Source organism: Archocentrus centrarchus, chromosome 8 (assembly GCF_007364275.1).
Source record: "Archocentrus centrarchus isolate MPI-CPG fArcCen1 chromosome 8, fArcCen1, whole genome shotgun sequence".
Taxonomy (NCBI): domain Eukaryota; kingdom Metazoa; phylum Chordata; class Actinopteri; order Cichliformes; family Cichlidae; genus Archocentrus; species Archocentrus centrarchus.
In genome coordinates, this window is record NC_044353.1 from 5547734 (window position 1) to 5690503 (window position 142770).

A 142770-nucleotide genomic window follows, 5' to 3' on the forward strand; every position below is an offset into this window, starting at 1 on the left:
ATTTGCAACTAACAGCTAGCGCTGCTAGTTTGAGTATGTAAGTGTGTCCAGACTGTCATGTAGGTTTTCTAGTAGCCACATGTTGTAATCATAATTCATAAAGTTGTGTCTGGATTACTGCATGCTTCTTCTTCTCAGTGGTGACCACTGATAGCAAAAAGGGAGGAACCATCCAAGAACTGTTAGCCAGTAAATGTACATGACAGTGCAAAAGACGTAGCTGCCATGACACCACCCGCTGGTTAGTGAAGTCCCGTTAAGAGGCTGCGTGTTTGTTTTGTTGCCGTTTTAATGTTTTAAACCACATTTGATGGTAAAGGGTTGTGGAATTAGCAGAATTTTGGCATTTTCTGTAAAGTAAATAAGCTTTTCTGCAACAAAACAGAAGGACACAAGTGGTTTTTTTAATTGGTTTCTGTATTGGCAAAAACTACAACAGTGTGTGGGCTGTTTCTGTCCAGAAGCAGATGTACATAATTGTTTTAGCCATTTAGCTCCATTCACTGCTATTCATTGGGGACCTGTGAGCGTCTGGCTGAACTGCTTTGATTTTCTGTGCAATGGGATGAACAGAAAGTGGAAAAACTCTCCTAGATACGCTCTGGCTTGGTTCTGATGGAGGTCTTTCCTTGTTATAAAGGGAGCACTAGGCCATTTAAGCCAGCCATAAATAACCAGCTATGGGAGCAGGTTACATTAATGATTTATGAGGAGGCTTTATGGTTGATTTTTTGTGTATTATGCTGGTATAATCAATGCTGGCTGTTTATTTCTAAGTTTGTTGATGTATCACACTGTCATATTCTGGTGGAGTGGTGGCCTAGGGGAGAAGAAGAGGTTTCATCACTGAGAGGACCCTGGTTCAAATCCTCGGGCTGGCATCACTGTGGGTCCCTGAGCAAGCCCACCCCCCCCCAGGTTGCTCCCCGGGCGCCCTTTGGCTGCCCCCTGCTCCATGCTGTGCTGTGTGTATTACATACTCCATGTGTGTGATGGGTTAAATGCAGAGAATGAATTTCACTGCATGTATATGTATGTGACAAATAAAGCTCTTTCTTCTTCTTCTTCTTCTGCTGGTGTTACTCAAAGCAGTTAGGAATTATTTTCAGCTGCTCAGTATGTTGGTAATGCTGAGAGCGTATTAACTCTGATCTGAATCACTATTTCATTACGGGTATAGTAGGAGCTATTAATAAGGTGGGGCATGTAAAATTATGACATAATTTGCCGTAGCCCATAAAAACTAGAGAGCTCAGACCTTGTTCTTACAAATTCCAACATTATTCCACTATTTCATTACATTTGATGGATAAGATTTAATTCCCTACCATGGCCTGAGTAAGAACCAGCTCTGTTTCTGTCCTTCAGTAATGACCTTGCAAACAAATGTATCCTATATCCCTATGCAGATCAAAAAAAGCCTCATGGCCAGTCAAATTAAAGACATGTCTGTTTGCATGAGACAAACCTGGCACAGTTTGCCCTGCAGAAAGAACACTTTGGGTCATGCATTCAGACAGAAAACCATATCTAGCCCTCAAGAACACCTTGAAAGTTTCACATAGGAGACAAAAAGTACAAAAAACACTAAGCTGGGCCGAAGTACAGATGATGGCCGCTGGCTTTATTCAAAAACTGATAAGTAATAAGAGGAGCTTTGTGCTGTAGGCAGTGAGTCACAATGCAGTTTTATGAAGTGAAAGGCCACTCACATTATTTCAAAAATAAGAGAGTACAGCAGCTTGAAAACTAATCTGTGGTCTAGTCTGGTGGTGTAATGGGGAAATGAGTCAGATTTCTAGAAATGTTAATACAGTGAATACAGCCAGTATGGATTTTGAAATGCTGATGTTGGTAATAGGACAGTATGTTCTCCTAAAATTCACAACAGACTGAATGAAAACATAGCTTTATGTTCACTGTAAGTCAAAGCATGAGTGCTTTTAAGCTTTTAACATGTTTATAACATGTTTATAACCTAATAACCCCCCCCCCCCCCCCCCCCCCCCCAAAAAAAAAAAAAAAAGTTTCTGCATGAATAATAAACTTATTTGCTTAAATGTTCTCTGTTGCTCTTTGTGTGAATTGCCATGGTTGTTTCTTCTGCCTGCAGGATTGCAAATGTCCAGGGTCAGGTGAGGGAGTGAGTGAGTGGGAAGCCCACTCCTGCTACTTGGCCTTGGTTTGGCCTCATGGATGACATGTTGTTATGGAGATTCCTGTCCTAATTGCCTCCAGCCCCGAGGACACTGTAAGTGGAGGTGGATGAGAGTCAGCCAGCACCAAAGAAAATACAATAAAGAGGAACAAAGATGATGAGGACGTGAGGCTGCAGAGGAGAGGAGGGCTGGGACTGGCTGGATGAAGAAAACTGTAATTATTAGATGAATGAACTGATTTTAAAAATGATAATTCTCACTTATTTAATTTTCAGTCACTTCTTTACAACTAGTTATAGCATAAAACTCAAAAACATTTTTAGATTCTCAACTCATTGTGCACACAATGAAATGATTGTTACAGATCACTCATCCAGAGACGAGCATCTGCGGTCATGCAGCCAGAGACCTGCGCTACCTTTAGGCAATGTGGTTTAAGTGTCTTGCCCAAGGACACAATGCAGGGACAGGGGCTCGAACCAGCAGCCCTCCGGCTGCAAGGCGAGCACCAACCCACTGCGCCACTGCACATATATTTTGAACAGCTGACTAATCGATACAATTGATAAAGAAGAAAACGCAGTGGAGCCACTGCACAATTAACCCTGCCCTGGAGCAATCTCTCTTATAGGGAGTGATGAGAGGGAGTGGATGGTTGATGCATGGGGGCCCTCCGTCTGAAAGGATGAAGTTCCCTAGAGGAAGATGGAGTGACTGCATGCACAGTGGTCCTGAGGGGTCTTCAGGAAGTGGATGACCGGGTGGTAAATGAATGTGAGTGCCTTCCTGCTCAAACTAGAGACTACAGTGGAAGTCACAGCAACTTTACAGGAGAGCCAAAACAAAAGTGATCATAGTGTACAGATTAGAATTTTTTAAAGCATTTTTCTTTTTACAAATTGATAACACAATGCTTGGTCAGAGTTCATATTTGAACTGAATGCTCCTGGGATTTTCCTTTGTGTAGCAGCCATTTGATTTTCTGCCAGTGAACAATTGTCTGTGTTCTTTGTTTTGTTTTGCATTTTGTGTTGTAAGACTTGAAATCAAAGAAGCTCAGTCACATTATATGCTCTTCCATGCCATCCACACTAGCACCCCTGTGGACTGCAGATACGCACATTTCTTCTAGCAGTCTCAATAGCTGCGTGGACACGTTCACATTCCATTTGGCGGTGTCCAGACTCCATGGAAATTAAGTTTTACTGCATGGAAACATGCGGCACTGAACCTGGCATTCCTGTTTGGTCCTCCACGTGTCGGAGTATAGTACTAGGTTATAGTAGTATTACAGGTTTAGGCAATAAAAACTTGGTTTGGTGGTTCTGGATTAGAAGAATGTACCTTATTGGTTTGAATCAATGCTAAAAAAAAAAAAAAAAAAACCAAACTTTTCCAAGTTTCTTGTTCACAGGTTTATGGTGTCTTTTAAAGCAGTTCAGTTATTTACAGTTATACTTCCTTAAGGCAGTCAGTTGAGGTCATGGTGCTCCTCAGCCATTAGCTGAACTTCACAGTCTGATACATCTCTCATCCAACTTCATTCGTAGAATCAAAGCAATGGATTAAAAGCTGCCTTCAGCCCTTTTCTTCACCATCTTATTTATTTATATCCGCTGGGAGGTAAGCACTGCATTTTCACTTTGAAGTTACTTCTAAGGAACATTTTCAGTCACCTTTTCAAGAGCTTGGCTGTCCCAAAGTAGAGGGTCATTTAGGAGAAACAGGTCCATGTTTGAATGTCATGTATTTTTCTGCAGCACCAACCCTGATTTATAACTTCAGAAAGTGAAAGGGACCCCTCTTTAGCGACTTCTGAAACCACCAACAGTGAGCTTTCTTACAGTTGGCAACAGTGGTAAGAAACTAGTTTACCTCCAGGTGTAGCATAAAAAGCAGCGAGGATCTTGCAAGAGAAAAGCCTGTGCCTCAAGAAAGCAGGAAAAAGTTTGAAACTTTTCCAGTTTATGGCCCCAAACTTGGGAACAAACTATCAAAATGTTTGGGAAGCAGATTCTATGGATAATTTCAACAAACTCTTTAAAATTCACCTTTTTAAAATGTAGTAGTTATCTAATATTTCCATTAATTGTTTCCAACAAACAAAAACACCCTTTTGCACCTGCAAATTTATCCCTTAACCAAGTCTAACCCTGCAATCTTAAGGCCAGGACATGTAAAATTCATGCAAATCTTTTGTGCGGTAAAAATGTTTTTCAGACTCGCCTGTTCTTAATGGAGCCGTTCACACCGACTGCATCATTTCACAGGATGAATTTGTGGCATTTATTCTTTTCTGATCAAGTTTGATTTTTCAGATTTTCACCAGTGATTAAAGAGATCTGACCAATCTGAGTGCTGCATTTGGCAACATTGAGCTCATAGCTCAAAACGTGCACAGATATACTGAATATACAGTGATGTGGGAACAGTAAAATTATAGCATTTTCCTCAGACACACAGCTAGACGCTGCTCACTGAATTTATTTCTCTGCCTCCTCAGATGTGATCCCAACTCTGCCAGCAAGAGCTCACACTGCCCCTGAAGTATGTACGAAAGCAGTGATACAGCTTCAACTCCTGGATTAACCTGTGAAATTGTTCCTGCTGCTCCCTACTTATTCTCTTGTTTAGAAACATTAGGACCTTGTTACATCATCATCAATGTAGACATTGGCATTTTTTCACAGTGCATTTTATGAGGACGAATTATCGCAAAAGCCCATTAACTAAAGAGCAATTTTTTAAATGAAAAACTGTGTTACCTAATCACTCAACAATAACACTGCAACCTTTGTGTTTCCACCAGAGAAAAAAAGAGAAAATATGGGTAGGGCAGTATAAAGAGTACAACCAGATGGCTTTTTTTTTTTTTTTGGTGGCGAACAGGTATCGCCTCCTGGTGGTCATTGGAAAGACTGCAGGTTTAAGGTTTTGCATCTTCTACAGTCTGTTGGGTTGGACGAGACTACAGAAGTCAGAGGGAATAAGTTACAGGAAACATTACAGGGTAGATTTGATGGGAATAAACTTTGTAACAAGAAAAATGAAACAAAAAAAAAATTCCCAGAACCCCTCAGTTCATAATGAGTTCAGATGTAAACTCAAAGATGATCATAAAACTTTTATTTAAAAGGTCACAAAAAAAAAAAAAAAAAAAAAAAAAAAAAAAAAGTGTGTAGTAAAATGTGTTAAAACATGAGCAGAGATTCGTCCATCGTCATTCCGCTCCTTTGTAGATAAAAAGCTTCACTGACTCACTCCTCTGGTCGAAGGCTGATGTGCAGCAGAGAACCTAAAGGCCTGCTGGTCATTAAGGTTAAGAAACTCATACTGGAACGCAGGTGCACCTGCAGGCTGAGTCTTAATGTGTGCAGGCGGCGTTTCCTCACAGCGGTTTTGTGGAGCTTGCAGGAAACATCCCAATAAAGCCTTTCAGCTTCCCTTTCCACCAAAAGACATCAGACATATCCAGCACCTCAATGACGTCACCTACGTTCAAATTGAGCTCATCTTTATGTATAGCGCTGAAGTCGCACACTGCCTTCACTCGCAAAATAGTCATGGCCTGTGGACGGAAAACAAACCTATCAATACCTGACAGGCGACTTATGAATGAACGCATTTCAAAATGCATCTTTAGTAATCAAAAGGTTCCAATGTGACTGATTTTAGTAATGAAGAGGACAAAAAGGAGGCATTAAATATCTAAAAACTGTCTAGAATGTATGCCCAAACACTAACCCAAATTAACAATTATGCTGGATTCTGCTTATCCACAAAAAAATGGATGGATACTCGATCTTGAATTTTATACTGTCTGATCATTGGGGCTCTATCTAAAATTAAAAGTCTTAATGATTTGAACTGAGATTACCTGGAGTATTATTTAACAATGCTCCAAACGTATCATCTAGAAACTGCTCTTTAGTCTGAAAATTGGAATAAAATAAACTCTCTCACCAGCCGAGCTTTGGAGGGGCCCCCTCTGTCTGGGAATCCATCAACATTGAGGTAGATTATCCTACTTTTAGAGATGGAGTTGGTTCTGTAAAAGTCCACCAATTTGTTCAAGGAGGTGAACTTTTCCCGCCAAAGGAAGTAGTGGCCTTTCTTGTCCCTCAACAGTCTGTAGTGTATCATGCCATGCTCATATCTGAGGACAGACAAAAGCAGGATACTCCAAAGTTTATCATACTTAACCAAAATTAAATCGCAGTGTGAAATAACATTAAGCAACAGAAATAAAAATGAAAAAAATGAAAAACTAGAGTTTGCATTCGAGTCATTTTTGGGATACTTTCAGTTACAATTGATTCTGTTCAGATCAGGGTTCAGGCCGTATACCAACTTATCTGACTCTATAATTACTCATTTAGTATGACCTGTTTCCCCCATTGACCTCTGTACAACCAGAGGAGTCTTACCTTGCTGGCTATTAAAAAGAATGCACGTTTAAGGGAGCATTAGCTTCACCGTCCTGACACGAAGGTTACGTTTATCGTCTGCGGTGAATAATCTCCAACCAATCATGGTCCGACTACAAATGCTCTCAAACAGACTGGAAAAAGTTTGGAAATAATTGCTATCGAATTTATAAATGCAATCAATCTGAGTCAGTCTGTTAGTCCTATATAAAAGCAAGGATGCTCAGCGCCTACATCATTTTGCAGTTAAATCGCCATCCTGCAGCAACTACTGTTACTGAATTTCTGTTCAAATCTAAGTTTTGGCTGAACTCTGAATATAAGTTAACGTTAAGTTCTGTAAAGTGTGAACTTCTGTGTATGCTGATGGCACCAGATTTGCAACAGAGACAGATTGCAATTTTTGCAGCTTTATCACAGTTAATCACCATATATCACAAACAGATTGAATTTAATTGCCAGCTTTAATGCATTCAGCTGCTAACTGAGAGCAGACCCTCTTATTGCCTTTTTATTGCCATCTTGAACTATCAAAATCACTTTGAAGACAGAAACTGACTGGTCGCAGACCACGTCCCCGTCTTCAAATCAACCATTTCAAAGACAACAAGACTGTAAGCTCATCGCACAGAGTCGCAATAATTTTGTTCATGCTGCGGTCTTAAATCACTGTTTTCCCTAGTGTGACTTTAGCATAAAAAGGTCTGTCTAAGTGGTCAGATACAATGGTGTAGTGTGTAATAATTAGTTGGGAGTCACACTTGATGGAAATGCAGAAGTTTCCAGGGCTGGTCCGGCACTTTCGGATCACAAACTCTCCCACATGTTTGGTCCTCAGCAGCTCCTCTGCGTCACTACTTGTGGCGTCCTCCTGAAACCATCTGGACACAGAGGCCACGATGCTTATGACGATCTGATGCACCGACAGATGAAGTACACACACCTACCAGCCAGTGTCACAAAAGTAAAAGCATCCTGTCCTTCTCCCTTTCCTGCATGATGTTAAAAAACTACTGCTTTTTAAAAAGCAGTTTTTACAAATTAAGACAAAAAATAACAAAATGCTGTATTATATTCAGAAATTTATAATCTTGCCTACATTACTGGGAATTCAGCTACAGCACAGCATATCTGATGCTTTTAACCCTCAGCCTAAAAAGGCTGATGGGGTATTGTTGTCACCCTGCAGGGCAGACGGGCAGACAATTTTGTGACTGCAATGACTAGGAAATGATGCAATCTAGGACATTCAAATTGATAATATAGGTCTATCTACTAAAAGATGGATGAGTTTGAATCTCAGCAACCTTGACCGCAAGGTCAGAAGTCAAGTTTTTTGAGAATCTAATGAACGCAATAAATAGAGAACAATGTCACCTAGGATGTTCAAATTACTGCCATAGATACATTTACCCAAATTTTTCAAGTATTTCAAAGTATTCTCAGTGGTTTATATTTATTATGATTTTAGCTTTTTTTTTTTTCCATTCCTGGTTCTTGCTTAGCCATTTGCTTTTGAATTGATATTGTGAATGAAGTCCTTGAGGCTCATATGCACCCATTAAGATCTACTGAGACCTGTAATTATTTGCTTCCAGGGGATTTGTGCCACTGAAAGGTTCTGCTGCCAGGAGGCTGGGGGGGGGTAGCACTTTCTCTCCATGCACAACATTGATTGAATTTGTTTTGATGGTTGGTCAGAAAACATATTTAAGTAATTTGAAGTTGACTGTTGGGCATCTTTTGCATTCTTGTTTCATAGTTATTTTAAATGGTTTGCACACAGAATCAAGAGGATTTCTGTTTTTCTCTGAGGATTATTGTTCATCTGTGTCTTACCTTGGAAAACGGATGTCGAGGAAATTACGTGGCACAAGTCCCTCCTCTCCGTTTATCTCTGCTGTACACCAAATGTCATCATAATGTATAATCTGCCCAGACATGAGAAGATAAAAGATCATACAGGAGGATCAGTTGTTGTGCTTTATATTGAAGAGCAGTATTTTCACCCCTTCATGCCACACACTGAAACAATGTCTCAGACAGTTTTTAAAATTCAACACAGTAGGAAGCGCAGTTGCTGTGATGAAAGCAGAAAAAGCTGTTATCATCATCAGTCCCAATAAAAGGGGAAAATGTGAGTCACCACTAAGTCATGAGCTAAGCAGAATAGAGCTTGATAAAAAAAATAAATAAAAAATAACAAAGAAAAAGAAACAAAGACTGCTTCCAGAAGTGAAATAAGCTGCATTCTTTCTAATGACCAGTAGGTGGTGATGCCATGGTTTCAAACATACTGTACAACATACTGTACATAGACTGTGTATAAAAGATGGACATAGTCCACTGGTTTTAGACCACAACTGGATGATAGGGAGGAGTGCTGAGTTGTACGCTAATGCTAGCCTGGTTAGTTAGCCCCCATTCATACATACTGACTGGTTGGCAAGTGGTTGCGGGAGGTTGCCTGTTATTGCTAGGTGAAACTGTCACAAAGAGGTATATAATGCTTCAGTGAAAACCTTGCAATTGCTTTGGTTGCTAGCAGGTTGCCATAGTTTGTATGGAAGATACTGACTTATCTGCAAACACCAAGTGCTCATGAATACGTCCATCTTTAATATAACTTCTGTGAAGCTGTAACAGGGTATAGTTATACACTGACCTTGAGTATGTCGCCCTGTCTGAAGTTCAGCTCATCATCTGCTATTGCAGTAAAATCAAACTTTCCTCTGGCTTCCATTGGGAAAGGCTCAAGCATCAGAAAGGTTCAGCAGACTGTAAGGAAGGAGAAGTGGCTCGATCAGAGGAAGGTCCCCCGATAAACAGAAATGCTTACACATGAATTGTCAGTCCTTCCGAAACACCATTAGTCTAGCTGTCAAATGAAAATCTGAGCTTTGCAAGGAGGGAAACCTCTGTTTCTATGGGGTCAAAGGTACCACCGCTGCTCTTTGACTAATGTACTTTCAAAGTCACTTTGGGACAACAATCAAACAATAAAAACAACCCCCTGTGATCAAGTACTTGGTGACAGTGGGAAGGAAAAACTCTCTTTTAACAGGAAGAAACCTCCAGTAGAATCAGGCTCAGGGAGGGGCAGTCATCTGCTGTGACCAGTAAGGCGATTCCCAAAGAGCTCTTAGTTTAAAACTTGGCATATCTCAGCATGGTGCACTTAAAAAAAATATGAGGAAAATGCAGGACAAAAGAAATCAAACAGTAAAAAACGGGGAAATCCAACAAAGAGCTGACGCAGGATCTGAGTGATGCATCTGGAGTTGCATTTCAGCCAGTGAGGTTGGAATTCTTGTCAAAATTGATGGAATTATGAACACAAAAAAGTCCCATCAGGTTTTGATCCACCATGCAATACGTGCCAGTGCAGCAAAAGCATACTTGGATAGGAAACGCTTACACTCTGGAAGACCATCAGTCGTGGATTGGCCTCCCCAGAGCCTGGACCTCAACATAGCAGTGTGGAATCATCCTGACAGAACGGAACAAAAGCCAACATCCAAAGAAGAGCTTTGAATGTCCTCCAAGAAGCCTGGGAAACTATTCCTGAAGACTTAAAGACATTACAAGAAAACGGCCAAAGAGTTCAGGCTGTGCTGAAGAATAAAGGTGGTCAGAGCAAATACTGACTTTTAAGGTTCTTAGAATTGCACAAATTTCCAAGTATCCTTGCACATGTTTCAATTAAGTGCTGCACTGCTTAAAGTCAGGGAAACCTGCTGTAAAAGTTTCAGAGAGAGTGGGGTGGGGTGGGGGGGGGGGGGGGGGACTTTTCAGTTACCAGATGCAAATGAGCTCAATTACTCAATTAGTTAAAATCTGAATAAAATCATTTGAAATCTGCTTTTTTCACAGCAGCGTTAATTTCACAGAATTCACAGACTGGATAAAGACACAGTGGTCAGGAATATGTAGAGAAGTGCATTACTCCAAATCCTCAATGAAAAACTCTGTGAGCTGTTAAATTTGGTTATTTGCATTTCAGTCCCTGCACACCTTAAATAAACTTTAACCCTGTAATGCTTCTGCTTCATGTTTTTGACTCAGGTTCAGAGGTTAAATGGTGGCTGAATCTTTTTAAATGAAACCATTAACCCAAACCAGGGGCACATTTACTGACTGTCATGGCTGCAGCCACACACGGCCATCAGTTACTTACCTGCACAGGTTCATTTAATTTGCAGCCACCCACAGTCAAACAGTTAAAAGTCATGCAGTTTGATTTACAGTCATTTGCTTTTAACCTGTTTACATGAGGCACACACATTCACCCTACAAAATTACACGAATAAAATATTATAGTCTCTGTTTCAGTGAATTACCAGCAGTCTGTGAGGTCATGTTGGGGGTGAGGACCTTTCCAGGTGGCATAAAGGGTGTGGCTGCTTCTTCTTCTTCTTCTTCTCCTTTTTGGCCATTGAGGTCCAGCAGTTAGGTGTATTACCACCACCTGCCTGGCTGAAGTGGGAGTACAAGGAAAGAGGGGTGCCCAGCCAAAGTACGTGTAGAAGGAAGGCTGCAACAGTTTCACTCAGAAAGGCTCCAACTGAGAGAAGTGACCCAGAAGTAGCTGGTTGAATTCTCTAAATACCGAAGAAAGGGCAGAGGAGACAATGGAGTATCCCATGAAATGAAAGGAAAGGACAAACTTCCATCTCATAATTCATGGTGATGCACCGTCATGAAAAACAGTCAACTTACAACTGACACAGGTCATGACTCTGATTAGTTTTTTACGTTATTAGGATATTTCTTTCTTCTTCTTTTCTGTGTTAGCCCTACGACCTGTACAGGGTGTATCCTGCCTCTTGCCCTACGTCAGCTGGGATAGGATCCAGACCCCCCACCCCATCCCACTCCACAAGTGGAAGAGAAGGGATGGATGGATGGATATTTCTTTTGTCATACATCTCTGAGAAAAAGATAATCAGTTAAGCTCATGAGCCATATTAAGGACCTTTTAATTTCACCACAGCAGAAAAAATATCAGTAATTAGTAAGTGCAGCTCAGCGAGCACCACGGTTTCTAATCTCAATCATAAATTCTCCTTCATGTCTTTCCTTGACCTCATGATTTCCATCAAGGAAAAGGAAATTAATTTCATATTAATTTCTCTCACATATTCACAGAAACCTAATACTAAATGTTTCACCTTCTAGTTTACATGTAAATCTCCAAAACTAAACGTACTCATTAAATAAGCTTTCATGTTTTTAGGCTGCTCATTCAGTGCAGTCCTTCTCAAAAAGAAAAAACTTTGCATTTAATCAGGTCCTCTTTGCCCCGTCTCTCCCTGAGCCTGGTTCTGCTGGAGGTTTCCTCCTGTTAAAAGGGAGTTTCTCCTTCCCCCCGGCAGCAAGTGCTTGCTCATAGGGCGCCTTTACCTTACAATATAAAGCACCTTGAGGCAACAGTTGTGATTTGGCACTACCATCTGCATCAAGATGATCTACAGTAAACTCTGGTGAGCTGTGTACCTAGCTGGACATTAGGAGTGTTTTGTGACCTTTACCCAACTGCCTGAAGAAAAAATTCACATCCTTTTATTGGGTGGGCTCATCCCATCCCCGGCCATAGCTAGAGCTGGCCTAGTTTGCGAGTCTTGAGCACCACAGCTTTTAAGACCGTAAGCCCAAGATGTCAAATTGTCACTGAACTGCCATTTAAGTCAAATGGAAGTCTATATACCATTTTTACATCACTAAACAAATGAAGTGACTGGGGAAACTACCACACTGGTTCAGTTACATGGACAAAAAGTTCTTAAAACCTGAGCTGGCCCCAGTTTCCTTATTGCAGTCATGAAATCTAGCAAAAAGTCAACCGGCAAATTCACAGAAACCACAAAATGACTAAATGGTGTAAAATTTTATTAGTCAAAACATGGACAGTCCAGTCATCAGTAACATGGCCAAGAAAATGATCCCAACAAGCTTTGGAGACAAGTCTTCTAGCATGGTCCTTTCTGGAGGTGTCAAAGTAGTTTTATAGCTGCTGATGTTTCACACAATGTGTCCTTTGGCAGCAGTGTGACGAACCGAGGAGGAATCTGGTGTTCCTTAAAACCAACCAAGGAGGGGTCTGGAGAGCCAAATCCTTGGGACTTGGTTAAGTGCCTTAAATCCTAATCAAAGAGGAATGAGAGCCTAATCCTAATCAAAGAGGACTTGGTAAGTGCTATACTGAAACAAGGAAGAGTCTTAGATTATCTAAACCCAACCTAGAGTAATATACAGTGCTTTAGTCCTAAATGAGGACAATGAAGAGCCTAATCCTAATCAAAGAGGACTTGGTAAGTGCTTAAACCCAACTGAATAGTTGGAAGTAAGTGCTAAATGTTATGCTCCAAACCTCGTCTCCTGGCTGAGGAGATTAGCCACTTCCACCTGGTTTGTCACCTTCCTGATACCAGAAGACACCTTGTGCGCAACACGAAAGCTAAAAACTCCATTGCCACCTGGCATAAGAACATGGCAGCTCCTGTGTGGGAGGTTCAGGAAGTTCCAGTCTCTGCTCCTTTGTAGATTAAAGCTGCACCAAGTCAGTCTGAGTGAAGTCTGACATGCAGTGCAGGCAAGTCTGCTCGCAGTGGACATTTCAGGGCCAGTGCACCCATAGATTAAGTTGTGTGAAGATGTAGTAAAAGCATCACCCGATGAGTCATCTTGCCATTCAGCACCTTGATGTGCCAGTCCCAACACCTGCACCATGGACGCCATCTGTGGAGGAAACCACACATTAGGAGGGCTCAGTGACAAGGTTTGACCAGGACAGAACAGGAAGTGCACTGTAAGCCACATTTCTCAACTCTTTAGCATTTAGCTTAACAGGCCAAACTTGAAGTTGAGGCCTTTCAAGCTTTTTTTTTTTTTTTTTTTTTTTAAAAAGACTCACTTGACAAATGCAGGAGTTTCCAGTGGCAGTCTAGCATCCTCACACCAAACTCCCACACATTTGGTCTTCAGGAGCTCCTCTGCAGCACTGACCATGTTCTGTGGACCACCTAAACAGAGGCCACAAGGCTCATGATTATCTTATGTAAACCAGACATTTGAATTTCTGCTCAGTGGAACATTTGCACTCGTACCCTGGAGCCTGCATTTAAATGTGACAGAAGTCTCTCGTCTGTTCATCAGTTTTACACCAAACATCTTCAGGGCTTGAAATCTGTCCAGAAAAAGTCAAAAGTAGTAATGAAAAGCAGTCATTTCCTGGTTGACTTCTGCACTGACATTAAGTATATTACCCTTTTTAAAGCCGAGCTCATCATTTACTGTTACAGTGTAAAACCGTGTCCCCATCTGGTTTTCACTGCGAGCGAACCAACATCAGAAAGGTTAGAAGATGCTGACGAGAAGAGGTGCCATCAGGGAGAGGGTCATTCATGAAGTGCTTTTTTCTGCAGGAAAAAGATTTTATTCATGAATAAACCAGAAATCACAGCCACACATGCTAAGAGCCCAATCCAGCCGCTCATCTTACCCACACAGGTTCATTTCATTCACAGTCAGCCACACTTAAACCTGACTTCAAGTAAACCCACCTGATTTTAACCTTGCATTGTTACAAAACAGACAGACTCACAATAACATGCGTTTAACAATTACCACTGGGTTTCCAGGAGTTACTGGAAGTGCAGACTCTCCTCAATGGCACAAAGGGAACACCTGTGAGCCACCTGAGGCTGCTTAAATCCTGAAGCCAGCTTATTGGGCCAAACCATGTGCTGCATGTCATGGGGGGCATTTGGGTTTTTTTGTCAGCTTTGGTTTCTATTTAGTTGCCATCCATCTTGTTGTGTTTACCCCTTCTGTGTTATTTGGTCTAGTCAAATAATTATAAAGTGGGTGTGCTGGTTGTTAACAGGACTTTGTAAACTTATAAATGTAAATATAATGTGGTACTGAATTAGCGTTAGGGGTCCTAAACACGTGGGTAGGAAAAAAAAAAAAAAAAAAAGCATCATCCTATATAGCAATGAATGTTTGGCCCAAATTGGACCCAGCATAAATGGATCAAATGTCGTGTGTGCTTTGGCATCTGGGCGCCATCTGGCCCACAAAACATTCACCAGTGCCGTATCTGAACCGTAAGAGCCATAAATTTAGGCCCCTGGGATCTAAACTGGGACGTCTACTGTAGCTTAGGAGGTTTTAATGAGCTGTCATTTCAAACATGAGTCTGATGCTGCTGAGAAACATTTTGATAGAGAATGAGATGCATCACTTCTATTTCTGATTAGGTATTTTAATCTCTTGCACATATTAAATTCTGGTGGTCAGTCAGGAGGTGACAATAATCAGGTCTTTTCAGAAAAAGCTGTTCTCAGCGACCCATCTGAAGCCTTTCTTATCCTTTCTGGTGCCAAACTACAAGATTTAGGGTCATTTAAGCTGGACCTTTGCACACAGCAGCCTCTCTGCACCATATCAGACTGCCATCATGTAGATTTGCCAAGGCCAGCTTTGATATTTTCCTCCAGTGAAGTTCAGGAGAAACAGAAACTTAGATCTTTATTAATTTATCTACTTGATTAGCGGACTGATCACCGCTCTGCGGGAGCTGCTGCACTTCAAGCCTCAGTAAACAAACAGCTAATCCATCTCTGTAAGTGAAATTTAGTTATACTGAATTTGCGTGGCACGTAAAATACTGCCATTAGTCTCACTGTCAGGAATAATTTAGCCTTTTATTGTGGTCCTGCTGCTCTGCAGCTGCTGCCACTAATTCATGCAGGAGTATAATGGACTCGTGAAATCCACTGGATGCTTCCTGAGCAAATAAATAACAGGAACAGATTTACATCAATTTACATTACTGGCAAAAAGGGCCAAAGATGTTCTGACAGGTGGTTTTAATTTACCTGCAGATTATTCTGGAGAACAGCTAAAATATGCTAAAATCCTCCAAAAATAAATAGACAAAGGGAGATACCTCAGGTCAATCCACGATCAATATTCCAGTTAAAACAATATCAGTTTCATTCTTGATGATTCTGATGAAACTGAGAGACCAGGAGGAACAGGATTAGAAATGAGTACATCACAGGGACAGCTCAGGTTTGGTGACAGATAGAGAGGCAAGGCTGAGATGGTTTGCACAGGTGCAGAGGAGGGAGGGTGGATGCTGAAGATGGAGCTGCCAGGCAGGAGAAAAAGAGGAAGACCACAGAGAAGGTTCATGGATGCAGTGAAGAAGGACATGCGGAAGGGTTGGTGTGACAGAGGAGGATGCTGGGATAAGGTGAGATGGAGACAACTCTTAAAGGGAGCAGCATTAGTATCATTAACATCATGGATGCATGTATTCAATAGAAACCTCCAAGGCTGAAAAATACAGACAAAACCTGCAGTTCCTCTAATGACCACTTGAGACAGACTCCAAAAGCGAGTAAATCCTCTCAGACTCCCGTGTTTAAATCTGTTTATTATGATGTCACGTTTTTAAGCCTCATCATTGGCATTCTGGTGATTTTCTTGTTGTTTATTTTGGAAATGGAAGTTACCATATTTCGAGGAGAGGGTGGTACTAATTTATCAGCTAAATCTAGCAAGCTTGGTTAGCAGGCTGCATTCATAAACTGTACAGCTACATCTGCTAATTAGTGGTAATTACTAACTTTGAGAGCAGGTAACCTTCTTTCTGATGAGATTAGCACTGTTGAAGAGGGGGTAACTTTCCTATCATCCAAATATGGTCACTTCTGGCTCCAAAAAAACAACATGGCAGCTGCCAAAATCTGCAGCAGAGCAGCTGTGCCCGTCTTTTATATACCATATTTGTGTGTGCATGTGTAGTTTGGGCACTCACGTAATAAAGCCTAAGGACTTTCTCTCTACTGCCACCATGTGTTTGTGTGCTTGTACTGCAGCACAAGGACACGTGAGGAAATTCAGTGTTTGCAGTTTGCATAATCTAGTTAAAGTTCACATACATGTTCTTAAGCACTAAAAGAACCAGCCATCACTTCACCTGAGTCATGTACGAGAGACAATAAAAAAAAGTGTGTCAGGTCCAGCAACAACCACGCACACAAACCAAAGTTGTAAAATATAAAATGAGCTGCTGTGCTGATGCTGTAGAGAGGACCTGCGATAAAGAGTATAACTGTGGTTGATATAGGAAGTCTGGGGATGACATCAGCACTAAGTGGCCAGCTCAGAAGTCCAACCACGGAGGGACAGGAAGACCTGGCGAGGCCAGACCATCTGAGACGACCGCACCATCAAACTGGAGGGGAATACAAACGAGTCTCAGAGGTGAAGACGGGAAGCAACAACATTCATTCAGGGAGGATGGCTTCTTATTCAGATATTTTAAGTGTTTCAGCACCTTTAACGATTCGCTCATCTTTAATCAACGAGGTTATGGTCACTTTTTTTTTTTTTGCCCGCATCTTAGATTTAGTCCTGTTAGAACAATTTCAGACCACTGCTTATAAATTTAAACTGACAGTTCATCATCCAGAAACAAGTCTGAGCGAGTATGAAGATCAAAACGCTGTGTGGGCTAATTCAGCTCAGTTTTATCTAATCAACATGGAGATGACTTCATTTGAATCTTTAATTAATCCATCAAAGAGAAGGAAGGAAAGGAAACTGTGTCACTGCAGCATGAAATTATTATTAATATCAGGGGAAAAAGAAGCAGAGTTATGTAAAAATATGCAAACAATAATTTCATATGTTGAGTAAGAATGTATTACGTAAAAAAGCAGGCTAATAGATTAAAGCCTCATTAGGCTCTGCAGCACAAGACCAAAGCAGGAAAACAGTTTCATAAAAGTATTACATGCAATGTGAAAACAGATGACAGTAAGATGTCATGAGATGGATGTCATGTCGTGGCTGTTTGCAGCACCTGGACCTACCTGACATCTTTGGCTCTTTTCCGAAGATGTCACCTCTCTTCCAGCTAATACCCCGGCTCTCTCGCCGAATCAGACACTTGTCACAAACCAGGTCTGGATGAGATATGCACAGGAGAGCTGCCATCCATCATCTGGATCTCAGGATCGCTGAGATCCAGATGATGGATGGCAGCTGGCTCTGCAGCGTTGATCACACAGGTTGCAGAATAGGTCCCGGCCTGGTGGCCACAGCTAAGGCAGCATAGCAGGCCTCGCTGGAGTGTGAAGTCTCTTAGTCTCTAAAGCTGCTTCAAGACATCAAATCACACCTGAGGGTGGACGAGGTGAGCTGTATGTGAACGCAGCCCCCTGACTGAGAGGCGTGTGCAAAGATCAGAGCCTCATAGAGGTTTACCAAGTCGATCAGATGGCAGCGCAGGTGTGAAATACTAAATACTAACTAAAGATGACAAAATTAAGAATTCAAAAAGGATGAGAAAACTCAGCGTCCTGCTTTTTAAAAGCTTTTGAGGCACCGTGGTAGTTACAGTCACTTGCTGGAAAACCACAGCACGACCAAAATGAGCAACTGTGTGCAGTAAGCTTGTAATTTTGTTGCCTTTGAAACGGTTGCTTCAAAGATGGGGACGAGGTCTGCGATTACACACAGTAAGCTGCCATCTTCAAAGTGACTTACGTGCATTAAGATGGCGATAAAATGGCAAGAAGTCTGCAGTTTGGGACTGAATCAGATCACGCTGGCAATTACATGAAATCTGGTTTTAATGTAGCAGTTACATGGGATGAATCGGTGAAAATCATAAATCTATCGCCGTCCACATTTTCTATTATTTCTGGCCTTAATGGGCTTCTGTAGTGTATATGAAAGGTCATTATCAGAAGGGATACCTGTGTATAGGTATAAATGTCTAATTCTCATAATTGCACTCTGTTTTTATGTGATATTTTTACTTTGCTGAACTAAAAACCCAGATGCAGAACACAGAGATGCAAACACTCTGCAAGTTTAACCAGGAAGTTTGTCTCTGCAGGACATTAAAGCTGGCAGGTCAAACTGGCAGCCTGTACACGGGGGAGAGAGCTGGAGAGGCGAGGCAGAGGAGTCTGAGAGAGTCTGAGCGGGTGGAGGTTACCGGCAGAGAGCAGAGCCTGAGACTGAGCCGGAGGTTAGAGTAAGAGTTTACCAAGTTCAGTAAAACAGCTCTAACAAGACTGACCACAGGTCAGTATGTGAGGCAGCAGATGATGTCTGACACGGGCAAACAGGAAGTGGAAGAAGAGACAATTTCAGGCTGGGAGGAGGATGAGGCTGAGGTAGCCTCGCAATTCCACAATGAATTTCTGTATCAGGAGACCGGAAAGCTCGGAGGAAAGGTTTGTGTCTCCTCGTACGATGTGATGTCCTGACAGAGATAAAAATCACAGATTAAAACCAGAACAAAAACCTCTCCAACGAGACGGTCAGAGACTACTCTCAGAAAATGATGCAGACATTTAAAAAAAGCTGAGAAGCTGTGACTCATTTCTAACATTTCCACTGATGTTTCTCTGCTGCTGCTTTTGAATATTCATCATGAAAGTTCTTATACAACAAATATACAGCTGCTTCAAGTCTGAGCTGCCAAGAATTCAGATCTACAGCAAATAATTCAGAACTTAAAGTCCTCTACTCAAGTCCATAAAGTCGAAAACTCCAGCAAAGAGCTGACAGGACCTGAGAGATGTTCACTGAAGCCTCATCAGAGATGGTCTCAGTGGAAGGACGGCTGTCAGGAAGGGAAACAGGGAGAAAAGGCTGAGGTATACCAGATTACACAAGAACTGGACTGAAAATCTGGGTCAACAGGTCGGATGAATGCAGATTAGAAGTTATTGTTTCAAAGGTCAGTGAGCGTCAGAGCGCTGTAAAACACGGTGGAGGCTCTGTGACCGTTTGGAGCCGCATTTCATTCAGTGGTGTTGGAGAACTTGTCAAAATTGATGAAATTACAAACTCAGAAAAATATCGGCAGAGTTTGCCCCATCATGCAATTCCATGTGGAAAGCATCTGATTGGCAATGACTTCATTTTTCAGCAATGATCCCAAACACACTGCCCATAAAAGCATGCCTGGACAGGAAAACACACAGAGGAGCTCTATCAGTCATGGATTTCCTCCACAGAGCCTGGACCTCAATGTTACTGAAGCAGTGTGGGATCATGGTCACAGAGAACTGAACAAAAGGCAGAAACATCCAAAGAAGAGCTTTGAACGTCCTTCAAGAAGCCTGGAGAACTGCTCCTGAAGACTGCTTACAGAAAAATCTACCTCCGAGAGCTCGGTGTTGAAGAATAAAGGTGGTCACACCAATTATGGACTTTCAAGCTCATCAGAACTGTACAAACTCTGTTGTTGCCTTATATGCTGTACACCCACGCATGTTTGCACTGGTTTCAGTAAATCCCTGCACCTGGCAAAATATTTTGTTTAAAAAAAGAGGGGTGGCTGACATCTGTGCTTAAATGTATTTAAACATGAAATGCTGTTCAGCACACAGGGATTAAACCATTTGTAAAATAAAATAAAACATGAAGTTTGTTTAAATTAAATAATATCCCATAAACTACTCAAATATGGTATTTTTTTTTTTTTTTAGGTATTTTACCTTCCTGGGGTATTTCCAAGTATTACATACTTCAGTTGCAGCACATTTCCAGTTCGGATATCTGTTTTTTTCCTCCTCTGCATTTATTTAACAGCTTTGCTTCCTCATGAGTGAAGTTTGCAAGGTGCAAAAAAGACAAAGGCTCGGATTTTTGAAGTCAGTGACATAAATATTTTCGAGCCAGTTTGAGACAGAAGCGATGATGTCATCACTGCTGTCAAGATATGAAAACTGCCGCAGATGATTGACGCCATCTAGTGGACAAAAGCTAAAGCACGACCTTTATTTATCGTTTTTATTTTTCACTTAGAGGGAGCGAAAACAGCCGCAGGCCGCTGTTAATCCTCTGAGGGGGGAAAGACTCCTTTTCATCAGTGGTGAAACTGGTCAGCATGGAAACCAGTAAACAAAGTGATGCAGCAGCAAACAGGAAGAAACTCTGATCACTGAGGAGCTGTGAGTCATTCAGGGTAAGTCTGTTCCTCTCTCCGATACTGTACTCACAAAATTACATTAGCGGGGATATTTATCACCGAGTGATCTTGTTACTACAATACAGCAATAAAGAATGAAAAAAAAACTACAATAAGGCAGAATTAAAACACAAACATGCAGATCTGGAACATTTTAGCTGAGAGTAAGTTCATCATATCTGACCTTCAGAAAAAGACTTTGGTGACAATTGAATGTTTTATTGTAACCGTACAAAAACGGTATAAAACTTGACATAAATTTGTGCCTAAATGTAAAAAGATTTTATATAAAAATCGAATAAAATAAAATAAAATTACACATTTATTGTAAGATGAAACACATTTTAGTGGTTAATTATAATTAAAAAGTGGCATATTTAAAAATAGAAATATCAGTTTATGTTTAAAATGAACATACAGTATAAGATCACACAAAATATAAACGATTGTGTAGTTGTTTTGAAGAGTTTCTGCCTTCACGCACAGATGAGATTTATTATTTCCTAATATTCTGCAAATATCAACATTGTGAGTTCATCGTGAAATGAACATTTAATATCATTACAGCGTAAATCTTACTGGTATTTATTTAACACCTGCAAAGTGTGAGCCGAGCTCTCCTCCTGCCTGCAGTTCTTACTGCAGGGCAGCAGAGGGCGCTAAAACCAAACACATAATCGCTTGGCTCTTTATTTTGTCACACGTTATACAAATACTATACACAAACACTCCTGTGGTGTATTTCCAGCAGGGGCAGTGAGTGTAAGCTAAAATAAAGAGAGTAAAAGCAGCTTGTTTCCGTCTGGGAGACTGCGAGAGGATTTTGAAGGACCTGAAGGATCTCAGCAGGAGTCCAAAGTGCAGACGTGACCTTTGTATAAGCGGGGATTACTCCCCCCTCAGGCCCGAGAGCGCCTACAGGCTGCAGCTTTCTGACGTCCTAACGGGAACCTGCATCATTCCCCTCCAAAGCATTTTTATTCAAATACAGGCCCTGAATGTGTTTCAAGGTACTTGTCAGTATTTATCTTAAATTTATTTTCGTAAAACTACTACTGTGTGTTTTTGAGAGGAGCTAAATTATTAAACTATAAAAAAACTCCATTATGCGTAAAAGTACTTCAAAGTTATCGACCAAGTGCACTTAAGACATCAGAGTCGCTGCAGTAAAAAGTCACTGATGTACTGTCACGTTATTATAAAGTGATGCATTTTATGTTTTTAACTATTTTTTATGGCACAGTTGCAGTCCGGTGGTTCCCAAATGAGGGGTGGAGGCCCTTCTCAGGGTCACAAGCTGAACCAGAGGGATCTTAGATGATTAATGGGAACCCTCATACACACATTTATATTCAGTGTTAAGACAGTTTCCTTTGGTTTGATTTTAAAATATAATTTAAATCAATCTTCTTATGCCTGTAATAAAATGTAAGGCACACACAGCTCTGCAACATGGTTTTCATAGAGTTTGCTTTCTGATGTCTCCTCAGTATCAGGTCTGTTTCTTTTGTCCATTTTCTTAACTGCTCATCCAGTTCAGGGTCACCGGGGTTACTGGAGCCTATCCAGGCTGTTGCTGGGTGAGAGATGCGGGTGCAGCTCAGACAGGTTATTTCATAACATACTGAAACATCTGTTAAACTACAGCAGGGTAAACCGCTGGGGGCTTGCCCCAGTGCCCTGATTGTGCTGGCTGGTGTCCTTCCTGGGCTTTGGGTCTGTTCGGTGCTGTGGGCTCCTCTCTGTGGGTGCTGTGGGAGTGCGTGCTGCCTGGGTGGGACCAGGATGTGCTGTCTGGCCTCTGTTGGGTCATGGCGAGGGCCCCCGGGCCCTGATGGAGACCTTCCTGGATGTTTTTGGCTTGGCACGCAGGTGTCCACTGCTTCCTGGCCTTCGGTGTAGGTTGCACTTTGGATCTCTGGGCTCATGTGGGTTCTGGTGACTCCGGTTTCTGTGATGGCAGCATCAATCACCACAGCCTGGTTCTGTTTATTTATCCTCGTTTAAGTGGCTAGCTTATCATTAGTTAACACATCATTAGCAGATCACCCACCAAACTTTCTGCTCCCTTTGGCACAATTTTTGTAACCATGTTGTGACCTTGCTTTGTCTATTTGCCCTTGAAGTAAAAAAAAATTGTTTTTTTGGCACAATACTCAAATAATTAAATAAATATATGACTGCAGATGAAGACAGAAGCCTCAGTTTTTGAATGTCTAAGAAAACTTTCTGGATCCTGATTTTGAATATTTTCATGTTTGCAGCATTTCTGCTTTCACCGGTGTGTGTTCACTTTACTCGTCACTGCTGCTAACCGGAGCTTTGTTAATAAATGACTTTGTGCAGCAGTGACTGTGTGAATGTGTTCTTGAATTTGTCTTAATGACAGGCCCCGCATACCAAGAGCGGCTGAACCTGAAATCCACTTTGAAGTGATCGGAGGCATAAATATGAATGAGACTAGAAGGTTTTTATGGGACAGGAGATCAAAGACTCTCAACATGTGTCACATTTCCCTCAAAGGAAGCTGTCAGAAACTCAGAAAATAAAATAAGCTCTTTATTCACAGCTGATTTAGTGTTTCATGTTGACCCTCAGAGGGATTTCAGTACATTAACATAACGTAAAAAAAAAGATGGTGTAGACTTATCAGGGAGAGGAATATCATCAGAGTACAAACTGTATCTGTCATGATCCTCCGTCTGTGACTCACTGAGTCACTGTTTGATTCTTAGTTTATTGTAGTTTTGAGTTTTGCATCATTTTTGAGAGATTTCCAGGCTGGTTTCTTTATATTTATATTCTCAGGTTTTTAGTTGCAGTTTATTGTATTTAATTCCTTGTTCCCCGTGTCTGTGTGTCGTGTTAGTCACTTCCTGTTTTACTTTGCTAAGGCTCTTGTCTCGTGTGCATTGTGTTTAGTTTTGCTGCCTAAATCTAACCAGACTCTGAGTGAAAATGAAACTAAAAGAAAAACAAGGGTCTCAGACAGGAGCTGAACCCCAAACTCCTGGATGAAAAGCCTGTGGACTACGTCTCCTCCACCTGCCTTCTTACATGGAGCTTATTGTATTTTTATCTTACAAAGAAATCCCACTATGATCAAACTCTGTTACAAGAGAGGGAACAAAGATTTTTGCCCAGTTAGCAGCCACACAAACTCGCACCACTCCCCACCACCCCAACAAAACAAAACATAAAAAAAAAAATAATCAGTGGCGTCTCAAGGAAAATAACTTCATCCTTCACCACTTTCTTTATAAAGCCTTTCGGTTCAAGAATACATATAAGGATGTTAAAATGTGGCTCGTAGCGGCAGACTGTTTGCAGTGAGGCCTTTGGGTACTGCAGGCTGCTTAGTGGCGCCTTCATGGATCAGGTTTGTTTTAGTGCATCTGGAGGATTGGATTGGGGCAATGTCAGTTTTTGCCATGTGGAGGGGGAGACTGCTGCTGTCAGGGAGCATCATTGCTTGGGGGGTATGATTGGTGCAACAAGGTTTAGGTCAATCACACAGGACCCAAAATGATGGCACATAATAAGATGTGGAGAGATATTCACTTCACTTGTCGGCTTTGCTGTTGTATAATACGACACTCACTCGGCTCCTGTTTTCCAAACTATGAGTATTTCTGGTACTGCATATCAGGTCACACATCAACACCTTCAGTGACCGTACGGGTCATTTCATTCTTTTTTTGGGGTGGTGTGTTAAAAAAAATGCATATCCATAGACACACTAGCTGCTAAAAACAACATCTTAAACATACTACTAGATTTTGTATTTTTTTACTAATATTTGCTTACTTTGATGAGTTTCTTAAGTATTTTTAATACCAAACTCCGCTCACACTGAGATCTTCCTGGCTTTCCTCCAGCTCACTCTTTCCTTGCACACCTTCGTCTCCAGACAGGATTTCCTGTCTGTATCTGAGGGAGGAGCTCAATATCTGGACTTCAGGAACGCCCCACGGGCCGCAGTCCTTTGACTGGTACTGGGACACTGACTGGTCCCGGAAGTGAGAAAGCTGGGGACAGCAAACTGGTCACTGTGGCTTTGTTTCCTGCCTTCATTGTTTAAGATGAGCAGGAAGGATGAACCATCACGAAACCATCTTGGCTATTCTTTCCTTTTGTCACTCTGCTGCGGTGACGTGCTTTCTGCCGGGCCTGAACAGGATTAATCATTTAACAGCTCAGTAAATCAAACTGTTTGCAGAGCCTGAAGCTTTTTTGTGGTGCATTTCCAGTCATTAATACTTATTTGGGCTTTGTGTCACTATGCTTGGGTTTGTTTTTCCTGGGGATGGAGCGTGGCCGTTTAAAAGTATAAATCAAGACTTCAAACTCACCTGAATGCTGAGAGTGAAAACAAAGACAGGAATGGTTGAAATTCAGCAGCTACATGGCTGAAAAAGCTAAAAGTATACGGTAAAAAAGCTGAATGTTCATATGAAGGATAAATGGTTGAAGCAATGCAAAAACAATGTACAACATTATCAGAGCTCCAGGGCTTTAGTATCCGGGTTTCGCCGGTAAGAACAGTTTATTCTCACAGCTCAGGGTCTAATCAAAGAGCAGCTCATTAACGTCTGGGAATGAAAAGAGTCAGATGATGTTTCCTTTTTGTTTTCATAATCATCCTCAGTTGGAAATAGACTGTTTTTTTCGGTGTTGTTTCCTATAAATTCTGAAGCATATAATTTTTTTAAGTCCACCTTAAATTATGCTGTAAAAGTTACTGATGGTGTCAGACTGATACTTTGAACTGTCTGTTCTTCCACAGTAACATCGACCGGAGAGCAGCTTCCTTCTTCCTGGATGAGATGGTTCAGACTGGTTGACCACAGCATGAAGAAGAAAAAGCATCAGCAACCCAAACACACCAAAAACCAGCATAAAAAAGCTAAAAAAGTAAGAAAAAGATGTGAAACTTAGCATAAAACTTCACTCTTTATCTCACCGTGGTTAGTTAAAGAGTCTCTCAAACAGAACAGATCCATAAAGATGTGATACAGAAGACTGGGAAAAATATGTCTACAGAGATCATAACTGAGGATTACTTTGTACTGTGTGTGTTCACTGCCTCTGGTTTGTTGGGTGTAAACAGACCTGGTGACTCTGAATACTTTGAGGATAGTTCTACAGTTACTCTTATCCTCTTTAAGGAAGTCAGTGTCATGTTTGCATGGTAAATATTAAGCTATCGTGTAGCTTAGCTTAGCACGAAGATGCTTGAAGATTTTCCCCACTGTGTGATCAGGAGACGGCGTTCAGAGGCAACGTTTTCTTTCAAATGACCGAAGCACCACATTTTAAAACAGCTCTGAATCCAATGGGGTGGATGGTGGGTATGCAAAGCTTGGAACTGCCAGATTAGAGATTAGATCGATCGATCTATCTATCTATCTATCTATCTATCTATCTATCTATCTATCTATCTATCTATCCATCCATCCATCCATCCATCCATCCATCCATCCATCCATCCATCCATCCATCCATCCATCCATCCATCCATCCATCCATCCATCCACTTCTGCTTATCCTGGGGAAACTGAGCCTTTAAGGGCCAGATTTACTAAACAGCTCAGATTATCGTGAAAAACACCAGAGACACGGCTGAAATGTTAACATATTTGTTGACACGCTCCCAAAAAAATTGGCATATTTTTGAGATTTGTCAACATTTCCTACAGTTTTGGGGAAGTACTACCTTTGTACCTTCAGGTGTTCAACATTGGAACTACACATCTTTGGTTTAGTGCCACAGATAAATACACTGGAGGAGTGCATCAAATACACAGATTACCATAAACCACAGTAAATGCAGAGTTCATTTAAATACTCTCCTCTGCAAATTTGCAATGCATATGCAACAAGCATTTGCAACAAGTATAGCCGCTAAATTAATGATGGTTTTTGTAAATCCCTGTAGTAGTATTTTAAACCCCCAAAAAGGGTTTTGCTGTGGCCTTTTTTTTAAAGCTGCCCTTAAATTTCCTTCAGAACAGGTTGGCTATAAAAATATGGCTGCATATAAACCAAATATAAACCTCAAAGCATTTATGAACATTCAGTTTTATTTATATAGGGTCAAATCACAACATCAGTCGCCTCGAGGAGCTTTATTTTGTAAATCCCTACAATAATAATATCTCAACAACTATGGCTGGGAGTTTTATACAGACATTCATGATCCCCAGAGGATGAGCCTCTAATTTTCTTCTAGCACCACCGAGAAATTCACAAGAGTTTGCCGTCACATTTAGTGCAGCTATTCCCAGTCTTCCCACTCTTCAGTGCTTGTGGATTTCTTTATCTTTTCATTTGTTGTTGTTTTTGATTCCTCTCACCTTCGACATTATTAACTTATGCCCCTAGGCTGGTAGTGGGTGAGAGTTTTTGTTGTGTCTTACTTATAAAGTGTGTGCTTGTACTGATTTTACTGTAATATGGGATTTCCTGTGGTTAAAGGTTGCCATGGATAGGAACAAACCGGAGTCTGAGAGCTTCCTGGACGAGCTGATTGGGTGGTTTTCTGATCATCAGCAGCAGATTGATCAGCTGTTCGGCCACAGTGACGTAGGCAGAAGTGGATCAGTCAGCCTGCAGGACTTTGAGCTGGGTAATCCATCATCCCTGAAATGAACACACTGTGGGAAACATGTCCCTCTGCTCTGTTTGTATCTCTCAAACAGTTACAGTCATTTCAGGGGTGGTGGTTTTCTTCACTGGGATGGAGGCAGTGGGTGGGGGTCTTTGATGTTTTCAGAGTTTTACTGCAGGTCTTTGTGTGTCACAAAGATAATCCTCGAGGAGAAGCAGATATGTGAGTCAGTTCTAAATGCCACAGTGTCATTGTACTGAAGTATTTATGGAGAGTACTGTGAATCAGACTCCTGGTAATGTTAGCGGAGCCTCATTTCCTCTCATCACCCCCCTCACAGATAAGAGCAGCTTGCTCTGGGAAACAAAACCGGGACAATGTTCCTTTTGTCAGGCAGACTTCAGACACACTGAAGAAAGAGATTACAGCTCGGACCTGCAGCACAACGCTGCAGCTATGACTCTGACTCACTGGAAACTGGGAAGACCTACAGCACAGAATCACAGCAATAAATTATTTTTAAAGGACACCCAATACGATCATTTACAGCTTTATTTCCTCTGCAGGTAGAGCATCATCTTCTCTCACTTTCCTGCTTTCTTTTGATTGTAACTTATGTTTACATAATTATTTGACACTTTGGTCCCATTTAATGTAAACATCAACTTGTTGATCATATATGTAATTTATTTTTTACCAGGTATGTCACTGTTTTATACTTTAGGTAATGTTAGTTCATCTCTGAAACACAATCAGTCACACATGGGCAGAATGTGGTACGTAGACCGTATGAATCTGGCCTCCTAAAAAGGAAACTAAACAACCGCCAAGACATGCCCCTCCCTGAGCCTGGCTCTGCTGGAGGTTTCTTCCTGTTAAAAGGGAGTTTTTCCTTCCCACTGTCACCAAGTGCTGCTCATAGGGGCTCGTTTTGACTGTTGGGTTTTCTCTGTATTATTGTAGGGTCTTTATCTTATAATATGAAGCACCTTGAGGCGACTGCTTGTTGTGATTTGGCGCTATATAAATAAAATGGAATTGAATCTCAGTGCAAATGACCATGAGGCTGTACTGCTGTTTAACTGGCTTCCAAAAGAGGGCGCTCCACTTACATGTGCATTTTCTGCGATTAATTTTAACACCTTACAGCCCTTGGCTGACATCTAAATTTCCATATTTTTCCTGCATGTTGCAGGTCTGAGGAGTTTGGGTGTCCGTTGTCAGCAGTTTGAGCTCCACATGCTGACTCAGCAGCTGAAGACCTTCAATGGCACGATCAGTTATCAAGACTTGATGAAACAAATGCAGTCATTGAGGTGAAACAAACTTATTTCTCCATCAGTATTTGTTTGTTTTGCTTTTTTACAGTTTATGAGTTTGTTTTATTTTATTTTCCCCCTCAGGGAGAGCGCAGAGCTCCACACTCAGATGTCAGGAGACTTCATAAAAAGACAAAAATCAGCTGAGACAGAAAATTTTTCCTGTTTGAAACGTCAACATCAGCAGAGGCCTCCAAACCCTGAAAACCAGAGGTATTTAGTTCACATATTAATACAACAAAATAGACACGACAAATGCATCTGTGGTATTTAATAAGTTTGCTTGAGTTTATGATTTGAAAAATGTCCCAATTTTTCCATTTTGGAACACTGACTTATTTTAATATTTATAAAATCTCACTCTTTATAAAAGTTACACATTTTACATCACTATTTAAAGAACTTTTTACTTTTGGTAACATATAATCAGTTCTACTAATTTCTCTTATTTTATTTTTTGTTAAAATTATCTTATTTCAATGTTTAGTATTTGTAAAATTGACAAAATATTTAGAATTTGATGACAAAAAAGAAACAAACAACTTGATTTTGCAATGTGAAAATTGCTTTTACTTTTAATTTCTTTTAATTTAAAAACTATTTGTAAAAGTGGTCCAATCTTATTATTTGTTAAAATGGACCTATTTTTAACATTTGTAAAATTTGCTTATTTTACTATTGTAAAGTTAAGCTAATTTCTTTATTTGGAAAACTTTATATTAATATTTGGATTCACAATTTAAAAAACATAAAACATTTTAAATTTTTTTAAAACTTGCCCAATTTCAATATTTTCTTGGATACTTTAAACATACATTTGGCTGATTATTATACTGTAGTTACTTTGCAGATTTCCGTGCACATTTTCAGCTGATGCACTAGAAAATCTGAGTGACAGAAATTCAAATACTATTAATTTAAAATATAGCAAAACAATTCTCACATTTATCTGAGGTGGAAAAATTGGTGAGTTGGTTCTTGATGCACCGATGATTCTTACTAGTCTGTTGATAGAAATGAAGTAAACTGTATTTTCTTTACATTGGTCAGGCCTTCATGCTTCAGATGTTTGACTCATATATGTATAATTAATGGGATTTTTCTGTTTAATGTTAATTTTCCTGCTCAAATAGAGTGAAATGTTTCATCTTTTCTTCCAGATGAAGAAGTCATGTCACTTTCAAATTTAAAACTTTAAGCACACTTTTGTTACTTGTAAGAGTTTTTTTTTTCATGGCTGTTTTGGTACTTTTAAATATCTGAATGCTGCTCTGTGCAGACATGAAGCCACAAAATTCCTCTGACATGTTTTTAGAGTAAGTGGGAGGAGCAGCAGCTGGTTTTAAAATATAATAAAGCCAGACAGACATCAGACATGTCCCAGAGAAAAGCAGCTTCCACAGTCTTTGTGGCTGCACTGGGACAAACTGGGAAGCTCCTGGGAAACACAATCAGGCCGTGTTGACATTCAGTCCAAACCTCCATGAGTGAGGTTAACCAAGCTGAGTTATTCCTGACCCTTAGCTGTAAATCACACTGTGACTCCACTCCTGTAACTCCACTGCATTCAGACACCCAAAATTACAACACCAGTCTCAACAGCTCTGCAAACAAAGGACCTCAGTGCGACCTTTAGCTGGCCTGCTGACAGGTGCTGTTGCCTTTTTTTGACCTGGCTGCTGTGATTGTTTTTCTGTGCCACAGAAGGATGTTTGAGCAATAAATCACACACATAAGATAACGTGTAGAGCCGGAGGGGAGCCGTGCTGGTTGGATAAAATTAGACACTTGAAAACATTACATTTCTAAATGTTGATGTTCTTTAAACCCAGTGATTACTTGATTACATTAGTAAACGGCGTGCTGCCGTGCCTGGAAAGTCTCCAGGGGTTAAGCCTGCAGTTTTTTTCTTGGATTTGGGGTTAAGATGCTGTTCTGTTTTTGCAACATTTGCATTTAGCCTCGATTTGTTCTGCCTGACGTTAACCAAAGCCAGAGATTATTCATTTCTGTTTCTCTAATACTGAGCTATTTGTGAGCAGAGGTTACATTGTTACTCAGTGTAAAACTGTGAACACTTAGAATATCTCATCATCAGCACATAATATCATTGCATTGCTGCATTGCGGAGGTGGAAGACTGTTCTGAGGTCAGACAAATCTGAAATTATTTTAGGAAAACATGGACGCCATGTCCTCCAACCTATAGAGGAGGAGGATCATCTGGCTTTTTATTAGCTCTCACTTCAAAAGCCTGCATCTCTGATGGTATGGAGGTGCATTAGTGTCTGTAGAACTGGCAGCTGGCACATTTGCAAAGTAACCACCAATACTGAAAGGTATATACAGATTTTAAAGCAACGTGTTCCCATCCAGATGATGTCTTTTTATGGGAAGGCATATATGGTACATTTTCTCAATTTAAACATATTTTTTACATTCTAATGTGAATAAATTCACTGTTTTCTGTTTATGTTCCTGGTGGAGACTACATCCGTTCAAATCATGAAAAGCTTTATGACAGAACGCTGTTTGAGATGAAAGGCAAGAGATCACTTTCACTTTGATCCATTTCAGCTGACGTGTATTTTTAAATTTCACTGAGCAAGCACTGCTTGTCCTGCTTGCCCCTGCATTGATACATAGGATTAAAATAAATGAAAGAAGGATGCGGAAGCAGAGACTACATATAAAAGAGTGTGACAGCCACTGCTATATGGTTTGTGAAATCAAATTTTGAACCTCAAAAATTAAACTGGTGCAGTTTGTTACTGAAATTAACAAACTACAGACTGTGACACTTGTGACAAGTGGGTGTAAAATTGCTTTGGTTGCAGTTTTTAACAGAAATAAATGTGTTGTTCAGCTCTGAAAATGTCACGTAGATACCTCCTGTACTTATTTAGTCACGAGGGCTATAAAGTGCTGGATTTTGAAATTAACCTGTCTACATCAAGAGCCTTTAATTCAGAAAATATTCATAGTATGAAGGTAAAATTTTGCTACTAAAGTTATTGTATTAAAAAGATCAGTTGATTCTGTGGAGTCAGGTACTGACTTTTCTTTTCCCATTGAAACAGTTCACTTGTGAAAATAAGTTTTTCCTTGTTAAAAAGATTAAATTACATATTTGGGGTGATAGCACTGTTGATTAGATAAAATTAGACATCTGAGGATATTTCTAACGGTTGTTGCTAAAGTTCTTTTAGGTCCAACAGCTGATTATTTTAATAAGCAACATATGAGTACTGCTCGACCCTTAAAGCAGATCCTACTTTATCACCTACTTTATTCTAATAATGACGATCATTAACAAACCAAACCATGTTTTATTAAATAAGAGTGATTCAGACCATAAACTCATGAAAATGTTTACTGAGGTCGTAAATCAAATGGCAATTTCATACTGTCACAGATTCTTATTAATACCACAGCAGTCGCCCCCTGCTGGCCATAAGAAAGCTTAACCAACCTGCAAGCCATCTTCTGTATACACTGTATATAGTCAAAACCATGTAATCTAAAACTAAAATTTCACCAAACCAGCAGGTTCATCTGTCTCAGCGTCCGACTGATCCCCTTCACCTCGGCCACAGCCCATCCTGGAAATTTTGAAGTGGTTTTGCCAAGCAGCCGCACAGTTTTCGGTCTGATGAGCGTGATTGAGGAACGTGTTGGGATCCAGACTTGCAGCCTGGAGGTTTTCAGGAGCAGGGTGCCAACAGAGGAGGCCCGCCTGCCACTATACGGCTCGCTGGAGGAGTGCGGGTTCAAAGGAGGGCCGGAGGAGAGTCCTCCAGAGGCCACTGTCTACTATGACTACAGACTGCCATTTACAGACTGTCCCATCCTTAATTATGACCACTCCTTCAGGTCGAAGCAGGACTCTGCAGCTAACTGAAATATAAAAATATGCAGGAAATGTCTTCAGCATCTATTTTTTGTTTGGTCAGATTAATAAACATGCCAGTGAATGCTTGATGTTTATTCAGACTAGCATCTATTCCTAACTTCTCTCACATCTTCCCATTTTATTATTAAACAAAAAACATAAACTAAACCCTGAAGGCAGCAAAAACTAAAAGAAAACTAAATTGAATTAAAAACTAAACAAAAATGAAAGCTAATGAGCTCCTCCAGTGAACCCTCAGGGTTTATGTCAGAAAGCTGCAGGGAGCGTCTCACTCAGCATGCTTTAATTACACCCCTCGGGGACACAGTTTAAGGCTGCGTGTGCAAATCTTTACACCAGGTCAGGGTGGCGTCTTTACCCGCGGGGCCTCGCAGGCTGAACGCTGCCATGCTGGAGTCAGTGGAAAGTGCCCGGCTGGTGGAAACCACGAAGCCGCTATAAACGGCGGCCACCAAAGCTTGCCATGCAGCCACCACACCCTGTAGCTTCCCTCCTGCTGCTGCTGCTCCACCCAGCCCGGCTTTCAGATCCCAGCCTCACCCCAAACCTCCTGCTCTTCCTTCTGTTTACCAACAGAGGCCCGATTTAAGGAAACGGAGTGTAAAATGAGCCTAAGTGCCAGGTTTTCCAAGTTAAAATAATATTTATTTCCTTAGGTTCAAAAATACTGTGCATTATAAATATTAGACAACAGAATACTTAGAGATGAAGAACACAGACAAACTTGAGGTGATCGATCTCTGCTTAAGATGTTTGATGATTTCATTCATTAGTATAAAAGTTTTGAGAAGACAGACTGAAGAAAGTTGGGTTTCTGTTCATATTTTCATATGTACATTAAGATATATTTCATATAATAAACTGAAGTCTTTCAGTTATTTTGCTCTGATTTTTCCCAGAGGAGTTTGGAGACAGTTTTGGAGTTTAAATGCATCTCTTTTATTTTTGGGCTGAGCCCTACAGTTATGAGGGAAACTGAACTGTAATTAGAGCTTCATTAATGAAGTGATTAACCTATTAGCTCATAAAAGGTATTTTCATATGTGAACATTTTGGGAGATTCAGTTTGGTGCATTTCCTTTTTCCACATGTAACACAGCAGGAAGCAGTCTGCTGCAAACTAGTAGAAATACTCTGCATGGTTTAGGCCACAATCCGACATCAAGGGTGCCAAGATCCAAATAAACAGTCCCAATAAGAAGCTGGAACAAAGGATTTTTGTGCAGGAAAATGTGGGATGTGACATTAATGAGCTAAACTAGCTGACCTAAAAATTAAACAACATGAACCATGCAGCATACATGTTGGGTGTTTAGCACGTCGAGGAGGAGGAGCAGTGTTTTATTTGATTGCAGCTTTCCCATCTTCAAAAAGAAGCCAAAACATTTAAATGATCTGCATTTCTCTTTTATTCCTGATTGTTTCCTTGTTGATTTAGCGTAGGTGCATCAAATGAGGCGTCTCTCCTGCAGCGCTGACTTTTAAAAAAACAAATCCTATTAAAACATGGGATGTGTCAGTATTTAGAATGGGGGGATGACATCACCCTGACCCATGACCTTTTTGTGGGCAGGCTATAGATGGGATAAAGTCTGTAGTGTAGGTATGAAAACAGCTTCACATTTAAATAAACTAAAAAATATTTAGGTTTAGATTCAGGAATTTTATAGAAATCTTATTGAAGAAAATAACCTGCAGAATAATCAATAATAAATAATAAATCAATAATAAAGAGGCGCCGCCCTCACTGTGATTATTACCGACTGATTTCTGTTTCTTTGAATGTGAACACTTGAACTTTAAAGCAGTGGTTCTCAAATCTTCTTCTGTTGCTTCACAAAGATTCACAACCCACAATTTTTTTTATCAATTAACCACAATAAGACCCCCCCCCCCCCCCCCCCCCCCCCCCCAAAAAGACTCAACTTAGTTTGACTCAGTTTTTTTTATTAGTTGCACCATGTCCCGACAGATGGACTGCTGAACAGTTTATGAACTACAGCTTTAATGTAATCTGAGTATTTCTTGCTTTGGGGCGTTTAATAAAGCATTGTGTGCCATTTTTTACTCTTATAAAAAGATGAACAAAGAAAATGACCTGCAGAGTAATAAATAAAAAAAGTTGCCGCTCCAGTTGTGTTCATCCGACTTCTTTTATCAAAAACATGTGAAATCTTAATCCTTATGTTAACTTCTTCCCTTCCACTAGTTTACTGGCTCAGCATAAGCCAGAAGTTACCAATCAAATCAAGCCTCTTACATTCATTTCAGCCTCACAGTTTTAGCTCTACCCTAAAAATGATCCTCATAGTTAATCCCAACTCCAACCACTTAGTCTTATTGCCTAAACATAACCTGCAATTTAACTTGAAGCTGGCTCAGCAGATTTTTCAATCCTAGCCACTTGCTTTATGTGTCTGACCCTAAGTGCCTTTGGTTTGAGGCTATCTGGAGCCATTTCTCATTTTACCCACATAGCCTGGAATGGATGTTGTCTACTTCCTCTAGGCCTACTTTCAAGGCTTCTTGTTTTCTTCTAGGAAGCTCTAAATGACTCAAACCATATAAAGTCAGTGGACTAAAATGGGGAGAGTCAACAAGATATTTGAACTTTACTAACCTTAGAAAGGATTGCACTGGCAGTGGGCTAAGCATAGCATTTCAGACATCCTTTACCGCAGTTTCTCCTGAGGTGTTCCCAGGCCTGATGAAATAGATAATCTGTTCAGGGAGTTCTGGGTCTCCTTCAGGTTCTTCTTCTAGTTGGGTCTGTCTGGAAAACCTCCAAAGGGAGGCGTCCAGGAGGAATCCTGATCATATGTTTGAACTACCACAGCTGGCCAGTTATGACATGAAGGAATAGTAACTTTAGTCTGAGCTCCTCATCACATTTTTAAGGCTGAGCCAACCTAATGAAGAAACTCATCTTGGCTGTTTGTATCCGTAATCTTGTTCTGGGGGGCTCACTGCCCACAATTCATGGACATAAATGTGGGTTTGAAGGTGATTGGTCAATCAAAGGCATCACCTTTGGACTCCGTTTTCTCCTAACCACGATGGTCCCATACAACCTGCTGATCCACCTCATGCTCCACCTTCCCGTAATCTGTGATATTAAAACTCCCGTATTTGGGGCAACAACTCTCCCTAAATCTTGTGTTTATTTTCCCAACAATAATCGCATCCTTTCCCCTGGTCGTCCTGATTGTGGTCCTCCACGCCACCGCTACAGCGGCTCCATGCCCCGCCACAGTTTGAGAACCGCTGCTTTAAAAGCACGAGTTAGTGTTTAACCCGGACACTGAACCTGCGCGGGCAGGGGGGGTTCAGCTGTTCTTGATTTGGGCTGCAACTTAAAGAAGCCAAACGCACCTACACCTGCTTTTTTTGTGTGTGTGTGTGTGTGTGTTGGAAAAAGAATAACACGCTAAAAGTGCTACTTAGAGTTTACTTTTAAAGGACTGGTAATATTTTATGGTGTTACAGCAGCAGACTGTTGATGAATTTATACAAGAAAGAACCTGAAGCAGCAGAAAACTGAGGGTTAATGTTCAGTCATTCCTGCAAAGAAACAAGAAGTGCAACACAAAGACAGTTTTCCTTGTTTTGGAAATATATCTGAATCTGAGACATGCCCACTGGCAGATACAATGTTTTGTTTTTGGAGTGTAACATATAAAGCTTCACATTTTTTTTAAATAGATATAATTTAAAAATGAATTTGGAAATAATTCCAGTTGAAGCCAGACGTGAGTGATCGCGGAGCAGCTTGGCAGCACTCTTCAGACATTAAATCCTGCACTCAGACGCCACAGGCTCTGGTTTTCCCCCCTTCCCTGTTTTTGAGTTTGTTTTTAGAAGCTGGTAAAGAAAAAAAAAAGAGCTTTTAAAACTTGTCTTCCCCCTCCGTCTGCCAGCAAAGCGCCCACAGTCTGTGTTCGGTTTGATTGTCTGCATCCCATTATGAGTCGGAAACAAAAAGGAGGAAGTGTGTGTTCCTTTGGTCGGGGAATCCATCCTGTGAGAAATACTGACTTTGGGATGAAGCAAGAGAGATGAATCTCACGTCCTCTAGTATTCCCAAATTACACTGGATCTTCCACCAGCGCTCTAACTTCAGCATGTAGTCGAGGCTTTGCTGCCTGTTTTGGAATCTATCTTGGCAACCAGCAGCTTGAGTGAGTCTCCGGATGAGCGAATCAGCTCCCGCCCACTGAAACGAATAAACAAGTTAGAAGTTAATGACGGCAGTGCTTTTCACTCAGAAATCATCATGGTGCGCTTTATATTTCTGTTTTAAACGTTCATATTTGTAGTCAAAAAATTAAAAATACTGACAACAGTGCTACAATTTACATACAGAATGACAAACATCTGTTGTTCACACTAATATATGAATTGTATGTACTGTATATCATTAAAAAATTTTTTTTAAAACAATTATACAGTCCATTTAAAAATTTTCATTTTACCTTTTTTTTTCTATTGTTTTATACTCTATTTGCATGATGATGCTTTATTAAGCACCTTTTATCAAGTTTTTGCTTATTTCACCTTTTCTGACAACAATTCAAAAATCACCTGCGTGACCTGTGGTGTACCTCAAGGTTCTACTATGGGTCCACTAGCAGAGACACTAGCTTTAGCAAACTCAGGATTGGGTTTAACCCCAAAACCCAAGTGATCCTTCCCTGAACTGATGACTGCAGTTTTCTCCTTACAGTGGTCTGGTTTTTGCCAGATGAAGGTTCATTACATAGTTTTCTTTAGGAAAATATTAGCTAATGTTAGCCTACCTGCTAACACACACAAATTACCTGATACTTAACATAGCAGTTAGCTGGATAATGTTAGCTTGCTTGTTAATGTTGCTGCTAGCAAAATACTATCTGAATGTTCCCTCGATGACTCAGGGATGAGTCATTCTTTAATTTTTGGAGATAAATAAGCGTTTAACTCATGAAAAAAATTGGCCTCAAGCAGTTTAAAAGTTATCTGGGATTTGGAGGTAAAAACTTTTTATATTTACCAGTCAGTCATTCATAGTGAGAAAAACTTCAAGACTTTAAAAGATAAAAGTTAGCTGATGGCGTTTGCTCAGTTAGGACTGATTTGCTACTGTCTGTAACGCTATCTTTACTTTTATACTTACGTGCTGTAATCCATTCCAACCAAACTCATGCCGTTCACAGCCAGGATTCGATCGCCCGTTCTCAGTTTCTGACACTTAGCGGCTGGAGAGTCGGGGACGACCGACTTCACGTAAATGCCGCTCATTCTCAGCGGTGTTTTCTACACAAAGGCATAAAAACAAGACAAAAAAAAAATCTGATCACTGAAGAGATTACAGATGCATACTGAAGGATGGTTTTTCTATGTTGGTCCACTGCTTTAGCCCGACAAGGGTGCGACTTCACCTGTCTTCACAAAAAAAACTTTTTTTTATTCCTGGTGGGGGTAAAATTTTATCATGATGGACTAAAACCACATTAGAGAGCGGAGTGATTTTCACATAAATATTAACTATCAAACTCTGCTGTGAAAGAGCAGTGACACGCTGCAGATGATGCTGTGTCAGAAAGCAGAAAAACTCCCTCTGCACTGATTTGTGTGAAATTAACTGCAGATATTTAAACTCCCAGGAGGAAGATTTGGTCTCTCTACTAATCAATACAATAAAAAAAAAAAAAAAAAAAAAGACTAAAAGATTTCTGTCAAAATCAGCAGATAAAAGAGAGAGAGAGGTAAATCAAGCAAATATTCCTGCATGATAGGAACAGTTGGAAGTTTTGGTGGTTTTTGATAATTTTGCCAGTTATTGAGCTACCTTTTCCAGGCTCAACATAAAGAAGCACAAATATTGGATTCAGACAGTGTATAAGAGTTATCTTGTGCCGTAGCATCTTTATTTACCACAGTTAAGTGTCTCATTAAGCTGTTAAGCACTGAGGCTCCTGAATCTGGACTGCAGGAACATTTAGTGATAAAATGAGCGTTTCCAGCCTTTCAGCAGATTTCAATCAGATCCAATTAGTGCCCAATCTCAGGAGCTACGCAGACTTCGTCCTGCTTTCCACTTTATTTAGAAATAGTGAGTGTAAATACTTACCGTCCCGTCTACGAGTGCCAGTCCGAGACCATGAGGCCCTTTGTGAAGCTCCACCACGAACACTTCCTCTCTGTCTTCTTCTTCGTCAGCTGCTGCTCCCTCGTTTCCTGTCTTCCTCTCAGCACTTCCACTGGCTGAACAAACAAAGACAAAAACATCAGATCAGAGAGGCGTCCGGGAGACGATTCCCACACCGTTCTCCAGCAAGTCTTATGATCAAGCTTATAGTTAGGGCTGGATCAGGTGACCCTGAACCATCCCTTAGTTATGCTGCTATAGGCCTAGTTTGCTGGGGGGGTTCACATAATGCACTGTTTCTTCTCATTCACCTTATTTACTTTGTTTATACTCCACTCTGCATTTAATCACTAATTGATATTAATCTCTGGCTCTCTGCCACAGCATGTCTTTCTCTCCCCTCAGCCCAACTGGTCGCGGCAGATGACTGCCCCTCCCTGAGCCTGGTTCTGCTGGAGGTTTCTTCCTGTTAAAAGGGAGTTTTTCCTTTCCACTGTTGCCAAGTGCTGCTCATAGGGGGTCGTTTTGACTGTTGGGTTTTCTCTGTATTATTGTAGGGTCTTTACCCACAATTCAAAGCGCCTTGAGGCGACAGTTTGTTGTGATTTGGCGCTATATAAATAAAATTGGATTGAATTGGGGCTTCTGCATCATGGATAAATGTTAACCTGCCTACAGTCTGTTGAGCTTGCATGTAAAACATGGATGCAGCCACAGTAATGTCGTCCACTACCAGTGAGCATTTGAAGCCCCAGCGTTTTTTTTGTAGTTTTTGTCAGCAGAGGTCGTTAGGGCAGCAGAGTGTTTCGCATTGCATGATTTGGAGCCTCAAGTGGGCATTAGAGGAGCCGCAGATTTTGGATTTCAGGCCCTGAAGTTGCCGCTTGGGGTCGTCCTGTCAAAACAGCAGCCTTCCCCTCCCCAAAAATAAACCCTGTTCCTCCCCCGCCAGTCTGCCTCCCACGCAGGACCTGCCCCGAACAATGCTGCTGCCGATTAAGATTCCACGCACCAACCCAGCTGTAAATTCCCATGACGGATCGACCGCTGCTTTTCTGCCCTGACATCACCTCCCCTCTGTCACTCCTTCAAACCAAACTTTACCAAACTTCAGATGGTACCTGAAACCACAGAGGCAGATGGAGTGCATAAAACATCTCCAGCCAAAACCGCTGAGCCAGAGCGAGTAACAAACCAATAATTCAGACTGATGCCCTTTAAAGTCTGAGAACCAAGAGCAGACCAACAAACAAAATAATAATAACAATACAAATACTAAGGATATGATAATATTTTGCCAGATTAAAGCATACATTTATTATTATGGACATTTTTTAGTGATTTTTGAGTTTTTATAAACTAAGCTGAAAAAATTTAGGCACTGTCTCGTGAACTTGGACTACTTTAATCTTGAGGAGCAACCCTCGAAGCTCTTTTCTGGACCGAGCGGTTTCTGTCACATTTCTTAGAGAACAAAACGAGCGTCTCTGCCGAGTTTTCTTTGGAAAAACCTGGAAACTATTCTAATGATCGTCAAACCACGTATTTATTGGGGAAAGAGTTAGAGGGAGAAATTTATTGCTTTTCACTTGGTGAAAATCTTGAAGCTTTCAAATTTCCCTGCCATTAGTGACGAACACTGAGACTTTTACTAAAATCATAAAACTGTAACCAGGAAAAGAAAACTAAAGCTTGTCTTAGTTTTTGGCCTTAGTTTATGTAGATCTGATTTTCTCTAAATTACAGTTAAAGTTTACAGGTATATAATATTATTTAGCAATGTGCTAATTACTTTCCCTGCAAAACAAATTAATATATTACTCAAAAAAGAATTTCATAAATTGAAAAAAAAAAAAACATAAAAACATCCCAACTCAAAAGAATTTAATTAACTATAAAGGAAGATTGAAAAAAAAAAACCCAGGAAACTCTCACTGTTTACAAGGTGGAAGAAATGAATGATGTAGGGGTATTCTTGGCAAAATCATCTGTAATTAATCAATTATTGAACTAAGAGTTGCATAAAAGTATAAACTGTGCAGATTAAAGTGAGAGATTTCCTGCTTTCAAGCAGAGAGAAGGTGCCAGATGGCTCGCGTCCAGCGTAATCCTCAAAGCTTTCCAGCAAATTACTTTTGTTAAAAGCATTAAGAGGGAAAACGCAAAGCAACAAGTGACCAATGAGAGTAAAGACGTCTGATTAAGATCCTGAAGCTTAAACTGCTTCTCTTGGAGCACTGAGGCCCACTGGGGGGGGGGGGGGGGGGGGGGGGGGGGGGGGGGGGGGGGGGGGTCAGTCAGGGGCCGCATTAGCAGAGGTGATAAAAAGCATTTATGAAGGTCCCTTCAGATCTGAGGGTTCGTTAGAGAAGAAGGTCCTCCTTCCTGAATCCACTGCACCAGCTGATGATGGTTGCAACAAGCCTCAGTTTTAGATGCATCCTGTGTTTTTTGGTAATAATGTTACATGTTAAAAAAGAAGGAAAGTTTCTGTGCTTAAAGATGCAAACTCCACACAGAGAGGCCGGCAGATTCGAACCCAGAACCATTTTGGTGTGAGACCAAATGATAAATACATTAATTTGTTGACTTTAACAGCTCATTTGAGATCCGACAAGATTTCTGCAAATTTTAAAAATAATCTGGTGAGTTGTTGATGATCAGTCTGGTAAACCACATCTCAAACGTCGACACACATGTTATCTTTAATAATGAAAGTCTTCTTCTTAGTGCTTGTGTTTGAGGGGACGTAGCATCCTCCTACTTAGGCGGGGTAGAATACCAAAACCTCCAGCAGCTGTGGCTCAGTTTGTGACTATTTTCTTGACAACATTAATTACGCCTCTAAAAATTTTCTCATTTCAATTTCAGAAAAAACTTGTGGATCCATTATGTGATCAACTCCAAAAGTTAATCCCTCCTGAATTAGGTTTTAACTAATAAAACTAGTAAAAACTTAGGTTTTACTAGTAAAAACTAATAAAAATCTGTCCTAAAGTTTGAATGAGAAACTTAATCAATCACAAGACCTGTTCCCCACCCTGCCACCAGGGGGAGCTTTAGATGATTTTCATTTCATTTCTGGGCAGGTGTCACGTTGTCCATCTTTATATACAGTCTCTGAATGCAGCAGTTTTTCAGCTGGGTCCAGAAATGTATGAATCTGGGTATTTATTCATCACTTGAGCTTCGGTTTCCTGGCACAAAGAAAAATGTGGACGGTTAAATTTTCATCTCCATTGGACCGGTTTTCTCAGCGACTCCCTCTCACTCCTACAGATGACCTCATAAAGGAGGCGTCCATAAACAATAGGGGTGGGAGAGGAAGCGCTCTTTCCTCTGCACAGTGAACCCACCCTGAGCAGCCTTCCACTTGAAATTCCCGACCTCCAGAGTCAGTCAAAGATGAAAAGGAGGAGGAGGGCGAAGGCACCTTTATGTGGACAAATATGCAGCTAGCTCATGAGGTCAGGCCGCTAAATACTTTCCTGAAGAGGTAAAGGAGGGCTTGGGAAGGAGACAAAGTGGGAGTCACACAGTGCGTCATCTGAATTAAAACCTGCTGCATGCCAAAGAATCCATGAATGGAACTTTTTGTAAAAAATGTGGTCAGTTTGTTGGCATGTGCAGCGACTGCAAGGTTTAATGACTCCTGAACACATTTTACATTCATTAAAAAAAAACACTTTAAAGTATCTGTGAAGCCAGAAAAACATCAACTCTGATAATTACTTCCATTACTTCATATATTTTCTAATTTCAGCTGTGAGCCTCTTGTAGATAAATCAGCTAGTCTTGCTCTTTTTGACCTTGTAAAAGTCAACTTTAGGAGTTTGAAATTACTGAGAAACCAAATATATTTTTACCAAATAGGAACATTTTTTGGTAGTAGAGGTGGTACTTTGATTTCTCCTGGATGAACCTCTTCCTCACTGTTCACCATTGGCTGTCCATAAAACATGGAAATAAATTTAAAGCCCTGTCAAGAATTTGTACGCTGCCACAATACAGGCTTAACTGCAAATTAAACAGAAGCTCCAAAGAAGTCTGTCGGCTCTAAATTTGACTTCCCACAGTTAAAAACAGAAATCCTGAGTGAAATCTCAGAAACTGATCCAGTGGTTGTAATTATATTTCTTAAGCTTGAAATGGTGGCAGTCACACCAGCCTGGGTCTATGATGAAGACAATAAACGATTTAGCTGAAAACAGGCCGGCGTTGAAGTCGGTGCTGATGCGGTGATTTAGTCTGAGTAACTGACAGTTACTCACAGACGGATGAGTCAGCAGTTAAATCAGCCCCCGGCTTTAACATGTACATGCGGATGTTCTGATCTTTTAGCCAGCTCTGTTTTTGCTTCATCCTCACCACCAAAACTCACTCATGTTATAAAAACTGCAGTTCATATAGTGACCACTTGGAGCTGGCTTCAAAAGTGAGTCAATCCCCTTTACAGCAGAAATAAACATGCTTACAGTCGGCTATAAATAGCTTTTATAGATAGTTACTTCATCACAATTGTATGGAGGGCGAATGTTTGTTAAAGCTTGATGATGAGGGCGTGGCTGCTTTTTGACCTATTTTGAGCATGCATAGATAGATAGATTAGATAGATTAGATAGATAGATTAGATAGATTAGATAGATAGATAGATAGATAGATAGATAGATAGATAGATAGATAGATAGATAGATAGATTAGATAGATTAGATAGATTAGATAGATAGATAGATAGATAGATAGATAGATTAGATAGATAGATAGATAGATAGATAGATAGATAGTTCTTGATTGGGTCTGTATTTACATGACAAAAAGCTGATATTTATTTATTGACTTGCAGTACACTGTTACCTTTCTTTAATTGGTGGGTCCCCTCCTGCAGGTCAGCCTCCAGCTCAGCCAGCTCCATCCCCTGTGGGGTGTTGGGCGGTGTGAGCAGGCAGGACGGGTCCAGTGCCAGGCTCTTGTGGTAGCTCACGTCGGCCTGTCCTGGGAGGGTGTTCTGCAGCTCCAGGCTCTTCAGCTTCTGGGTCAGGACAGCCTCACAGCTGCTCAAGTCACCGTTAGAGCCTCGGGCCTGAGCTGGTTCTGCGGATGTAAGAGTGTCCCGGTGCGCAGGGTCAGAGACCACCTGATGGGCCGGATCCTGGAGGACTCTGACGGAGGCCGAGGTCACAGACTGGCTGTCTGTAGTCGTCTCATTGAAGGCCTGAGATTGGGCAAAGTAAAGCTAATCAACAACAGATGCAGAAACATCAAAGTGTCTCATTTCCGAGTTTCTCGTTATGATGGAGCAGAGAGCTTGTTACCTGCTCCTCCACTTCAGGTTTGACTCGGGTTTCACTGCGAGGAAGTCCGCCAATGAACTCCTGCAGACGCCCGAGCTGTTCAAACAGCGCCGGCTCCATGATGGTTTTACCCAGCTCCAGGTGAAACGCGCTGCTGGGCAGGATGAGCGGCGGGTGGTTGTCGAAGCTCTCCAGAATGTCGGCTGCACAAATGAAGAAGAGGAGTAGGTGGGAAAGTCCAATCACCATCCATCACAAACAACCTGAACTTCATTACGGCTCTCTAATAAATGTTACTGCAATAAGGAGGTTGTTGAGACTAAACATTGGCCTCCTTTATCCTCACTTAGAGTTAAATATTTTTATCCTTCACATGCTGAATACCTCTCAGCATTAGTGTCCCACATTTACTTTGTTGGAATCTAGTTAATCTGAAGTTGGAGGTGAGAAGAGGTGAGAGCAAGGTGGTGGCTGAGAGTTAACTGTGGACTGAAGCTCATTGGTGGAAACAGGCTGACAGGACAGGATTACTCTCCACCGTACGCCCACAGTAATCCTGTTAACATCCTTTTTTTCTCGCAGTTTCAGCTCTTTAAGTGGCATTGCACTCACCCAATAAAGGAGCTTCACTACAGCGGCTGTGAGAGCATTCAAATCTTTAAACGCTGTATTTAGTGGAATAGAACAAGAAGGTAAAGAACTGTTTTGATTTATGATTGATTTTTTTTCCCCACTGTGGACGAAGTCCCTACAAAAATTACTTCACTTCCACTTAAAATTCTGCCAAGCAGGTAAAGAGGACAGGAAGTCAGACACAGGAACAACACAAAGAATAAAGATTATCAAAATAAAAAGCCTGGTTAGCCTCACAGCAATAAAGTCCTAGGTTCAAATCCCCGTGTCTGTGTGTGTTCTCTCTGGTACTCCGGCTTCCTCCCACAGTCCAGAGACATGCAGTTAGTTGGGTTAGGTTAACTGGGTGATTCTGTGAGTGTGGGTGGTTGTCTGTCTCTCTGTGTTAGCCCTGCGACAGTCTGGTGACCTGTCCAGGGTGTACCCTGCCTCTCGCCCTACGACAGCTGTGACAGGCTCCAATCTGCTACTGATGTTAGAAAATGTTGACAGCTTTGGGCCTCTGTAAATGAACCTCATAATTTCTAAATAAATATTGACAAATATGAAAGGAGACATGCATATTTGCTGCATAGGACTTAAAGACAAACAGCTGATAGTATAATAAGTATAATAATAAACAGGCTTCATTCAGCTGATGTTTCAGAAATGCTGAGTTTTATTCTCAGCTTCTGTTCACTTCCTTCTCTTTGTTTTTAGCCAAGTTATTAAATCTGCTGCCTACCCTGTTATTATCATGACTTCTTCCTCAGTCAAACCTGTCTGACAACAAGCTTGGACATGCAAAGCTGCACAAGAGGTCGTTCTGATTCCTGCTGAGGAAGGAGTCCAATTACTGCAGTTTACTGTAAACAAGCTCATTGGATGGAAAATATGTAACAGAAACACTTGCAGAAGAAGGTAATTTTTTGTTCACCCACTTTTTTAATATTCATAAATATTTTAAATGAGAGATGCACTGATTTGGAAATTCAAAAAAAGATTTATATATATATATATATATATATATATAGTTTGTTTTGTTGTGCCCTCTTTGTTTATTCTTCTGACCTGGTCTTCCCAAAGGTGCCAGCATGTCTCATTGCATCCAAAGTTTGGCGCTTTGGTGTTTGAGACGAGTCTAAAGGTCCAAACTTGTCATTTTTGGTGTGTGGGGTTACTTTTGTGAAGGGTCGTGTTTTAACCCTAAAACATAACGTTTTCCTGAACCCAACTAAGCAGTTTTTAAAGCCTGAACAAAACCAAAGAGCAGGTGAAAAACACAAAGGTTTGAGTAAGCCACAGCTAACCCTCCAACCTCATAATCTGGCCTTTGAAGGTCTGTAAAATGTAACAGAGACTCTGTGCATTACATAAAAAGAAAAAGGAAACAGCCTCAGAATCAGAGTGAACTGGAAACTTTTCTTAATTAGTCATATTGGGGTCCAAAAGCTCCCTCAGTTCCCAAAATCAAACAAACTCTGAGGCACCACCGAGACGTAAAACAGTCCAAATTGTCTCAATAAAATGATCGGTGTGGCTGTTCTCACAGATACTACACTAAAGTTTAAAGTCCAGGCATCCACGTCAAAGAGAATTTAAGAGGTTGTGAGTCAGAAGTCAGCAGTAAGAAAAACAATAATGTACAGTATTGTTACAACTTTGGATGTAAATGAAGACGGAAAACTAAACAGCTGCGACTTTTGGAGTGCCAGTGAAGTCAGGCTAGTTGAATTATAATGATGTGCTACCCGGTGGCTACCTACAGGACTGTGGTTAATATAAACACATTAGCAGAGGGAAGATGGAGGATTAGGGTCAAGTTGTTTTCAGTTCATGTTGAAGGTTCCTGATGAGTCAAACCCCATCACATGACAGGAAGAGGACACTGAACTAAGGGAGCGTCTGAGATGATCCATCCGCCACCACAGCGATTCTTTTCTGAAGCGTTCAAATATTTGATGCATACGAGCTGTAGTTACGCCGCGAGTCTTTAAAAACTGAGCGTAAAGACGTGCTGCACTGGTTAACCTGAAGTTGGAGGTGAGAGCGAGGTGGCAGCAGCCCTGTTTCCTGACACTTAAGACAGGAAACAGGGCTGCTCGTTTAACAAGCAGAAAGCTCATGTATGTTATTTACCTGTTCTGACGGCGTCCTCTGCATCACCCGGTGACGGGCTCCATCCGGAGGGGCAGGCCTTCCCGGAGTTGTACTCCCTCAGCATGTGGTGAAGCTGGGCGGGTTTCAGAGCAGCGAACTCGGTCCTGAGAGAAGCCCAGGACGCCTGGAAGGACATGAAACAACAAAGAAAACACAAAAACATCAATAAACGCGATGCAAAGCTCCTCTGAAACGATTCATGGATTAAAATACGGGTTCATAAAAGACTTTCACTGATGGTTTAGTTTTAGGGAGTCGCAAAAGCTCTTTGTTGTACTGTGAGAGGGAGGCAGAAACAAGTATTTTCCCATCGTGCTTCCATATAAGCAACTCCCTCATTTACATGCAAAGTATATTAAACTAACTATATGTTATGAAAGCAGGAAGATGTGGTAACAAAGCCTCATGGGAAAATGTTTCCACAGTATCACTTAAAGTGTCTCTCCTGTCGCTGCAGCTTTTCTCGTGTTTACTCTGCAGTGAAAAGTGAGTGCTGGGTTTCACCCAGGTTTCACTAATCAACCCGTCCTGCTTGTTCTGTGCAGCGTGAGAACTGTAAACTCTATTTCTATATCTCAGAATGACAGGAAAGTCCAGATCTTGAAATATGATTATCACCTCACAGCTGCTGCAGCCGCTCGAGCATACTTAAGACAATATCTGATCTTTTGATGAGTGCTGAAAGCAGCTGGCGGATAAGGAAACAAGTGAGTCACTTGGCTGCATCATTTGTACCTACGGAGTCCAAAAGGGTGCAAAATTAAGTAATAATAATAAAAACATATTCTATTAACTCTAGCCTTATTACGTTTTTGCTTTGTGGGGTTTTTTGGGTTTATTTGCAGGATGAACAGAAATCCTGAAAGGAGAGATGCTCCTTTCGCTGCACAGGACTTCACGGCAGACAGACTGGTGACAGTGTAACGAGTGTAATAACAAACAGACATCATTCTGCCAGAAATGCCGGGCATGCCTCAGAACTTCAGCTGGAAGTAGCTCGAGGATAAGGAAGCAGGTGACTCACTGGATACATTCATGCATCTGTTGCAAGACTAACTTTACAAACATGACATGGTATATTCATGGTACAGTCAGTTTCCACTTGAATTGGTGGAAGTTAAGACTTTGCCCAGACTTGCTGGGGCCACAACTGAATGTTGTTCAGTCCCACAGATCCCACACTGCGTCGAGGAGGACAAGGTGAACTTTAAATTATGCTCAGAAACAACACAAACTTTAAAAATGTCTCATTTTGTCATGTCTGCGATTTTAATGTCCCTCTAAAATAACACCCTCCAGATGCTGTATTGATGCTCTGGCAAAACAAGTGACACCACTTCCCACATCTGGTAATTTACAGCTGTGCCAGCGAGCCACTTTGGCTCTTAGGAGCTCCAGATGGAAAAGCAGAAATGCTCAGAGGGTGTGTGCCGCTTAGTGGTGGCCACAGAGTGACCTCATGCCAGGGGGAGGGGCGCGGAAAAGCAGCAACTTCAAGACAGAAAGAAGACGAAACAGCTCCCGTCAGCTGAATCGTGGGTGGTGCTGTGTGTCATGCAAAGAAAATAGGTGTCAACCTCACAGTGTGAAACCAGAGTGTGGCTCAGTAGTCAGTTTTGCTAAGGGTCAGAGCTCTAACTGCATGAAGTGACCGCAAAGTAGCAGCTGGAAAGGTGCTTCAGTGATTTATTTATTACTTCCTTCAGCAGAGGATATACTGGAGTATCCTTAATGAAATGAAAGGAGCTAACTGTCCCACAATTCAGCCTGTTCATAAAAACAAGCAATCAAAATTCAATGTCCAGCATTACATTTGTTCTCTGCTAGGTGAGTAGATCAGACTTTTACTGGCTGCTTCCTTTACAGGTCACCACAGCAGATCATCTCCCTCCATCTTCCCCTATCCCTTCTCTGTCACAACAACCCTCTGAGGTCTTCCTCTTTCCTCCTGCCTGGCAGCTCCACATTCAACAGCCTTTGTCCAGTATATCCACTATCGTCCAAACATCTCAGCCTTGCTTCTCTGACTTTGCCTCTAAATGGCTCAACCTGAGCTGTCCCTCTGATGTACTCAGGTAGTGTTTTTACCTTACAGCATAAAGCACCCTGACGTGACTTGCTGTGATTTGGTGCTATATAAATAAAATTTACTTGAATTGAATTGCTAACCCTGTCTGCCCTGGTCACTCAATGAAGATCTTAACATCTTCAGCTCAGCCTCCTGTCTTTTTATTAGTGCCATTGTCTCCAAACCATCCATCACAGCGGGTCTCACTACATCTTGTAAACCTTCCCTTTCACTCTTGCTGCTCTCCTTCTGTAACAGATCACCCCTGACACTCGTCTCCACCTGCTCCACCCTGCCTGCTTTCATTTCTTCACCTCTCTCTGTTGCTTTGGATGGTTGACCACAGGTATTTAACCTCATCCCACCACAAAGACTCAGAACCACCACAATACAAACACACTCATAAGGTAAAAAATGAGGCCTTTCATAAACTATAGCTTCCTTTATGGCCACAGGCACCTACCTCAGATGGTGATACGACCCTCGAATGTTTAGCCAAAATGCAGAGTACAAATCAATCAGCTGATGCTGACAGGGTCAGGTGAATTTTTCATTTTCATTGGAAATATGAAACGTGGTGAGTGAACATCATATGTTTTCTATAATCTATAAGAGTGTTGCAGGTGAAACACTCTTTGAGCTGATGCAACGATAAAAGTAAAGGCTGGAAACTAAAGACAAACTTTGTGACCTCAGACTGACACAAGAAGGTGTAAATATAAACTCCTCAATCAGCAGATTAACCCGTCCTGATGTCCTTAAGTAACGTCCCTTTAAATTACACTCATCCCTCACTGAGAAACATCCAACATCAACATGCTTTCACCCTAAACCCCGGCACACTTCATTCTGACAGATAATTTACAGACACATATACGTGCTTATATATACGTGCATATACGTGAACACTTTTCTATTTTTAGCCTGTCCATAAGCTCATGGAGAACATCTGCAGTTTGTCGGCCTGAGTGACCTTCTGCGTAAGCTCTGTGAATTGTACCCGAGTACCTTTACTGCTTGGTTTCCCTTCAGTGACTCAGTGTTTAATAACACACCAAGTGAGAGCTCAGCTTCCTAGTCAGAGTAAACAAGATCTGAACAGGTAGCTATGAGAACAGCATGCTTAAGGAGGGATTAAGTGCCAAACTGGCTACCGCAGCAGCACAAAGGCTAAAGCATAGAAGCAAATATGAACAGGTTGTTCTCCGAGCGTCTCTGAGGCTTTGAGATGATGTCTCCCTTTGTGTTGGAACAGCTCCTTAGTGAGCATTTAATCTGATAAGTTATGATGTGTTAGTCCTGGCTAACAGGATATCCTCATCATATCCATGTGATCTCAAGTAACGCCACACCTTCACTGGCACCGTGACATCAGCTTTAAACGTTTTAGTGTGTTTACTCTGCCTCTGCAGGCTATTTCCTCAGAGGTCTGCAGCTGTTCTCAAGAGGACAATAACCATAAACCAATAACATGCCTCCACAGACAGCACACCTCTCAGGCCCTGTGGCACAAACATACGACCTGTGGGCCCAGAACCAGCCCGACAGAGGGTCCGATTCAGGCCGCTGAATGACTCAGCAAACTGTTTTTATATGATGTGGTTCATTTTGTGGTAACGCAGTACTACGACACAGGAGTGAAAATGTACAGAAATATTTTTATCCTTCCTTTTTCCCTTCAGTTCTTTACTTCTTTCCATTCTCCCATCTTTGTTTCCTCCTTTCCTTCCTTCCCTTCTTTTTCCATCGTGCCTCCTTCCTTTCCTTTCTTCGTTATTCCTTTTCTTAATCTCTTTTCTTCCTTCATTTTTCTTTCCTCCTTTCCTTTCAATGCCGCTCCCCCCCCCCCTTTCTTTTACTCCTTTTGTCTTTCTTCTTTCATTTCCTTGTTTCCTTCTTTATTTTTTTCACCTCTTACTCTCTTCCCTTCCCTTTTTCCTTCTTTCCTTTCTTTGCTCCTGTCCCTCCTTTCCTGCTTTCTTCTTTCTGTTGTGATATCTGCTTTGTGCTGCTCCGGTGTGAGATCAAACTGGTTTGTATGGGGACCAAACAACACGCTGCTCTGTGGTGTTATTGGTCAGCATAATGTTTGACAGATGAAACCATGACGAGAAGAGTCAGAAAAGTGTAACTAAAGCTCAGAATTCCCCAAAGGTGGAAAGTTTTAAATGAGCCATAAACATTTAAGGAAATACTCGGACTAACGTAAACATGACTCGGCCGCTCAGCTACGCCCGCCTGTGTAAGACAAACAGGAAAGGAGAAGAGGATGTCCTCTGACCTGCAGCAGTGTTTCTTTGGGTGTGGCCAGCAGATTGACAGCAGCAGAGAGCTTCTGGAAAAACTCAGTGGCCAGATCCCCCAGACCGATGCTCTGATTCCAGTCCATCAGTAGGTCCAGGTTGGCCCGGATCTGCACGCCTCGAGCCCACTGGTAGAACCCGGCGACAGATCCTTAACAGCAGCAGGATTACAGAGAGGGCATGAATGATATTTGTACAGGTTATTTGCATGGCAGCTTTCATTAAGAGTTAAAAGTTGAAAGAAAGAGAAGCTTAAAGGGTTACACACATGATTTAAAAAGAGCAAATTAAGACAAAAACATGATAAAAAGAAGACAGACTAAGAAGAAACTTACAGTGTGGCAGCAGTACAGTACAACACATATTAAATGAGAAATAACAGAGCTCACCTCTCTCCATGAGGGTGTTGAAGAGCGAAGCATTGATGAAGAAGAACAGGTAGGCGCAGAGCTGCAACGAGATGTCCGGATGCACCTGGAAGGCCGTCAGAAGCTTCAGCGCCTCCTTCAGGACCTCCAGGATGCTCTCGAGTCCATCGGGCACTCGCAGCTGACCGCTCTCTGAGAATGGGTTCCCGTCCAGCAGACCAGACAGGGCTGAGTACATGCTCTGTGGAGAGACATGGAGACATCGTGAACTGCATGTTATACAGAATGGAAAATAACCTAAATCCAAACCTCTGCCGAGGCAGCTCTCTCTCTGGGCAGTACTGTATTTTGTACATATTCATTTTATTTCCTTAGTTCTTTTTAAAAGGTACTTTAAGAAGTTTGTACTGCAGTAAAAATCAGATCAGGGCAGCATGACAGATGTTTACTTTGATTACACAAACATCATGTAGGAGCAGGTAATGGATACCAGGCATTGATTTGTAACAGTATTATATAATATTTTACTGCAGTATATTTCTAACCAACTAGGCAGCTCATTCTCTTTCTTTGACGATATAATGCATTTCGGGCTCAACTCGGAAGAAAGGTAGATGTGAAATGTAAAAGTGAGGTCAGAGGTCAAATGTGATGTGATATTTTAAATCTATATACAATAGATTTTCAATTTTACAAGGAAAAAAACCCGTCAAATTTGTGAAAAAAGAAAAATTGTGAAAATTATGAGAGAAAACCTGAAAATAAAAAGGCAAATTTACAAGAAAAAAGATCTGGCATGATCTCCCAAGTGCACAAAGTGAAGAGCAACAGAGTTAGAAGCACAGCCATGTTTAAGGTGTGCAGGACACAATTCAAACACAGGAAAGCATTCACAGAGCGAACAGGAAGTCCAGGAGTTCCACGGCACAAAGGGCAGCCGTAGGGAACGTGAACAGCATTGCAGTTTGACTCATTTCAGACGCATAAATAAGTCGTTTATGGAGCTTTATTCTTTCTCATACAGTACGCATCAGTCTGTTTTTGTTTATGCTAATTTGCTCAAAGAATAAACTGTAATTTCACCTGAAGACCGAGTACCTCGGTAGCTTTCTATGGTTATACTTGCACCACATTTTGCTCTTGGTGTTTCTACCTGCCCCACTGAAGAGCACCTGCTGAATCAACCACAGACATTTTCTTTGTTTTAAATCTGTGCAGTGTCCAAAAAAAGGTGACCAAACCCGAAAAAATAAAATCATTATTAAGACAAGGAAATTTTCCAGAAAGCTCAAAATCTGTAGATAAACATTTAATTCTCCCCTCATTAGTGAGCAAACACATTTAGTGATTGTATAGCACATGGCCATCCCTGCTGTTTGTGTGGAAAATGTGGGAATTTTTCCAACCCGTGACATTTATTCCACAGGTGACCACAGCCTGCTAGAAAGTGAACTCAGCGCCGAAAACATGAACCTCCGTAGCAGTGAGTTTGGATTAGCTCAAAAATCCAGCTGCAGCTTTAAGAACAATGACGGTAAACAGTTTGACAGATTTACAGTGTAGTTAAATAAACCTAAAAGCCACCTCGCTGTCGGCTCTTATCACCGCTCCTCCTGCTGCGTACACAACTCTGACATTGTTTCACATGAATGACATCAGCTGCTGCCTCATCATACACACCGACACATTCACACAGCATGACTAAGATAATGAGCTCAGACACACTGACAGATGCCATAACCTGGCGTGCCTGAGGCAACAGGTCAGCTGATAGTTTGCAGTGAAACTCAGCAGACCTGCAGGTGCTGAGCTGGGCTGTGGATAGTTATTAAATCACTTTCTGTGCACAGAGAAGCATTTTTCTGCTTCTTTAAGACCTTTTGTTCAGTTCTATTCATATTATGGCCACAAATAGTCTAGAAGTGAAGACGTTATGAGGAGTCACATTTCACAGGAAACTAAAAGAAAGACCCTTTTCGCTGCCTCCTCCCTTCCTTTTTGTCTTTAGGTTTTTTTCCGCTCATGACAGCTTCCCTTCCTCTGCAGGAAACAGGCCCATAGCTGCTAATCCTCCCTTTCTCTCTCCAACAGAAAAACAGTCATATGTAATACATTGCAAGACATTTTAGGTTACATCATTTTCTCAGTAAAGGTGGATCTGAGTGACTAACAAGCCTCAAAAGTGACAAATAAATGTCTGCTATAAAAAAACAGTTGAAAGGCTAAAAACACAATAAGAGAACTCTCTTTTCAGTTTTTTTTTTCAGTTTTTAGCAAAATCATTAGAAATATCTCTGAATAAACAAAACAGCTCAGGCTCTTCCTGCTTACTTCTTCAGAAGGTGTAGGGTGGTGGTGGTGGTGATGGTGCAACTTCTGTTCATAAATATCCTCAACATCCCAGACTGGTTCTGGTTCTGTTGGCTTCATCAGGGGGGGGCCTCCAGCTCGCAGTGGAACGGTTCCCAGCCGAGTGTGAAGCGGCTGGCATGAGAATCAGCACCTCTAAGTCTGAGGCCATGGTCCTCAGCCGGAAAAGGGTGGAGTGCCATCTCCGGCTCAGGAACGAGTTCTTGCCTCAAGTGGAGGAGTTTAAGTATCTCGGGGTCTTGTTCACGAGTGATGGGAGAAGGGAACGGGAGATCGACAGGCGGATCGGGGCTGCTTCTGCAGTGATGCGGACGCTGCACCGGTCCGTCGTGGTGAAGAGGGAGCTTAGCGTAAAAGCGAAGCTCTCGATTTACCGGTCGATCTACGTTCCTACCCTCACCTATGGTCACGAGCTTTGGGTAGTGACCGAAAGAATAAGATCGCGAATACAAGCGGCAGAAATGAGTTTCCTTCGAAGGGTGGCTGGCCTCTCCCTTAGAGATAAGGTGAGGAGTGCGGCCATCCGGGAGGGGCTCGGAGTAGAGCCGCTGCTCCTCCACATCGAAAGGAGCCAGTTGAGGTGGCTCGGGCATCTGATTAGGATGCCTCCTGGCCGCCTCCTGGGTGAGGTGTTCCGGGCATGTCCCACCGGGAGGAGGCCCCGTGGTAGACCCAGGACACGCTGGAGAGATTGTGTATCTCGGCTGGCCTGGGAACGCCTTGGGGTCCCTCCGGATGGGCTGGAGGAGGTGGCTGGGGAGAGGGAAGCTTGGGCTTCTCTGCTTAGGCTTCTGCCCCCGCGACCCGGCCCCGGATAAGCGGAAGAAAATGGATGGATGGATGGATCCCAGACTGGTTTCAGACTTATAAAAATCTGCCATCTGGCCAAGTTTATCTTCCAAAAGGCAATTATTTAAAGTTAAAAACAACTCTGAAATTCCAACTGCTCCCTTCTTTTTTTTTTTTAAATCTCTGACATTAACACATGAGTCGTAACATCTTACACACTTACGATGGCGTAACTTTCCTGTGTCAGGCTTACCCTCGTCAATTCTTTGCATTTTTCCAAAATAAAGCTCAAATATCCAAGTAAAAGAATCATTATCCACCCTAATATTGGAGTGGACAGAGAATTTCAGCGCCAGTAGTTTGATGTTGACGGGATTCAGCATAAACCAGGCATCCTTAAAGTGCCACTTCAGCCTGGGAGTGTCTCATTAGGCTGCAAAACTGCACACCTGACTGGTGTCAAATCCAAATCCAGACACACAGTGATTCCCAGCATTCACAAGTCTAAATCAAAGAGTGTGTCCAGAGGCTTTAAGGCTTTAGGATAAATCCTACATATATCAATTTATCATCATTTTTTTGTACAGTATCTTGTGGTATTCCTCAGGGCTTTATCATAGGCCCATGTTTTTTAGTTTGCAAATATTTTTAATTCACACAGAAGAACACATCCAAAGCAAATCCAGAAACAAAATAATTCCTGAGCCTCACAAGTCTAAATCAAGGCATGTGTCAAGAGGCCACAAAGACAGCTGCAACTGCCAAGTCTCTGCAGAGAGTAAGGCAAGTCCTGAGGAGTCATCTGAATGGGAAGAACAAGATCTGGGCAATCAACTCCTATGACCTGCCAGTCATCAGATACCCTGCTGGGATAATAAGCTGGCCAAAGAAGAGGATGGAAGCCACTGACATCAAGACATGAAAGCTCCTTAGCATGCATGGAGGGTTTCACCCCAAATCCAGCACCCTGAGACTGCAGGCTGAGCAGAAGGAAGACGAGGACTAATGAGTGTCAGAACCACTATTGTTGATGAAACAAGATTTGAGAGTACATCAGGAAGACGGACACAAAGGATCAGGTGCACAGTGAGTACCTCAGGCAGCAGAAACTAAAGAAACAACAGGAACCATCATGGAAGGACAGGGCCCTGCACAGCATGTACCACCAGCAGATAGAAGAAGAGTGTGTGTGTGTGTGTGTGTGTGTGTGTGTGTGTGTGTGTGTGTGTGTGTCTGTGTGAGACAGAGACAGAAAATAGGCTCTCTGGACTTGTTATGTTTCAGTCCTACTGATTATGAACATGAAAATGTTTTTTTCATTTTGTTTGCTGCTGTTTATTTTTGTTTTAAAAATGTTGTCACATTGCGGTTCTGCTGTTGTTATTGAACAAACCACAGTAACCCTGAGAGAGAAGACTGTGTTTATGCTCCAGTCAGTGGAGAGGAGTGTATTTAAGACATTTTCAAACATTTTAAAGAAGAGCAGACACCCTCTAATTACCTCTTTGCTTTTAACTGTTTGCATTTACGTCACATATTCTCCATCTGCTTTGTCCTGACTGAAGAGCCACCTTTATACTAATTATGTTTTAACTTTGCAAAACAATAATACCTGTTTATTATTATCTGTGTGCTTAAGTCCTCTGTAAATCACACTAGCGCACACCTGTGTTGCGTTCTGTAATGTAACTGTAACGCACCTTTAACACCAATCACATCGCAGTTCTGGTTTATGTCATTTGATAAACCACTGCAACCTCGAGGGAGAGGATTGTGTGTGTTTACGTTGCCGTCAGCGGAAAAAAGGCACTCGCTCACTATCTCACAGGCCTTTCCTGCCTAAGAGTTTGTGTTTCCATTCTGTTATTGTGTTTTCTGTCTGGAAAGCGCTCAATAAAAACAGAATACACTGTGTGCACAGTCAGATTTCCTGCTTACATGTGAACGACACTCAGATTTTAGAGGTCCAAAGAGATGTGAAACACGTTGACATCATTTTTATGTGAGCTCTTTATACTGTGTTTTAATATGTGGAAGCTAACCTTTGTTAGATAGTAGACGGTCTGCTGGAAGGTGAACATGATGACTTCCTCCAGGACTGTCATGGCTTCCTCACAGGCTGCCCGAGTGGCGGAGATCTCAGAGTCCAGCAGACCTGAAGAGACATACAAAGAAGCCTTAAGAGAGCACACACACACACACACACACACACACACACACACACACACACACACACACACACACACACACACACACACACACACACACACACACACACACACACACACACACACACAGCAGTGAGGATGATGAGTAAAATACCCACCTTCATCCTCCTGGTCCTGCCTCCAGGGCAGCAGCTGAGGGACTTCATGCTGGATGAAGTGCAGCAGCTCGATGGAGTTGGCCATCCAGAGCACCAGCGGTCGGAGTCCTGGGATCAGCTCGTCCATGCTGAGCAGCTGAAGCTGCTCCGACGGCCCGTCGCCGGAGCTCCTGATGTAAAACAGCCAGTGTGAGATTAGTGCTGAAACAAGCCTGAGAACACACTGTGAGCTGGACATGAAAACTATTTGTAAAAAAGACCCATGTGACCCACTTTGAGCAAATGTGAGTTTTTTTTCCAGCTGACTCAAGTGTCCACACAGCGAATGTGATATTTTCTGTTTTTACTACAATAAAACATTTTTATTCTATTTTTGCTTTATTGGATTAATCAGCTATTTTACTCATTCTGAGCCACTTTTAAAATAATGTTTTATTGTATTTTATTTAAATTCACACTTTTTTAACCTTTGTTGTATTTTACTTAGATTTGTACTTAATTAAGTTCCTGAATTTTACTGTATTTGCTTTTTACCTGTTTAGTTGAACTCATTCATTTAGTGTAATTTTTAATTTATGTACCAATTTTGTCAAACTGCATTTTATTGAGCTTCTACTTTATTTAAAGTATTAGTTTTAGCGGTTGTATTTAATGTTTTGGCTGCTGTGAGACAGGATTTTCCTGTATTTTGGAGAAATAGTCCATCTTATCTTATCCATTCAGTCTTAACTTCCCTGTTCAGATTTAGCATTTAACTGATTAATACTTCAATAACCAGTCACTTATTGTTTGTTTTCTTTTGTTTTTTTAAATTTTCTGATATCTGATAAGTTTTACAAAACAATTAATTTTTGGATGTTTTAGGAACCAAACAATCATTCGATTCTGCAGATAAAGTGATATTAATCAATCGTGTAGGCCATACATATGTTTTACCTTCACCATGATAGTCAGTGGTCTTTGGTAATCTCACTGTATGAAAAGTGGACTCCGTGTCTGCTTCACTGAATCCATTTTGACTTAACTTCCTTTTATATTTCTGCAAATCAGCAAAATATTGTGGGTGGTTAAACCCAGCAGGTTCCTGCTCCTCCACAGGAAGCTCTTCCTACTAAAACAGTCCAAATTAAATGGCTCAAAGCAAATCAAGAAAATGTAGGTGACTTCATGTTTTTTATGGAGTTGCTCTTTTTTCTGCCCTATACCTCTTATTGATTGTTACAACATACAAGTGTAAGGAGTAAAGGAGTCACTGGTGCTGATGAAGTAATTCTTCATGATAGTAATCAGCTGTCAGCTGTCTGTGGTTATTCCTTCTGTACAGTCATATTATCCTTTGAATTCCTCCCTTTTAGCAAAGCCCACATAATGACCTCTGACTCAGAGTCTGCTGACCTTTGACAGCTTCTCTCCCCTGCTGAGGCAGACAGTTTTTAACTCTCATGATCACAAAGATCAGTAAGCTTTGTGATCATGAGAAAACTGTGTTTTGGCTGTGGGAACTTCTCTGTTTGTGGACAACCTGAATGTAAAGAACCTAACCTTTTTCTGGAGGAGCACAGTCGCTTTTTTCAGAAAGTGTAAGAGGTCATATATCCCGTGATATATGACTTTGTATACTCACGTTTCCGGCTGGATTGCTGCAAGCTCCTTTGTCTTCTCCTGAGAGGGAGAACATACAGATAAGATATTATTTCATGGCTGCTTCATTGGGCTGGTCAGGATTTACTAACATAATGCAGCGTCAGTTTTACCAGTGAAAGGTGTCGACACAGGTATTTTTGACCTTACTGCACATCAGCAGGAGTTTCTCTTTCAGAGTGCAAAATTTTGGAAGAAGAGTATTTAAATGAGTCATACAGACATGATTTGATGAGGTTTGTTTCACGCAATTTACTATGAACTGCACTGAATTTAACTCCCCAAAAAAGTATGTCTTATTTTCCGCCTGATGCGTCTGTGATAGGAATGCTGATTTCTCTGGAAAGCCAGAGGAAATGACCCTCAGAATGAGTGTGTCATTATTGTAAGTGGATGGCTCAAAGCTGTGAGCGACCTGCAGCTCTTCACTCAGTCCTCAGAGTGACCGCTTAGAGCCGAATCGCACATATTTCAGGTCCTCGACAACACTGAACCTAGCAGAACAGAAATGAACCGAACCTACCGAGGACTGTCGCACACAAGAGTGCTACTTGCTACACACACACACACACAGACAGCGCTGCAACATTAGAAACTGCCTTTCTTGTTGTTGCTAACCTTCTTAGTATCAGATCTGTTAGACACCATATTAATCCTATTACATGCAACTCTTCCCACCCTAACCACAGCAGAGAAAAAAAAAAAAGCCTGCAGAGCTTTCAGATGTATCCAGAGACTGTTCACATTTATACACATACAGTTTCAATTTATTTGCCCTAATATCAGCTGTGCTGGTCATATTTTAAAAGAACTTTATTTGTAAATGAAGAAGCTGTTAGTAAATCAGTCGCAAAACTTTGCACTTCCACTGCTTCATTTTTGAGGGATTTATAATCTAACCCACAGTCTGAATGTTTCTGAAAGCCTACACTGTAACCTGTCACAGACCTCTGTAGAAACGTACATGCAGCCAGACTGTGACTGGTGTTTCCTACTACTTCTTCTGCCACCATTTTTTTAATTGACTAGAAGAGAGAAACCCAGGTGCCAACTAATACTTTGGTGGTGAAATTTAACGTTTAATAAATCTGGCTCTTGATTTCTGCTGAGTAAACCGTATAGTGATGAGTTTTGCCCTTACCAATGTAAAGAGCTGGATCTGACTGGATATCCGGAGCAGCACCTGTCTGAAGTGGGTCAGCTCAAATGTGGAGGCTGAGTGCTGGATGCAGAGGCTGAGCAGGAAAGCAGGCGTCAGCTTCGGTTCATTCCCACTGGGGTCCGAGATGTCCAGGATCTGTTGAAGGACTTGCTCCTCCTGGTCCAGCTCATAGCTCAGTGAAGCCTCTGCGCCCTCCGGATCTCTCCAACGAGGAGGTAAAGGCTTCCTCAGGAGCTTTTTTCCAGCCACCGAAGAGCCACATGACAAACAAGAGGTCTTTGAGTCAGAGTTTGGGCAGAGTCTGGTCATCCAAGGAGGGCTGTGGAGTGATCCTGGTGTGCTTGTAGGATCCTTGAACATGAACAAGTAATGTTTCCCCAAGCCAACCAAATCCCCTGGATTCAGTTCAACCTCCTCTTTAAGGAGTAAACCGTTTCGAGTCACAGGAGCTCCATGAAGGGGCTTCAGCATCGTCAGAGTCTTTCTGTGCTCTCCTCCCGTGGAAGTTTGGTTGTTAGAGTCCAGCCGTCTGACGCAGCAGTGCTGCGGTAACACATCTGGAGCAAACAGGAGGATGTCCACCTTCAGCCTCTCCTCATCCTCCCCAGTGTGGTGCTCCCTGCAGCAGCCAAAGATGGTGCTGGTACCACTCATCAGGTAGATGACGAAATCCTACAAAAAAGGACATTTGTATTAAATGTTTAGTATAATAAATGCTGACAAACCAGCTGTTGCAGTGCCCATTGTAATATTTTTCCCTCTCTCCGGCTGGTCTCCATTAGTATATTAAAATAGCACTACTGATGTTTCGCCTGCAAGTATGAAATTTGGAACAAAACTCCAGAAATTTCATTATATGTTTACATATAATGACAATAAAGTCTTCTTGAATCTTGAGAAAAGGAAGTTAGGTTTAGATCAACAGTTTCCAGGCTTTGTAGTTTAACAAGAGATTTCATCCAATCGAAGTGATATTTGGTCAGCATAATCTAAAGACCTCGGTCATATTTAATTGTGAAGCTTTTAAGTTCCTGTTGATGGGTGTGTCTGTAACACCATGGCAAATTTCAGAGTTTTGTCACTGCACAAGAAGTTGTTGTGACTAAAATATAAATTGTCCAATCTGGCCCAAACTTAACGTTTGATTAGAGTCCAGGCGGGAGACATCTATCGGACATCTGCCAATACTGACTCGCAGTCTCAGACAACTGAAAATCAGCATTACATGGACATAATCCAGTATTCATGACCTTTTCCAGTCCGTGGTCTACCCTGCCTCTCTGAACCGCCAGGGTCGCCTTCCTGCTGTGTTTTCCACGACATTAACAACACAAGCTTTCATTCTGCGGCCTCATACTCTTCCTCTAATGTAACTCCATTCTTCACACAAATACTCGTTCAAAGCAACAGTCAGCGGGAAGCCTGGGATTGATTTCCTTGTGTAACACTTTGGAAATGAACCAGGAGTGTGCGTGCGAGAAGCAGTGGGATCAGCTGGTAAAAGTACAACTTGAACTGGCAGCGTGAGACGAGACAGGAATGGAAGGGCTTATGAGCGAGACGCTGGTGAGGTCCAGGAGCTCAGGAGCACCACATTAAGACTATTACTCAGGCAATGATAGCGTATCATCTCCACTGCCTAAAGCCGAGCAGCCTCAGTGTGAAGGCAGAGCTACAAGGTGTTAAAGAAGCCTCAGAGCCTGCCCTCTTCAGTGAACATGGCTAACGTTTTTTTCTCTTATGTAGAAAACACAACTGGACCGACTGACGCAGCAGCACAACTAGGGTTAAAAATCATGCTGTGATAATTAGAGGCTTGTTATGTTTTAGCAGCTTTTGAGCTCATGTTTGATTGTAATGCTAATTTATTTTGCTTTTTGCAGTTCTGTTGCTTTTTTTAGTGCTTTTAAGACAATTTACAGCAACCATGATTAATAAATAGAGATGCACTGACGTAACTATATAACCTCGGCATCAACCGACATCGGGCTTGCCAGTTCTCAACAAATAAATTGACATTTACGCACAACAGTAATCAATATTTATCTGTTGTTGTTACATCAATTTTGTGTTGCTCAAATGCTCAAAGGTGGTGTGATGAAGTACTGAAAATATTTATGTTTTGTAATGAAGATTTTTTTTGTTTGTTTCCCAGGGATGAAATGAGAGGAATAAACAGCCACAAAAACACAATAAAAAAAATAAAAGACAGTGGTACCATCACCATGTGAAAATGTAAATTTATCAGTTATAAGTTTATTTTTTTTAAAGATGGTTGTGTATTTGACAAATCTTCCTGGTGGTTCATAGACACACTGTCCTTTGTCAGCTGCACTCAAGAGGATCGGCGGCCTCAGTAAGATACATCTGACTCATTTTAGTGTTTTGTAAGTGAGAACTACAGCAGTGGACAGTCTCCTCACTCTTAGTTTGAGAGTTTAGTCGCTGCTAACCAGAAAGCTCTGGCCCTTCCTGTGTTGTGTTTTCTGGCCATCTTGCTGTCCACATCATCACCGTGGCAGTCGGCGATATCATTCAGCTGCTTCGTGACAGTCTTTTGTCCTACGGTCGAACATATGGCAACTCCACCATCTTGATTGAAACACATTCAGACTTGTTCATTGAAAAAAAATGACAGATTTCCCTCACCTGTCGCTGCTTTAAGTCCCGAACAGGAACATGTCAGCTCAGTCAACAATAACAAGTTGACGGGCACTTCTCCAGAGAAGTTATTCCTCCACCGAGATAAGAACCAAGGCAACCCTAATTCAGTTTTTGTTTCTCTAGTCAGTCTCCAACAACACAGATTCAAAAACCAACCCAAACATCAGCTTTCAGTTCCTGTTTCATGACTGCTGGTCCACCACAGACCCGCCTCATTCCTTTGCTTTGGCTTTGGGTCCACCCATTGTTGCACAGTAAGATTAGGCCGGCCGCAGCTCTCAGCGTGTTGCGGTGCTCCCAGCATCCTGCTCAGTCAGCAATCTCCAGCAGCGGGGATGAAAACACTGCGAGAAAGAGCTTCCTGTTCCTGGGAATGGGCTAAAGCCACAGCGTGCTCTCTGGTTTACTGTGCAAAACGAGCTGTGTAAACAGGCTGTTTTGACAAGGACAGTGATATTTTGGAAGTAAGGACAGTTTAAAACAGAGGGCAAGTACGCTGGTATGTTGATTACAGCATTGCGATGTTTGCAAGCTGCAGTTTATCCTCCTAATCAGGCCTGCCTCTTTGTTCTGCCAAAGATCCTAAGCAGGTTTCCTTCTGTCTGAATGGTGAACACTCTGTTCTTCATCCTTTCATTGACACATGATGACAGAGGGCTCGCCCTAAGCCCGAACAGGATCACCTGGTCCTAACACACCTGTGTGGCCAGTGATTCCTCCCTCTCTGACTCCCTGCCTGAGGGATTTTCTCCTTCAGTTACATAACATGTTCAATCCAACACTCACGTATTTGTTTCTCTTCCTTTTGCCTCTTTTAAGCTTGTTTGTTTACACACTCACAGAGGACACTGAAGGACAATAACAAGTCTTCAGTGAACCAGGTTTGCCATACGTGGCTAAAACTTTATAATAAAAATTAACCTCCAGTCTTTTAAATGCCACACAAGAGTCAGAAACTGCCTGAAAATCTGCTTGACCGTAAGTTTTCACTCACAGTTGTCTGTATCTGTAGGTTCACTACAAACTTTGGCAATAATCTGGCTAAATGTGAACGAGTCTAGGCTGAACACAAGGCTCAAAGAGAGCAGCAGTACCAGCTGGTAGCTGATATCACAGCAGCACATTTTTCTGCTCATTTCCAGTTCCATATTTTTATTCTTGGACTCCAGAGTGGCTTTGCATGATCCTCGTTTCTCTCATACTGAGCCTTGATGCAGCCCCTCGGTTTATCCTCTAATTGAAACAAGCCGTTTTACCTCCTCCCCCTTTAAGCCAGCTTTAATTTGATTGGCTGCCACTCACAAACACAAGCAAGTGGGTGGGGCTTCTGTGCTAGACATGACCAAATAAGGGTTATCTTCTATCTGTGACATCATAGTAGAAAAAAACTGACTGACTGACATATACAATAAGGAAAAAGAGGACAAACCTAAAGGTCTCACCTGATTAAGGGAATTATAGTCATACACAGTGGACCTTAAGTAGGTCTGTCCAGCTGTGATTTTGTTTGTTTTTTAATAATGTCCCACCTGTAAGTCACCTGGAGTTAAAGTAAAGAATATCTCCAGTCACTCACCTGTCTGTGGCTGTACCCTTGCAGCAGGAGGAAGTATGGGAAGTCAAAGGGCGGGTGGATGGAGTACTGGGTTGTGTTGTCATCGCTGCTCTCCGTCTCCTCCTTCTCCATGCCGAGGCGCAGCACTTCCTTGTCGGCTTCAGCTTCGGGATCCTCTCTGAGCGTGCTCTGTTGGGCCTTGCCGGCCTCCTTCCCCATCGCAGATAAATCCATCTCGCTCAGGCTCCTCCAAATGCCGAGTCCGTCTGCGTCCTCCCCGCTGCTGTCAACAAAAAGGGAGGTCACCCTGGAGCGGGTCTTCTGCAGCTTACGAGCCTGAGCATTAATCCCTGGATGGATGAGAAAATTGCATGTCACTGAGTGTGTCTACACCTGGATATGTTTGATAACTCATTTTGGTCTTTTTAAAATCTTTATCTCAAAATATCACAGCTATCTATGGCTCTTCCAATCTCATGTTCCCCCCCAGCTAGGTGGATCAGGTCACTATTGCAGCCTGACAGACTCCAACTCCATCATCTAGGACTCTAATTGACCAGAACCACCAAAGCTGCAGAGCAAAATGAGTCTAATATCGCTTCCTGCAGTTCAAGATGGAGGAGTTGGAGTCTGTCCGGGTCGAGGAACACGAGGATGAGAAGGGCCATTAATTACTGCTCCATCACTTACATTTTTTTTTTTTAATCAGATTCACTGTCTGCTGTCCCCTTGTTATTGTTTTGCCATGTCCAGTCACATAAGCACAATAAGGTCGGCAAGAATGGATGCCGCTGACACAGAAGCAACAAATCTTCCTTTTAGGCTACTTTGGTTTGAGACTTGTCTCAAACTGCTGTTTGCAAAACATGCAAAACATGTCATAGCAAAGATAAGAGTCCAAGTATCATTCTGAAGAAGAAGAACCACTGTTCATAAAGTTGTGTTTACAATGACCAAAATTCCTCCTGCAATTGCTCTGCTCATCCAAACACAGCATAATGCTTCTCTGCTCTGGCTTCAGTTCAAATGCAACATAACTGGAGGAAAATGGGGGGAAATGTGCGAGGAAGGTGAGCTGTGGCCGCTTTTATCTGATACCAGCAGCCGCTCTGTTGGCCTGACGTAACACAAACACTATTCAGCTCGTTGGGAGCCATTAAGCGTGGTGGAATGTCCACAGAGTCCGGCTTCACACCCGGCGCTCCGCTGCCCTTATCAGCTGTGGAAATGGGTGTTTTCCACATTGTTCAGCACCTCTGTGACAGACTGGGCTCGATGCCTAAAAAACCCCATGGAGGTAAAAAGGCAGCTTTCCCTGGTCAGAGAGGAGGAGGGAGGGGAGGGTGGATCACAGAGCCATGAGAACCACTACAGGGCTGCACTGATAGAAACCTCGAAACACTGATATTTGAATGTGCGTTAGACAACTATTTCATATATTAAATGCTTTTTAAGGTCAATATCTGAACAGATTCTAACATGACTTTAAAAATGAGACCTTGCTCGACTCTTGTTTGCCTCTAACAGCCTCTGAACTGCTTTCTATGTGAATGACTCTGGATGAATTTTTCCATGAGAATCGAAAGCAGCACTAACCAACAATAGCTTAGAAATGGAGTCTATAAATCACTAACAAAAACTGGCTCAGAGCACAACACAGACTAACAAAAACTCCACAAGGGCAAAAATCTGTCTTTAATTTTAGTCAGTTTGGGCTTTATAATGAGACTTGGGGCGTCTTTGTGACTCATTGTTGTTTGTTTGTACTGTTGCATACATGTACTGAACTTCTCAAATCTTAAAATCTGACAAATATCACCCACTTAGTGGTAAGTAAAATAAACAGAAAAAGAAGTCTAAAATAAAACTAAGCTGAAATGAGCAAAATGAAACTCTAATAATCACCGTACCTTAGGTTTAAAGGTCGAATCAGCTTCAAAACTCTAATAATAAATGAAGAAAATGTTCAGTAGAGATCAAATTTTAAGGTTATCTGTAATGTAAGCTTCGCTCTATCAGACCCGTCCTGATTAAAAAGCCGTCAGAGTGTCGGTCCAGAGCTGAAGAGGACCACAACAAACTGAGCCAAAGTCAACAGGGCCGCTCAGCCCCAGAGCGCAGGAAGCGAGCTCTGACAGAAAGAAAACACAGCAGCTATAGGCCTGGTGGGAAGAGCTGAGCGGTGCCTTGATGCCTTGTGAGGACCTTATGGACCCTTGAAATAAAACAAAGATAAGAGCGGGGCAGCTTTTGTTTCCTCCTGACCTCTCCTGCACGCCTGTTTGAACCAGTGATAAGAGGCACAATGAAACCCTGCAATAAGAGATATCTAAGGCTCCCCACACTGAGGCTGAGTGATTGACGACCCCAGCGTGAGGATGTCAGGGTCACTGTGCAGGTGTTAGGAGGCACGCATACCTGCTGTGACCATATCTCTGTCCTTTAAACTCTGCTCTTCAACGTTCGCTCGCAGCTGGATTTCAAAGCGCCTGGAGAAGCCTTCCTTCGGCTTCCACAGCGACTGCAGCATGAGGGGCCTCTCGCTGTCACCCACCACCCTGAAGCACTCCCTCTTCCATTGGTTATCACTGCCCGTCTGGCCAATCACGTCACACAGCACGTAATTGTTGGGGTCTTCTTTTTCCAGACAGTACCTGAGAGAGAAATTAAGCACAGGTTTTAGGTCTGGAAGTGATTTTTCACTTTGAAACAGTCATAAATGCTTGCATGAACGTCTTGTGTCTGTGATCCAAATGTGGCCCTAAAATTTTTCCATCGTAAACTTTTCCATCGTATAAGTGGAAATTCAATTAAAAAAAAAAAAAAAGCTTGCTCTTCCAGTCCATCCTGATCAGGTTCTGCTGATCCTTGTTTTTTTTAAGGTTTACATGTTATTCTGAGGACTCTGTCAACAGTTTACAGGACCATAAGAAAACCTCTCACCTGTCCAAAGCCTCCTTCACCAGCTCCTTTGCACTGGACTGAGTGGTAGCCAGCACGCTCTTGTAGTTGGTCCCCTGACAGATGTCGCTGCCAAAGATCTTCAGGATGCCGGGGACGGACATTTGACTGGACAGCTCGGCCGGGTCATCCAAAGCCTGGAGGTCTCCGGTCAAGCTCCCGCCGCTGCTGCCCGCCACCTGGACACGCCGTCCACCATCCTGCAGGTTGGGGCTGTGATTGAACACAGTGGAAAACCTGTTGTTGTGGCGGCGGATTTTGCTCTTAGCTGGCTGCCGGACGCCGACGCTCTCGGCGGAGCGGACAGTTGTGTTCGAGTTGTTGGACCTGAGAGGAAGGAGAGGACAAAACACTCAAACATCCTGCACACAAAACAAGGCCACAATCTGCGAAAAAGACTTCACTTCTGAGCCCAATTTAGAGTTGAAACAAACCTTTATTTGGTTTTTATGTTTAACTTATCAAACAATTGTCTGTTCTGTCACCTATAAACTTTAACCTGAACATAAGACATTTTGTTAAAGCAAAGAGTCTGTGCTGCCTTAATTAACAGACATCTATGTTTTTTATGCCCATTTCTAGCAATTTACTAAATAAAAATGTATTTTATACTTCAATGAATAAAATATTTGTATTAAAATCCAGGTGATTTTTTTTCCTTTGGGTGAAGTGTAAAACCTCTTTGGGGAAAACGCCAAAATTTTCTGTGTGCAGGAAAAAAAATGCAAATGCAGCAAAAAAGTCTGTAATAAAATAGTCTGTTAATACAACTAATTTATAAAAAGTCAGCACTAAGGCTGTGCAATTAATCCACTCATCAATTTAGTTTCAATTAAAGCGATAACTTACTGGGCTGCTTTCTGTTTCACAATGATGCTCTTGCTTTTGTATTTTAAATCTACTGAGTTTACAGAGGAACAACAAATGCATACAATAAAAACTCAAAAATGCCTGCTGTTTTACGAAGTAAATAACTGCATATTTTACTGTTGAGATATTATTATTATTATTATTACGACAAGGCATAATCCTGCACATCTTAACATGTACACATGAAGAAATTTAAAATTTTTTGTTTGTATATTTTTGGTACATTACAGTAAAACAAAGTTATAATAATCTAAATTATATTTTAATGTAAGAAGTTATAACTGCTGGTGGATCCTGTATATACTTAAAATTGCCTTTACATCTCCTACAAACAATGCCCCTGTGATTATAAACCATTATAATGCTGTTTGGGGTCACTTCCTACCAGAAAAGGGAGAGTTCTTCTTCCTCACCACGGCCTAGCGCTTTCTCGTAGTAGTATTTTCTTCAATATTTCATACTGTAATACTGCTATGTAAATAAAACTGAATAGGATATTCAGTTAAAGCAAGTACAGACTTACTGGACAGAGCCATTGCTGGGTTTCCTTCCCAGTTTGGCGAGGCGCCTCTTGGGAGAGCGGATAAGCAAACCCACGGGAAAGTTCAGGGTTTGCTTATTTACGTGGCTGCTTCTCTCCTCCGAAATCATGATTTTAACGTTGTTTTCAGCTTCTACATTAACACAGCGACCATGGCTTTCTTCACGGCTAGATTTCAGGACCAGAAGTGAGCCTAGTCCACTCTTTCAAATCCAAAACAATTCAGGAAAAGGTGCGTAAATACTCCAAAAGTGTATCGGCATCCATAAGAGAAGTTCACATTCCCACACAAGCTGGAGGAGAACCTGCTTCAAGCCCCTAAAATCGCCCCGCTGGAGGATAAAATCCAAGCTGGAGACGAAGTTATGGAGGAAATTATGAAAAACAGACGCGTTCGCTCCTCTTTTATCCGTTTCTGAGCTGTAAAGCGGGCGAAATCACAGCCCGGTCCATGACAGGAAAGCCGTTAACTTCGTCCGGGATACTGAAGCGGACTGAATGAAACTACCTGCTGCAGCACGAGCCACTACAGCATGACGTCACCGGGGCGTCACGGTCAGTGAGGAGGGGGCGGAGCAAATCACACGGGGATACGTGACTGTCCTCCAACCTTTGTGAGGACCTTCGGGATGAAAAGCAGACTCTCACGGATTTGTTTTAGTCTAGTTAGTGTTTATACTCTATACTTTCTTACTACAACTGACGATACTAACGTCAACACAAAAACCACGACTAAATCCTTAACGTGGTTTTAAACCAGGACTGGTCCCCACAAAGATATACTGACAGGTACACACACGTATTCACGCCATGCTTTCCTCTGTGAGGACCTCATAATCCTGCTATTTCTTTTCATGCATTTTACACTCAGGCAAATATTACCCATAGACCTGTTTACTCCACTACATTTACACTAAAAGTATTATATGCCAAAAGTATCCACTCACCATCCAAATCATTGAATTCAGGTGTTCCAGTCACTACCAAGCACCTAGGCATGCAGACTGCTTCTGCAAACATTAGTGAAAGAATGGGTCACTCTGAGGAGCAGTGGAGACGTGTTTCTCTGGAGTGATGAATCACGCTTCGCTGTCTGACAATCTGATGGACGAGTCTGGTTTTGGCAGCTGCCAGGAGAATGGTACCTGTCTCCTACACCTTTGAGATTAATTATAGCGGAGAATGTGAGCCAGGCCTTCTCATCCAACATCACTGTCTGACCTCACAAAATGTGCTTCTGGAAGAATGGTCATAAAAATCCCATAAACATTCCTAAACCTTGTGGAAAGCCTTCCCAGAAGAGTTGAAGCTGTTAGAGCTGCAAAGGCTGGGCCGAAGAATGGGATGTCACTCAAGTTCTTATGCTTGTGATGGCAGACAAGTGAATACTTTTGGTGATATAATGTATGTGATATCTGTGGATACAGGCAGCCTTTCAGATTTTAAAAATTACTGAGATTATTACAAAACAAAGGAAAAAAATAGAAAGGTCTTTACAAGCTGTTGATGGCTACCTCAGGTCCTCACAGACTAGATGGTGTTTTGAAAGTTTGGTCTGTTTTGTTTCACTGGGAAACAACAAACGGAGTACTAAGTCCCTTAATGAAAAACCTGTAATGAACTTTGGAGAAATTTTGGCAGAGTCAAGGAGTAAAAAATGAACTTTAAGGAATTTTAATATTGTGAAATGAGGGAATTTGAATACAAAATACAAATGTGATGTGTAAAATCCAGTGACATCAAAGATTTTCCAAAGAAGGCTGAGCAGAGAATAGAATGATGCTCATGAAACTGTAAATCTGGGACTTGAGTCCTAAAGCTGAGGCCAATTTGTGCACAAAGAGCGCCATCTAATGGCAGAAAATTGTCTTCCGTTGCATCAAGACTTACTAAATAAAAGGCCACACTTCATGTCATCCTCACATTTAGCATTTAAAAGGATCATAGAAATACTTAACAAACAGTTTTTTAAGTATATTTAAATATATTTATGAGTATTTGTCAACATTTAAAGGTTCTGTGTTCAGTTTCTGCAACAATTCATTGATTAATCAGTTAATTAATGAATCAGCAGCTGTTTTGGTTGTTGATAATTCACAGTTTACTGTCATCTCTGTATGTGTGTGTTTTTAACAAACTAAATGTGTAAAGCTTGGTAAAAATAAAAAAGTCCTTGTTGCTTTTGCAGCTTTTCTAGCAAAAGTTCAGATCGTTCCTGCTCTGTATCAGTCAAGTTCTTGTATTCCTCTGCATGTTTAGTCTTGTAATGGCAGTCTAAGCTGTAATGTTTAAACCCAATAATCTGCTCTCCACACAGTAAACACACAGCTTTACCTCTGACTGCAGTAAATAAATACTTAGAAGCCTGATCACATGACCAGGATGTGGCCCGGGGGCTGTACAGTGCCCAGGTCTGAATTAATATATAGTTTGTATATTAGACTTTAGTTTTCCACTCTTTGCACTTTGTCATTTGAAAGATTTACACGTTCACCAGACAAATGAAAGCTCCCAGGTTTGATTCCTCAGTGGACACAGAAATAAGTAACAGTGAGCGGGCTTAATGATAAACATAGCTCCACTGCTAAACACATGAATAACAACCATGGATATAAAATGGATTTACCTTCTTTTGACTGAACAGTTAGAGCTGCTTCAGCTGTGTTTTAGATAGTTGTGCTGCTTATTTGTCATCGTTTATCATTTTTGTTCAGATTTGTTGCACTTCTTGCATTTAAGTCTTCAACCCTTTTGGCATTTTATTTTTTCTTTAGCGTTTTTTCTTTTTTCCCCATTTGATTTTGTGATAGTTTGTTTTCTTGTTCAGTGTTCAGTGTGTGTGTTTGAATTTAAATTTGTGCTGCTTCTCAACAAATTATTACATATCTGAGGTGTGACCTCAAGTCTTCCAGTGGTGCAACACAAGGCACCACAGTGAAACTGGGGCAACATATACATACACAAGGTAACAAGGGGAGTGGAGACTGCGGGGATAAACCAGCACAGGTGTAGACAATCAGTACAATGAGGCAGGAGAGGAAGTAAAATTAAACATGATACACAAGAGACAAATAGCACCAAAATAAAACAGGAAATGAGATGCAAAAACTAAACAGGGAAACCGACAGAACTAAACTAAACACAGGAACTGACAGAAGAATGGGATAAGAAACATCCATCCATCCATCCATCCATCCATCCATCCATCCATCCATATATGTGGGGCTTTTATTCAGATATGTTGGCACAATCAGAGAATGATAAGTATGGACCATCATTTCATCCTGGTATTTACACCTTACTGTTTTTGTGCCTTGCTGTGTGGAGTCTTCAGGCTTTGCTGTTGGTTCAGGGTTTTCTTTGTAACTATAGTTAGAAATTTTATGTTTTCATGATTGTGTTTGTGCTGCTGCCTCTTTACTGTTTCTTGTTACTGTTTCACTTCTAGTTCGTTGCGACTTGATTTTATTGTCATTGCAAGGTTTTGTGCTCCTTTTGAGTTTTGTATTCTTTTTTATATTATTATTATTTCCAGGTTGAGTTTATGACTCTTACTAGTTTTTGTATTTGAGTCCTTGTTTTTTAATTATGAATTCCAGCCTTCTTCAGTGTCTCCTTGTATCTTGTTGACTCATCATATCTGTTCAGTAGTTTGTCACTTTCTGTTTTATCTGAACGTCCTGAATTTCCCCTGGGTGTGTATAAATAGTCCTGCCCTGCCTGTTAGTCTGGTTTCAGTCTCTGTGTTGCCTCGTGTCCTCCTCGTGATCCTGGAAGTTTTGTTTTGGACTCCAGTTTATTTTTTTCAGTCTGCTGTTTGCTGCTGTGCTGTGGATTACTCCTCGACCTTAATAAAAGGTTAGTTTTTGTTATTCTTACCTGCCTTTGAGTACTGAATGTGGGTCCTAACCTGTATTGCATGACAGTTTATATATATATATAATATAAAAAACTAAAACGTCATCTAGATTTTCATAGAGGTTTTTTTTTTTATTGTAATTTTTCTTTCTGTGTACTCCATGAAATTTGAAACCAGTCACAATGCCACTAAGTTCAGACTGCAGGCACAAGCACACACACACATCATGGAAATAGCAGTAAATGTTATGTGTTTGTACTTGTGTGTCCTCAATGATAAAATGTGCTGGAGATGCCTCCTGTGAACAGATTTTTGGTATTCAGTGTTTTTGTACAAATCCCTTTCACATTTGATTTGTTGTTTCTGTAACATAAAAAAATCGAGCCGTAATACCTGTGAAAGTAGCCACAACTCAAAAAGACAGAAGTGAGTGGTGTTTGTGTTTTTGTATTTTAAAGGTGAAAGTAAAACCGGCACTTAAGTGTCTGACGTTTGTTAAAGAAACAAGAACATCTAAGAGGATTTCTTTTCACTGTGGTGGACTTTAATGTGATGCACCAGAGATGCTGAGTCACAATAATCAACTCTGTTTTGGGAATAATTACAGCTACAGTTTGTTCTGTCAGTTGGGAAAACATGACATCAGCATTGTTCTGATACACTCTGATTGTTTTCTGCCAGCACCTAGTGACAACTTTATTTACTGGAACCTTCAAAAAAATAAAACATACAGGTTTTTTAAAGCAGATGTTCATTACATCATTAGTGGTGTGCACCTCATCAGAAATGGTCTCAGTGGAAGGAAGCCATTCTTAAGGAAGGGAAACAGGGAGAAGAGGCTGAGGTGTGCCACATTACACAAGAACTGGACTGAAAATCAGTGGAGACATGTGATAGAGTGACAAATCCAAATTTGAGATCTTTGGTTCAAATTGTCAACATGTATGAAGATCAGGAGACAGTGAGCATCTACAGCCATCTGTTAAACACGGTGGAGACTCCGTTTTGGTTTGGAGCTCCGTTTCAGACAGTGGTGTTGGAGCTCTTGTCAAAATTTAAGAAATTATGAATGCAGAAAAGTGATGTCAGATTTTGATCTGCAATGCTACACCATGTGGAAAGCATCTGATTGGCAACAGCTTCATTTTCCATCATGACAATGATCCCAAACACACTGCCAGTGTAGTAAAAGCATACCTGGAAAACACACAATGGAACACCACCAGTCATGGATTGGCCTCCCCAGAGCTTGGACCTCATCGAAGCAGTGTGGGATCATCCTGACAGAACAGAAAAAAGGCAGAAACATCCAATGAAGAGCTTTGTCCTTCAAGTTCTGGAGAACTATTCCTGAAGGTTGCTTAAAGAAACTACAAGAAAACTGCATAAAAGAGTTCTGACTCAAGACATTTGCACAGCACGAGCAGTGTATATTAAGATTTTATTGTTACTACCATTCAAACTTTCTCATGGAGGATTTTTTTGTTACTGTTTTCTGGTGTGTTTTTGTCTCTGTGTGTGTGTCAGAAAAATACTGTATTGTGATCATTTCATAAATGGACCTTTTACTCTACATGCAGAATATATATCAGGCTAAATATTTCCACATCAGTCTACATCAATAATCACGACGATAACCATCAAAAGTAGGTTGTCCACGGAGAAGGTACATCCAGGTTAGGCAAAGAAGCTGGGCACAGAATCCGAGTGCAGTACAGAGGAGGGGTGGAAGATTGAGACGACCAGACCAGAGACAGCAGACAAGCTTTTAAGCCAGGTGAGGCAAGACTGAAAGCAGAGGAGTGACAAATATAGCTGGCAAACCAGTTACTACTGAGGAGCAGCAGACTGATAAAGACTGGAGGCTTGAATCGGTCCTTAAACACTGGAGGCTGACAGCAGGGTGATGAGCAACAGGTGTACCTGGCTGCAGAGCCCAGACTCCGCCCCAGAGGGAGGAGGAAGGACTGTCCATTCCACCACCTGCAGCAGGAGGAAGGACAGACTTGAAAACAACCAGTGAGGACTATGACAAGTTTATGTTTTATAAAAGTTCATTTTTTCCTTTTTCACCATGGTGTCATAGAAATTATTCTGAAAAACACAATTTTGCAATCGTTTCATACGCTGACTCTACTTTTACTCTACCTGAAGAATATACACATCACATCATGGGCATTTTTGTCTTCTTTCATCCAGTGTTGTTTTCATTAGGACAGGATTTATGGTTCTCTCATGAATCCCACCAAAGCACAGCATCAGCTGTTCCATGGAGAACAATTAAAAAACAACTTTCAAATAAAAGCTGAAAATCAGAAGCACAGGGTGTCTTTACACTGTGACCACGTACATATGATACACACTAAAAACGTGAAAAACGGACATTTTATACTTGGGAAATTGCTGCCACTACATCGTTGGCTCCCAGTGACCATTAACCCAGTGACTCACACAGCAGGGATGGTCACATTTCCCATTTCTGTGGTGTGCTGATTATTCATGTTTGGATGTGACCCAAACATTATCTCAATCCAACTCCTTCCCTAATAGGAGATATCAGGTCTTCCAGCCCCAGTTGGAGACCACTGATGGAAAAGAAGGAGCCTGAAGACGCCCACCGTCCAATCCTGAAGCAGACGACTTCTGCACCATTTGACTGCAAGAATTTAAATGATGGTACGCATGCTAAGATACAATTTTTATGTGCAAATAAGGAGCAAAAATATATAAAGCATTGTGCAACTACAACTACAATAATCTACAAAATCTAAAATTTTGGCATCTTTAAAAGTCACTTTTACTCATGTAACCATGAAACGGCAGCGAACAAACTCATGAAATTTTGTGCAAGTTTTAATTTTTGTTTTCTTTTTCTGCAGCCTCCACACAGGTTCACTCACACAGTCACGACTATTTCAACAACAGACCCCGACACACACTAAGTAACGAGTACAACCAGTACCACAACGGACCCCAACAGACATTAAGTAACGAGTACAACCAGTACCACAACGGACCCCAACAGACACTAAGTAATGAGTACAGCCAGTACCACAACGGACCCCAACAGACATTAAGTAATGAGTACAGCCAGTATCACAACGGACCCCAACAGACATTAAGTAACGAGTACAGCCAGTATCACAACGGACCCCAACAGACACTAAGTAATGAGTACAGCCAGTATCACAACAGACCCCAACAGACATTAAGTAATGAGTACAGCCAGTATCACAACGGACCCCAACAGACACTAAGTAATGAGTACAGCCAGTATCACAACGGACCCCAACAGACATTAAGTAACGAGTACAGCCAGTATCACAACGGACCCCAACAGACACTAAGTAACGAGTACAGCCAGTATCACAACCAGGAGGTCCAGAGCAACAGTGCCTTTGCAGATGCTCCAGATCAGTTCCAGTTCAGAAACCATGTTCAGTACCACAACAGACCCCAACAAATACCAAGTAACAATCACAGCCAGTACCACACAGTGCACACAGACCTGGCTCTCTACACAGACCTGCTCCACAGTCTCCACCTGGCCAGAATTACTGACTACACCCACCACCATAACACTCCTGTGAGGCAGAGAACTCTTGGAGGCCGGGAAGGCGGTGACATGATACCAGAGAGGAGCATACAGAACACAGGCAACAGCTGGAGCTCTCGGGATGTCTCAACTCGTCACAGCTGCTTTAGATACTTTGCCAATAGACGTGTTAATCATTATGCAATGGTGATTCTAATAATTAACTTTAATGTCATGTTTTTTGTATTTTCCCTCTTAGGTCATGGCAGAATATAAATGACTCTCTGAACAAAAGTTTGCCAAAATTACAGTGTTTGTAGCTCACTGCTCATCATCAGAAATCAGCAACAATCATCTTTAAGCTGATTCTCAGTCAGCTGCAAATCTGATTTAAACCAAACCTCCTGATTTAATTTTTCTGGATTGCAGTCATGGACCATGTTATTTCAAAACAAAGTTAATCATGTATATATCTTCATGTAGCCTTCCTAACTCCAATAAATATCATAAATAACAATAATTATCATATCTTTTATTCTTACAGTATATACATTTTTATTTCTTTTACTCTTCTCTCTATTTTCTCTGCCTTTACATTTTATCTTTATGGATCAATAAATGCTTTTCTTATGCCATGAAATTCTAAATGCCCACATTATTCCTGTATGCGATAGCTTCGGTGGTCACATTCCAGCTACCAACAGAGACTGGTAACAGACACTTTAATAATTAGTATCAAAGACATCGACGCTGTCTCTTGTTTCTAATGGGACATTATTACAGTGGGACACATTTAAGTTCTGGTGTAGAACAAAAACTCCAACAGCGACTGATTCAGTAAACTGGTGACATCAGGTACTTTCTAAAAGACCTGCAGGAGCGTGCTGTTTAGATCTCCACTGTGGCAGGTGGAGGTGTGCTGCTGTGTGTTGTCCTTCGGTCTACGGCTGCAGCAGGGCTGGGCATCACCAGTGCAGTCAACAGTGCTGTGGCCACATGAGCAAAGATGGGACTGAATTTAACAGAATGAGCTTCAGCTCAGTTTTATTTATACGGCGATACAGCCTTCTTTCTGAGGCCAGAGGAGTCGCCCCCTGCTGGCCATCTGAAGGAATGCAGGTTTAAGGCACTTCTGCATTGGCTCTTTCTTTAAGCTCGGGGGGGGGGGGGGGGGGGGGGGGGGGGGGGGTACAAGCTTATAAAGTTAACATTTTTCATGACACCTGCACATGTCAGGGTCTGGGTTCAATGAACCTTCATTATCTCCACCCTGACTCTCCAGGTCTGTATTATACAGAGAGCTGTGCTTAGTTCCTCCGGCTCATAGGTTTCACTAGTTTTATATTGTTGCTATATTTTTTTTATTGTCTCCTTATATTTATATTAAGCTCCCCTTTTAATATACACTCTAAGTGTTGGACACAGACTTTCTCCTGCAACTGTGTCTTAAAATCTAGAAGAAGCTCTTCAATGCACCTTTTTCTGTTTGGGATCACATGTTTACTTGTACACACTCACCTTAAGGTTCAATAATTAGCTCGGGGGGTAGGGGGGGGGGCTCATTCATGTAAATGTTACCTGTGGAATAGCTCCACAAATATTTCTGAAACCGTGTTTCTGAGAGCCTGTGGCTGTCTTCTATATTGCTGGATTATTTTAGTCTTAAAATATTGAAGTGTTTTAATGTGTAATAATTTTAACTACTACTGTCTTCATCTAAACCAGGTGTGTTGATTCAGGTGTGTTGGAGTAGAGACATATCTAAAACCTGCAGGACATTGGCTCTCGAGGCCTGGATGTGTGGATCCCTGATCTAAACAGTGATCAATAATCTGTATTACAAACACAAACAGGTAATTTCACCACCAGGGGGCAGCATTTCACCAGTGGTGACATTTTTATTTTTTAACTTTTGATTTTTATTTTTAGCCCTACTTCAGTTTCCTCAGGAGACTGCACCTTTTGACAGGTCACAGCTGTAAATAAGAAGGAATCCACAAGTCCGGTGTACTCACTGCGCCATCTTGTGGCACCAGCTGGTAATGCATGAAAGTTCAGCCCAGGCCCACTATCAGCTGAGTACACCGATGTTCTGGAGATGAAGTCCTGGCAGTTGTTGATAGTTGCAGTTCATTTTGGAAGGAATTTACAATAAAAAAAAAAAGAATAAAAAAACAACACAGCTGCACTAAAGTGTGTTACAATTATTTTAAACTATTTTTAAAATAATGTGTGAATGCTGATGAGGGTTAATCACACATGTTCACACTGTGAGTTAATAGCAGTTTGCCACTGCACCTGCAGCATTTCTAAACAAACCCCAAGTTTACTCTGTCTCACACACACACACACACACACACACACACACACACACACACACACACACACACACACACACACACACACACACACACACACACACACACACACACACACACACAAATGTGTATTCATCTTGTGGTATTGAGTAACAGGGCAAGAGGCGGATGTGATCCACCTGCAGCTGCTGTGCACAGCGAGCGGTTTGGAGATTCAGGTCAGACTCGCATTTTTACACCTTCCTGAAAGCTGCCAGCTCTGACACGCCGAGAGCAGCTCGGCACACACACACGTTCAGTCTCTTCTCTCATTTATTTTGCATCAGGTCAGCCAGACAGACTCCCTGAGTGAGGAGCTCCTGTTATGGTGCAGGCTGCAGCAATTGGATTTCTAAGCAGAGTTCTTCCATCACTGACACGTGTCTGAATATTACAGAGATGTTGGCTTGTGTCACTGATCAATGATGCTTATTGCCAGTGTTGGCTTTGCTGTGAGATTTTTATTGCAATTCTTCTGTGTAGCAGAGCACAGGTTTAATAATATTATTAATAACAATATATAATAATAATGTCCCTTTGTTTTTTTATGAAACCACCGTGTAAACTATGTTTTTTAAAGGCATTTGAAAAAGTCACTTAAAAACCCAGAAATGATTATTTTCACTTTATTTGAGTTTTTAACCCTGAAATGAGGAAAATAAATGAAAACATGAATGAAATGAAACACACTGAATGACATCACAGAGGAATCACAATTAAAGCTTTTATTTTCTGTGCATACAACATTTTACAAAAGCAAAAATTCACAATCCAAACAACATGAAGACATTTCACTCTGTTTAGAGGATTTTTAAAAAAATGACATGCATCATTTATACATATTTCACAGTCTTCTCTATACAGTCAGATGAATTAGTAAAATAAATAAAATTATATAGAGCCAATTTTCTGTCAATTTGTGCAGCCATGGGAGCTTTCATTTATTAATATTAGTCTGAACAAAACACATCAGTTTGACAGTAAATTTCCACGATGGAGTCAAGCACTCGAGAAATGTTTGACTCTCTGTCACACTCCATCGAGATAATGCTCATTGAGTGGGGGAGAAACATCGGGGCTGCCATGAATTATAACAGGCTAATGCATCACAGAACTACAGAAAAGGACGTGATGTTTTATCATATCTGCATAAAATCAATAAATGCTAAACAATGAGCTTTTCTCTTTATTTTTGCTGAGCAATTAAAAACAAAAGTCTACAATGTGATCATTAATTAACCTTTCAAAGTGTCACCAACCATTCAGGAGACTTTTAATAAGCAGAATTACAGTCAAGTTATCAGGATAACTTATTTGAGACCACAGAGCAGAAATAAAATAAGTCCAGTATCACATTGTTTAGAGCTTTTTAAACCACATTTCCAGGCCTTACATGCATATATAGTTTCATGATTGATCGCATGTATGTTTATGAGCAGCCATTCAAAAATGTGAGCTAATTATTTGTTAAAGATTTAAATAAATGAATATTTTTAAGCTGATTTCATGATATCTCAAACATCTTGTTATAGATCACATGGCTGATTAGGATATTTATAGGTGATGGTGTGCGATGTATGCATAAGCAAACATCCTCTTATGCAAGTTTCATGCATGTAAGGAGTGAGCATTTCTCTGTTCAGAGCAGATTGCATCTCTTGAGAACAAACTTAGAGGAAAGCAAGTTTACAGAAACTTCAAGCACAATAATTCCAATCAATTTTATTTCCATGACACCGATTCACAACAGGCGTCGCCTCAAAGCATTTAAATTTTTGGATTTATTGGATGGTGCAAGAGTAAAGTTGGGTGAGAGAGCGTGCAGCAAAGGGTGAGCCTCAGCATGGGATGGTTCAGGGTCACCTGATCCAGTGTTTACTATGAGCTTCATCAGAAAGGAAAGTAACAATTAAGCTGTGAGATCATGACTGAAGAGATCGAGGTGTGAAATGTTTGTAGCTGCTGGAGTTTGTACATTTAATGCCTTATTGAGAAATCTCATATTGAAATGTATTTGCAGGCTCAGTGCTGGTCCAGCTATAGAGGATGGATTGACAAACTCCAGGCATTGATTATGCAGTAATGGCTGCTGTCAGTCAGGATTTGGCCCAAAAGTTGATTGACAGCATGTTGGGGAAAATTGCAGAGGTCTGGAAAAGGAAGGGCCAAGACTGCAAATATCAACTCTTTGCATAAATGTAATATAATTGTCGATAAAAGCCTTTGAAACTTATGAAATGCTTGTCATTATACTTCAGTATACCATAGAAACATTTGACAAAGAGATCTAAAAACAGTGAAGCAGCAGTTTTTGTGTAAAATTGTGTCATTCTCAAAACTTTTGGCCACGACTGTAGATGTGTGAACCTGTGATTTTGGGTCCCTAAAGGTCAGGAGTCCTGACCCGTTTGTTTTTCAATGACTACACATCAGTCCTTAAAAGGCTGCACAGCATCAGTGTGTTTAGATTTTTAGACTTCAGACATGTTGGACTAACTGTAACTGCTGCCATGACTTTGATGAAAATAAAGCAGAACTCACTGTAGATGTTTCACTCTCTTCTTTGGGCCGTGCTGCTATGCAGCAACATCCCACCCACAGTCACTCTGCTTAATAAGCTCCTGCTTTGATGAAAGCGTCTCCATTTCTGGATTTGATTATTTCTTCATGTGCTCTGGCAGGTTATCAGTCTTTCAGGTCTCTGCTGTGTTAAAACTGTACATTAGCAGTGCATTAGCATTAGTAGATTTGCAAGTCGTCTTTAGGTACATTCATCTCCTGCATCTTCACAAATATGTTATACCAGAAGGACACCAAATAAAATATTATAGTATAGTATATATTTGTAGTTTTTGTTGTACAAACACACGACCTGTTAGAAGATGACTGCCATGTGTTATTTTAAGTCCAAAACTTGGTGCTTAAGTGAAATTAAAGCTGTAATTTTTTTTTTTATTCCAAAATATGTGGAAAATCACTTGTAATAACAAATCACTAGCGCACAAAGACACTTTCTATAAACTGAGTGTATAGAATAATTCAGTTCAATTAAATTTTATTCATATAGCACCAAATTACAACAGTTGCCTCAAGGAGCAGCAAGTTCAGGTTAAAGTGAATCTATTATCTTAGCATAAAGAGTAAGAAAATTTATGTTTGGATGATTATTTCTTTGCTGTAACGATGCCTCCTGATTATAAATCTTATACTGTTGGAAAGCCTGTTTATTTCCCCTTAACTGGAGCCACATTTGTAAGGAAGCTGCATTTGTGGGTTGAGCAGCAGAGTTGAGTATGTGGCTTGTGCCCCTGAAAAACTTGCCAGATCTTCTCTCCCAATGCCAAACAGCTGATTCTGCTACTGACTCTGTTCAGTCTTGTTTATTTGAATGAATGTGGTTCCATTTAAGGGGAACTAAAGAGGCAAACTAAACAGTGGTATCCGATTTATTGCCAAGAATCACTCTTACAACAAAGAAATAATCCACCAAACACAAATTTCCTAGATTTTGGTGCTAAATTTATATAACACTGGGAAGGACAGGTATGAGAAAACTGCAGAAACTGAGATCTCTCTATTTTATATACAGTATAAATATTTTGCAAATATACTATTTATCTAATATTAAATTTGGTAAATTAAGGTTGTTTAAAGTACCCAACCTTTAACATCCCAGGCTGAAAAATGAAGCCAGCGCTAAAGTGCCAAAACTGCAGTTCCTTTAATGTCCACTTGAGGCTCCAACAGTAAGTCAGACTCCCATGTTAAAATATCCAACTTTAAAGCAGAAATAAACATGTGCACAGCCTGCTCTATGGACAGTTGAACACTTTTTAACAACTGTACATGAGGCAATTTGTTTTTATAACCTAGTTAGTTTGACTGACAGCTGACCGGACATGCCTGCTAGGCTTCATAACCATGAATCCAAGTTTTCTGAACCTTTTTAAGGCAACTATCTGTCTGTACTTCACTTTTAGCATGTAACATTAGTCTGTTGCTATCACACTTGGCACATATGTGCTACTGTGATAACTTAGCACTCCAACTTCTGGCTCCAAAAACTAACACGGCAGCAGCCAAAACCCAAAAGCTGAGGCATCAAAATGCAGAGTCCAGAAACCGGTTGATGAGCAGTCTTTGGTTTCAACCCACAAAGCCAGCTCGGCATGCCGTTTGGGAATCACATACTGGCGCAGCAGAACAGACCAGTTTCACTCTCCTTCGAAACCCCCTGACATTTGGTTTCTGTTACCAAAAAAACTTCCCTTTTCCCAACTTTGGTAACTACCAAGCAGAAAGTTTTTGCAATAAGTGGCACAAACCACACAGGCCAATAAGTTTCTGAACTACACCCAGCTCTGAAAAAAGGATGAAAGGATGCCAAATTAAAAAAAAAGTCTCAAAACAACAGGTGATGTCCAAATTCAAGTTAATTATAAAGATTTAATTCTGAATTGGGTTGTAAAAAAAAGTTGTGTCAACATTGGAAGCGTACTGTACAAAATGAGTGACATTTGGGTGGTGCAAACGACTACAGGTGAAAAAACTGCTGGCCCCGTGAAGAGGGCGGGGCCTGAGAGAAATTCTTCCCAACTTCCAGGTGAACAACTGAAGTGACTCTCAGTGAGAGTGAAGAATACCTGTGACTGACACATGACCTGGAAGTAAATTAGAGGGTTACCAAGTCAAAGAGAGCCTGGAACATCGGCAGCTTCAAATGAATGAATGAATCACTTCCAGCTTTACTTACTTTGTTTTTATTATTTTATAAACAACAACAGCCCTTATAAGCTTTTAATATCTTATATCATCACCCCCTAAATCTTTTTTCCCCATGTTTTTCGGAAAATGTAAAAAACCTAAACCAAATATTGAAAATATGATGATTTAGGCAAACAAAAAGGAAGATATGTTTCATTGAAAAATTAATTAGGCCATTATTTTAGGAGGGTGACGATTTGTTTATTTAACATCCATATTTGCTCAATAAAGGTCATAATTTCAGTCTGTTTTATGTGCAGATGTGTAAATAAACTGTACTCAAGGCTGCACAGTACTCAATAGTTAAGCTAGGCTAAATTAAACTAGCCCTGGTAGCACAGAGGAGAAATGGACAGCTGTAACATTGCCTACCATATTTATTAATCACATCCTGTTATTTTTAAGCCTGTTTGTTTTGTTTCTTGGCTCTTTGGTGGGCCTTCAATTGTCCATTGGCCCTTGGGCTCATGCCCATAATGGCCCTTAAATAACTGAGTCCTGCATAAACATTCTGACGATGCAGATGTTTTTGAAGACTGGATTATTTACATTAGTGTGCGTTTGCCTCAACAAACAAATACTACCCAGATTACAATAAAAATAAAGACACTGAACACCATATGTTTACTGAATAATGTTGAGTTCCTGTTGCAGCTAGGTGGCACTGTGATTGTGGCTCAGTTTTAGCATGGAGATGTCTCCAGACTTATCAAGCCTGCTGTGCTGAAAACAGCCACAGCTGCACGTTTCAGCTACAAGGCAAAAGTTTGGTAATTTAGGAAATCTTTCCAAGATCTTTAAATATGAAGTTAAACCGGTTTAACGTTTAGAAGAATTGCGTTAAAGTACGACGCCTGCAAAAAGCAAAAATGGCATAAAAACTGTCTAAATGTGTATCCAAATTCACTTGGTTTAAATTCAGTCCATGTTGGCTTTAGGGCATGCTGGGTTTAGGGCATGGCTTCAAAAGGCACTTTTTTAATGTCTTGGTGTGTTACATGGACTATGTGTACATGTGAAACACAGCAGTGGAGCTTCATTATTTAATTTTTCTAGGGGGTGGAGCCATTTCGCCACACCTACATGTGCAAAACCCATAAACCAGGTAAATTGTGTGTTATATTTCATGAGTTTTCGGGCATGTTTAGGCCCTCAAGAAAACAATAAAATAATAATTAGAATTGATCCACATGTTAACGATGCTGATATTTTCATTGGAATAGATACTTTATTGATTCGAAAAGGGGAATTATTGTGTTACAGCAGCAAGAAAATAGTAGAGTCTACAATAAATAAACAACAAAGTGACACAGGTGCACAGTGAGCCATTATACTAGTGCAAAACTGTACATATACAACAGTGATAAAAACGAAATGAATAAAATATAAAAATATAGGTGAAGAAGAATAAGAGTGACATTGTGGAAGACAGTAGTGCAAATTAAATCAATAAATATGTACACTAGGAATCTCAAGACAGCTGCAAGAAGGTGTAATACAGAAATGTGTGTGGGATCTTATGTCCTGACAGGTGTGTTCACCTGTCACAAAAAGCAGGGTTATCATATAGAGAATGGTAGGAATGATTTCCTGAAGTATTCTTTATGGCAGCGAGGATGAATCAGTCTGAGGGAGAAGGAGCTCTGCTGCCTCAGCGGTGTGGAGTGGAGTGGGTGAGATGGGTTGTCCATGACGGAGAGCAGTTTGTTCAGTGACCTCCTGTCTCTCACTGACTCAAAGTAGATGGCACTTGCTACCACAGACTGGTAGAAGATCTCCAAGATCTGCACACATTAAAGGATATGAGCTTCCTTAGAAAGTACAGCCTGCTCATCTCCTTGCTATAAACAGCATCACTGTTGGTCCTCTAGTCCAGTCTGTCATTCAGGTGAACGCCCAGGTACCTGTAGCTGTTCACTGTTTCCACCTCCTCGCCCTTCCTCCGGAAGTCACCCACCATCTCTTTTGTCTTGCTGATTTCTGCTGGAGCACAAAACAAAGCTCCTCACCAGCTCCCTGTTCTCTGACTCCTGCCCACACTTAATACACCCCCCCACTGCAGTGTTATCAGAGTGCTTCTGCAGGTGGCATGCTTCACTGTTGTACTGAGGTGTACTTTCTGAGGTGTACAAAGTAAACAGGAATGGAGATAGGATCATCCCCTGTGGTGCCCCAGTATTGCTAACCACCACATCAGACAGGGTTCCCCCAGCTGTACAAACTGCAATCCAGGAGACGGTAGAAATGGTTACACCCATCCCGAGCAGCTTCTCACTCAGCAGAGGTGGTTGGATGGTATTAAAGGCACTGGAAAAATAATAATAAAAAACAACATGCCACTAGTCCCATCCAGGTGAGAGTGAGCACGCTGCAGCAGGTAAGTAACTGCATCTTCCACCCCCCACACGAGGCTGGTAAGCAAACTCAAGAGGGTCGAGAGCATGTTTCACCTGCAAGCTAAGCCAGCACCTTCATTACATATGATGTCAAGGCAACTGATTGTATTATTATTATTATTGGCTCTAGTAAATAAAAATCACACCCTATCGTCCACACAAAGCGAGGAGGAACAGCGGAAATGGTGCAACCCGTGGGCTTTTATTTTGACAGGGTGGACGGAAGCTGGAAGGAAGGCGTCGCTCTCGGTGCAGCGGCAGCATCCGAGCCACGCAGCGACCGCAGGTAGCAGGCAGACACTGAGCGGGCTCATCTTCCGTCTTCGCTCGACTTCATTCACTCTGTCCCGCTAGAAAACATCATTCAGCACAAAAGCCGGACTTAAAAAAAACATTTTTTTTTTCACTTTAGAAAAAGTTCTAAATATGCTGCGGTCCTCCAACCGGGCAGAGAGAAGCGGGCAGCCTTAGAATAAACTTCACGCAAGTTTGTTTCGACTCCGGAGCGGAGGAAAGGTAAGACGAACCACGATAAATGACAGAAAACAACCCAAAACCAAAAGCTGCCTGTGAAAATGACTGCATTCAGTTAGAGTTCATTGCTCTTCCTCTTTCTCGTTTTCTCAGTTTTTCACTTCTCCATCTCTCATGCTCACCACTGAAAAACTTTTAGGTAAATGAAGACACATTTCCTGCAAATAAACATCATCGACGTGTTCCTTCAACCCTTTATATCGATAATGATTCATTAATTAAGGCTGAACTCCGGTCTGGGCTCTGATATCTTCTAATTATTCTCGAATGCAGGTAAACGCAGGTCGGATCTTCACATCTGAAGTAAGAAGTTCTAGTATTTTGTGCCTTGTTCTCAGATCATTCTGTGAATCGCGTCGTTTCTTCCCCATTTTGCATGCTTCGAGTACCCCCAGCTTTGGAGAAGTGGTTATAGAAGTTATTGTTGGTGAGAAAGAAAGAAGGAATGGGTCTCCTTCGGTCATAACTGACATAAATTCATCAAATGTGTGAAAACAGCTGCTTGTCTTACGGCAGAGGGGTCAGACCTCATGTTAGAGGTCTGTTTGATCTCCTCTGGGGCATCCACCTCTGCAAACAGCCTGTGGTGAAGGACCAGCGTTAGGAGTCTCCTTAAATTTGATGAACAGATCAAAAGTGGACTAAATGCAGTTTCCTGCAGCGTGGTATGTGAATCAAACAGAACGTGCTGGGTGTTGATGAAAAATGCCAAAAAAAAAAAAAAAAGCAGAATAAATACTTTTTAAAATTTTAGTTTATAATTTAGTCATGAAAGTGGCTCCAGGTTGCCAGTGTTCTGCTGTACTCTGGCTTTTCTTTGTCAGCACTTTGCTCCACATTTTGCTACATTTAAAACTAATAAAACTGCGTATTCTTAAAAGCCGTAGTTACAGTTTTGTCTGAGGAAAACTGAAACTTCTTAAAAATTGTTGAGTAATAAAGTGTTTTTTGTTTGTAACGCCTCATGAAAATGGACAGAAAAATAACAATTTTTATCACTATGTTTGTAGGTTATTGTGCTTCTCTTTGCCATATATGATCATTCCCTTGATTACCTTTAGGTTTTGGACTGTTTTTCCACTTTAGGGATGCACCAATCCAACTGTATCCAGTTCCCAATACAATAATGAGACCTCAGCTTTGGGTATCTGCTGATAACAGGTACCGATTTGATACCACTGGTCAATTAATGAGCTGTAATCCTCATTAGCAACAGGACTATATACATATAGATATATAGATAGATATATATCCTGTTAGTTTCTCCTGTCCCTGCTCTCAGTCTCACTGTGGGTGCACCTCCTTTGCACATGGAGTGGAGCAGACTGAGATAAGTGAAATGATATTAATCGACAACAAATTATTTTACTATAAGTGCAATAAAAGCTTCCCAGTGGGTGTAAATTATGACTCAGGTCTGTCGTCACTTGACCCAAGTTTGTGGTTAAGTTTCAAAAACCAATTGCAAACATACCAAGAAATCTGGCGGCATCACAGGCGTGAAATACCTTCTTTACCTGTTAGCTTCCGCTATGCTCTGTTAGCCCTTCTGGTACCTGCAGCGGCATATTAATAATCCAGCTTCTCCAGTCAGTACTTTAAATCAAAAACTTTAGATGAACAGACATTGAAATTAACCATTAAATGGAGCATATGGAAGGCAGTGTGCAGTTCGGAGTCCTTGGAAAACAGCTCCACTAAAGAGACGTATTTTCATCTAATTCCATCTTTCGTCTAATTTCACCTAATTATGTGAAACACTCTTTTATTTAACATAAAAGGGAAAAAAAAGAGGAAAAATTAGGTTTTTCTTGTTCCGACACGTGTCTCAGATTTATCATATTATGACACTGTTCTGGGGCTAGAACTATACAAGTTAGCTGATAATGCTTATATACGTTTTCTTACAGAATGTTTAATGAAAGATTTGAGTATTGTTGTATCTTTTTTTTCCCCTCTGAGTTTTCCCATTCTGCAGCCCTTTTTGCTTTAACTGCCTGGAGCACTTGTACGCTGTGGGCTCGTTTCTTGTCCACATATTGAACTCTTTAATTTCCGCTGCATTTATAAGGTGGCTTTACAAATTAGTATTTTACATTTTCACCCTTTTGAAGCACTAAGTGCATATAAAGCCCTGTCCTATAGGCCCACCATAGCTGCTCCTACAGTAGAACACAGCTTAATCATTAAAGCGTCAGTAGAATCCCAGCTTCTGATGTGCAGCTGAACAGTTTTTAAGATGTAAAACAAAATTTGATCTAAGTGACATTTTCTGTAAAGAAGCATCGGAGCCTTGTTACTTTCTCCCAAGCCATTCTAAACCCAGCGATACATTTGATTCATTTCCCGGCAAACTTACATCTTTACTTTTTACTTTTACTGAAGAGAAGGATGTCAGTAACGTCTGTACTGCCCAAGTTTCAGAGCACCGGTCTGAACTCTTGCATCTGCATGGGTCGCTGCACAGAGGCAGTTTATGATGCAGGTGCATCAGCATGAGAAAGAAACCCTCCCTGCTGTTAAGGACTTCATGCAACACTGCAAGCAACACTTCTGAAAGTTGCAGTTGGTTGCTATTGCTGCTGAACAAATGCCTGCAACTTTCTGTTTGCCTGGCAAATATGCTAAAAAGACACTAATTAGGTTGTGTAATAATTCAGGTTAGCAGTTGTTATTTTTGCTGGGAGTTATCCCCTCTCAGCCTCTGAAATGGGAACTTTTGGTGCTTTATTTGTAATCTGTGAGTTGGAACGTTAGCGGGACTAAATGTGACTGTTTGAGATGTTTTCTGGCATTTTATTCAAGAAAAATAACCCTGAGCCTATGAATGTGTATAACTAAATAAAGACAGGAGCTTTATTTCTTTCTTTTTTTACATAGACATATAACATTAAAACAGGGATTGCAGGAATATCTTATGAGTCGGTGGGGATTATGTTAAGTGATGGTAAAAATAATTATGAATTAACACAGTCTCGTTAGTTGTAGCCAGAGTTACAGAGTTGGATCCTCTTTTGTTTGTTCTCAGTGATAATAAAAGACGTCAGTTTTGGACAGAACAGATATTTGAAGACTCTTTTGGGCCGCTCAGTATTAGATTAATTGAGAAAATAACTGCCAGATTAATCAATCGTGCAAATCAGGCGTTGACCACATTGGATGTAGTAGAGATGACATCTTTGATGGTCTCCATGCAAATGACTACACAAATGTTTTAAGAGATATTTACAGCTGTACTAGCGAGCTATAACCACAAAAGCCCTGGGTGCAAGCTGGTCAGCATTTCAGCAGCGCAGCACATGATGGGGGGGGGGTTTCCTGAAGCTGCAGACTACTTAAAAACTCTGCCTTATTATGCATGATTGATATGTACTTTTTTAATGGACAGTTGGCTCTGTGTGGTTCATTTGCTAGACAGTGTAACATCAATAACTAAGCGATGCTGGAAGCAGAAGAAGTGAGAGTCGGACATTAGAGACTCAATAAGATAAATAAAAAAAAAAATCCCTCTCGTCATGCACAATGAGTTTGGTGAACTAAAATGAGCCTTAATTCCATTTATTTATTTTTGTTCTAAAAGTCTCTTCAAGCATTCGTGTCAGAAAACCAAACTGTTTGCCTGATATCAGCGTGACTAAAGCATTACACCACCGGTCCTCTTCCTAATACTGTATATATTTAACAGAAGCTGTTTTAATACAAAGACATTAACTGTTGTAGTAGGCTGTGTCAAGCTTGTATTCCAGCTGTATACCAGTCACTACAGAGCAGCAGAAGTATGTTTACATTTATTTGTCCACTTTTAATTTTTTTACTTTAGTTACTTCAAATATTTACCCAATACTTAAAGAAAAGTATTTCAACTTTACTTTTAGCTTAATGTCAACTGCTAATCCACAAGTTATTCTGTAACTTTCAGCCAATGATTGACTATTTATCTGTGATATTTCGCTGTCTCGACTGTTTACTCATTAGTTAAATAGGTGCAGTCTGTGACTTTTTACTAACTGTTCATTTTAAGTTAACCATTTTAACTGCTAATCCGTGAATTTTAGCCAACTGTTTCAACTGTTGATCAATGATTTTTAGCTAAGCATTTACTTGTTCGTTACTGTTGCTAACTCATTACTAAAAAGGAAGTATCCTAATGTTCCAAGCATTGGTCCATAATTTCTATCTGACTATTAATCTGTGACTTTTAGCTGTTTCAGCTGTTTATAGTCATTTATCTTTGTTAGTACACAAGCAGTAAGTCTTGCAGAGATGAACTATGATTTGAAAAAAGTTTTTTTTAGTCCAAAATGGTTTTTAGTACATTTCCTAAAACAAGAAATGAAGAACGGGGACCTTAAAATGCTGAAAAGCCGACCAGGCGCTGACTGAATGGACAGGCCCGACACGCTGACATGAGAAAATGTTTAGGGTACTTTTCCATCACTTGAACTCTTCCTCTTATCTCCTCCCAGCGAGGGTACGAGAGAGGAAGAAGTGCAAGAACAGACGAGCCGAGGCCGCCAAATGAGAAATCCACATGACGTCAGTTACATGTTACATAAAAGGAGTGAATGCCCACCAAAACTGTTTTCTTTTGGTATCACGTAAACCGATAAGTAAAATCATACACACGGCTGATCATTAGCTCCTTTATTACGCTTGTTTTAATCATCATTCACCATTTTTTAAAATCTAGTTTATGGATGGATTAGTGTTGATATTTGTTGTAATATTTATTTTATTTACTTATATTTTTGTTATCAAGACCATAACAATAATATAAGACTGTGTGAAGCTGTTGCTTTCTGTGATATCACTACACTTTGTAGCTCAATTACCATAATTTTTTTTGACTGTTACATTTTCAGTCACAGCATGGGGACAGTTTGCATAATCTGCTACATCTGTTGATGAACTGTGTCACATGACTCCTCAGGCACCCAAAGACAGGAACAGACCCCCCCACCCCTACCTCAGGGCCCACTTTGAGAAATAATGTCACAATTTTCCACGTATAACTCTACACTTGTGATGTGTTTACTTAATGTAATCATTGCAAAAGTGTTTCTTGGTGAAACTGTACATCACAGACTGATACAAGAATCTATTAATTAGCTAAATAAATATTTTAACTGTTAATCTGTGATTTTAATTTAACTGATTCAGTTGTTAATCACTGACATTAATCTGACTAATTATGCTGTCAATCCCTGATTTTATTAAAATATTTATCTATTAATATCTAATCTGAATAATTCATCTGTTAATCCATGATTTTTTTTTTATTGAGCTAATTCAGATGTTAATCCCTGACTTTAAAATGACTAATTCAGCAGTTTATTCAACAGATTTTTGCACTTTCTGTTCCTTATTTTCTGACTTTTCCCCTAACCTTTAGCTGACTAATTAAAATGTTAATTCCTGTTTTTTGTCGGACAAATTAAGTTGCCAGTCTGCGACTTTTATTGGATTAATTTATCTGTTGATCCTGGACCATAAGGTGATTAATCCAATACAGTTTGAACTGTTTATTCCTTGTTTTAGCTACACCTTTTTCCTTAAGTCCTTTTTTTCAGATTACTTGGCTCATCCATAACTTTTTTTGCATATTCGATTGGCGCCCGCCAAAGTACCTGAGGCCTGGGATAACTGGTCTAATTAACAATAATTAAAGGGTTTAAATTCTGAATTTGAGTGAAGTTTCAAGCATCTGTTCATTCTCAAAGATGCAAGCAGTGTATTATAAAGGTTACAGTCTGTGCGTGGTTTAAAGGTGACATTTGTTTACCTCATGGTTAAAACCAATATTAGGGTGTATACAGCTCTGCGCCCTGTGTCCTTGAGCTTAAAGATCACTGTAAGCTTGCAAAGTGCGCTTACAGCTGCATGTGTGAAGCAAAGGCAGAGCCAGTTTTTTTCACGAAAGCTCACCACATCCTTCACTTTGTAACCGCAAACAAGTGAAGGTTTTATTCACATTGGTGGGAAAACAACCAACTGTAGCACCAATGACAGATTAACTGCTGTCGTGGGATTCAAATCCTTAGCATTTGATCCATGTTTTAGAGCTCCTTAACTGGAGAATTACATTTTCTCCAAGGATGTGTTGACCTCTGTCTTCCCATCCCATGTATATATGTTTAAATAAACTGCAGCAAATGGAGAAGTGGCATTCATGTCTCTCCATAATCTAAAAGTGGATTACAAAGGATGTTTTCCAGTTCCTGCTTACTGTTTGCATGCCGTTTCCATGTCCTTCCTTTCCATGCACTACAAATGACTGCGCTCTGTATAATTATAGAGGCATTAATGGTTTTAGTTGGTAATAATCAGGGTTTGGTTTCCTTCTGGATTTTGTCACCTTTAGTGCAGATTTATTCATTCATTGCTTCAGAGTCTGCCCCATTGTTTAGCTTCAGTTTCAGGGCTGCAACTATCAAACACTGGCTTGGTCCAGGAAACGTCGGTGTTTGTTGCCCGAGGTGGTGAATTCGGATGCCTTGTTGTAAGTGACCAGTGGTTCAAAAAAATTAGAATTACTGAGTTCATTAACACAAAAGACTAAAAAGTGTCTGTACTGCAAAACTGAAACCGGATCCAACCACTTTAAGTGTCTCTTTGTTCATTTAGTGCTCCTTAAATCAATGAAATTATTATAAAAGATGCATTTAGGCCCCGCTGCTTTCATTAATGCTAATACCAAGAAAGAAAATTATGCTTCCATCAAATTTATTATGCAGCTTATTAAGTGGGTTAAAATGACAAAACCAATTTGGCACTTTTAACATTGTTTTATTCGTGGTTCGTGTTTATCTTAAAGGTATTAAATCCATGAAGAGTTCAAAGCTGCTGTCCTTTTATGTTTCTGGCAGTTTTTTTCTGCCCTTGGTTCTGTATGATGTCAGTGAGAGTGGATATCCCTAATATGGTGATCTCAGGCAGCCAATCAGAAGAAAGTTGGCTCAAATTAAGAGGAGGTAGAAGGGTTTGTTTCAGACAGAAGGTGAACTGAGGTGCTGCACAATGAAACCCAGTATAAAATAAATATCATTTCAACCTGTGAATCAATGCAGAGTTACTCTTTTGTAGTCCAAAAATAAGAACACGGTGATGGAAATAACATAAAAGGTCCCCTTTAAAATAAAAGAAGCTTTTCAAGATAAAAGACTAAAGCTTAGAAGCAGAATGGTGTTACGGTACATTTCGAAACATCTCGAAATCTTGTGCCTTCCGACAGATAAACCGCAGTATCAGTCGAAATAAAAAGTGCGCTCTTATCTCATGTTCAAGTTTCACTGCTATCATGAATTTTAACCAGTTGCTAGAGTATAAATCATAACTTTGCTGTTTGTCCTCATCCTTGCAGAAAAACCACAGCCACGTTTCCTTATTCACGTTCTTCTGAACCTCCCTGAAATCAGAGCCACTCTCAATGGAGGCCACAGGAAAGTATGAGTTTGCTGCGACGTCGGATGACGAGCTCACCTTCAGAAAGGGTGATGTACTAAAGGTCAGTATATGATTAGATCATGAAGTCATTGTTTTCTCATTACCTCTGCATGACACCTTTTCTTTCGGCTTTTGCACAGATTTTAACCCTTGAAGACGACTGGTGTAAGGCAGAGATGCAGGGACGGGAAGGATATGTACCACGTAACTACATCAATTTGCAGATTCCAGGGTGAGAGATGGATGAACGACAGCCTTGAAATAAAAACATGTAGTCTTTAGTGCTCAAGCCTTTTTAACAGAGTATTTTTGTGTAATGCCTAAACCTAACCAAATAGTATGTGGTTCCTAAATCTGACTGAGTAGTTTTAAGTGTTAATTATTAACAGTTAAAATAACCCAGCCACTGTGTAAAAATCAGTTTTGTGTGGGGGACATGAACCGTGGTACGAAGAGCAGATTTTCACCCTTTGAGTGGAAAATATTCACTGTGTGCCCACCAACACAAAACAACAGACATGAGGGGGGTCTGATGGAAAAAATGTGCTCATGAAAATGCGGTGAAATTCTGTGCCCAGAAACACAGATTAATACAGTATATTAAATAGAGCGTGTAGTAAGGTTAGGGTTAGGTTTACATCGACTCCTGTAACCAAAGGGAAATGTGATCGTACAACACAGTTTAAGGTCAGACAGCATGTAAGAGACTCGATATGAAAGGTCTTCTTTTTTATGAAATTATGCCTGATTGGCATGTGGCTAAAATACATAACCCCGCCCATCAGGTCACTGTCACTTTAATTCTACCTGTGAAAGCATTTAAAGGAAGTACGCAACAGTGCGGCAGACAAACCAAAAGATTTTGGTTAAAAGACTTTTTTTCTGGTGAGTAAAGAGGCCAGGATTGGTTTATTTTTGGTTTTTAACTTTTGTAACACTTCTTGGCAGTTCTGTGTATGAGTGTGAGTGGCTTACTTTAGATAATCAGTAGCACTGGGGCCTCTGTGTGCAGGTGGTTTAAGGAGGATGCCAGTCGCAGTGCTGCAGAAGAGCTCCTGAAGTCCAAATCTGTGGGGGAATTTTTGATCCGAGGGTGCCAAACCTCCCCTGGAGACTTCTCCATTTCTGTCAAGTGAGTGAAGCAATGGGAAGCCTCAAAGTTAGGCTCATGGTTATATTTAGGCTGAAGCCAAAGTGCTAACTTTAGTGTGCCAACATGCTGATGTTCAGCAGGTTTAATGATGCTTAGTCGGCTTCTGGTTGGGCAGTTGAAGGGGGAAATAAACTGCAGAATGGTACTGAGTGACTCAGTCTGTTTGTTCAGCTCTTTGATGACATGTTAGACATAATATTTAAACCACTTTCACTTATAGACCACACGGACTAGATCCAGATCTGGAACCATAAATCTTGTTGATTAATTAGTTTCCTTTTGACTAAAGATAAACATATCAGCAGCTTTTTTTTTCTTCTTTTTTTTTTTTTTTAGCAGAAGCAGAAAATGTAATCACATTATCTGATGTTTTAGCTTCCTTTTCTTCATAAATGCAAACTGAACATCTTTGGATTTGGAACCACAAAGTTCTACATGCTCAGCAGTAAAGGTAAAATGATAACTTGGCACTACTCCCTCTCATCCAAATACAGTCTAAAAAACCAACATTGTGGTGGCCAAAACTCTAAGTGTGTCCAGTGGGTGATGTTGCTATTGCTATTTTCTTCGTGCAATTTATGGTTTTAACTTACAGTGCTGGCTCTGTGTACTGTTTGGAGATCATGTGATGAGACAGCGGTACAAACCAGTTTCACACTCACTCAGAATGGGCTGACACTGGGTTTCAGTTAAACCAAAACTTCCTTTTTTTTTGTGTTTGGTAACTAATAAACAAAAAGATTTTACAATGGATGGCACCAGTCACAATGCCAAGACGTCTCACTTAATACAACATGATGTTAATTTTGTACATTGTGGTCCCCATTAGAGTAAAACAGATGATAAAACCTGTTAACTGATAGCTGGTGAGGCGAGCTGCCTGTTAGGTTGACGGGATCTCACATCTTGGGAAAAATGTCGGCACACTTTTGCATATGAAGGCTCTATCTTGACAAATCGGCCGGATACTTGAAGATTATGGCACTGGATTCTTGTCTAAAATCTCAAAGTGTAGAAACAGAAACAGCAGCATTTCAAGCCTTACAGACTTATTTACTTTCCTTTGTCCAAAATGCTGGGATACCTGGCTGCCACCACCAGCATCAGTCCACTATCTGGGATTTTGTCTTGCTGTGCTGGGTAACCAATCAGATGTTAGCATTTGCTGATGAGCTGCGGTGGCAGTTTAAATTATTTTATGGTGCACTGCAGCACAGGAACCATGAAATAATCAACTGAATAGTGAAATAATTAATTTTTTTAAAAATAAAATGAATTGATGAAATTTGATTGATGAATTTTAAATACATAATTAAATATTATTTTATTATGCATTTGACATTATTTTTTTTCTCATCTTAATGAATTAATGACACATTTAATTATTTATTTAATGTTGCTTTTTAATTTATTTTATTTTGGCACTTTTGGTGCTCCACAGTTGTTTATGTGAGGCCCTGCAGTTGTGCCAGCAGAAAGTAGTACTAAAATCTAACTTTAAAATATAAACTTTGTAACTTTGTGACCTGCTGCTAAGCAACAAAAACAATCAAGAAAATGATCAAACAGTAACAGATTTGTCATTTTAATTGCTGTATTTAGTTTATTGCCCTGAGCTACTTGAAGCAGACGATTAGCTTGTTTTTAAACTGTAAGTGCGAATGAAACCTATTACAGGACAGTTGCAGTTCCTTGATATCTGTGTTTTTTCACCCTTACAAGATCACACCCTCTGACCTCTTTCCTCTTCAGCTGCAGACTCTGCAAGATACTTAATTATATAACCAAAGGCAGCTGAGCAGAGTAAACAAGTGAGGCAGAGGTGGAGTCAGTTTCTCTTAACATGTCCGCCATCTGTCAGACCACCAGCGCAGCTTATTCCTTTCAGCTGCGCTGATTACTGGATCTCGTCTGAAAAGGTGTCGTATCGCATGTTATCTGTAGCACCTGTGCAAAATATCTCCAGTGAAAAGGAACCAAAAGGGTTTTAACACGCATTCATTTGAGTATGAGAAGTCCATGAATAGGTGCTAAGTTTTAGCATGTCTGTGGGTTTTTAGTGTTAGAAATGAGCATTATGCTAATTTAGATCATTGGCTCGGGTGTACAGTTGCTGCTAAAAGTTTACATTCACGATGGACGGGAATGTTGTGGTAATTTGGGACTTTTAATGATTTTACAGCACACATCTTTAATGACTTTAAAAAACAAGAACTGGGTGCAGTTTGAATTTATTTTGGTTTTTTGTCCATTTAATTAAATTAAAGTTTTATTTATACAGCACCAAATCACAACAACAGTCACCTCAAGGCACTTTATATTGCAAAGGTAAAGACCCTACAGTAATACAGAGAAAACTCCCAACAATCAGACGACCCCCTATGAGCAGCACTTGGCGACAGCAGGAAGGAAAAACTCCCTTTTAACAGGAAGAAACCTCCATCAGAACCAGGATCAGGGAGGGGCAGTCATCTGCTGCCACTGGTTGGGGGTGAGGGGAGGGAGACAGGACAAAAGACACACTGTGGAAGAAAGCCAGAGATAAATAATAACTAATAATTAAATGCAGAGTGGGGTATAAAAGAAGGCTCTAGCATACAACTTCACTAATATTTGGTTAAATGTCACTTAGCAAGTTGTATCTGGACCATATGGTTAATTCTGCCTGGATATTTGACCGCTCTTCTTGGCAGAATTGGTTGAGTTTGTTTAAACTGGTAGGTTTCCTGGCACGGACTCGACTCTTAATCATAGTCCACAAATGTTCAGTAGGGTTGAGTTCGGGGCCTTGGGAAGGCTATCCCAGAAGCTTAATGATAGCCTGCTTTATCAATTCCAAAACCAGTTCTGATGTGTGTTTGGGATCATTGCTATTGATTTGAGGTGAAGTTGAAGAATTTGGAAGTACTCCTCTGTCATTATTCCATCCATTTTGTGCAATGTACCAGTACCACTGGCAGTGAAACAGCCCCAGAGCATGATGGTACCACCACCATGCTTGACAGCTGGTACAGTGTTCTTAGTTTTGAAAGCCTCACCTTCACTCCTCTAAACATACGTCTTGTCATTGCAGTCAAATAGTTCAAATACATCTTTGTGCCATCTGACCATAAAACCTTCCTCTTGAAGACATTTGGCTCGTCCATGTGGGCAGCTGCAAGTTTCTGTCCAGCTTTAAGGTGGCCATTTCTCACCCTCTCAGTCCATCTGCTTCTAACTGAATTTTTTTATTTTTTTCCATTTGCTAGTAGCAACATGTCTCAAGCACTGCACATACAGAAGCATGTGGATGGTCTCTTTGCTCTGTGTTTAGTGGTTGAAATGCTGGTTTCAGCTTAAATCAACAATATCCACACTTCAAGTGTTTTGAGTAGCATTATTCACAGCTGTTTCGACAGATGTGGTTGGTATACCTGGTGTAGTTTTGTATGTCAACCAGCAGAGGACAATCCAGCTGAGGAGACGGCTGACGCAGTGGGATGGAGGAAACAGGAAGTCAGTTGTTACTTAGATGTTCCTGTAGGGTAATTTACAAAAGAAACACAAGAAGAGAAAGAGGTCTTTTTATTAAAAAAAAAAAAAAACTCAAGAAATTTCATCTCTTTATTTCAGGGCACTGTTTTAAAGAGCCTCTGACCAGGATTACAGGATCACAGTTTTCTCTTCTCTGGTTGTTTGTGGCCCTTTGTGTTTGCATGAATATTTGGACATTAATGTTTTAGTACACTACTAAAACATGGCCACAAAGGACTCAGGTTTATTCGGTTTTATTTCAGCCTACATCATTTTGAATATCTTCTAAGATCGATCCTCCAGCCTCTGTCTTATTGCCTTTGTCTCAATCTAGTTTTAAGACCTGAATTACTTTAGTTTGGTCTTCACAACAACAACAACAACAACAAAAAACTGGAGAGAAATGGATGAAATTTGTAAGATGGCTGGTGTGTGTGGAAAAGTACAACCGTGCTGTTTTAAACCTCTCCTGTTAATGAAGTCCATGTTTAACAAGTCTAAGTGGCTTTAGTTTAAAAACTGTAAAAATTGCCAGTTTAGTTTTGTTATCAGTGCAATAAAGGTTTCAAAGACCTGAAAGTGCACTTTTTATTTAAGTGAATCCAAGCGCCTCAGATAAACATGCTTTAATGAAGGCTTCTGAGGGGAAGTGGCTGCTTCACGCCCTGAACTCTTTCTACTACATGGTTGCGTGATTAAAAAATGACCTTGTGATATGGATGGAAGCTTTTTATAAAGCATGAATTTTCACACATCATTTTGCGAGTGTGAGCCATAGATAGTAAAGATGTAATGTCTTTGTCTCTTCTCCTCAGACATGAGAATGACGTCCAGCACTTCAGAGTAATGCGGGACAACAAAAGCCAGTACTTCCTGTGGCAGGAGAAGTTCACCTCCCTCAACAAGCTGGTGGAGTTCTACAAAGCCAACAGCATCTCTAAAAACAGGGTGATTTACCTCAACGACGGCACCCTGGACAGAGGGATCCCCTCGCCATCTCAGCCGGTATTTTATTCTGATTTTTAAATGAAACTGTTTGTAGTTGTTTATAATACTTTTAGTAACATGCTGTATATCTACAGAAATTAATAAACAAATAAAATTAAAAAAAAAACTGTTGTTAAATTGTAGATTTTAGGGCAAACTTACAGTAACTGTAAGGTTTTCAGCTGGTGTGCGTGAAGTGTCACGCCGAGGCGATGAGGCCAATGAAGTGACAGTTTCTGTGGTATTGCAGAATGTCAAACCACATTTCAGGAGCTTCTTTTACAGTAAATTTGCAAAAAGATGACGTGTTAAAATTCAGTGTAATAAGAAGTCAAACTGAGAACATTTTTACAGAGACAATTTAAAGCCAACGCTGCTAAATTCGACAAATAAGGCTTTGAGAAGCTGAAACCATGACTTAGAAAATCGACAGCCCGTTATACCGATAATCAAACACTGCCCAGCTCCACTGTCTTTGTCTCCTGTGGTTTTACTGAATCACACCTATGGGCAATTTAGAATCTAACCCCACCTATCCCCACTAACTGCATGTCTATGGACTGCGGGAGGAAACTGGAGTACCCACACAGGCACGGGGAGAGCATGCAAACTCCTCACAGAAAGGCCAACCCAGACCTTCTAGCTGCGAGGCAACAGTGCTAACCACCACAACACCGTGCTGCCCTGTTTCATTGCATTTTAAAAACATTTTTACATGGTGAAGTTTTTTGACTCCTTGATCAGATCTCTCGAGCTTTAGAAGAGCTCTCAAAGAGAGTCTTGGGCAAAGGCAGGCAGCACGCTTTTGTTTTCGATCCTGAAGAAGACACAAGGAAGACACACAAACTCTGCACACAATGGACCCTGTGTGGCTACACTGTATATAAAAGATGATGCCACTCATGGATTTTGGACTACTTTGCTGCCTCGGTTAGCAAACTCCATCCACAGATACCTGCTAATTAGTGCGGAGGAACAGGTCAATGAGATACTAGAATTTCACTCATCATAACTGAACCTGCCGTTTATTTCTGCAGGTTGGACATGTTACATGCACCAAATTCATATTCATGCTTTAGAGGTTGCTGCTGTTGTTCAGACCTCTTTGTAACCACTGAAGCCACCGTGTTAGGGATGGAGGGGTGAAACTGAGACTCACAGATAGAAATGTCCACAGTTTCATGATGCATCCCTCACCATTACATAACAGATAGAGATGCTGTAATAGTGAAGCAGCTTAGTGTATGAATGTAAACTAGCATACGAGGAGGATTAACTGAAACCACTGGAAAACAGAAGGCTTTACTTTATTACTGGACCTAAGCTGTGTGAAAGCTGTAAGGCTTAAAGCACCTTCAGGTAACAAGTGAACTGGAAATCCATGAAAATATTGGATTATATTTTTAGCTCTTGGTCCAATCAAGCGATCACACCTGTTTCTCTGTAGAAACAGACCCGTGAGCAGTGCTCCCTTGACTGATCATGTAAAAGAGTGTGAAGAGGAAATGAAAGCTAAGAAGGTGTGTTAATGAGAGCATATCAAAGTGTTGGAGGGAAACAGACATGGGGGAAGGAAATGCTGCAACTTTATTAGGGTTCTAGCAAGAAAAAAAGCAATTCAGCCTGGGACACGTGTGTTGGGGGTGGGGGCTAAGAAACAAGACAAGCTCCTGGGATTTTACATTTCATAGGAAGCCCGAAAAGCTGCCTTTTTCCTCTACTTCCCCCTCAGTTTCACCCTGGTTGCTATTTTGCCCCACAAAACCTAGTGTGAACAGGACTGTTGCAAGGTTGTGTGCACATTGTGAACGAAACTGGCCTGCCCGGTGCTAGATTGCAAATTGTGTTGAAATAATACTATAGTGCAGCATACATACACGGAGTGTGCAGGATGCACACCCGCTTGCTAATTGCATTGATAGAACAGTTTAATGGCAAACCGGTGAAATTCTCAGCTCGGCAATTAACCGCTGGCTCGAACTCTGTTTATAGAAGAAAACCAGCATCAGATCAGAGTCATGAGTCTGAAACTGTAAAATCCTGAGAAACTGAAAGCACCATGCAAACCTCTATGCATCTAATTTTGTTATTTCTTATTCTTATTTGAGTCTTTGAGTTCTTCTACCTGCATCAGTGTCTTTCTGCTGGTAGAGACTTTGTAATAAATATTAATAATGTGAGATTTGAATCTTCTTTTTTCATTTCATTTCCAGTATTTTGGCCACCAGCATCACATTAAAGGCTTAAAGATGCGTTTTTGTGCTTCAGTTTATTTTAGTAGCTTAAATCTAGACCCGTAGTGCATTAGATGTGGTTGTTTTTTGTCTTTTTTTTTCCCTCCAAGTTTAGCTTTAAAGTCTCACTGTAAAAATAAGATGAAAAAAGTTTGACTTATGAACATATAAATAGAAATGAAACTGTATCGCTAGTTCTTGATGTACCTGTTTGAGCAGTGCATTCTTATCTACTTCCTGTGGGCTTCCCTCCTGCAGGTGAAGAGGGGAAGTTTGCCTGAGCAACGTACAACACCGGGTTTCAATACGGCGCCACGCAGATCTTCAGACCAGACTCCCAGCCAGCTGGTATGAGCTACGGCTTTTCTTCCTCTCACCTCTAAAGTCTTGAAAAACAAATATTGTGCAAAATTTTTAGTTGCAAAGCTAAAAATAGATTCTTTGAAGTTCGCCGCTTCACACAAAACTTTAAACAAAGTGCAAGAAACAGAAAAACTAAATCAAATTTGCCTTTGAAAAGTGGAGCCCAAGCTATTTTAGGCATCGCTGTGCACATTTCACTAAGCTAAAGCAGGAACATAAAGTGTGTGTTGTTCTTTGTTTTAAGGCCAGGAGGCCTGAACTGGAGGCGCGAGCACACACCATCGGCCACACAGGAAGAAGCAGCCCTTCCACCTCTGCTCAGCCTCTGAGACGCACCTCTGAAACCATGCCACTGCCTCAGGTCAGCGCCGCCGCTCTTTGATGCTCAGTGACAGTGGTGAACACAGGAAACTGTAGACCAGCTAGCATCATGTTGGTACGCTGAGTTTAGCGTTTAGCTGGGTGATGTCAGCATTTATCCTTGGTTACAGATTCAGATTACACAACACGAAACTAACCAGGTCAAAGCTTTAAGAGGTTAAAAAGAAACAGTTACTGTTTCTTAGGAACTCATATCTGAATATTTTCAGAATGAATGGTGGTAAATATATACAGTCCTGTGAGAAACTAAGCAGTGAAGTAACTGATTTCTGTATCAGTCTTTCACATCGCTGCGGAGGAAATTCAGCCCACTCTTCCTCACAAAGTTGCTTCAGTTCATTGTGGTTTGCAGGAATTCATGTATTCACAGCTCTCTTAAGGTCCCAAAACAGCACCGAGTCAGGCTGAGGTCTGCAGTTTGGGCCGTTGCAGCACTTTGATTCTTTTCTTTTTCAGCTGTTCTGTTGTAGATTTGCTGCTGTGCGCGGGGTTATTGTCCTGTTGAGCCAGTTTGGGCCGAGTTTAGCTGTCAGATGGCCTCACATTTAACTCTGGGATACTTTGGTATTCACAGACGTTCATGGTCCACTCTGTGACTGCAAATCATCAGCTCTCCACTGCCGTGCTGACTGATAGCATGAGGTGTTTGCCCTGATACGCTGATAATGTGGTGCTGTGCAGTTTGGACAAACATCTCCTCTTTGGTCTCATTTGTCCAAAGGACATCCTTCCAGAATGAAGTCATACTCTTTTTCTAATTTTACTGTCATGAACTTTAACTTTTAACACGCTAACCTTGGCCCGTGGAGTTTGTGACGTTTCAATTAATCAAGTGTGTTTGATTAGCAGGTCCCATGGAAGCAGTGAGGGTGCACTTACACATTTAAGCTCTGATAAAAACAGCAATCAGAAAGTCAAATATATCACATACTGTGCAAGTAAAACATTTGACTGTGGCGCTCTGTAGGCCAACAGCTCTCTATAACCAACAGTATCAGCATATTTCATAGTTTCAGTGAACTGGACCAGTTTAATATCTGTGATGTAGAGGAGCAGAAACAGCAGCAGATGTTTGATAGATTTTTTGATAATTCACTGGAGAAAACTTCAAAAAGTGTATTTTGGGTAAACTTTAAAGAGTCATATCACCGTGTGGGATCGGTGGCTGCTAAAAACAAGCTACAGCATTTTAAAGCTCTCCTTTTCAGCTAATTTTAAAATGCAGAAATCACAAAAAGCAGCAGCTCCCGTTTCCTGTGAGGTGAAAATCACTGTTTTTGTGAAAAGAGTCTGCCGGCTTTCTTAATATTGGATGAGAAAATTGAGAGCATGAAATGTGTTTCTCCTGATATGCACACAGCTGCATCCAGTGTATCCGTCAGGCATTGATCAGTGTTCGGTTTCTACCTGCAGAGATCGTGCTTTCCGCAGGTGAGGGCTCTGTACAACTTCACTGCAGAGGAAGACGACGAGCTCGAGTTTTCCGCCGGTGACATCATCGAGGTGGTGGATAACTCTGATGGGTCGTGGTGGAAAGGGAGGCTGAGAGGATCAGAGGGGCTGTTTCCCGCAAACTACACGGAGCAGCTGTAAGGAAACGCCACGGGCGGTGATTTTAAAACGCCTGCGCTTGTTCGGACTCAATCTGCGGGCGCTTCAGCTCTCGATGAGTTTCTGAACGTAAACAAGCAGGCTACTGTCTGCTCTGCATGTCAGTCTCCCACCAGAGGACTGAGGCAGTGCCGCTTTATTTATGAAGGCACAGAGACAGGAACTTCCCACGGCTCCCACATGCTCATCGGGCACACAGGAAATGCTGCACATGGTGCCCAAAGATGATGTTTGTGTCATGTGTTTGTAAGCATATTGTCTGAACGCTCGCTGGCCAGGCTGCTGATGAATGGACTGTCTGCTCACTTTCTGACACATTTTATATAAAAAAAAAAGTTACGATCAACTTTTTAAATAAAATTTATTATCACCACCTTCATGTTTAAATGATGCTTGCTCATTATATGGGGTTTCTGGGGGATTTATAGAGAGAAAACTGGAAGAAGGGTTTAATTTCACCACATTTTAAACTCACCACAGTTAAAAGAATAAAATTAAGGTTAAGGATATTAAAGCTATAAGAAGTCCCTTTGATATAACCAAGTGTTTAATGGTCATTTAAAGGAAAATACCGGTGAAGGAAAGGCAGCATTAATGGTGTGGTTAAAAAAAACAGGAAGCACTGACTGAGGGAGTGTGTTTTTATTGTGAATCACATGTACAAAAGCTAACATATTAAACAGCAGTGACAGTTCCCTTTATTAGCAACTGTTGCATGTTTATATAATTTCTTTTCTTTACAGTGTGGGTGGTTTCTTTCTGGGACTTGTTGCTTTACAGATATGATATCTTTATTGTCATTGGAGGCATCCTCCAGGAGCTGACATAATAAATAGATGGAAGTAAGAAATATAAATTGGATAAATAAGGATCTGGTATTTACAGTGAAAACAGCAGTAAATGGTTTATTTACAGATGCTTCAGCCATGGTGTAAATACCATGGTGTCCTTCCACATCTTCCCCTCCATCAGTATTTCCTCTTCCTCTCATGTTGGACTCGGGGCAGACTGGACACTACACTGACTCACTGTAACTGCACTATAAATGTACTGCAGTTATTTGCTGCTGTTCTGCTCAATTTCAGCACTCAAAACAGTTCCTTACTACAAGTCGCATTCACACACATTCATGCAAGCACTTTTTTCTATGCTGAAGCACTTTTTGTCTAACATTCACACACTCACACACCGATGGATGCATCTGGGGCAACTCAGAGTTTGCTCAAGGAGACTTTGATATGCAGACTTGGGGAGCCAGCAGGAGACCTGCTCTACCTCCCGAGCCAGAGAAAATAGAAAAGGGCAAGAGCCCCAGAGAATCACAGGCAACAGGTGGAGCCCCCCCACCCTCCCGAGGCCAACTGTCAGCTTTCTTCTAATTGGCTGCCTGTTGCAAATGAGGGTTTGACAGCACGTGGGTGGGGCTTTGGTGCTCAAAGCTAGAGATGAAAATTTTAATGTCTTTTTTTTTACATTATAAAAATCTGAGAGTAGGAAAAAAAACTGTCTGAAACTACATGTATGTGTTTTATGTCTGCAGCCTGAGCTTTTGGTTCACTCTGACCTCATTATCTCAAACCTGGGCCATGTTTGATGTGAACATGAAACACTGGAACAGAACACCTGACAGAAAATAAAGGAAAGCATAGCAAGTCTACTTCAGCTGTATGAAGGCGATCAAAACTACAGACTTCCAGGTAAGGAGAGATGCCCTTCTGAAATAAAAGCTGCATCTTAATTCAGGACAAAAGAAACTGTTATTTGATGCAACTGACAAACCCATTCAAAAAACAAAACGCTCACTTACTGACTCACCCACTGACTTTGAGACCAAGAACTGGAAAAATGCTGATTCTTTTCTGGGCTTTAGGCCTCAAATACTTTGGCAGTAGATCTGATCTCAGAATGCTGCTCTACTTACTCCTGTTCTCATTTTACATTAAGTCAGAGGTGCAGCAGGGCACTCAGGAGTGGTCCTCAGTTTATAGGAGTGAACGGATCTAAGTTGCTAAAATAATTATTCACAACTGCTTCAACACAAACATTTCCAAATTTTATTTTACTTTTTTAAAATTATTATTTTACAAATTTAGTATTGATAGTGCATCTAAAATGAATCAAAAAATACATTATAGCCTTTAGTTTTTCTTACAAAGATGCAGTGGAAGGTCGTGATTGTAATAGAAGTTTAACAGAAGATAAGATTCTTGCCCTGTGGCAGCTGGGGTAGGCTCTTGCTCCTCTGTAACCCTGAATTGTATCCAAATCGTGAAAAACAGCCCAGCTCAATAAACACAATAAATAAACACTAAATAAGCAATAAACGCAATTCTAACAAATCAGCTCAAAAAAAACAAAAAACAAAAAATTAGCTCATTAAACTAGAAAATAGAAAAAGTGAAGCTCTCAATGACTCAAAATATAAATGTAATACAAAACAGAAACCGAACGTTTCTCTGGTGTATGTCCAGGAAGTGGTGCAGAGGTGTTATTGCTATATTATCTGCGACCATTTAGCCTACCAGCTGATGGAGGGATCTAAAAAGCCTGCTGATATAAACTAGACAAAAAAAAAAAATATGTTGCTTTTGTTCCAAAGAAGACACACCAGAGAGATAGAGTTCCAGGCAAACCTGCAGAAAATAACCTGCATGTCCTCTGGAATAACATAAGCAACAGTTTTCACTGAACCATCAGATGAAGGTACTTTTTAGCATGACATCAACATTTTGTGGTTTGCAGTGAGCTCCACTAATATAACTCACATCCATTTCTGGATCAAACACTTTCACACAATCCAATAGACATCCTGCTCGTGGTTCAGAAGCAGTGTCCCAAAGGGCCTTGCTGGCAACATGCCCCCCAGTTTTTTGTTTTTTTTTCTTTAGGTGGTTTTGTTTGTTTAGATCGTGTTTGGTTAAATCAAAATCAAGTCAAAAACCATTATTTGGGAACCAACACTGACCAACTTCCATTTCTGTTTTATTCTGAAAGTTTGCAAGCGGGATGTTGTTTAATAATGTGGGAGAGGCTTTATCCCCCCTGGACTGTTGGCTCCTCCTCCTGGGTCTACCTGAGCGGCTCCTGTACCTGTCCGTACAGGTTCAGGTTTAACAACAACAGCAGCAGCAGCAGCAACAGCAGCGGCAGTGGCGGCTTACTGTGGGGAAAGTTTTTAGGGCCATGGCGGAGTCTCAGCTGGTGTGCATGGATGATGAGCACGTTAACGAGAAGGTCCCGGAGTCCAGGCCGGAGTTTTACTACAGCGAGGAGCAGCGCGCGGCCCTGGAGCAGCTGCTGAGGAACGGGGACGGAGCCTTCAAGATGCGCCTCCAAGAGGACAACACCAAAGACTTCCTCTGCGCCAGGGAGGTCAAACTCATCCGCAAAACCTTCCAGGAGTACGACACGGACAGCGACTCCGAGTCCGGAGAGCAGGACAAGTCCAAGGGCTCCTCCAGCGCGGACTCCGGGGTCCACTCCACCTACTGGCCCCAGATGTCCGACACAGAGGTCCCGACTCTGGACATCGGCTGGCCCGGCAGCAGCGGCGTCTATAAGGGGGTGACCCGGGTGTCCGTGTACACCCACCCCCCAAAAGAGCAGGCACCGCACATCAAGGCGGTGGTGAGAAAGCTCATTCAGGAGTCACACAAGGTAACACTCAGAAAAGGAGAGAATTCACCCTGTTTACGTGATTTAGCAGAAACGTTTGAAAGCTTTGGTTTGAATATCACATGTGTCCATAATAAACCTCCAACTATGAAACACCCTGGCGTGTAGGAACTTTAGTCCTTTCATTTTTCATACTGAAGCCTAAAAACATTCAGGGCTGCCGGTAGCTGTTCAGACTATGATGTAGTGCTTGCAAAGTCAGAAAATAGTGAGAAGTGTTGAATTTCCCCCAGATTTAACCCCAATCCCAAAGATATTCAATTTCTACAGATATAATATAGAGAAACTCTGAGTAAGAAGCAACATCTGAGCATTTCTGGGGTGTATTTTGCTCAAAAACAATTCTTAAATGAAAAATAAATAAGTGACTTCATTTTAAAACTGCCGACAAATACTTTTCATTGTTTGCATCAAACAATAAAGCAGGTAGAAGAAACACCTGCAAATTTAAATTTAGGGGAAGGATGTCTAACAAAACCTCAAACCTCCGGTCGATGAGTCATCTCTTACACCTTCAGCAGACAAAGAAAACAAATTTGTTACCCGGTGGAGTAATTAAAGGAGAGAGTCCCTGACCTACTTGTAACAAAGAAGAATAATAACTACTCACCTGACCACTGAGCCAGTTACGGTCACTCCTCGTGTTTCCCGCCTGCAGTAAATGCCAGTTTATCTCCAAAATCATTTTTTTCTGTCATATAATAAACTGAATATCAGATGACAAGAGACATCTCCAGACAACACGGTTTTCTGACATTTCATAAAGTAACTCCATGAAAAACATTCAGGTGTTTTTCGAGCACCTGTGCTGAACATTTTTCTGTATTTTTAGGCCACAGTGGTAATTAAAAAACTCAGCAGCAGACACTTTGTTAAATAAAATTCAAATGACTTTCTGTTGGGATCGTGCTGATATTTGAAGGCACAGCGTAGTAAGGTTTATTCAGGTTATTTTTGTGTTGCCTGCTGAGAGGCAAGAAACAAGCGCCGGAACAAGCGCCGGTACCCCCCTACACACACACACACACACACACACACATATTCATTAAGTGTATCCTGATATTCTCTTTTCATAACTTAATGATTAACTTAACGACTGCCTTCGTGCAGGGTGCTCAGGGCACGTCTGGAAATTGTAGCCTCTTTGAACATGTGCTGCAGTGGTGCGTCTAAACCCTAACGCCTGCTTAGAGAATTTTCCAGTAAGGTTGAAACAGGTGAGGGCTAACGAAGCCAGCGTGGGTAAATAAAATTATAAAAGGTAAATGAATGGGAGAGTCCTGTGCAAGTTTTAACAAGCTGAGTCATGAGTGGTGCAGAAAGCAAAGGATAAATGTCAGCTTCACATCAGGACATGCACCCAGCAGAGCAATTAAAACCTCCTCCACGATCCACCAGGCCAGGTTAGGATTGGCACCTAAGAGGCATATTTTTAAAAAAAATTCTCCTCACCACTCAGTTTTCCATAAGTCCATCTCATTGGCTGACCCTGCAGGAGTGAAAATCGAAGCTAATGAGGGGAATCGCTCACCTGTGATTGGCTTTGACAGGCAGCACCAGAGGCTGTATTTGCTGGATAAAACGATGAGGGTAAAGATGTGCAGAATTCATCTTATTTTAATAGGTAATCCACTTCATTATCCATCTACAGCAGTCTATTCAGAGCCGTGTCAGCTTAATGAATCAGTCACAGGCTGAGATTGCTCCCCTTGAGCTAAAATAAATCATCCCCTCCTAAAAACCTGACAGATACTTGAAAGCGTCCTTCGGGAGTTAAAGTAGTGCACGCACACGCACGCTAATCCTGGAAGCATAACATTACCCTACAGGAGATCATTATCTCAATTCGAGAGAAGAGCTGAGTTGTACATAAGAGAGAGCGACGGTTACCGGTTGAGCTACATTCAGGAGTTAGAAAACGGATAATGTCACCTGAAAGAACAGCAAAAGGCTCTGCCACTCAGGTGATGTCATGTGCATTTAAGACCCCATGCAGAATTAAAAAGCTGCACTTCATCAGTGTCCCATCAGGAGAAGTCATTTACACAAGGTGTTGCCCGCTTACATCAGAAAGCTCAAGTGTTTATACTTGTTCTAATCTGCCACAGTGGAAGGTTTTCCATTATATCACATGTGATGATAGACACCAAATAAAAACGAGCCAAAGCCCAGCCGTGCACAAAGACAGGCAGCAGCAGTGCTCCCCATTAAACACCCAAACACTCAAAGCTTTCCAGGTGTTTCCAGGTCGTTAAATGTAACAGTAAAAATATGACATTTATCTTTTTTCATGTCTAAAATGTCACTTCAGTCAGTACTAAATAAACTGTCTGTAGATTCTGTCCTTCATACAAGCGGATAGACTGTATATAAAAGATGAACATAGCCTTTGGGGTGAAAAAAAATGGTGCTGAATTCGATCAGTCAGAGTTGTTTAACTGTATAGAAGATGATGATGATGCTGATGGGCATTCAGAAAGATCTCACTTAAACATAAATGTGTCAGCTGTGGGCATCACTTTGGTTTAAAGGGGGACTGGTTATGTTTTTCTCTATTTCCTCTAATAGACGCATCAGTGCTGAAAGCTCCAGGTGATCCCGGTGAGCCAGAAGCTCAGACTGCTCTAAACACACTTTTTACTACTCATGGTGGTTCTGTGTGACAGAGAGGACTTATCCTTAATATGGTCATCTCAGGCACAAAAGCCCCACCCACCTGCTTTTCAAACACTCTGTTTACAAAGAGCAGCAAATCAGGAGGAAGTTGGCTTAATGGGGGTAGGAGCTAAAACGGCATGTTTCAGGCAGAGGGTGACTTGAGGGGCTGCACTAAAGCCCAGTGTAAGATAATATGGATTATTTTGTACTATGAATCACACAAAGTCCAAGAATAAAAGTGCTAGTTAATGTTTAATGTTTCTTTTTTTCAGACTGTGCTGCTGCTGCTGACGGGCACCTTAAATTAGTCTCAAAAGCCTTCATTGAAAGCCAAATTGACAGGTTTCTGTATCATCTAATAGGAGTGGCTGGTTAAAATAACACCTTCACAAAGCTGAGCAGTGTGACGCCTGAAACTTTAGCCCAAATTTGAGGTTTCTTACTTGTACATACACTTACTTCATTATTTGAAACTTTGGCCATGTTTAAATATGAATTATAAGGAAAAGCATATGTGGAAGAAAATGGACAATAAGGCCCCTTTAATGGTTGGTTTAGCAACCAGAGCTCTTGGAGGGTCATTGAAATTGAACCGCTTACAACCTTGACAGGTGAAATAACTGTTGGTGATCAGAGTGGGCGTGTACTCATTTAAGCTTTTAGGCAACAAGAAAGTGTTGCTTTTATTTCCAGAAAATCTCTGAATAGTTCAGCTGCATCATCATTGTCTCGATGGATGTTCTTCAAAATAAAACGCACAGTAAGCAGTTAGGATGGATAATTTGATGACACGGCTTCACTGAGAGTCATGCCAGGTTAAACTTGTGTCTTCCAGGAGAACTAGTTTCAATTTGCTGGATGCGTCCCAAACATGCTGCAATAAGGAAGTGGGGGGGAAAAAAGGATTCACATGCTTTCAAGGGTGTAAAAAAAAACAAGACAGGCTATAAAACGCCTCACAGCAAACAGCAGTCTTACTGGGCTAATAAATCCAGTACATGATTAAACTGTGTGCAGTAAAGTGTTACAAATGCACTGTTAGGATGTACCTGGTGATTTGTCACTCAGATTAGCGGCGCTTCTAAGTCGCAGCCGTTGCTGGCATTTGTCCAAACTGTCTTTGCTAAAACTTCTAATCACCTGGAAAAACGAGTTATGCTGAAGTATTAACTGCTGCTGTGCTGGAAAGTTGCGTGTTTAAATTTCATATCACAAGGCTAATGACAGGTTAGCACCTCGGTGCCTTTGTTCGGGCTGGCAGTGGGAGTGGTGAAGACAGTCAGGTGTTTTAATGTTTAAATGGTGCGGTTGGATTTAAAAATAAGCTCAGTGACTTTTACCAATCAGGCTGGTCTGAGTTGTTTTACAGGAAGAGAACAGAAGTGGGTTCAGCTTTCAGTTCTAGTCACGCGTACTTTATTAGTGGTGCACTTGTCGGTCCACACTGACACGATAGCATCACACATTTGCTGCAGATTTGTCAGCTGCACATCTCAAAGGTACTCCATTAGATTGAGAACTGATGACTGTGAGGTCATTTGAGTGCAGTGAACTCGCTGCCATTTTCAAACCAATTTGACGATTTGAGCTTTGAGACATTGTAACGAGGGGTTCCTAGTTCTGAGATAAATCCAAAGGTACGCTGTAGCCACAGACTTATGCTGTAACCTGACGTGCACCTTCCTAGTATAGCATCAAGTCGGTTAAACTTCTGGGGATATTGATGTTCTGGTCAGTAAGCAGCAGAGGGGGTTGTTGATCAGTTTCATCTGCTTTGGTGTTAATAAAATTATCAACAGGTGCACTACAGGGGCAACAATGAGACAACCCCCAAAACAGGAATGGGTTAAAGGTGGAGGTCACTGACATTTCTCCCTCCTCATCTTTTCCGTTTTCTCACTAGTTTAGTATTTGGGTAGGGTCAGTGTCTAACCTCAAACTGGCGGCCACACAAACTACTGAGTACCGTTTTGAGTTGCTGTAATGAAATTTTGTCAAAATGGACGAGCCTGCTGCATCATTTTTTCACTTTGAAGTGTTTTTGTTCACATGAGTGTAAATGTATTATTAATGATTTGGATGGGTGCTCGAATACTTTTGACAGTATAGTGTAAATGTAGTGTATATCATTGACCTACTAACTGCTGCATAAATGGGAAACAATGTAAATAAACTGAGCATATTTGATCTGCTAATGTTGATAACATGGTTTCTGCTATGATGATATTTCTAATTTATTTTTCTATTAATTATTGCTGACTTTGCCTTTATTTGTGTCAAAGATTTCATATCAGACAGAACCTGGCTGATATGAAAGGCTCTCCGGTTTGTCCATTTTAACAGCGTGTAACCAAAAACCTCTTCCACTTCAGAGGACGTCTTTGACTCTATTAAAGTTTACGTTTCTGTTCTCATGACTAATAGCACAAAAAGATTAAAAAAACAAAAACAAACTTACTCCTGACAACTTTCTGGTTTTATTTCACTTATTTTCTGTTATTATGCAGCCATGACTGCAGTGACATAACCGTGACGTCCGCTCGTTATCGATCTGTCAGTTATGAGTGGGTGTATGTTTGCATAGATGCACTGTATTTCTACATGACTCATTTCATGACAAATTCAAATATCTTAACCTATCTTGACCTAACATGAGGGGTGCCAAATTCATGTCAGATGTGTGGGACCAAAATGCAAAAATACAACAAAACTTGTTAATGTAAGTGGGCCGGACCAGGAGTCAAACTGCCAACCTGACAGTTAAAAACCAGACTTGATGGCCTCTGTCACCTGCAGCTCCATGCAAAATGTCCCTACGTTTAGCACTCAGCAAATGCAGCTGGTGTAATGGAGTGGGCAGGACCGTTAAACAACTGTTAAACAACTTTAAACTCAGCCTGAAATGAGAATTACAGCCAGCATGCTGTGAACACATGCAGTGCAGACACTAAATGTTTGGTATTTGTGTTTCTGTCTGAGGGAGGGGGGCCCTCGATCGTATGCTATCTTTCTAAAATGGCAACTTTGAGAATCCTGATCCAGCCGGTTTCAATGTTTAAATACCATCCAGTTATTTTTTTTTATATATGCATACTGTTCTAGATTTTTTTCCTTACTTCAGCATTAGCTGTTTTTTTAAATAAAAAAAACACAACTGTTCAAATAAGTGAAAAGGCGTAGAAGTGTAATGGATATGCATGGGTAATGTGAGATGACTCCTCTCCCCTCTGTCTTGCAGGCAGTGGCCATCGTAATGGACCTCCTCACAGACCTGCAGATCCTCCAGGACCTGCTGGATGCTTCGTCACGGCGTGGCGTGGCTGTTTACGCTGTGCTGGAGGCCAGGGGAGTGCCCCACTTTCTGGATATGTGCTCTCGGCTGCAGATTAACGCGATGCATCTGCGGGTGAGGAGAGAGCTCAGCAAACAGAGCTGCAGAGGGAGGAGGCTCTCTAACAGTACACAAAGAGGAAATGAACATGGGAAAACAGCTCAGTGGGTCACTGCTCTGAATCTTGTAACAATGGCGATGACTGCGGGAATTATCACAGATTAAAACGTAAAATGAATCATGCACTGGGAACTCTGGGAAATCCCTGACAAGTTAATTACCTCAAAGGTCTGATCTAGTTCAAACATGACCCTGGAAAACATGGCAGTAAGTTATACAATGAAGTTTTAGATTAACGGCTTTACTTCCAGGCTCCTAAAAGGTTAATGTGACCAAGTCACAAAAATCTGAGATGACATTTTCCCACTTAACCCTCAGGGTAGTTTCAGGTTCGTTTTCTCATAACTCAGCCTTCACAGCAATACACTGGAGGTAACAGGACTTTAATTTGTGAAACCAACCAATTTCCTTCTTGGAAAAGTGTCCATCATTGTGTGGATAACATGGTTTTTAATGGGACCTGTAGACACTGGTGCGCCAATACAGAGTTTTACTGTGAGTGCGATTTAAGTAAAACTGACCAATTTGGATAATATAAAAGAGCCATAATACACACACTGTGTTTTATATGTCAAATTGTCTAAGTTAGAGATATTATAGTGTAGTGGCTATCTCAGTTCTTCTCGTTCTGGTGTAATTGTATACTTAAAATAACCACACTCGGGACGGACTGGCAACTGTTTTAACGCGTCGGTTCATCAGCAACAACGACGAAGACGGTAAAACCATCGTGTCGCTCCACCGTCCGCTTCTTTATTTATTTTCACCAAAAAACTTTCAAAATAAAGTTCAACTTCCTGGAGAAACCTTCAAAATGAACTGAAATGACACAAACATTCTCAAACATAAAATTAAGAGTGTGCATCAAAATTGTTACTTCCACAAATCATGACTCAAATATAAATGGCGCTTACATTCCGGCCCCTAATTGTTACTGCTGGGCCAACAATTACACATTATCACATTAAAGCGTCATTTAATCTTAAACTCAAAAGTCATTCATTTAAAGTGGAATCCTGTGAGACATAAATCTTGTGCCTTAAACCCAAATCTCCAACACATAACATAAAATTTCAAACTTTCTCATCCATTTCAAGCAACAAACACAACTTATCTATTGGCCTCTCCAAAACACTGGTTTTGGTCTTGACAAACACACGTCTGACAAATCCCTTTGAGTCAGGAATAGTTCTCTCAACCTTTCCCAGTAGCCAGGAGCTCCTTGGAGCAGTGTCATCAACTATGAGAACAACATCTCCTGGTTCCAGATTTCTCCTGGTCACTAACCATTTCTGTCTTTCTTGCAGAAGTGGCAAGTATTCTTTGATCCAGCGCTTCCAAAAGATTTCAGACAGGTACTGCACTTGTCTCCATCTTTTCTTGGCATACAAGTCCTCCTTCTGGAACAAACCAGGTGGCAATATTGGTTGCCCTTTTAGAAGAAGTAGGTGGTTGGGTGTAAGTGCCTCTAAATCATTGGGATCGTTTGACACTCTTGTTATTGGTCTACCATTGACAACCGCCTCAACTTCACATAACAGTGTCTGCAAATGTTCATCGTCAAGAGGTTGCTGTTTCAGCATCTGGTTGAGAACTCTCCTCACTGAACGTATTTGCCTTTCCCAGATTCCTCCAAAATGTGACCCTGCTGGAGGATTAAATATCCAGGTAACACCTTTCTGAATCAGCATTGCTGAGATTTTTGAGTGGTTCCATGCTTTAATTGCTTCACGCATCTCTTTTTCCGCACCCACCAGGTTAGTGCCATTATCTGATCTCATGACAGATACCTGGCCTCTCCTAGCTACAAATCTCCTAAATGCATTTATACAGGAATCAGTCTCAAGTGAATGGGCAACTTCTATGTGTATAGCTCTAACAGTAAGACATGTAAACAATACACCATATCTTTTAACTCTGCTACGCCCACACTTGACCTCAAAAGGTCCGAAATAGTCTATGCCAACATTGGTAAAAGGAGGTTTATCAGGCATCAAACGATCTTGTGGCAAATTTGCCATCCTTTGTTCACCAGGTTTTGCAAATGTCTTCTTGCATGTAACACATTTTGACAGTATCTTTCTGATTGCTGAGTTTGCCTGTGGAATCCAAAACCTTTCTCTCAGGCTGGATAAGGTGTAATTCCTTCCACCATGACCGGTTTCTTGGTGAATGTGTCTCAGAATTAAATCAGAAATGTGATGACCTTTAGGAAGAATCACTGGATGTTTAGCATCTGTTGGTAATTCAGCTTTATGCAGTCTTCCTCCAACCCTTAAAATCCCATCCTGGATAAAAGGATCAAGCTTTGCAATGTGACTACTCCTTCTAAGGTTATCACCTTTCTGAAGAGTTGCAAGTTCATCACGGAAGCTCTGACCTTGACAACACTTAATGATCACAGATTCTCCTACTGCAACGTCCGTAACAGTGAGTGGCGATACCTTGATACCTGATCTAAACCGCTGCATTTGATTCGCAACTTTTTCAGCCTTTTTCTTACTATTTTCACAGTCATTTGGTTGTGACATGAGCAGCTTCCGATGCGTGCTCAGCTTGCTGAGTAGCTGCTTAAATATCACCATCCAGGAAACTGCCTTTTTTAGACGGTGCCAATCGGAATAGTGCCAGATGAGCTTGTTTAGTGGGCTCACATGCACCTCTGTAAATTGTACACTCATTACTTCTTTAACCTCAACATCATTCTTTTGTATTTCTCTAATATCCGGTGAAATCGGCCAGTTTTCCTGGTCCTTTGCTAAAAACTCTGGCCCAGCAATCCAGTCAAGACACTTTGTAAAAGTGTCTGCGCTCATCCCTCTTGAAGCGTGATCAGCGGGATTTAGATCAGAGTTCACGTACATCCATTGACTTGTCCTTGTATTGTCTCTAATAAAAGACACTCTATTTGCTACAAATGTCTTAAACCTGACATTATCACTGGAAATGTACTTTAGCACAGTGGTACTGTCAGACCAAAACACAGATTCTTCTGACAGCATTTGCAACTCCTTTCTCATGAGCCTGTCCATTTTCACAGCTACTGCAGCTGCTGTCAATTCAAGCCTTGGAATCGTTGTTTGTTTTAGAGGAGACACTCTGGACTTGCCAATGATAAATGAGCAGTGAATTGCCCCTTTTTTATTTGTCATGCGCATGTAAGTGACAACTCCATAACCTTTCTCACTGGCATCAGCAAAATGATGCAGCTGTGCTGACTTGACTGCTCCAAATCCAGTAGGTTTCAGACACCTGTCTACAGTGAAACCATGAAGTTTTGCAAGACCAGACTGCCATACTCGTGACCTTTGAGCTAGCTCTGACGGGATCTCCTCATCCCAAGAGAGTTTCCTGCCACACAATTCTTGCAGAATTATTTTGGCTGGTAAGATGGCAGGAGACAAAAATCCCAAAGGATCATATATTGCACTTACAAATGAAAGGATGCCACGCCTTGTATGTTTCATCTGCCTTTCATTCATTCTAATCTTGAACACATCTGACTCTGTGCTCCAGTTTATTCCAAGTACTCTCTCATCAGGTAATGTGTCATTACTCAGATCCAAGTCTTTAATCTCTTTTGCTCTTTCTGCTTCGGGAATGGAAGCGAGAACAACTCTGCTGTTACTCATCCACTTTGTCAAACGAAATCCTCCACTTTTACACAGTGCCGTTAAGTCCCTAACCATGTCACATGCTTTGGTTTCATCAGAAACTGAAAGAAGACAATCATCTACGTAAAAATTGTTCAGAACAGCATTAACTGCTGCTGCAGGCACCTTATCTTTTGCGTCTTCAGCTGCCTTCTTCAGTGCAAAGTTGGCACAGCTGGGAGAGGACGTTGCCCCAAACAAGTGCACTGCCATTTTGTATTCTTGTAGAGGTTCATTCAAGTTACCATTTGGCCACCAGAAAAACCGCAAAAGATTGCTGTCTTCAGGTGGCACTCGTACCTGGTGATACATAGCCTCTATGTCTGACATTAAAGCAATGTGTTCACATCTGAATCGTGTCAGTACTCCAATTAAGGAGTTTGTTAAATCTGGGCCTTGCAAAAGTTCTCCATTTAGTGACTTGCCTCGATAAGATGCTGCACAGTCAAAAACTACACGGAGCTTTCCCTTTTGGGGGTGGTACACTCCATGGTGTGGTAAATACCACACTTGCTCATTTTCAGACACAGACCTTTCCTGTGGTGCCTCAATGGCATAGCCTTTGCTCAGTAAGTCATACATAAAGCTCTGATACTCTTTGTGGAACTCTTTGTTTCTGACAAGTTTTCTTTTCAGATTTTCTGCTCTCTGCATTACCACATTGCGGTTGTTTGGCATTTTAATGGCTTTGTTTCTCAATGGGAGACCTATGCTATAATGCCCATCAACCATTTTGACTGTTTCATTAACAGAGTCCAAAAATTGAATGTCTTCTCGTGACAGTTCCTGTTTTTCTTCACAAGCTTTCTCTGGAAAGTCATAGTTGAACTGTTGCATCAACAGATTTTCAACGTTTGTCACAGAGATGCGATTCACTGATACACTTAGCTCTCTGTCAAAGGGAGCAGAGCAATGACCTCTCTTGAGAGGACCATTGATAACCCAACCTAGCACAGTTCGAACAGCGTATGGCCCATCATCCTGACTATGAATGACCTCCCAGGGTTCCATAGCCTTATGCACATCACATCCTATCAAAAGGCCAATGTCTGCATCTACGTGTGGCAACTGGATTTGCTGGAGGTGTGGCCACTTCTTTAAGTCCTCCTGTGTAGGAATGTTCTCTCTAGACACAGGAATGTCTGAATGAGTGTAAATGTCAGGTAAGTCAATGTAAATGTTCTCATTCAAACCACACACTTCTAAGCCTGAAATCTGGTAGCTTATCTCCAATTTTTCCTGTCCCATGGTGCGGAGCAGGATTTTTGTTTTCTTACCCTCTATGTCAAGCTGTCTCATCAGCTTCTCTGAGCAGAATGTGGCTTGGCTCCCATTGTCCATGAATGCATAAGTTTCTATTATCTTGTTGCCTTTCTTTAACTTGATGCACACGGGAACGATTGCTAAAACATGAATGTTTCTTCCGGCCCCGGTGGCGCCACAAATTCTGCTAGAAACGTGTGTTGCATCACTTGTCATGGGGCTATCAGAAATGCTTCTCTGAGCACACTCATTTACCTTACTGTCCTCTTCCCTAGTGCAATGAAGCATGCTTGGATGTCTTTTGGAGCAGTGCTCACATGATGCTCTCTTCTTACAGTCCTTGCTCAAATGACCTTGTGTCAAACATGCGAAACACAGCCCATTTACTCTAAGGAACTCTAGCCTTTCTTTATAAGGCTGGTTTCTGACCCTTTGACAATCTGCCAATGTATGCTGTTTTTCACAGTACATGCACGGCTTCTGAAAGGCACTACTACTTTGACAAGAAAGGTTTTTGCTACTTTCATTTGCAACTTGTGAAACACTCGTGGCAAATGTGCTTCCCTTTGGTCTGGATGCTCTAGTCATTCTCGCATTTGGATACGACTTCGCTTTATCTTCAGCATCCTTAATGTCACCAAACATAGGATCTGCAGCTATTCTTGCTTGTCTGTTCACGAAACTAACCAGATTCGAAAACTTTGCTCTCCTTCCACTGGCTTCCTGAATGTCAAATGCACAGATTCTCCACATGTCTCTCATTTTATATGGCAACTTAGATACCATTACTCTTAGATTAGTGGGATTATCCATTTCCTGCAGTTGATTAATGTCCTGCATCGCATTATTACAGCTAGTGAGAAACAGAGAGTAACTATGAAGTGCCTTACCATCATCTGGTTTGATCTGTGGCCAGTTGAATGCTTGAGTCATGTAGGCAGTTGCAATTCTCAGTTCGTTACCATAATTATATGATAGCAACTTCCTCGCCTCACTATAACCTTGTTGGGGATTCATGTGTTGACAACTTCTTACCAAGTCTCTGGGTTCACCTCTGGTAAACTGTTCAAGGTAATACAACCTGTCACTGTCACTATCAGTTTTATCATGAATGTTATGGTCAAAGGCTCTTGCAAACGATATGAACTCAAGTGGATCACCACTAAAGATTGAAACATCTCTTTGGGGCAAATGTGACAGTCTATGCTGTTTGACTAACATTTCAGTAATGTCATTTTGTTTCAACATCACCTCACATAAGTTGACTGGAACACCACTGACATCAGTTTGGTGTATATTATCATTTTGTTTTACATAATGATCATTTCCCTTTGACTGCTCATTAGGTTCACGATATACCTTTGGCTCTTGAATGCTTAACTGGTGAATACCTGATAATTCTTCATCAGCAGCCGCACAATCATATACATCATTTTTGCAGTTATCATATTCACAAGCTTCTAACACCTTTATCTTGGCTGTTGAAGCAGCAATAGCTGTCTCGATATCAAGCTGCTCCTTCTTTGCCTTCAACTTGCATTCTTCAATGTCTAAAGCTTGTCGCTGCTTCAGGGATGCTGCACGTGCGAGAAGACCAGCACGCTCAGCTTCTTCTTTTCGCCGCACAGATGATATGGATGAGACTCTGGATGATCGTGATGTGCCGCTACTGACTGCGCTTCTTGCTGCACTGAGACCAGATTTCTCGTTGGCTGGTGTATCGGTCACTGACACACTATCATCTGGGCTCACATCTTCTTGATGCTGCTGCCTCGTCGCAGTAATCCATTTTTCAACTTGAGTTATGAAATTGCTAAACTGTTCTTTCTTTGGTTTGAACCAAAATGTTTGGTCCGCCCCCTTTTCATCTTCTGGCAACAGCATCTGTACATCATCGTTTGCACGTATAAACTCGACGTGTAGTTTTGAGAGTTCATTTAACTGTTCATCAACAATCTCAAGACTCTCATTATCTTTCATTAGTCCATTAATTTTATTCATTTTCAAAGTTAATTGTGACAGCTTGGACCTTCTTGTGTTTACGTGCCTGCCCAGCCGTTCTTCCCGACCCTTTTGGGTGTACTTTTGTGCCCTCTTGTGGCCAGCCTCGCTGCTGCAGCTCCGTGCTCTGTACCTGGAATTGCTCATGTTTTCGTCCGCCATCTTAACTTCTTTTACGCAGCTTGCAGTTCAACAAGTATTCGTAGAAATGGCCTATGACACAAAGCGCAGGCTTTCGTAGTAAATGTCATCTTCTTAGGACCAAAACAAACTCGTTGTCTTATTTTATTAGAAGCTGAGTATCATAATTTCCTTCAATTCTGGCACACCTCGTACCGTAGCTCGCAGCGCATCACAGTCCAGAACATTTGCAGAGGCTTATCCCTTTATGTCTTCTTCATAGACACAACTCTTAAGACTTATCTGCTGTGTCGTATTCAGTCTTGTTCAGCTTGTGCGATCTCATGGTGATGCAGTTGTCTCTCTCTGAAGCCTGATGGTTTTACTTGATGTAGTGGCTATCTCAGTTCTTCTCGTTCTGGTGTAATTGTATACTTAAAATAACCACACTCGGGACGGACTGGCAACTGTTTTAACGCGTCGGTTCATCAGCAACAACGACGAAGACGGTAAAACCATCGTGTCGCTCCACCGTCCGCTTCTTTATTTATTTTCACCAAAAAACTTTCAAAATAAAGTTCAACTTCCTGGAGAAACCTTCAAAATGAACTGAAATGACACAAACATTCTCAAACATAAAATTAAGAGTGTGCATCAAAATTGTTACTTCCACAAATCATGACTCAAATATAAATGGCGCTTACATATAGTATTTTACAAAGAGCTTAAGAACCCCTCATCTCTTGATATTTTGCTAGGAAAATGGGAAATGGGTGCAGTGATTTATTGAAATGTGCAACCATGCATAGAAATACAGTATATAAGGTAACAGCAGAGTTGGTATATTTCCAGTGAGTATGAAGGTCAGTATTTTGTGTGACCTCCTTTATTCTTCAACACAGTCTGAACTCTGAGGCAGCTATCCCATAATTTCTTTAATTAGTCTTCAGGAACAGTTCTCCAGGCTTCTTGAAGGACATTCAAAGCTCTTCTTTGGATGTTTCTGTTTTTTTGTTCCGTTCTCTGTCAGGATGATCCCACACTGCTTCAGTAATGTTGAGGTCCGGGCTCTGGGGAGGCCAATCCATCACTGATAGTGTTTCATTATGTGTTATTCTATCCAGATATGCTTTTACTGTGCTGGCAGTGTGTTTGGGATCATCGTGTTGGAAAATGAAGCTGTTACCAATCGGATGCTTTCCAGATGGAGTTGCCTGGTGGATCAAAATCTGATGGTACTTTTTGGAGTTCATAATTCCATCAATTTTGACAAGATCTCCACACCACTGGCTGAAATGCAGCCCCAAACCATGACAGAGCCTCCAGCGTGTTTTGCAGATGGTTGTAGACAATCACTGTTGGACCTCTCCTGACCTCTTCCGTACGTATGGATGAAGGTTTGAACCAAAAATGTCAAATTTGGATTAGTCACTCCATCGGACCTGTCACAACACATTTTCAGTCCAGTTCTTGTGTAATGTGGCGTACCTCAGCCAAGTTTTAGGCTCTGGGAATCACCTTGTTGGAGCAAAAATCAAATTTCATGCCTGTCAAACTGTGTTATCATTGGCATTTTTTTAATAGACTCAACTAAAGAAATGGGAACAAATGATTTATTTTTGGGACTGGACTGAAAATGATTGAAAAAGCAGCCGATGTCCAAAAAAAGACCTTCAGGAAGCCTGAAGAACTGTTGCTGAAGACCACTTTAAATATTATAACAAAGTCTGGCTCCTTGGAAACAAAACATAAAGAAGTAAGGGATGGCTCAAGACTTTTGCACAGTACTGTATGTGTTTAAAAATTGATACTGATAACTAAAGAGATTTCATAAAGGATCAATAGAGCTGAAATGGATCATTAACGGTTTTGCAACACTTGAACTCGTTAGATAAAAGTAGCAGAAGCAGTGGTTAGAAACTGTTAACACATAAACAGCGTTGAAATTGATCATTATAAGTCTTCGGCAAATGCGTTCATTTACTAGTTGGAGCACTTATGGAAAATGTGTGAAACAAAAAATGTATTTTCCAGGTCAACAAGGAGGGTCAAACAAAAGATTTTTGTGGAATTCCTGGAAAACTGAATGCTGATTTAGTGCCTGAGAGTCAATACTGGTGCGAGTTAACTGCTGCTTCATGCGATGAAGAAGCTGAGAAATGAAATAAGTAGATTAAGAGCAAACACTGAGTCAGACTGTCATCCTAGCTCCACCGTGTCATAATACCTGTCTTATCTGCTGTACGGAGTTTTATAGTTCCACTCTGGCCTAACCGGAGCGGTGGGATAGCCGTTGTGGTATCAGGTGTTCAGGCTGTGAAAGGCGCTTTCAGAGCGCTGGGCTCTGTTACTCTTACTTGTGACTAATGAACATTCATAGGTCCTGAGAGCAGATCCAAAGGCTGTAACTTGAAGCTTCACCTCCACGCCAGGGCTGACAGCACAGTAGAGCCTCCTCCCAGGTTGTTTACTCAGCGTTTACGTCCTCTTCCTTTCCCCGTTCCCTTTAAGTAAACAGCAGTGTTTGGGTTTTTGGCTTTATTTAATAACAAAGTTGACTTTATGTTTCTGGGTGTGACTGCAGAAGTTTGACTTGGCATCTCTGTAAAAACGGCCAGTCGTGCTTGACAAGGCCACAGATGCCTGATGGCTCCGTTTACTCAGGCCTACCTGTGTGATCAAGCAGGTGTTTCTTTTGCAGAATCTCCGTGTGCGGATGCTGAAAGGTGCAGGGCTGGCCCTGTCCTTTGGAAAACTGCCAGGCTCCTTGTGCTCCAAATACATGCTGGTGGATTTAGAGAAGGTCATGTTCGGATCTTACAGGTGAGTATCAAACCAGTGTTTCTTTTTGCAGTCTGGTTCATTTAAGGGAAGCGGGAAACATTTAGTAGGCAAAGTGTGTGTTTTATTTATTTATTTTTTTTATATTGCTTTGTTTAATTAACTTTAAAACACTTTTTGTATCTTTTGTATGAACATAATTCTGTTGTGAGGCATTTTCTCTAAAAGCAGCAGCCGCAATACAACAGAAAATCTATTATGCCTGCAAATAACTCCTTAAAGACTCTGAAGCTTATTAAACTTGTGAAATGACTGAAGTGCTTTTTAAATGCGCCCTCTTCTTGTCTGCTAAATGTATTGTTGTAGGTCCGCTTGTTGATGTTTACGACCTGGGAGATTATGCAGCAAAGCAAACAGCTGAGTGCTTATTTAAAATGATAAACTAGTTTCAGAGAAACCATTAAAACTACATTTGTTAACCCAGTGTGAAAGTTTGGATCCGCATGACATTCATTTTGTCAGTCAGGGTGCTGACACAGGTGAATTAATCATCCAGCAGTGAAAGGTTTTTACAGTTGGTTAAGTCCCTGTTGTGGTTGCAACATGCACATGTTACAAGCCATTTTACCTCTGTCTGTACCTGTTTTACTTGATTTACCTCTCATATCTGGCTCATGTATCTTTAATTCATTGCACTAGTACATTGTTTTGTTTTATTCTCTTCCTTTTTGTTCTCTTTTTTTCCTTTCCATTATTGCAAATGCTACAGCTGCCAGAGCCACACAATAAAGGCCTCCTGCCTCTCCCTACCTTTCACATTAAAAGCCCTCGACATATATGCTGCATGGCTGCTGTGCTCTTGCAGTAGCAGAGGACACTCTCTGAGCTAATAAATAAAGAAGTAGGTCAAAGAGCACAAATAAAACCTTCGTTGGTTGTAATAGTAATGAAATGGAAGACCAATTTTCCTTTTCATATAAACAAGTAACACACTGTAAACCAAATAAATGAATAAACAAATATGTGAAATACATAAAATAATTTCTATATATATTTTTGTCCCTACTGTCGATAAAAATAAGTTAGAGGTGAAGATATGTAGTCCAGAAGGGTGGAAATCCTCTCCATGCCTCTCGTGTATGTCTACATATATTCCAGTTAACAGCATAAAGTGACTATGGCTCAAGTATTCTTTGCAAATTTCTGAATTTAAGAAAGTATGGAGCATTTCTGAAGGGCTTAATTTGAGCCTCGAGTTTGGGACATGTGGTCTGTATTTATTTATACTCACCACCTTGAACAGCCTCGTGCTCCACACAGCCGTATTCTCGCTGTTTGATCGCTGTTCTGAAAGCTGCAAGTGCATGAAATGAGTCTGAATGCACGTCATCTGACCACATCAAAGATGAAGAGAATCTCCCGTCACCTGTTCAGCACATCAGTAACTGACTAAAGTCAGAACTGGAGCGACTGATTTGAGAACGGTGAAATGAGCACAGTTGAGCGTTGACTCATGTTGACTACAAGTTTAAGTAGAGAGATTATAGCTAAGGGTGCAGAGCAGACGTGTGTGTGTGTGTGTGTGTGTGTGTGTGTGTGTGTGTGTGTGTGTGTGTGTGTGTGTGTACACTACTTAGGGTTACCACATTTTAAAACCCTTAAAAGGGCTCTTCAGTAACTGTGCTGTGGCCACTATTAGTGGCTGCAGCTATGTGGTTAACACTGGTGATTTATTTGAAGGTTTAGAAGCGATGCTATGGGGGGGGACTCAGTGATTCTACATTTTTAGACACCATCTTTCATTTTCTTATTCAGATCTATTGCAGCCACAACCGTGTAAAGTTGAGAAAATTTGCTGCTCTGATTGATTTGAATAGAACAGAATAGAATAGCTTTTTTTAAATTTTCGCTGAGGAAATCATGTTAAGAACAATGTTAAGAACAGTGAAATGCAGTTTAGCATCCTCTCTATGGCAGCGGATAAAAAGATAAAAACTGTACATATGCAAAACAACAATAAATAAATCAAAATATATTAAGACTAAGAGAAGCTTAGTACAAGCTTGAGATTATTTAAAGTGATGTGTGCAGTTGGTGGTGGTTGGGTTCCCAGTGATTGTCCATCAGGATAGATGATTGTCCATTAATTCCACTGATTATCCATCAGGATGCATAGGTTGACTGAGGGTGGGGGATTGATGAAGCTGTGTTTAATGGATGCATCTTGAGCAGTTTTTTCTTTTTCAAAATCCAACTGAAATCAGCAGAGAAGCTTCCAAACAGGATGTCAGGTCATTTCTCTTCTAGAGGAGCAGACACGGCACTCAGCCAATCATGAACAGTAATCTGTGGGAGAAAATGGAAAGCTTGCGGTTGTCCCGGCTCTGCCTCCAAAGAGTCAATCAACAGCTGAACTGGGCAACACATGAACCGACAGCTCAGGTTCATGGTAGTTTCAGCTGCTTGTTGGCAGTCGTATCTCTTTGCTCATCATCCTCCTAGTGTGTGCTTATCGTAGTAAAGCTGTAGATAAGTTTTTCTTGGCTAACTGTATCCATAGCTTGAGTCATCCAGTTATAGCACCACATGACAACTTGTAAACTGGCGCTGCATAAATGAATTTGCATGAAATTTTTTCAGTGCTCCGGTTGGTGTTTGCTTTAAACACATAAACTGGTCCATGAATGGTTACAAACTTGGTGTATGGACTTGGAAGCACTTCCTGTTGCTCAAAAAACCCTAATTTGACCACTGGGGTTGTTGGATTTAGCAAAAATATGATAAATAGGAGTGTATGTGTATGTATGTATATATGCTATAAATATGGACATGTAAGCTGTTGTCCTTCAGTGTTTTGAATCTCATATTTAAAGTTCACTTTCTGCCACCGCTTTGATTTACAGTCCTCTTTTTCTTCTGCAGCTTTTCGTGGAGTTCGTCTCGCCTGGACAGGAACACAATCACAGTGATGTCGGGACATATTGTGGACTTCTTTGACAACGACTTCCGGGAGCTGTACGCCGTGTCTGACCAGGTGGACCTCTACAGGGAGTTCAACATCACCAAACCGCCTCTTCCTACACCTGTGATGAAGCCAAAGGTGGAGCACATCCGGCCTCTGCCTGTCTCTGCATCTCGTTTTCAGGTATCAGTCGGGGACTCCAGGCACGTTGACCTGAAAGTTCCTGCACATAAGTACCACAATCCCAAGTACTCGCTGGTTTTTGGGAACAGTTTGGGTCTGACAGGTTCGCTACAGGATCTGTCGACTCCGAGGGACTCGCTGATGGGTGGTTTGAGCCAGAGGAACGGCCTGCAGAACGGCTTCCTTAATGCCAGCAGGGAAAAGCTGGACCGAGTCTCCCCACAGAGTCCTGGCTCGCCTACGGAGGGGGAAGATGAGGATGGAAAAGGAGACCAGAAGAAGAACCAGGTGGCTGGACCCAAGAAGCGGAGTTCCTTCAGACACTTCTTGAAAGGCAGAGGAGCCAATCCGAGTACAGAGACTATCGAGGAAGGCAAGGTCACTCCTCAGAGCCCCTCCCCCACATGTAAAGTCTCAGAGGCCAATGGGGTCGGAAGAGGCGAGTCCGAGGACTCGTTCGAGATCATTGAGAAACCAGGACCACTGAAAACCAAAAGCAAGAAGCCATCAAAGTTAATCCAGAGAAGTCTGTCTCTGCAGACCATCAGCATGGGAGACGAAGACGGTGCGTCATTACATTATTTCATTATTCAGTGGTTTGAGTGAGCAACAAGACTAATATTTACTGATTATTTTGTCTCTAAAATGTCAGGAAATGGTTAAAAAAAAAATAGAATTACAGCACTCCAAACTAACATGACCTTTTTAAATGTCCAGGTCTGTCTGATGATCTAAAATAAAAAAATATTTAGTTTGCAAAGTATTAAAACAGAAGTATTTCTGCATGGAAAAATCCCTTCAGTTATTGATCCTCTTGAAAATGTTTGGTGTTAACCTCTCACCTATAAATCAACTTAATTCTGCTCCAATCGAAACACAAAGTAACTCAAATATTGTCTTTCTGATGCCTGTTAGGGCAAATGTTGTCAAACGATTGAAAGAATTATTTAATCTAATTCAAATAAAATTTCCAGTGGTGCTAAATATTTAGATTTTGAATATAAATCTAGATGCAAACGACACTAGAGCATCATGGGATTAAAAAAGTCGTTAAAAAGCTGAAGTTTTGGGGGGACATTTTGGAAAAAAATGTCATTACTTTTTTACAAAGACACCTTATACTTAGTGAGAGATCTACATTTCAGTGTCATATGGAAAAAAAAACCTTTGTCCTTGCATTTTTAAGTTCTTTTTAAAGACGCTTATATTTTAAGGCATCATAGGGACCTGGAGGGACCCTGTGATGTCTTTTATTTTTTATATAATGGTCAAGAATTAAATATTTTGATAGAGTTAGGAATATGTGATTGTGAATTTACTAGAATGTTTGTTTTGTTTTTTTTCCCAACAGGATTCAAAAATCGCCGCCGACATCAGAAGAAGAACTGCATCCAGTCCTGAGAGGGAAAACACGAGGACTTTCTGACACTTGAGGATCTGGTTGAGTCTCACAGCAACCAGCCAACGTTTCTTTATGAGAAACAGGTGTAATCGGTGCCTCTGGACACGTACGCTGCTTCAGGCTACGCTGAAGGTTTCCACTAACGACACGCTGCAGCTGAACTTCCTCCAGAAATTTTTCGCCAAAGTGCTCATGGGAGATTTTATTGCCACTTTTTTTTTTTTCCTACAAATTTTTGTATTAAATTATTTTACAAGTGTTGCTTTAATGTTTTACAATAATGAACACAGAGAGAGTGGCCGATGACTGATCCAGGTGACGTGGATGGATTACAGCTGTTAGGTAGTCTGGTCTCCATGGAGACAGGAGAAGTGATCAGATGCGGTGTTGTACCTGCGTGTCACCTTACTGAGGACTCTTGGTAACAGAGTAAGTGTTTATGGGAGTGTGTTGTACAGGCTGTGAATAATGCATGAGGACCTGTGCGCCTGCACTTTGGGATTTTGTTTTTATACGCAGGTGAAACAGGTGGAGAATAAAATGTGAATCCTTGAGAACCACTTGAGATGCAAATGATCTGAACTCTGTAGCGGAGATTGAATAAAAATAAATGTGGAAACAATGGCAAAAAGTGTTTGTGTGATTCGTTGTCGGTTAAAGTGGAGCATGCAGACACACACATTATTTTCAGAAATGTAAAACCATGAAGAGATTTTAATTGGGATCAGCAGCGAATGTTCAAAGCTTTGTCCCACTGCACAGCAGGACGTGGGGGTCAGATTTTGTGCTGCTTACAAAGTTAAAAGGAACACAATGTCTCTCAGTGAGTGCACAAACTATAGCTGAGTGCTGCTGCTTGGTGAGCAGAAAGAAATCGATGAAAAGAATTAGTGAAAATGCTGAACTTACAGCAGATTTGAAACCAAAACCCTGAAAATAACCTGCTCCAGACCAGCTTCTTTAACACTAACTGCTCTTTAGTACGTCCTCATGAAGCATGATGATCACTGCTGTGAGTTTGAAGGATGTCAGGCAGAGAAGCTGAGATCATTCATATTTCCACCTTTAAAGCTTTATTTACAAATAAAATGATCACTTAGAGTTAGAAGCTCATGATGTCAGCCATAGCTGATATTTATGTTGGGATCGTAGCTTAAATGAAGGTTCTTTCACAATTGCAGAAGTGGACATAAACTGTATAGAAAAAGATGCACTCTTCCAGATGGCCAGCAGAGGGCGACTCTTCTAGTTACAAAAGACCTCCAGTTGTATAGAAATAAACAGGAAAATAACTTTACTTCTAGCTGGAGTTATGACCTCAGTAAACACTTTCTTGATGACTTTATGGGCTCAATTGCTAGTTTCAAGGTTTACTGAATGAAACATGAAGTTCATTTTGGAAATTATGGTCCCTGTTAGAGTCAAAAAGAAGGATAAATCAGGGTGTGCTTCACATGTCGCTATGACCGTGCTCTGTCCTGTGACGTCCCGTTTGAAAGCATCAAGATGTTGCGAGCGATAACGCAACTGATACTTTGAACTCACACTGAATAAAATCTTACATTAATTTAGTAAATTGCGGTTATGCTAAGAAAACAGGAAGGAGAATTATCAAGCGTATTCTCCTTGGCTACCAGCTTTTCAATCACGAGCCGTTAGCAGGCGAATGTGTAATTTCACAGTCATAGCCGGCTCTCACTCGTCACACCTGGTTTTCGTTGTATACTTGTGTATAATGATAATAAAGTTGAATCTAATCTAATCTAATTAACACGGTAACGGCAAAAATGTTCAGCACCTTACAAGTCAAAGGGAGGTTGTGGTGGCCACACCCATATTTTATACTGGTATACTGTGGTTTTAATGGTCCATTCCCCGTGAGATCACAAAGTGAGTAGAGTTTGACTGCCCTGCTATAAACACTGAGTTCAATGTTGACTTCATGATGTGTGTGACATCATTGTTAGGCCAGTTTGGGACTGTGACCAGACTGATGTTGGCCACATTTAATTACTGTAACAGTGTAACCACCAAACAAACAACAGCAGCAAGTAAAATTTGAATGTTAGCAGTGAATTTTCTCAGTTTAATAATTAATACAGCAAACTTGGAGCTCAGGAAGTACTGACAAAAAAAAAAAAAAAAAAAGATCAGGTTCAGGTTACTTTATTTGTACCATCCTCAACACAAAAAGTAAGCTGAATACAACATGATAATAATAATAGTAACATATAAAAGCTGTTTATTCAAGTGAGCGGTGGTTACAGGAACCTGTTTTCATGCCGTGCTGTTCTGCACTTTGTGCCTGTAAAGCTGCATCCTGAGGAGAGAAATTGAAAGCCACTGTGTGAAGGGTGTGAGTCTACCATCCGTCTGCTGTGCAGGGATGCTGGGTTCAGCTCTGGCTCACCAATCAGCCCGTTATATAATTTGATTGAGTGAGTGTCTGTTTTTTACAGATAAGCATCCAAACCAAGAAACCAAGGAAAAAGGACCAAACTGACCCAAATGAAGCTCGAGGCTTTTTAAAAGTGGAAATAAGGAAGGTTCCTCAAACAGCTTTCAGCTTTGAGCCAATAAATGTTCCAAAAATGCTGCACGCATTTCACCGTCTGACCCTTAGATTTCAGCCGCTGTTTCCTGTAGGACCTGACTGGAATCAGGACACATCAGTCCATCCACTTCAAACAGCAAAGCAATGAATCTGCTTCCTGCAGCAGTGATCGTGTTGCAATAACCATGTGCATGTGACTGCTGCAAGCATTTACTGTGCTGAGTAAGATGGGTTTGATATGTGTCAATTTATGAGAAGTCACAGATAAGATGTCAAATATATCAGGCTACTGTGAGAGAAATATTTATGAAGTTACTTTTTGAGAGTAAATATTAGGTTTTAATAAGATCAAAAGTAAAAATATGTAAAATTTTCAGCTGCTAATTTTATCCAAACTGCAGTGAGGTATGTGGGACACAAATCAAAGAAATAATACCAGTGTCAACTAAACACAAAGGTTAATAAAGAAGCATCCTCTAAAGTTGCACAACAAAACACGTTTTTTTTTTCACAGGTGAATCGATTCACTCTGGGTTTGAATAAAACTGTGAGAAGATGCATATTTTCTTTCTTCTCTTTGTATGTTTGCTCCCAGGAAACCACAACTGTATCACAGCACCAGGCGCGCTGCATCTTCACAGGAAAAGCCTCCACACAACAGATACGTGTTAATCTGATAGCTGGAGCGAAAATAACAAGATAACACACGACGTCTTACCTCATATAATCATCACAGTAAAAATGTAATAAACACATACAGTGAGTCGCAGTAAAGGTTAATAACTCAGCATGTGCTGCCTGATTAAAAGAGAGGATGTGGAGTGGAGATGTAGCGCCATCTGATGGAGAAAGAGCCGCACAAGCTTTCAGCGAAATACAGTTTAATGTACACAAAGTAGTTTGATTATAACACAAGTATAAAGTCATTAAATTATACAAAAAAACAGAGATTGAAAACATACTGTACAAAGAATTATAAGTTAAAATTAATTTGAATTTATAATCAAGAACCAAAATGCATTTTTTCTCTTACAAAACAGCTGGAATGGGTTTTAAAAAGTGCTAAATTAATTTTTACACAAGCTAAAGCGTCAGGACGGCACAGGAGAGCAAAGAAACAGGTAAAAGTGTTGAGAGTTGAAGTTAAAGCCTTTGAATATACATTAATAATAAACTGTACATTTTATCTGCTACATCAGTGAAATCATCTACTTTAAATATTTTAATATAAACAAATAAATATATATGCGTGCATTCAGTCTGAAACATAAAGGAACTGCCATGTTGACTTTTACAGAAAACTGACCACAGTGAGCATTCATACAATAATCTGACAAGTTGAGATACTGTCGGATTAGCAGAAAAGATGGCTGAAATGTCTGAAAAAGGCTTTTGTTTTTTTGACACTTTGTAGCCATTTGTGTCTCTTTGTGGTTGTCTCTCAGTCGACTGTTAGCTCGGCTGTTTTGAAGAAAAGGTCGAGGTATTGTCACAGCCTTGGCATCGTCGGCGTCTGTTTCGATGTGACCTAACTCGAGAATGATGTGACCTAGAATTTTCAAATTCACACCACAGATGCATCTTCAAAAAAAAAAAAAAAAAAATTCAGATGAATTTGAATTTCAGTGACCTTGACCTGAGGGTAAGGGTCAGAGGTCAAGTTCCACAAAAACTTTAACGTTGGGCATAGCTCGAGAATGATGTGAGCTAGGATGTTCAAATTCCCGCCGTAGATGCAGCTACTAAAAATCTTGGATGAGTTTGAATCTTGGGAACCTCGGAGATCAGAGGTCAGAGGTCAAGTTTCCTGAAAATCTTGTGAGCAAAATAACTTCAGAATGATCTCACCTGGGATGTTTTAATTAGATGCATACTATTCAAGCTTGACCCATCAAACCTCACACAATTGTTCACTATACCAGCACTTTGAAGTCGTTTTGTCCCTCTTCACGATTATTTTATATATGTTTTAAGTCGTTTTGTTTTTGGTTGCGGTAATGGTCAGCTCTGGGTCAGACCTTCATAGTATTACTGCTTCACAGTAGATGTTTGTGAGTCAGGCCTCTTGTCCCCTGAAGTTGGAGCAGCAGTGGGTGCATTTTGCTGAAGTAATGTGGAAACTGTAAAGCCACAGTTCGCTTTTCTCCTCTTACACTGTGAGCGTCACTTCCTAATTTGCACAGTTCTTTAAAATGCACCTCGATTAACTTTTGGCTGAGCTGTCATTAAAACTAAACATCATTCATCAGTTAAACACATCGAAGATCCAAATGGAAATGTTTTTCAACTCGTGTGCTTTTTCAGTCCTTTGAGGAAGTGTTGCTGATGACCTTCCTCTTACGTAGTGTCACCAAGTCATAAAAAGGGTCCTTGGTGATGCTCGCCCTGAAAAACAACATTGAAATTCAGTTTGAAAACCAAGACATTCGAGTACTAGCAGGAGTTTTTAGTTCTTCAGTCAGTTCAGCGACTACTTCCATGCACTCTTTACAGGCCTCTTTAAATGCATCATCCAAACAACATTAAGATGGCTATTTTCAGACATTCATGGCCTCCTGAAAATGACTAACTTAGCATTAACCCACAAAGCCTCTGCTGTGCTTCTTTTTTAATGCTCAATAAAAATGTGAGCTTCATAAATTTTGATGGAGCTGTGGGTAACCACATGACAGATCATGTAATGAAAACAGAATAAACTCAGATTTCACTCTTAACTCAGGTGTGCAGTGACAGGTACGCTGTCCCTCACAACTATCCAGCTACAAGCACAGATACTCATGTTTGGTCAAAGCCACCGACTCCTCAGAGATACAAACCAGCTGTTTCGACTATCTGCTTGTTGAGTGATGTCTGAGTCAGAGCATCTCCTGCACTGTAATTAAAAACTCGTGTTTTTATAACGTTCTGCAGTCCCTTGTTTATTTTTAAAATGCGAGCAGTGGTCATACTCAGCCTCTACAGCTTATTATTAGCACTACATATGTGCAGCATGTCACCAAACCACTTTAAAAAATAACCCACACTTGATGCTTCTTAGCAGTTGAAACCTCACGGTGCACACTGCAGCCCGGGGGAAGGGGGGGGGTGGGGGGGTGGGGGGGCTCATGGTGTACCAGACACTTCAGAAAAGAATCGCTCTTTCAGTGTGGACACTAAGCTTAGGATCAGGACTTTTTCCATAGTGAGTAATTCAAACCATGCAGCAGCGGATTAATGAATAACCTCGTGTTGTGGATGAGTTCATGTTAAATGTTCTATTAGCAGCGTCCTCCTGTGATATGATGGCAGGAAGTGCCCACTGGGGACCCTCAACATGAACTTATACTGGGACCATGATGTTAAAACCAGTCTCATTCGTTAGACATGGACATTTATTGGCATCATATTTGAATACAACGAGTGCCCTTCTGCGCCATTTTTTAACTTTGCGACAGGCCATATTTTAACCCAAACCACAATCTTCTCTACCTCTCCGAGTTGTTTTGGTGCCTAAACTTTGCCACACGACAGCAAAAGTAGCGAGCAAGTTAAAGCACTCTTTCCTCCTGATGCAGATCCATTTGCTTTCAGCTTTACTAGATTGATGATGATAATAATAATAATAATAAACTAATACATGTAAAAACTAACTGATCAAACATAAATCCACCTTACAGGGCCTCTGAAATTCACTAATTAACACTAATGCTTTATTGTAGGGTCTTTACCCACAATACAAAGCGCCTTGAGGCGACAGTTTGTTGTGATTTGGCGCTATATAAATAAAATTGAATTGAATTGAATTGAATTATTAATCCAAGCCAATTTATTATCAGCAATAACACAGTTTCTTTGCTCTGTATGGTTACTGGGCAATCAGTGCCATGTAAAAAAGCAGGTTTAGATTTGAGATGGCATGTAGGTCATATGAGTTAGATCACTGTTGCTCGTTTGAACTCTTCCTGATGACGTGCTCCAGGTTAAGCCTCGATAAACATGACTCACCGAGGCACATGGCCTCCCATGTGTCCTCCACAGCATCAGTAGCTCTCACCTGATCGCATCTATCCAGTCGTCCCGCTCCTCTGCGCTGGCTGCACTGAGCTTATAAGACTGGTGTTTACCCTGGACCACTCTGCCTTTGTTCTCTGTCTTGCAGGCCTTGATCTTTTGTCCTTTAGGGTTATATAACTCCAGGCAGAACTGTTTAAACACACATGCAGACCCACATGTACCACTGTTACTGTGTGCATATGCCTTTTGCTTATTTTAATAATCTTCTGATAGCCTTATGATTCACTGTTTTGAGCACTTGTGTTAGAAATTCATTTAGCAGCTGCTGGATGATTCATTGAGGTCTATGGTGGCAGATAATGTGTGTGTGTGTGTGTGTGTGTGTGTGTGTGGAAGCGCGACACTCACACAGTGTGATGCTGAAGATGAATGACACTCTTACCGGTTTGCTTGAGTCCTGTAGCACCCTGACACACAGGTTCTCCAGAGGAATAATCCCGATTGGATCTTTATCCTGCAGAGTGAGAGAGAGAGAGGATGCCTGACACAGCCACTTTACACTGTCATCATGACTTCATGTAGCAGCTCAAAGGACCAAACATACTGTTGTGTATTCAAAGTAGTACAAGCAGCTGTCAGTCAAAATGAACCATCTTCTCTTCCATGTTTTAACCCGACCTCCTGCGATGAAGAAAGGAAAATATCAGAAACACGAGCAAAAATGAGATGCTTTGGAGTCTCGTGATCGAGTCATCTCACCCATTTTAAGGAGCCAGCCCTCACGGTCTGGGTTAAAAAACGTCAGCGTCAGGTCGTTCCCATCATCCTCTGGGATTTTGAAGGGCTCACTGCGGATGCTCGCATACAGTTTCTGGAAATCATTTGAAAATGCACAGAAACATCAGGTTGGTGACTAATTTCATGCAGTAACTTGACAACAGGGATATTCTATATGACAATTTCATGTTGCTAAACGGTTTGATCTGTATGAGTAAAAAGTGGAATATCTTGATTTTAAATAGCATATTAAATGGTATATTATTAATTTTAGCTAGCTATTCCAAGAGTTTCTTTTACCAAACAAGAGTTTATCCACAGAAATTTTAAATTGAACTATTCACTTTTTGGCTATTACTTATCTATTTTAATCATTTGTGCATTACTTTGAACTATCATATTATCTACTGCTTGGACTTTACTTTTAGTTAACTTAAATTTTCTGCACAGACTTTCTCAGATCCACTCGATGCTGAAAATAACATGATTTTTTACTCCCAGGCTACACTGTACATGAAGAGTGATTTAAGGATTTCACAGTGCAAGAATGAAGTACTACTGATGAAACTCAGATTATTGGCAGCAACAGATGAGTTAGGTTAAGCTACACAAGGAGATGAAAGAAATGACCTGCAGTGACTCGACCTTCCTGAACAAGGAGAAGTCAAACTCGAAGTACTCTTGCAAAACATTTTAAGAATATGAGAGTGAACCATAATGCTAACACCAATTTGCTCCTTTGATTTTCTGTCACCTGAAGATGCACACGGGGCCTGACAAAACCATGAAGTAATGAAATCAGCTGACCGTGAGCAGCTCGGTGGGTAGGTCCTCGCCGTTGTTGATGCCTCTGTTCATGGAAACAAATCGCTGCAGGGTGGGCTTGTCTTTCACGTTGGGGTTGTGGAGACTCGTGTTGAGCATGATGATGGCGAAAGACAGGATGTAGCAGGTGTCTGTGAGAGAAAACCGCAGTTTAGCTTTTTTTTTTTTTTTTTTTTTTTTATTGCCTCCTCAAGTGCACACATTAAAAATATTAGTTGACAGCTGCTTGGGCCAAAAAACTTTTATTGAACAATCTGTTTGCTGTAATCAGGGAAGAAGGACGGGCTGAGATATTTCTCTGGCTTTGGGCATATTTTTCAGAAAGAAAAACAGACCTTTCTTAGCAGGTGATGTATCTTGTATGGAATTTTGTAATTACAGAAGCAGAAATGTGTGTTTTAATTGGAGCGTGTGGGAAAATGAATCAGCCTCTTTGTGCTTGTACCTGTGGATTGGAAGACCCCGGGGTTACAGTCACAGTAGCGAGCTGCAAACGCCTCCATCATCCTGTCAATCTTTTGAGCTTCTCCGGGGAGACGAAAACTCCACAGAAACTGCCTGCGAAGTGGCAAAGGTGGAAAGAAAAACAGCACACACAGGCTGGTGAGAAGGAGGAGGATTTCATCATAAGGGGGAAAACAAGACTAAAGTTAAAACAGATGCAACACTTCAAGCTTCCTTTCACAAACCTCAGTGCCTGCACCAGATTCAGGTCTGAGAACTCGTGCAGACCCACAAATGCTTTCAGTATCTCCAGGTGCATTTTCTCCCTGTGTGACAACCAAAACAATAAGAGATAACTGAATAATGAAAATTACAACACACAAATATGTAATGCACAGCGCAGAAACCCTGCAACCAAGATGATTAGCTTTTAGAGTTCCCGTCCAAAAAGAACTGCCTTCATAGCATACAGTCATGTGAAAATGAAGTGCATAGGAATTAAGGGGGTAAGTAGGATCCAGGTGCTGCTAATCAAATGCACTTGATTAACTGATCATCATCAAGTGTGAGCACCTCTATAAAAGCAGAGGTTTTGTCAGTTTGCTGGGTTGAAGTGTTCAGGTGTGTGTTAACACAATGCTACTATCTTCCCAGCAGTGGATGGCCCCCTGAGGTCAGACTGAAAAACCACAAAAACCCAAGAGCTAAACGGTGCCAAAAATATTCACTCGCCATCCAAATCACTGAATTCAGGTGTTCCAATCACTTTCATGGCCACAGGTGTATAAATCAAGCACCTAAGCATGCAGACTGCTTCTACAGACATTAGTGAAAGAATGGGTCGCTCTCAGGTGCTCAGTGAATTCCAGTGTGGTACTGTGATAGGATGATACCTGTGCAACAAGTCCAGTCGTGAAATTTCCTCATTACTGAATATTCCACAGTCAACTGTTAGTGGGATTATAACAAAGCAGAAGCGATTGGGAATGACAGTAAAAGTAAGTGGTAGGCCATGTAAAATCACAGAGCAGGGTCAGCAGATGCTCAGGTGCACAGTGCACAGAGGTCACCAACTTTCTGCAGAGTCCATCGCTACAGACCTCCAAACTTCAGATTAGCTCAAGAACAGTGCATAAAGAGCTTCATGGAATGAGTTTCCATGGCTGAGCAGCTGCATCCAAGCCTTACATCACCAAGCACAATGGAAAGAGCTGGATTATGGTGTGGGGGTGCTTTTCAGGAGTTGGGCTCTGCCCCTTCGTTCCAGTGAAAGGAACTCTTAATGCTTCAGCTTACCAAAACATTTTATACAATTTCATGCTCCCGACTTTGTGGGGACAGTTTGGGGATGACCTCTTCCTGTTCTAATATGACTGCACACCAGTGCAGAAAGCAGGTCCATAAAGACATGGATGAGCCAGTTTGGTGTAGAAGAACTTGACTGGCCTGCACAGAGTCCTGACCTCAACCTGATGGAACACCTTTGGGATGAATTAGAGCAGAGACTGTGAGCCAGACCTTCTCATCCGACATCAGTGTCTGACCTCACAAATGTGCTTCTGGAAGAATGGTCAAAAATTCCCACAAACACTCCTAAACCTTGTAGCTTGAAACTGTTATAACTGCAAAGGGTGGGCTGACATCATAATCCCTATGGATTAAGAATGGGATGCTGTCAGGTACAATATAGTGTACATGTCAGACTCGACAGACATCAGTTACTGTGTTAAATGTTAAAGTTCAGAACAAGTATGGCTGGTTTGAAAGGGTTTCCAGAAGAAAGCCTCTTCTTTCTAACAGAACATCAGCTTACATCTGAGCTAACCACAAGACATCTGGAACAATGACTTTTGGACAGATGAGACCAAAGTGGCCTTAATGCACAGCGACGCCAGCATAACACCTCGTACCATCTGTGATGGTGATGATTTGGGCTTGTTTTGCAGCTACAGGGCCTGGGTGGACCCAAATTATTCTAGAGTCAAATGTGAGGTCATCTGTCTGACAACTAAAGCTTTCAACAGGACAATAATCCCAAGCACAGCAAACAATCTGCAACAGAGCGGCTGAAAAAGCAAAGAATCAAAGTGTTGCAATGCTCCAAAGTCCAGACCTCAACCTGACTGAAATGTTGTGGTGGGACCTTCAGAGAGCTGTGCATTAACAAATACCCACAAACCTCAATGAACCGAAGCAACTTTGTAAAGAAGAGTGAACCAAAATTCCTCCGCAACGATGTGAGAGGATGATAAAGTTACACAGAAAATGATAACTTCAGCTTATTGCAGCTACAAACTACTGAATCATAGACTAGAAGTTTTTCACACTGCTTCTGCATTTTGAGTCAGTTTTTGTTAAATAAACAATGACTCTCTGTAATGTGTGCAATATGTCATGAAACTGAACTAATTCTAAGGCCTGAAAACCTTTAAAGTGGAGTTTTTGACTTGGTATAGTTGTAAAGTCAGTAAGTAATGACTGAAAAGTTGTAAAAACACAAATAGTGCATCTTTCTAGCTGTAGCTGGGTCACACAGATCCAGTGCACCCCCCTCCCCTAACTCTACACTTCTACACTCCCACAACCCAACAAAACAATGAAACAAACAAAAAAAAACTTTATGTATATTGAAACCTTGCATGTATGGTTTTGTGATGAATGTGAAAGGTGATATCAATCGTGTGTGTGTGTGGGTGGAAAACTGGTGAAAAGTGAATCTCAGTGGCTTTTTAAACATAACCAAATAAACAAGTGTTGAAGTACTTTACAGGAAATGATATGAATCAACTAATCTTTTCTTGTTAACTGTTCATTTTAAAATGCACAGACTTTTATTCCCACACTGCTTCTGAAATTACAAACGGGTTTTCAGGCTGAAATTAGTTAATTCACATCTTTAAAGGAGCACAAGGGAAACTTACTCAGTCTTGAAATTGTTTTTATAAATGTAGCTGCTCTGTTAGTCCCACATCAGCTGTATGAATACTCTACCTTTCTCCCAAGAAGTTTCCAATGGCGGTCTTATTGAGGCCCTCCTCTTTGTAAAGAAACTCTGCCACTGACTCCGCTCGCCACTCAAGAAGGCCATTTTCAACCAGGTAGTGGACACCCTACAGCAAAGTGGGGGTGGAAAGTCAGACCTGTTTGAACAGTGTTTGAAAATTGGGAGGATTTGTGAAAGACTGCAAAATATTGACAAGTTTGTAGTCACTGAATTCGATGTTTGACGTGAGTTTTGATTGAGAAGACAACTTAAAGCCACAGCGAGCTTAAAGTTCTTGTCAGGGCTGCTAATTCTAAACCAGTCATATCACACATATAGAAAGTTTTCTTCTTCTCTTTTTAAGTCACTGTTGCCACTAAGCACCAGCCCACAAGATGAAGTCTGAATGAATATTGCATGCTATTATCACTTCATCTCAAAAGGTGCTTAGACACAGATCTTCAAAATATGACCCTTAAATTTGAGTGCATACTCCTACTGAGCAAATCAATTCCACTTAACACCCTTAACCCCCCCGAGAAGTCTTCAAATGTGCTATCCGCCCACTCATTGGCAGGCCTGAATGCAAGAGCGGTCACAGGCGGTGAAACTCAGTTTTGAGCTGAAGACCCAGAGAGAAAGGAGCGAAAAAAGAAGATGGAGGTCGCTGTGGTAAAGTGGCGTCTGCCTCACTTCAGGGAACAGGATGCGGTTTTTCTCGCTGTTGCTCATGTTGTGCGTCTGTGCCTGTGCAATGTTTGCACTTCACAAACTCTCAAAATGACATCTGCTGTGTGTGGAGATATCTCTGATGCTTTCTTGCAGTTGACCTTCTCATCCAGAGAAGGTAAATCTTCTGTACTTTTACTGCGACTTCAGACTAACAGTTCAAATAAACACTACACATGTCAGAGAACTAAATATAACATACGCTAAGAAATAGCACCATTTATGCATCATCTACAGGTACATAACCTCCAACATAAATGACCCTACAGGTGTCAGCTCCTCCCCAGTGTACAGACACTGGCTTGTGGCCCCCACGTGGCTGGGTTACTGGATAAGACACCCATACACTGTTAAAAATAAAGTTGAAGAGCTGAAAAATAAAAACTCACCCCCCTTCTGATTGCAGTGCTTTGGTTTGGTTAGGTTTAGGCACCTAAAACTAAACTGGAACTAAAGACCAAGAAGTGCCTGCAGTTCCTCTAATATCTACTTCAGGATGGCTTCAAAAAGTGACTCAATCCCCATAGACTCCCATGTTAAAATACTGTACTGACATGAGGCTACAAAAACAGTTTTTATCTCTATGGATAGAGATAAAAACCCTGGGTACTCATCTATGTTTTGGGACCCAAAGTTGGGGGTCGAACAGCATGCAGACTGGGATCAAACCACCAACCTTCCGATTAGTGGGTGACCTACTCTACCTCCTTAGCTGCAGCTACCCACCCATGTTGGCTGCAACACTGAGGCACAACTTTTCAACATTTCCAGTTTGTTTCGCACTTTTTCAAGTTTTACTTTCACTCAGCGGGTAGTTAGTGAATGTTTGCAGACAAATTGGTGTCTTCCATACTGTACAAACTACACGTGACTGCAGCAATCATTGACCAAAGCAATCACAAGGTGGTCTTTGGTGCAACCCTTGAGAAACCTCTATAACAATGCTACCTCGTTGTTTGCTGCTGTAATAATGACCATAGGCAACAGGGGGTGCTGTCACTGGAAGTATGGACTGTTTTAAAACATTTTCTGAGGTCAGTGAGTAATAAGCTGCTGATAAACAAAGTAAAGGGTTGTCTTATATTGTTCACCAAATTAAAGTGCTTTTCTTGTTGTATGAAAATGTATATACACAAAAATATGATATAAACTCACTTTTTTGGGGTCCATGTTGAATTTCTTTTTCCCACGTAGGAATCTCCTGTTCCTCACAACATTTTTACTGCAACAATGACAAGAAAATACTGAGATGTTGTAAATCATGAATATTTGTGTCTCATTCTGTTTTATGTTTTGAATTGACTGCTGTGTGTTGAATATGAGAAGCAGATTGTTGAGTTGATGTTTGGTTTCTTTTGGTTTCAGCTGTTTTCTTCTTGTTTGTTTTGTCAGTTGGTTTAAAGTTAAAATAAAGAATTTGTTTCCTGTGAATTCGTTTGTCACACTCAAGCTTCTTTCTGATGATGAGTGCATTGTGATAAGTGATGAGTTTTGTGGTGTTCAGGCAGCAGTACTGAGGAACTGAGTTTATGATGCCAGTAATGCCGCTATGGCTAAATGCAGTGTCACACCATGTGCTTATTATCACCTCATAAATGCAGCAGCAAAAAGTATAAAGTCCAAATATGGACCTTCCAGAATGTCAAAAGACTATTTTCTCTCCACATTTCTCTGACTCTAAGTGTGCTCATTAGCTCTGTTTTGTTACAGCTGGGGCTGGGGTGCATGCCGGCTCACACTGTCCCTTCAAAAACACATTGTCTCTAATTGCCAGCCTCCATAGAGGACTAACATGTAATGGATAAAGTTTTGAAACATTTAGTAAAATAATATGTAACAGGTTAAAATAAAGGGCAGCATGCATATGAAGTACCTGAATTAAATTGTGTGGGTTCATTTGAAAAGAAAAGCAGTTAAAAATTGCTATTTGTGAAACAATTTATGCAGAAAAGGTTTGGAAACATTAGATGAAAAGGCTTGGAAAGCAGATTAAACTGCAGAGGCAGTAGATGGCATCTGCCCCCCCCCCCCGAAATATGATTGCCCCAGTCTGCCACCAGCCTATCCCAGCTGTCATAGGGCGAGAAGTAGCGTACACCCCATACAGGTCGCCAGCCTGTCGCAGGGCCAACACAGAGAGATAGACAACCATTCTCACTCACATTCTCACCTATAGGCAATTTAGAATCACCAATTAACCTAACCCCACTAACTGCATGTCTTTGGACTGTGGGAGGAAACTGGAGAACCTGGAGAAAACCCAAGATGACCTGCAGTTATCAATTAAGTCCATAAACTCATCAGGAAAGTATTTTCTGAGAGAAAGGAAGCTGAGGCCCAAAGAAAACCTTTGTGTGAACAGGAAAACTTGATGGTTGTCTTTTGATAGCATTCAATTTTTTCTCATTCTACAACTGATTGGAAGTAGTTATGATGACCAAGTGAGCATGCAACACCCTCAACCTCTGGGCAACCACTTTGGATTGCAAGGAAATTTGCACAGGTCTCCTGGTGGGAGGCAACTTGTCTCCAAGCAATTGGGGTGCAAGTCAACTGACTCCAGTCACTCTGAGTGAGTCTGAGTCAGTCTGCACTGATGAGTGCATCTTGCTGAAATAGGGACTCGGCTCAGCTGGTTTCCAAACAGTTGTATTTTGGTTATATTCTTATATAAAAGCATCGTTTTCCCATGAAACAAAAGGTTTGGGCCACAGAAGATTTACAGATTCCAAAGTGGGACTGTGCGTTCTTAAATATGGGAATGGCTGGTCCGTGTTAACCCAACACTAACCGTATCCAGTCCTGTGTTTTTGAATGTGAACAGTTTTTATGTGCGTCAATTAGAGCGACTGTTATTTATTTTTTTCATTTAAAAAACAGACATATTCTGAGTGCCCAGGGTTGGAGCGAGGGTTAGGGTTGGGATTGTCACCGGTGACGACC

General features: G+C 41.1%; 7 protein-coding genes and 1 long non-coding RNA gene across 11 annotated transcripts in view; 4 read left to right on the forward strand and 4 right to left on the reverse strand.

Annotated features, from left to right (window-relative positions):
• Positions 1-5338: 5338 nt before the first annotated feature.
• LOC115785133 (GRB2-related adaptor protein 2-like) lies at positions 5339-11060 on the reverse strand. Its single transcript, XM_030736614.1, has 6 exons — positions 10927-11060; positions 9252-9364; positions 8426-8517; positions 7348-7467; positions 6123-6315; positions 5339-5727 (listed from the first exon to the last, which is right to left on the reverse strand). Exons 2-6 carry the CDS (start codon positions 9345-9347, stop codon positions 5548-5550), a joined length of 681 nt encoding a protein of 226 aa, XP_030592474.1. The 5' UTR covers positions 9348-9364; positions 10927-11060; the 3' UTR covers positions 5339-5547.
• A 1403-nt stretch (positions 11061-12463) lies between these two features.
• Positions 12464-14271, reverse strand: LOC115785010 (uncharacterized). The gene is made up of 5 exons (XR_004020312.1): positions 14213-14271; positions 13852-14004; positions 13693-13772; positions 13500-13608; positions 12464-13324 (listed from the first exon to the last, which is right to left on the reverse strand). It is a non-coding gene; the product is annotated as an uncharacterized LOC115785010 (long non-coding RNA).
• Positions 14272-24952: 10681 nt separating this feature from the next.
• Positions 24953-32423, forward strand: LOC115784268 (uncharacterized). Its single transcript, XM_030735430.1, has 6 exons — positions 24953-25025; positions 25381-25508; positions 27072-27222; positions 28400-28520; positions 28608-28736; positions 32069-32423. Exons 2-6 carry the CDS (start codon positions 25416-25418, stop codon positions 32421-32423), a joined length of 849 nt encoding a protein of 282 aa, XP_030591290.1. The 5' UTR covers positions 24953-25025; positions 25381-25415.
• Positions 32424-34378: 1955 nt separating this feature from the next.
• LOC115784682 (ras-associating and dilute domain-containing protein-like) lies at positions 34379-68738 on the reverse strand. Its single transcript, XM_030735996.1, has 16 exons — positions 68226-68738; positions 66815-67159; positions 66290-66525; positions 63893-64221; positions 59632-60324; positions 58474-58511; positions 56850-57019; positions 56566-56678; positions 51386-51605; positions 50975-51147; positions 46605-46749; positions 43875-44056; positions 43417-43774; positions 38545-38678; positions 37588-37727; positions 34379-36648 (listed from the first exon to the last, which is right to left on the reverse strand). Exons 1-16 carry the CDS (start codon positions 68351-68353, stop codon positions 36552-36554), a joined length of 3501 nt encoding a protein of 1166 aa, XP_030591856.1. The 5' UTR covers positions 68354-68738; the 3' UTR covers positions 34379-36551.
• A 3283-nt stretch (positions 68739-72021) lies between these two features.
• On the forward strand, positions 72022-76036 carry LOC115785246 (TBC1 domain family member 5 homolog A-like). The gene is made up of 3 exons (XM_030736777.1): positions 72022-72101; positions 74653-74778; positions 74982-76036. The coding sequence occupies exons 2-3, from the start codon at positions 74691-74693 to the stop codon at positions 75911-75913; spliced, it is 1020 nt and encodes a 339-aa protein (XP_030592637.1). The 5' UTR covers positions 72022-72101; positions 74653-74690; the 3' UTR covers positions 75914-76036.
• A 9367-nt stretch (positions 76037-85403) lies between these two features.
• grap2a (GRB2 related adaptor protein 2a) lies at positions 85404-103738 on the forward strand. Of its 4 annotated transcripts, XM_030735827.1 has the most exons (10): positions 85407-85670; positions 85782-85827; positions 85962-85991; positions 93049-93192; positions 93272-93363; positions 94144-94263; positions 98613-98802; positions 101277-101366; positions 101626-101742; positions 103176-103738. In XM_030735827.1, exons 4-10 carry the CDS (start codon positions 93115-93117, stop codon positions 103353-103355), a joined length of 867 nt encoding a protein of 288 aa, XP_030591687.1. In that variant the 5' UTR covers positions 85407-85670; positions 85782-85827; positions 85962-85991; positions 93049-93114; the 3' UTR covers positions 103356-103738. The 4 variants fall into 4 exon arrangements, with proteins under 4 accessions (XP_030591686.1, XP_030591687.1, XP_030591685.1 ...); XM_030735826.1 differs by lacking the exons at positions 85782-85827; positions 85962-85991 and having other exon boundaries at positions 85404-85440; positions 85567-85670; XM_030735825.1 differs by lacking the exons at positions 85782-85827; positions 85962-85991.
• A 2748-nt stretch (positions 103739-106486) lies between these two features.
• On the forward strand, positions 106487-128139 carry fam83fa (family with sequence similarity 83 member Fa). The gene is made up of 5 exons (XM_030734933.1): positions 106487-107030; positions 112945-113112; positions 122896-123017; positions 125898-126685; positions 127472-128139. Exons 1-5 carry the CDS (start codon positions 106557-106559, stop codon positions 127519-127521), a joined length of 1602 nt encoding a protein of 533 aa, XP_030590793.1. The 5' UTR covers positions 106487-106556; the 3' UTR covers positions 127522-128139.
• Positions 128140-130995: 2856 nt separating this feature from the next.
• LOC115784466 (cytohesin-3-like) overlaps positions 130996-142770 on the reverse strand; it is a 13179-nt gene continuing 1404 nt past the window's right edge. Inside the window, exons 4-13 of the mRNA XM_030735690.1 lie at positions 140983-141049; positions 139107-139225; positions 136361-136441; positions 136117-136229; positions 135654-135802; positions 134829-134940; positions 134674-134750; positions 134512-134583; positions 134110-134258; positions 130996-132461 (exon numbers count right to left, since the gene is read on the reverse strand). Coding sequence (XP_030591550.1) covers positions 132377-132461; positions 134110-134258; positions 134512-134583; positions 134674-134750; positions 134829-134940; positions 135654-135802; positions 136117-136229; positions 136361-136441; positions 139107-139225; positions 140983-141049 — 1024 coding nt within the window. The 3' untranslated portion in view covers positions 130996-132376. The remainder of the gene's footprint in view (positions 132462-134109; positions 134259-134511; positions 134584-134673; positions 134751-134828; positions 134941-135653; positions 135803-136116; positions 136230-136360; positions 136442-139106; positions 139226-140982; positions 141050-142770) is intronic.

Coding starts and splice junctions, on each gene's coding strand:
- LOC115784682 (XM_030735996.1), bottom strand. CDS start 68,353: ATGATTTCGGAGGAGAGAAGCAGCCACGTAAATAAGCAAACCCTGAAC. Junction 56,679..56,849: donor GCAGGACCAGGAGGATGAAG/GTGGGTATTTTA, acceptor ATGTCTCTTCAG/GTCTGCTGGACTCTGAGATC. Junction 51,606..56,565: donor CCGTCTACTATCTAACAAAG/GTTAGCTTCCAC, acceptor GTCTCTCCACAG/AGCATGTACTCAGCCCTGTC.
- fam83fa (XM_030734933.1), top strand. CDS start 106,557: ATGGCGGAGTCTCAGCTGGTGTGCATGGATGATGAGCACGTTAACGAG. Junction 113,113..122,895: donor TTAACGCGATGCATCTGCGG/GTGAGGAGAGAG, acceptor TTTCTTTTGCAG/AATCTCCGTGTGCGGATGCT. Junction 123,018..125,897: donor GTCATGTTCGGATCTTACAG/GTGAGTATCAAA, acceptor TTTCTTCTGCAG/CTTTTCGTGGAGTTCGTCTC.
- grap2a (XM_030735826.1), top strand. CDS start 93,115: ATGGAGGCCACAGGAAAGTATGAGTTTGCTGCGACGTCGGATGACGAG. Junction 93,193..93,271: donor GAAAGGGTGATGTACTAAAG/GTCAGTATATGA, acceptor GCTTTTGCACAG/ATTTTAACCCTTGAAGACGA. Junction 94,264..98,612: donor GACTTCTCCATTTCTGTCAA/GTGAGTGAAGCA, acceptor TCTTCTCCTCAG/ACATGAGAATGACGTCCAGC.
- LOC115785133 (XM_030736614.1), bottom strand. CDS start 9,347: ATGCTTGAGCCTTTCCCAATGGAAGCCAGAGGAAAGTTTGATTTTACT. Junction 7,468..8,425: donor CTCGACATCCGTTTTCCAAG/GTAAGACACAGA, acceptor CTCTGTGTCCAG/ATGGTTTCAGGAGGACGCCA. Junction 5,728..6,122: donor GCCCCTCCAAAGCTCGGCTG/GTGAGAGAGTTT, acceptor TTCCGTCCACAG/GCCATGACTATTTTGCGAGT.
- LOC115784268 (XM_030735430.1), top strand. CDS start 25,416: ATGAGATGGTTCAGACTGGTTGACCACAGCATGAAGAAGAAAAAGCAT. Junction 27,223..28,399: donor CCTGCAGGACTTTGAGCTGG/GTAATCCATCAT, acceptor TGCATGTTGCAG/GTCTGAGGAGTTTGGGTGTC. Junction 28,521..28,607: donor AAACAAATGCAGTCATTGAG/GTGAAACAAACT, acceptor TTTCCCCCTCAG/GGAGAGCGCAGAGCTCCACA.
- LOC115785246 (XM_030736777.1), top strand. CDS start 74,691: ATGGAAAAGAAGGAGCCTGAAGACGCCCACCGTCCAATCCTGAAGCAG. Junction 74,779..74,981: donor CTGCAAGAATTTAAATGATG/GTACGCATGCTA, acceptor CTTTTTCTGCAG/CCTCCACACAGGTTCACTCA.